This window comes from Rhea pennata, chromosome 4 (assembly GCF_028389875.1).
Source record: "Rhea pennata isolate bPtePen1 chromosome 4, bPtePen1.pri, whole genome shotgun sequence".
NCBI classification, from domain to species: Eukaryota; Metazoa; Chordata; class Aves; order Rheiformes; family Rheidae; genus Rhea; species Rhea pennata.
The window spans coordinates 15533262-15669908 of record NC_084666.1 but is presented as its reverse complement, the minus strand read 5'-3'; the positions used below and the strand labels follow the sequence as shown (position 1 = coordinate 15669908).

General features: G+C 37.3%; 1 protein-coding gene and 1 long non-coding RNA gene across 3 annotated transcripts; both read left to right on the top strand.

The window, feature by feature from the left end:
- Positions 1-15097: 15097 nt before the first annotated feature.
- LOC134139978 (uncharacterized) lies at positions 15098-16796 on the top strand. Its single transcript, XR_009958295.1, has 2 exons — positions 15098-15248; positions 16402-16796. It is a non-coding gene; the product is annotated as an uncharacterized LOC134139978 (long non-coding RNA).
- A 1294-nt stretch (positions 16797-18090) lies between these two features.
- On the top strand, positions 18091-84143 carry RAB28 (RAB28, member RAS oncogene family). Of its 2 annotated transcripts, XM_062574571.1 has the most exons (8): positions 18099-18407; positions 25638-25734; positions 31116-31204; positions 38399-38528; positions 73226-73329; positions 75793-75870; positions 82398-82498; positions 83454-83541. In XM_062574571.1, exons 1-7 carry the CDS (start codon positions 18330-18332, stop codon positions 82491-82493), a joined length of 672 nt encoding a protein of 223 aa, XP_062430555.1. In that variant the 5' UTR covers positions 18099-18329; the 3' UTR covers positions 82494-82498; positions 83454-83541. The 2 variants fall into 2 exon arrangements, with proteins under 2 accessions (XP_062430556.1, XP_062430555.1); XM_062574572.1 differs by lacking the exon at positions 82398-82498 and having other exon boundaries at positions 18091-18407; positions 83454-84143.
- The last annotated feature ends 52504 nt before the right edge of the window (positions 84144-136647 follow it).

Genomic DNA, 136647 nt, shown 5'->3' with positions numbered 1-136647 from the left:
TTCTAATTCGCCGGCTTTTGACACCTAAATCCACCCACCATATGTGGCTGAAACGCGCCGGGCTCGGCGGCGAGGCCCTGATGACATCTGCCGCAAGAAGCCCCTCTCCTCCGAGGGAGGGCCGGCACCTGGGATGTCACCACCCCCGAGCCCCCAGCCCGGCCCTTCCCCAGGCCGCCGGAGCACGGCCCTCCGCTCTCGGCGCCCCCCCCCCCCCCCCGACGGCAGCTCCGCGGGCCGGCTCCGCGCCCTGTGCCCCACGCAGGGAACACGCGGCGCAGCCGGCGCCGCCGCCCTCCCGCCAGGCGGGAGCCCGCCCGGGGGCTCCCCGCGGTCCCGGCCCGGAGGCCGGGTTAAGACGCGGAGGAAGCCCCGGCTAAGAAACTGGGTCGATGCGAAAGTCAGAGGCGCCCTGGCGGGCTGTTCCGGCTTCCCGCAGGCGCTGCCGCTGACGCGAGCCGGGAAGGACCGTGTCTTCAAGCAAGGAGAAAGGAGACGGACTCCCAGCGCAGGCGGCAAGCCCTGCATTTCCTCGACGTCGGGATGCAAGCCCTGACCTGTCCTATAGTGGGAGAAGGGGGAAAGGATGGTGGGGAGGACCAGGAGTAAAACGAAAGGGCACGGAGTTACTTTCCATCGTGTGCACCAGAATTCCCTGGGAATTCACCTGGAAATCTGATGCACATGGAGCAAGGTATTTCTGCTGGCTCCGGGGCAACCTACCGAAGCATAAGCCGCGGCTCCGTTTATCCACGCTGCCTCCACGGAGCGCCGCGATGCTTGGGCCGTCGCGGCAGCTCTCGAGGTGGCGGTCACACGCGCGCGGGTGCCTTGGTCCCCTCCACGCAGCCGGACAGTTTTCCAGACGCAGCAGGGTGAGAATTTACCCTGAGTGATTTTTTTTTGAATGCGTCCGCAGCGTCTGTTTTTAACCGCCACACTACGGGAGCGCCCTGCTATAGTTAGGCACAACGTCCGTGCCAAGTGTTGCAAAAACAGAAACTCTGCTCTTTTAAAGATCTGCAGGGATGGTATCGCTCTCTTTTTTTTTTTAAACCTCCAAAATATTTCTATATTGAAAGAGCTATATGACGAATTTTCTCTGGCATGAATAATTGACTGGATATCCTAGTCACAGCTGTAGAAGGAGGAAATAAGGGGAGATGCTGAAGCGGCATTTTTCTCTCCCTCGGGTAAAATGCTTTCCTAGGCAGCACAAGGCCTATTTACAGCGACAGCGAGGCCCAGCCCCGGGTCACGCGTGTTTCCAGTGGGACAGGCAGATCTGACTGAGGGCTGGCGGTCTCCGGCGTGGTGACACACTCGGGGCCCGCCCCGGGGGGTCCCCGGCTCTTGCCCCCGCACTGCCTCCCCGGCGCGCCTCCTAACCAACCCACTCGGCAGCTCGCCGCTCCCCACAGCCAGCTTTTCCCTGCGCAAGCTTAAAACCGGCCCAACCCCGACAGCTCCTGCTTATTGGTTTTGTTTGCTTGCTCGGTTTGCTGCTCGCTCCGAAGGCAGCGGCGAGCAGCAGTCTTGCTGCCCGGAGCCTCGGGCGGCGCAGAGGCTCTGGGGGACCCGTGTGCTCCTCAAAGGCGAAACTCCCGGACGGGTGCCCGAGGAGGGGAGGGCTGCGTGGCAAATGTTTACGGTCAGATGATAGCTCAGGGTGGCGAGAAGGTTTTGGCATCGGTGAGGTGGCTCTTGCTGATTGCCGCATCTCCCCGGCTGCGCACCGCCGGCCCAGCTCCGTGCCCGCCCTGCGAGCCGTGAGCCAAAGCCGTGAACCCGGGGGGGGGGGGGGGGGGGGAAGGGGGGAGGCGGTTAATGCGAAACGGTTTCCCAAACAACCCTCCTTTGGACACCTGAAGATGAGGAAATGTGTTTCTTTAACCGTAGAATTAGTCTTTTTTAACGAAGAAAGAGGAGGACTCTCTCCGTTTATAGTCTTAAAATTAAGACTAGCGGGGATTGCCTGCCTGAGGTTTCTCGGTTCCCAAAGAGGTATTTTGATTAGGAGGTATGTTTGTAGGTAACCTTTAACGGTATGTCTGTGATGTTATCGCAATTTTCCCAAGAATTAAACAAATTGTGTTCTTAGCCTTAGAGTTCGATAGAAAGGAGATGGAAAAAATCCGCCCATTACGTGCCAAAAATACGGCACTGCAAGTTAGCTAGTGCCGATTGACTACCAGGAGCGAGGGTGTCTCGCCTCGGAGAGGTCCGCATCGCCCGATCCTCCCGCAGACCGAAACACGCCGCAGGCGAAGTCGGCGGCCCGGGCCGGGGAGCTGCAGAGCCGGCTGCCGCCTCGGTTTCCGCGCTCCCCCCCCGGCACACACGGGTTAGCTCCTTTGCCGGGACTTCGCCTCCCCCGCTGGGTGCTTTAACCCACCGGCCCCTACTTCTGCAGGCTCTCCAGTACCGCTTTGCGCTCTCCTATCAGCGTTTGCACGACCCAGCTCTCCCCGCACGGATGTGCCGGTTTAGGTCAACGGGAGAAGCGCATTAGCTGGAGTCGAGCCCAGAGCCAGGGGCAGCAAGTGACTCTTCGGATGAGCCGCATCCGTGCAGGAATCAACCCTTGCTCGAGGGTGCTCCCCTGGGGAGGTGGGGGTCTGGCCAGACCATGGAGCTCGGCTGCAAGTTGGGGTGCGGGGGAGGTGGGGGATGTCCAGGGTCAAACTTTCTCAGTAAGTCACGAATCTCTCTGGTTCCCACCCGCCCGCTCTGAACTGTTCCAGTGCTGCGAGACGGGATCGAATGGGACGGGCGGGAACTGCTTTGCCTGTTGGGGGGTGCTTAGGCAGATGGGAATGGTCTCATCAAAATCTACTCTCAAGTAGCAATCACTGATAGCACGGATCGGTCTGGGATCCCTCAGGAAAGTGATCTCATGGGAGCCACGGCTCTGTTCGCCGGGGTGAAGTACAACAGCGATTGACTCATCCATCTGCCTTCAGCCACCCACGGCTGAACCCTCACTCCCTCCTCCTAATTTAGATGTAGAGAGTCCTGGCTCTGCACTCACTTTCAGGCATTGACTATTGAACAGTCCCATGATACTTGTTTGGTTGGTTCGGAACAAGGACTCCGGGCACAGGCTGATTTCTGAAGAGACAAAATCCTTCCTATTTAGTACAGGGAAGAATAGTGTGAGATTAAATTCTAATTACCATTAGTGACTACAAAAGTATTTATTTCTTTCCAACATATTTTTTGCAATTTTGTATTGACTAACCTTCTATTTTTTGTCAAAGGTCTTTCTCATTCATGTAAGGTTCTGCAGGAACAGGCTTTGTTCCATTAAATTATCATAAAGAAAAGATCAAATCTTCTAACCAGTCTCTTTTCAGGAAAAACGAACAAACAAACAAACAAAAACCTCCGGGAAAGTTTTACTTCACTGGAACTGGGGAGTTGGTGGTCCAGTACTGTATCATGCAATGAATTATTCTCATTGCCTTCAAGGGGAGCAGGACTGGGGCTCAGGTGCTCTGTAGTGCTAGGGAAGTCACCAATAACACCCTCTTAGAAAGACCCCAAATGCAGCAGAAGAGCAATTGTTAATTATCTTAATCAGATTTGGATATACTGTGGTATCGTTAAAGGTCTGTAGAGTCTGTGCTCCGTTGAGACTGCAGCAAAGGTCTGGATTCCAGATACTTAAATTTCTGCCAGGTTTGAGTTGGGGCTTCTGGCACATTTTCTAGGTGGTATTCTCTCCTCTTCCACCCTCACTTTCATATGCTCATGCCTTCATGCTTATGCTTATATGTTTATTGTATTGAGGTTCCCAATAAAGCAAAGAGAAAACTCAAGAAATTTCAGTTAGTAAAATAGTCTTTCCTGTATGCTTTTTGACAAAAATTAGGATAGCTACAGAAATAGGTGATATATTAATTTGAAAAAAATACATTTTAAACAACCTAGATCTCTGTTCTCTGGTAAGATAACCTCAGAGAAACAAAAGCAAGATTCCAGGAACAGAAGGTCAGTTTCCTGGATAACTTTGTGAGACACATATTACTGTAATGTCTTAACACACCATTTCAAACCTGGAGACCTCAGGGACCTGTAAGGAAGCAAGACCTGTTCTACACAGAATACTGTTTCTTTACTATATTACATTCCTTCTCCAGGACATTTTCTTTTGAACTTCACAGCTAGATTTCCACATGGGCATCAAGGAAGGCATCAAATCCTTTGCACTGCTTGCTTCTGGCCCCACTCTGAGGAGGTCAAGCTGAACCAGCTTGTAGTCCCACTGCTGGGCTGGCACATTGTGTCTGACACTGCCATCTTGTGTTCTAGAGTTTAAGTTATTATTTACAAAACCAAGAGTCTCTGTGTCACTTAGTCTCAATGACAAGGTGTAATTTGCAAAGAAAAAGCGTAGCTGAGTGTGCAGACAGTTTAACATATGCTCTGAAAGGGAGGTGTCAGGTGCCTGCTTCATTTTAGTTGAGACACTGAATTTCAACACATTAACCTCTAGCTAAAGAACAGAATTTAAGCATTGTTTGAGCCTTTTGGATCTTTGTTGAAGTATGAACTGGTTTAATTGTCCATTATGGTTCAACTCAGGCTTTGCTGAGCTCCCATTTTTCTGCAGTAGCACTTTTCTTCGTCTTTACTATTCTCTAAGAAGAAACTAGCAAAGTTTGTTTATCCTTTAAGACAAGACCACGAGGTCATGTCAATAGTTTTCCGCATATTTTCTATCTTTGCTACCACCAGTGTAACATCAAACAGATATCTGCAGACTTACCATGCTAACTATGCAGTTTTGGTGTATGGCTTCAATAGATAAAACAGCATGACAGAGAAATGTTACAGAAAATAATTCAAATAAAGTAAGACAAGAAAGCTTTTACCCTGGCTTATGCTTCACTCTAAACTGATCCTGAAGAGAACTGTCTTGCTGAGGTGCATGTGGACTTGGGAGTTCACCATATACTGGCATAAACACCTGGACAGTGTGGAACAACCGCCTTGGATACCACATAAGGTGAACTAAGGGCGATACCTGCTATTTTATACCCACTATGAAACACCAAAAGATTTTGGAGAGTTGGAAAAGGAATCGTAAATTGGGCAACCGAGACATGTCTGGAAATGTATATCTGTCAAAATGTGGCTTTATTTTTAAATTAGCTTCTCTCCTCCCCCTCCCCCCAAAGCAAAGACATAGTGGCATGTAAAAAAGAATGACCAAACACTTATTTTATGTTTCCTGACTTTTCTTTGGTATGTTACGACCTAGATTACTTAAGCACAGTTTTCTTTTTTAATTAAAATAAGTATAGATTGCAAATCACTGTATCCTTTTAAAAGTATTAAAGTTATATAAGAATGGTGTAATTAGAGTAAGTGGTGAAAACCCTCTGGTAAGGACTTCAAAACACATCATATTAATAATAAACAACTTGAGGAAGGTGTTGCAAATAATGTTAATTAAAAATGTCCACGTGCAGTCCCTTTGAGGGCTTGTGAATAAATATCTAATAGTTTCTATTGGGGTCTCAGTTTATACTGAAAATGAGGAAGTCTTTATAATTCATAACTATTAGGGAGCCTTTATGAATGGTCTTTCTCATATTTCTCATTGGAAACCATTAGATAATCTGTTTTTATTATACAGAGCCAAACATTTGGTTTAATATTTTCGTTTTAGAACAGACCACAGAATCATGGGGATATTAGCCATCTCATAATTTTTAGGGGTGCCTTAAAACCATGTACATTTATTCCTGTCTTGAGAGTTTCTTAAAGTTACAATCTTTGATCCTTGTTCCTCAAAAAATGTTACCCAAGATACATATAAAACAGGGATTAAAGGAGTTTCCTACCCTATGTTTCTTCATTAACCATCTACCTTACCACCCACCAATGCTGTGGATTTAAGAGTCTACATAATTGAGTCCGTAAATTAAAAAAAAAAAAAAAAAAGGTCAGCTGGAGCAACCAAGCAGTAGTTGGTACATCAGCCTTAATGTTCTCATATTAGCACATTAAACAAGCAAAAAGGGAGCTTTTAATTATGCCTTATTTTATGGCAACAAGACACATGTCTTTTCCTGACCTTCTTGTAAAGTCCGTACGTTTGGGAGTTCAGAGCTGAGTTAACAGAGATAATAGAAGTGCTTGATTGAAGGATTATTCTGAATATCTGAGAAACATTGTAAGCAAGTAGTAGTGAACTTCAAGCACAATCCAAACTGGTGTTCAGTATTCTAAACTATGAGTTATTCAGCATTTCAAACTGGCAGCTTGTAAATGTAAATTTTATTAAATGTGGAGCAATAAAATTTTGTAAGTTTCTGTCACTTTGAATTTTAGTGGCTCAAATTGAGGCCTCCAGCCTTTTAAATCACAACTTGCGCAAGCACAGCTCTAAATCATTCACCATTCTTAAATGAGTGCTTTTAAAAGCCTCATTATTGCATTTGCTCACAAAATATCCTTGTCAGGATCCAGGTATGCATGTCTCATGTCAACGATAGGCTGACAGGCTCATGCCCTCTGTTGCATTTAGATTGTATATTATATAAAGTTTTCTTCTCTTCATTCTCACTAGGCAGAAAATAAAACAGGGTTAGTGGTGATATCACCCTTCAGACTAGCCTTCCTGCCAGACTTACTCCTTCGAGCTCAAAAGAATTCTTTGCATGTGCTTGACAAGAGTTTGGCTCAAGGATCCTTGGTTTGCACTTGAGACAGACATTGAACGCTTCAAGGCAAATGAAACGATAGTGACACGTGTCAGTTAAAGCCAAAATCTAGCAAGAAATAATTTGGAAACTTCTTGCATGACAAGGTGAGATCAATGGAGATCTCTGGTAACATTTTAATGCATTAACAGGGCTTGAGGAGAAGACAGTTTTGTGTAGGCAAAGGATACCAGGAACTTGGCCAAATAGCTCAGACATTTATGAGAACAATTTTTTTTCAAATTACAGCTGCCACTGAAGCACCAAAGTGAAGTGACAGAATTGCACAGCATCCAACAGCTCTGTGACTGCCAGTGGGAACTGCTGAGGACTGAGGCAATCTAAAATGTGGCCCCTTCACATGATGTTCTCCAGTAGTCACATACACATATGTTTGTGTGTATGGCTGAGAGTGATGGTATGTGTTTGTACATTTAAAGGAACGCTATCGACTTGAGTATCAAATTTTCTTTTAAAAATGATTACTGTAGTTGCAAGTAACTCTAGCAAATCAGCCCAAACATTTTAATCTCTGTTGCACAGCTAGTACATCTAGTTCTATGCCTAAATCTAGGTTCTCTTAGTATTCTACATATGTATTTTTTCATAGTGTTCCATCAGGTCAGTACAATAAGTTGTGCAAACCATTCATTTATTTAATATATTGCCAAATATAACCTGAATTTCTTTATTCTGTCATTGATCAGCAGGAATTTTACCTGAGGGATAATTTAGTAAAAACAACATGATTTGATCCACAACTAGATGCTGAAAGGATATGTGATGGAAACCTCATAATATTTTAAATAAAATCTAGTCTCTCATTAGTAACACTTACGTATCTTCAAAACCTTGATTGTAAGGTTTCACGTTGGTTTACATGAGTATAGAATTATATATGATAATTATGTCACAGACAGTTTTTATTTTTTTTCCAGTGTAATTCTTTTTTCCTTACTGACCATTTTCTATATTCATCTGGCTGCTAATTCACCCTTAGAGTATGGATAAATACACATCTCAGATAATCATGCCATAAAGCTAATCTAGGTCTGCCAAGAATGCCTATAGTTTTAGCAGTTGTAAATTAACTGCTCTCAAAGATGTAAAATTTCCTGTAAGGAAATTAATTTGGGAGCATGCAGACTAGCATTGGATTAAAGTATTTTGGGTGAGTTATAATTTTTGATAACACATCAGAAGAAATTCAATACAAAGTGGATTTTGAAAAAAGAAATCTTTTATCTCATCTATGTAATTTTGCCAGTCACTCACTTATGCATTACTAAACGTTAGGTCTAATTTTAGTTTGCTCTGTGCAGTAAGAAAGATGGACAGGAAAAGTATCTGAAATTTAACCCTTGGACATTCCAGCCAAAATATGTTACTTTTGAGCTGTGACCTTTAACTGTGTTAAATAATCTCAGTAATACCCTAAAGAGTATGTTTATTAGAGCTATGGCAGGCCAGCTGTTGAATCTGATTGTGATTCCTTACTGCCCAGTTAGGACGTCAGCTGCCCAGTTTGCTGGATGTCACAGCAGTCAAAATGGTTGGAGGGATATGTGCCCAGCCTCATTGCTCGTGCGATGTCATGGCTTAAGTCACTGATGAAGACGAGTTTATGCTACAGCATGAGACTGCGGCTTGGTTGAAATGTGGGTGCATGTTCATTTCTGCCAAATCTGTTGCTGTGGTGTTAACCGCAGGCAGAGGTGTGGTAGCAAGTGATGGAGGTAACAGGGGAATATGATAACATCTTGAACTGCTGCAGCTGTTTGCTTTCCGAACTTGAGTCAGAGCTCTGTGTCACATTGGTTAGTGACAAGAATGCCTGTTGGGCATGGTAGACATTTCAAGGCTGATTAAAACATGTTGCATTTAGTTATTCAAATTGGGATCATTTTCTGGCAAAAGTATACTGAGATATTTAACGCTTCCGTCATTTTTGCCTGCATTTGCTGATATGTTGCTCTGAAACAGCACAGCTGATAAATGACTGGATGGTTCATGGAGCTAACACTAGGTCTGATCCTCTCCTGTCATTAACAGCAGTACATAACATGAGTATGAGGCTGCTAAATGACACTTCACAGATATTTCAAATTCATTTTGGACTGGAATACTTGTCTACTCAAGAAAATAAAGCTCAGATATTTGCAGTCAGGGCAAACCTACTGCTCGCATGAAGGCTTCATGGGAAAGTCTACACCCAGCTGAGTAATTCCAGACTGAGGTGTATAACTGGCTGCTCATATTGTTTATCCCTAATCACTATTTCACTTGACAATATACTCAACCATTACCAACAGATTATCTTTGACCCATAAAATTGCAACTTGCTATCTAGGTATAAAGAAAGAAACAGGGATGTGCCACAGTCATGGGGAAAACAAGTAAATATGAGATAATTTTATTCAATACGATAGAAAAATGTATCAAATCATCAGATATTTATAGGCAAACACATGGAATAGCGAAGAAATAGAGGAGCAGGGTCTATTCTCTCCACTTCTGAGTACTTGGGTAATAGGATTATTATCTACTACTTGATTATTATCTATCACAATAGGATTATTATCTACTATCCCACTTTGTTAATAGAATTTTCCCATTCAATATGCAGACTTCTTGAAAAGCTACGCAGGTTCATCCCCAAATTCACGCCAAGTCTATAGAGATCTCCTTCTAGCAAAAAGCTGCTGGAACAGAGCTTCAAGTTTTGTACATGGATCACAACACAGAATATTTTTCGATGCCATATAGAGACTAGTTAATTAAAGCCTACAAATCTGGAGAACTAACTAGGTTTGAGCTCACTGAAAGCATGGCTGGCATTCACTGCAGCAAACAAAGATCTGCATATATTTAGGTATAGGGGTCATAACTATACCATCTGCATTTTAGTGACAGAGATGAATGTGACTGCTGTGTATTTGGGGATGTTAAGGTAGGAAATGTCTTTGAGGCTGGCATCATGTATGACTTTGAGCAAGTCAGTACGATTTGGTAGAAAGGGGACTGTAGTGAGTTTCCTATGTCAAGATTCATTCAACTCAGGTACGTGTAGATTTAGATCAATGAAGAATGATTATTGTTGGAGATGCTGACCATAAAAACGGTGGAAGGGATAAACTCACTGTCAAGAGAACTGGAAAAAAACATTAATTAAAACTATGCAATTAATAATTCTTTTGGGAAATTTGGCTTGTATTGTGAACTGTTCATAAGTAGATCGTATCTTCGCAGATGGATAAATTATATAAAGGCATTTACTGATGTACTTCTAAGGGATTACTCTTGGCATAAGGTTCAGTGTAAAAAAGAGTAATTAATAAGGACCCCCAGGCAAATGACAAATAGGATACATTGCAGCAGAGGTTACTAGAGATAGACAGTGTCAGATTAATGTGACAGTTTTGTTTGCTGAAAGATTTCTTAGACAAGGGAGATATGGTAGATATTCTCTCTGGACTTTGATAAAGAGAGGAGCTACTAATTAAGCTAGGAAAGTGGAAATCTCTAAGATAAACTGTAAGATAAATTGTAAGAAGGGTATATTGTCTGAAAGGAAAATGATGATGAGTGTTACTGAAGGGAGAAATATTAAGTTGGAGGGGGTGGGCTCAAGAATGAAGCTCAAGGATAAGCTTCAGCTGCAATCTTGCATAATGCATTTCTTAATGTGCTGACCACAAAAAGCAGGGTTAGGCCAATTTATGGATGAGAGGATGTTGGGAAGCTATAGAGGAAGCCTGAGCTATTTAGCCAAAAGGACTTTGCAGATTGGAACACTAGATGTGAGATAAGATTCAGCCACACAATTGCAGAAGTTCCATACACTTGGAAACTAGCAATCAAATCTTCAGTAGAAGATAAGAGATCACCAATAATAACTAAAGAGGAGAATGAGCTGGTTGGTGAATGTACTGAAACTACCAGTCACCACTGTAATTTATCTCAAAAAAATACAGAGGTGTATCAGCAGAGTCACTTCCTACAGGGGGGTAGATATCATCTGATTCCGTATCATGCATGTTCAGTGGGACTGGAGAGTTGGAGTGGAATAGCTGCAGGGAGCTACTAAGACAATGAGGAGATGGGACACTGAAAGGAGACTAGATTGCGAATACGAAAGAAGACTAGAGGGCTGCGGTTTGTGTAGATTAGCAAAATTAAAGCTTGAAGAAGACAAGACTACTAAAGCTGCAGCATGGAAATAAGCACCAAAGACAGGAAGAGCTGTTTAAGCTAAGACAATTGAAGTATTGAGTAAATGGATATAAAGATTTCATGAAGAAGTTTAGCCTAATACTTAATTTGTAGCCACAAGCTCAGATTCTGGAGTCAAATCATTAGGCACTGGAACAGCAAGAGTAGCAGAGGCAAAATTACTTTTCTGCTTCTGATGGAACTTGATTGTTTCTTTTAGGAATACTACAGCAGGACAACAATGATTCAGGTGGTGCCTTGCAATCCTGTATTCCTAGAAAATAATCCTAGAATTATTCTCCTTATATGTTATAAAAGGAAAAAAAAAAATCCATGGCCTGGCTTTTGACTGGACTGGCAACAGATCAGCAGTATGAGAATATCCTCCAAAAATAGGTTTGAGACCCAAGAATTGTGGATTAGAGACAAGGAACAGGAGTTGCCAGTGATTCTCTGTTGTTCAGATGAATAATTTCAAAGCCACTTGACTCTTTCAGTAGAAGTTAGGCCTGCCTGCCGTGTGCGAATATAAATTGCCTCTGCTATAGATGACTTCCAGTTCCAAAACTCCTTTTGACTTCTCCTCTATCCTTTTCAACATTTCTGCTGTTGTTATTTAGACTAGTCTTGTTGGATTTTCTACTGAGTTGGCTAACATGCTTTCTTTCAACAGTGAGAAAAAATGTTTACCACACTGAAAATGTGGTGTGGTTTTACTAGCAAATTTGGTTAATGGAAAGACCTGAAGACTTGTTTATGCATTCACACAACTGGAGAGCAAGTTCCCAATGTGGGTTCTTCGTGTTAGCTGCGGCTAGAATTACTGCTGATGTCTTAAATACTAGCCAGGTGTTGTTTGGCTATTTCCCTTTTGACAATGCAAAGAAAAATTAGTGTCTTACACAAAAAAGCTACTACTTACTTTCCTCCTCTCTCCGGCATAGACAGAGTAGGAAGAGATGGGCTGTTTGGGATCAAATGCCTTGGTCAGTTTTGCGGCAGAGAAGATGAGGTTAGCCTTCTATTAAAACATTAGGCTGGCTTCCATAGTCTTGTGCTTGGTGAACCTCACTGGTCCTAATTTACTGGGTAGCTTGTGGGGAGAAGCTGGCTAGTGGTTCTTCCCCGTTTTATTATGAGGTGTAGTTCATAAAAGCTGCGGTCTTCAGTTTAACCATATTCTTGTGTGGAAAGTCTTGTTCACTGCAGCATCTGGGCCAGACACATTTACATCACTGTAATCAACAAGCATTTAATGCGGTTATTCCTTAAATGACCTTAGGCTAGCAGGAAGCAAAACGAAATAATGTCCTTCTTCCAAAAGCAAAGATTTTGAATTTGAGTAGGAACTGGTTTTTACATGTACTAAAAACAAATAATTATTCACCATTTACATTCAGTAGTCAGTGTAGTCATTATAATGCAGTGTAGTGCATTAATGACTAAGTCTGATTCAAGGCACAGTAATCAAACAGCACAGAAAAAAAGATGATCTGGTAAAAACATTAGAAATGATATTGATGAAAAAGAAATAGTTCATTCTTATTTACAAATCTCAAATGCAAATAAAAGTAACAGCTATTTTCTCCTTTGATTTAGAGCTGAGTGGCAAGACCAATATAATATCACAAATGGATCAGTTATAGTTTTTTATTGATGCATATTTCACGTTTTTTGCAACAACTTTGCTTTTCTTTTCAAGAAACACTCTCCTTGTTCAAACTGATACAATGGGAATTTCCACGCTGAAGAACAGGAAGGTCTATGGTGCCCAGCTGTAGGACTTGAAACAGAAACATTAAGATTCATGAGCGAAATACAAAAGGAAATATGTGTGTTTCTGTAAGCATGAGAAGGCAGAACAAAGGTTAAAAGAATGGCTTGTATTGATAACAGAGGATGCAGTTCCCAGTCAATCAAACCGAGAATTGTGTTATTTCCATCAGGCACTGAAGACCACAGTGCAGATGACTTGCCAGTAGAAGACGGCATTCCTGACAACACAAGAATGGCAAAAAGGTTGCAAAATCTATTAGTCCAAAGTTTGGAATCATTCAGTTTGATTAATACATATTGCTGTCAGATCTTGGGAGAAATAAACAACGCAAATAAAGGCAAGAAGAAATACACAATGCAAATAAAGGAAAGGATGACACAAATGATTGATTCTTGTAACTAACTCCTACGTAGGAAGTGATTTTTGTCTTGTTTGTATATGCTTGTACATAGGAAACCAACCTTTAGGAGAGGAGATAGGAATTGGTGGAGTTGCTCACTTCCACTTATGTAGAAGAGCTAGAAGTGTCCTAGAGTAGCAGTAATCAATCCTAGCTTATAGACTCTTAAAGGTCCTCAGCTGAAAGTGAAAATTTACGTAGACTAAGTTTAAGCCTTCTGACATTTGGCTTGCTTTTCTCAGCAACCTTCCACAGACTCCTGCAAAGTATTTCAAATATGCAAGGCTCAACCGATCCCAGACTAAGAACTATGAAAAGAAGTCATATAGATTGTCCCTCCCTGCACCTGCAGTTAGATATACACATAGTCAGCTCTTTAATTTTCCATACTAAAGAGTAAATTGATTTAATTCAATAACAAATGCTTGTAACAGGAAATGACTGCCACTAACAAACCAAATTATAAGCCAAAACTTGACAGAGAATGGGGATACAATTACCTTCTTATTTGGAGCCTAAATGAAAGTCAGAGCATCTTACTGGGAATTGTTAAATCGCTGCTGCTTCACACCTCATTGAAAACATTTTCAGAATTGTCAGTGAAATTTTGTCAGAAATTAATATGTAGAAAATAAAATGAACAACAAAACAGCAATTATAAAACGGCTAAATATCTACTAAACAACATATAATAGCTACATTATATATATATATGTGTCATTGTGTGATGCATTTTTAGGTGAAAGCTTTATTCAAGGGCATAGTGGTAGAATTTATTTTGTATTCTAAAATTGCAAAAGAGTTTCAAATTATGGGCATAGTGCCAGCAATGAAAAAAAATTAACCGTGGTGTGCTCAGTTTGTTAATTTTAGTGCTTTTCACCATGCTTCATATTTTCCCTTTTACCTTTAAAATACTAAGCAGACAAAAACATTTCAATTTGGAAACCTCACTAGAGTGCATGTGCTGGTAACAACAATTAATAGCCGCTTCATAGCAAATCACCACAATACAGCGCTTGCTTGAGCACTGATAGGTAAGATACATAAAGATTCGTAGCCTGATTGCCCACTCCATTAAACTAGGATAAAGTGAATATAATGGTAATTAATGCTCTGTTTTTTAATTAAAGTTTTTATTGCTTTGACATTCCTGGGCAGTTTTAATCTTCTGCACCGATTTTTAATATGGGAAAAAAGGATTTTGGTACGTCACTGTCTTCCGTTTACTTAACTGTAAGGAGATTTTTGAGGGTTGAGTAGTCTGACTCCCCTGTCTCTTGGACAAGTTTTGATTTATCTTTCCGGCCTGTTGAATCACATCAAGCATTATTTATATTGCCAAAATTATATCTTAATACATAAATACTTATGAAAATAGACGAGAAATACAGGACAAAGATAATTATAAGCTCGCAAATGCTACTTTTGAGAGGCAACAGTTCTTTCTATATTGTTGTTTAGATGAAGAGATTAATCGTTTAATAAGCTCGGCAGACTTCTGCAGGAAAAAAAGTATGTTCTAATAAGAAAATTAAGTTTGGGAACGTGTATTATAATGGAGACGTTTCATTTTCGTACTTCAGGGTGAGAACACACCTAGGTCCCCGAGGCCTCCCTGTCTGCCCCTCCTGCTTTTGCACGCTCACTCCGTCCCCTCCTAATTCTTTCCTCTCGCCACACTCCACGCTTGTCCCCAGGGGCTTCGGAGAGTTTTTAATTTCTCGGGAACCTGTTTAACGGCGCCGCTTTCCCGCCTCCCGCCCCTGAGGAGAGCGCAGCGCCGCCCCCGCCGCGCAACGGCCGCGCCGCGCGCCCGGCCGCGCGCCTCTTCCGCCTTAAAGGGGCCGCCGCGGCCGGCCCCCAGCGGCGGCGCGGCCGCGCCTCGCCTGCCACCTGCGAGCGCCGGCGCCCGCTGGATTCGCGGGCGGGCGAGGCCCAGCTGCCCTCGCGCGCAGCCCGCGGCCTCCCCTGCGGGCCGAGAGCTTTGCTCTTCCAGAAGCGAGTTCCCCAGGGCCGGCGGGGCCAGGCCGGCGGCCTGGCACGGGCTGAGCGTGGCAGGGTGCCGATGCGAAAGGCTCCTCGGCCCGGCTGCGGTCCTCAACGAGCAGAAGAAGTCTTAAGTTACTCTCCTGGTAGAAAATGTGTAAGTAATGAAGGATTATAAGTGTGTGCACATTTTTACTTGCTAACCTATGCTATGAGAGTGCTGGTTTGGGTTTTTAGTAGCTGTTCTGAGTGATGGGAGTGGGGGGAGTGGGGCCCTCTTTTTTACTGAGCTGTCAGTAACTTAACTGGGAAACTTGGATTTTTTTTTTTTTTTTTTTTTTTTTTTTTTTTTGTGTGTGTGTGTGATTGAGGCCAAATTAGCTAGTTCCTTTAATATTTTAATGGTTTGTCAGGTATGTCTGCCCAGATGAGAGATGTGGAAGTTCTAAATATTCAGTGCTAATTGGACAACACTCCCACTACTTCAGGAATCTTAAAGGAAAATTCCATGTTTGTTCCAGTGGCTCTTCCTTCTAAGAGAAGCTATTCAGATGTGGATCTCGCTGAAGTTCCTAGTTAGTAGAAGTTACAGTATAATTAGGCTAAAAGGTGTTTTGAAACGGAAAACAGCTGATGAGTAAATGTCTTAATTCTTTATGAAATATAAAGAAAGTGTCAAAGATGGTGTCTGGTTTTGCATTAGAAATTAAGGTCTGTCTACCTTTTTATTTATTTATTTATTTATTTTTTTGCAGAATGTTATTGGGAAAGCATTTGGCCTCCATTCTGCAAACACTTGAATACCTAAGTAGCTTTTTGGAATAAGGAATATTTTTGAGCCCATTGAGGACTGAGTAAAACTATTTGTAAGATTGGAAACTTCTGACATAATTTCCAAGAAGGAAAACCTGACTGAAAGAGGAATGACTTCTGTTCAGATATACAAAGTTGTTTTAAATATTCTTAGTTTGATATTGCATCCATTAAAGCACATATACTGAAAACAGTTTTAGCTGCCTCTTTTGTTCAAGTTGCTGTGTAAACCATGCCTGAATAGTTTTTGGCATTTGGGAGGGATTGCATGCACTTGGAAGGACAGCAGATAAAAATATTTTTAAATAATAAATAAAATTATACTGGGAAATTGGATAAATAGCCAGAAAACAGGATGAAAATCAGTGGGGACATGTACAAAGCACTAGATTTAAATAGGAATAAAGCCTTAAACGTATATGAAGTGCTGATAACAGTTCTGGAAAAGAAGATTCAGATCTCTCTCTCTCTCTATTTTTTATTTTTTTTTAAATCAGAAACAGTATGATTCAGCAATGTCATACCGTGAAGAAAGCAAACATCATACTGGGATATATAAACAGGAGTCTCATATGCAGGACACATGAAGTAATACTTCCACTCTACTCGGTACTCATAAGACCTCAACCAAAGTACTGTATCCAGCTTTTGGCACAACACTTCAAGAAAGTGGAGAAGGGCCAGTGGAAAGCAACAAGAATAATCAGAAGCCTAGAAAAGACAAACTAGGGAAAGACTGAAAGAAGAAGAGCTGTTTAGTCTACAGAGGAGAAGACTGAGTTAAGACATGCTAACAGTTTTCAAACATATGAAAGACTGCTGTAAAGAGGAGGTGTTAAACTGCTCTCTATGGTCTTATTGTGCATAATAAAATAGTTTAAAATTCAGTTGAGATATTTAGAAAGGGTGTCTTACTATTTATCTGGAAGGATAGAAAAGTTCTTAATAGATAAACTTCACAATTTTCCTATGCAACCTGGTGGTTTTTAGGGTTAGGCTAGACAAGCGGTTGTCAATAATGTCTGAGGAGTGACTTCTCATGGTCAAAAGGAAAAAGACACTGGAGTAGATGTGACACTTCACAGAGTCTTCACCTGTCAGCATATCTCCTTTTCCTGATGGCCTGTTGGTTGACAATATTAAGTGAGGGCACTGAAGGAGAAGTGAGATAGCGTGAAATAGTATGATCAGTGATTTGAACTAACATAGCTTATCCCTGTATGGCATTATGATTGGAACTGCACTGGTAGGTAGTAACCCCAATTTAGTCCTTTTCAACTAACATCCTTAGGCACTTGTAGACCCTTGCAAATAAAAAATGCCAACAAAAAGTTTTCAAGGCTGTGACTACTGAATTGTGCGGGAATTTTGCACAGCAAGGCTGTTAGAGAGAAATGTAATTAGATTATTGCAGGATGTTGTCAAACTGTATGAACTATTCAACCAAAATTATGAAGACTGCAAGATGTATTTCATTTATTCATGAGCAATAATCTCTTGAGAAAAGACTTTTCATTATTGCTTAGGACATGCACTAGGTAAACACAGAACAGCCTTCAGGTTTCCGGGACTGCCTGTCCAGACCACTAATCAGAATTAAACACAACAGTCTTCAAAACTTTTTCAAGATGTAAGTCACGCTAAGTGTTTAGCGGGAGGCAATGGAACAATTTTCAGAGACGAGTGCTTTTGCCCCTGCAGGGCGTGGGCGCGCTGAAGCTTGGTTTATTTCTGAGTGCGCTCTCCGGAGAGCAGGGCTCGGCGCGGCCGCAGCAGACGCGAGCACCGCGCTGGCCCCGGCGGAGGCGCGGCCGCGGCGCCGGGAGCCGCCCCGGCACGGCGAGGCCCCCGCCGCGAGCACCGGCCGCGCCGCTCTGGGGAGGAGTCAGGAGCCAGGGCGTGGTCAAGGCGATAGCCCCGCCCCCGGGGGCGTGGCGTGCACCGAGGCCACGCCCCCACCCGGCACCGCCTCCCCTCGTCAGAGATGGCGCCCATTTCGCCACCGCCCTTGCGACCTCTGACCTGTACGTTGCTTAGTTACCGCCTGAGGCGTCAATCGGGGGCTCAACCACTGCCGCTCGTATTGGTGAGCCGGGCTAAACCATTCGCCCACCCGCGGGGGGGAGGAGTGAGGGCGTAGCGGGTGCCCCCTGCGTGCTCGCGGAGCGACTGTTGGGCTTGTTGCTCTAGCTCCCGCCCGCGAGCTACCCACTCCTCTCCCCTCCGGTCTCTCGTTGGTTTCGTCTCAAGCGGGCCTTAGCGACGGCGGGCGCGCTGGAGGAAGATGGCGGCTCCGGCCTCAGCGCTGCTGCCGGCTCTGTGACCGCGGCGCTCGCTCCTCTCCTCCACCTCTTGCGCGTTCCCGCGCCCCGTCCCTCCCGGCTGCCCTCCGCCCCCTCCCCTTCCCCTCCGGGGCGCGGGGACCATGTCGGACTCGGAGGAGGAGGAGAGTCCGGACCGCCAGCTCAAGCTAGCGTTGTTGGGGGACGGCACCTCTGGCAAGGTCAGTGCCAGCCCCCGGCGGCGCCCCGGCCGCCCGCGCCCTTCCCGCTGGGCTCCCCGCCCGCTGCGGGGGGAGCGGCCCGCAGCCGCTCGAGCCCGTGGCGCTGTGGCGGTACCCGGCGCCGCGAGGGACCGCGGCGGGCGCTCCCCTGCCGCCGCGCCTTCTCCGGGGCCTCCCCCGCGTGTGGGGCCGGGGCAGTAGCGGAGGCCCGGACGGATCCCCGCCGCCCCGGGCCCGCGTGCGGCGGTGGGCGCCTCGCCGGGGAGCGCAGCGCCGGGGCCGCTTGCGTCTGCCCCGAGGGAGCCTCGGCCGGAGCTGCCCCGGCGCTCGACAGCGAAGCCCTCTGGCAGCGTTTCCGTAGCCGCGTAGCATCCGAGGAGGTGACCCCTAAGCAGGCATACACGACTTTAATCCAATTTCCTTGAGTCCGTTGATAAAACAAGCGGCTAACGGCGTAGTTAGTATGGAACCGCTTGGTGCTGAGTTTCCCGTGCCTTGAGTGCGCTGCAGACTTGGTCCGGGCAATGCATGATGGCAGCGCTGGGGCTGCCAGGCCAGCCGGCAGCCCTGTCCCCTGCGGGGGCAGCCCGGCAAATGCCCGGGAAGGGGCTGGAGCGGGGCCGGGCACGTGGGCTGCTTGTTCCCGCCAAAATAACGGGCGGTGCAAGAGTTGCCCATGCTGATCTTCACGATGGTGGTGATGTTCATCTCCTTATTTAGGTTTCAGAGTTAGTAATGTACTAACAACCCTGTTCCAGAGTTTGGAAGGACGATTCTGGGTTGATTTAGTCTTATTTTGCGTTTTTTCTTTTTAAGGAAAGTTCCCCCCCATATGAAATCAGTGTGGTTAAGTACTGTTCGTAAATGTTGGGTTATTAGTCTGTGAGTGCAGTTCATACTTACTTTTTAAAAAGATACTGGGAAATTTAGGCAAATATAGAGCAAATAAGGCAAAACAGAGGCCACTTTGCTATCTATGGAAATAATCACTGATTTTTTACTAGACACATGTGTTAACAACTTTTGCTGTATGTAGTCTGAATCCTTTTGTGAGATGTATCTGAAAATATTAATTTTTATCGTGGATTCTAAGAATAGAGCTTTTCATTTGTCACTAACTTTTTGAAAATACAGAGAGACAAGAGGTGAAAAATAGAAATATTCTTTGTGGGGGGTTAAAAATCTGCCAGACATTAATAAAATAGTAAAATAATTTTAATAAAAGTAAACTTAGTGAAGGTATGCGCATGGCTTTGATCACTTACTTATACAGAATTTTATGTTAAAACAAAAAGTTGTTTTCTGACTAATGATTCTAAATGCAGCCTAAAGTGATATTGCTTTCATGTGAGTTATTAGATAGACAATTCTGAGCTACTGTGTGATGAGAGTATAGTGAATATACAGGATTGACTGCTGGAGTGCTGCTTCTATGGGTAACTTTTCCCAGGAGTTTTCCATTCAAAATGAAGAATCCTTTTGCTACTGCTATTCTGCACCTTGTGGCAAGACTTCTCACCAAACATGGGTTTTCAAGCATTCTTGAGTTTTTGATATATGTTCCTGCTGGTTCCTACCTCTCACATGGGAACTGCCATTCACTGAATCTCCTGCTGGGTCTGGGAATCCTGTGATTCAAGTATAGCTTATTCTGCATAAGCAGCAATTATGTTATGGTGGGCTGCTTTTCCTCCTATCCCCCCTAGATGATGCTGTAATAGAGGCTTCTTATAGCCATCCTGCTGGCCTAGCAGCAAACAGTTCCAATATTAGATTTGTAGTAGAATCTGGTAAAAATGAAGAAGTGACTGGGTTTTGGTATGTGAGGGATAAGAGCACCCGTGAAGACTAAATAACTGAGGTTTCTGTCTTTTGTTGGTCTCATTCTGCTTCCTCTGTGTGTGCTATGTGTTTTCAAATCTAGCTTCTCACATTTGTTTCACACCTAGTTCACATACTTATCCTTTTACTTGCTATAGAAGGTATGGTTTTTCTCTTCCTCTGTCACTAGAATTGCTGGACAGGAAGAATGTAGGATATAGTGGGCGATGCCTCTGAAATACTGCATTTCATGTGTTCACTGTGAAATTTCGCCATTTGACTTACTTCCATAGCTTTTTCCTTTTAATACCCTCTCTCTTGGCTTTCGGGAGCTGTCTGGTCTTCAGTTTTCCCAAAAAGTAATGTCCTTGTGTCAGTTGACTGAAGATGATAACTTGCATTTATTTTTCTTGTCCAGTATCACACATTATTTAGAAGTAACGTGATTCAGGTCCTGTAGAACTGTTGGAAACAATTTAAAAACAAAATAGCATCAGTTCAAGCTGAGGAAGATGTGTATGTTACCACTGGCTAGGAATTACTCTATTCATGAGGCAAGGGAGGAGTGATGTACTTCTATTCGTTTGTTATATGGTAGCTGAATGAATAATTGGATTGTTTTTAAGGGAAGCAATAAGCACTGCTAGAGTAAGGTCTAAGAGAAGGAGAGCTGACAGGGAAGAAAGCATGAAAGGAGTGTGGGACAGAAAATCTGAAAGAGACTTTATTTATTTAAATAAAGCAGACAAAGTAGGAACACAATCTGAAAAAAAGTATGAAATTGGACATGGGGACAGCGTAAGACAAAAATAAGCAGCTGTTACTGATAGTATTTTTTTTCCTGCATATTGATTACTAGAAGAAAGATAGATGCATAAGATGCTGTGTGTATACAGGTCTTAAATCAGTTTTCTTGCTCCATTCTTCCTGAGCCAAAATGGTTTTCATTACAATAAATCAGCAATACTAGTATGGATTGAAGAAAAAAAATGTTATAATCCATATATTTCTGCTCCTTCTATACAGAGGTTGTCTTATTAATAAAGTATATGGCGATGTTGATTTGAACTGGAACCATTTTGATTTGCTGCTGTTGGGGAAAAAAAAAACAAAAAACCAACTTCGGGCCTTTGAAAGTAAACTTGGAGCTATTCACAGGAAAGGAGGTCCTGAAAAATAGACATGCTGAAGAAGAGAAGCAGTTGCAGTTCTGTCCTTCTGCCACCCATTGCAACTGGAGACGGAAGTAGGGTAGCTGGAACACCTTGCCTTTGCCTCCTCTTCCTGCTATCGGATGTTGAAAATGATACATGTAGTGCCCAGCCTGGTGTGGGAGTTTGTGGGAACTGAGGCACAGATTCTAACAGCTGAGTGGTGCCACTTTTGGATTTCTGAGGATACCATTTTTTTGTAAATAATGTGTTAATCCTGGATCTTGTTGTTACACTTGATCTCAAAATCTTTAAAAATGTTTACTAACTGCTGCTATAGTTTGCCATTTATAAGATTAAACATTCTCAGGGGTCCTGTGCAGATTGGCCTATATAAATATTTCTTCATAGATTAATATCTAATTTCAGTCTTAATAAGTTACTCTTTTTGATAAGTAGAGGTGGACTGGAAAGACATTAGCTTCATATGATAGAACTGTTTCTATTATCTGTTTTTTATCAGATATCTGTACAGTTTTCCTTCCTCATGAAGGTAGACTGTTCTCTGTAAGAAGTTCTCTACAGTGAACAGTTACGTTTGTTTATAATAGTTAGTGCATTTCCGTCATTTATTTAGTATTTCTTTTCATTTTGTCTATCTTCATTTTTTTGTAGTAGGGACAGCTTATGGTTGAGGGATCAGTGTTGCTGTGGTTAGAGAGTGGCCTTGGCATTTTATAAGGGTGTGAGATCGAAGGGACAGATACCTGTTGCTTTTTGGAAAGTGGTAGTGATTCTCAATAGATTAGTGAAGCTGGTACATGAATGGAAATTTGTGGTACCAGGACTATGTACTTTTGTGCTACATGTATTGACTTTTAGCTTTAGTTTCTCATTTTTATAACTATGATATTGGCTTTGGCATTCCTTTCTGAAAGCTTTCTTTAAGATTCTCAAGTTCTCAAAGAACTATCGTTGATAAGGTTTTCTCTGAGTTCCCACATTCTCCTGGAGAGCAAAAAGTGTCAGAGCTAGCTGTCTTTATTTGTACTTTGTGACTTGTCTGCTACTATTTCATAAATATTTTTGCTTTCTTTTTCTATTTACTTATATAGTCATTTAGGAATAACTTGTCAGCAAAGTTTATACAATAAGTTGATGACACTGAAAAATGTAAGCAAGACATTCTTTCTTTGCCTCACCCTTGAGGTTTAATTGCATCTTTGTTTATCTCCAAAACAACCCCTGAATATCAGTTTGTCGTTAGAACAGTGTTTTGTATATATTTCACTGCTGCCTTGATTGCTGTTTGTTAGTACCCAATGAACTTTTTTTTCCCCTTAAAAGAGGGAAGTTGCAAGACCAAGATTCAGAAGTGTATTGCCATTTGGAAGAGCATATAAGCATTTCCTTTAGAGCTTTTAAAACAAATGTCAGAATCTATCAAATTAGGTTTAATGGAAAGTCTACTATGGCAGTTGGTACTCTGATTCTCTTAGTAGACACGTCAGGGAACAAGATTTTGTTGAAATTATGTTATGCTCTGATCACTAGATTAATGGCTGAAACTATGAATTGAGACTGATCTTTTTATGAACAGTTACTAATCACTTGTTTATTTTTAAAGCTAGAGTTGCATTAACTATTATTTAACTTTAATTTTTTTTTACATTGATACTACCCATCATAGCTTTACAAGCAAAACTATTGTGCAGAATCTTTTATGGGAAGCATGATAGAGAACAATTTCAGGATTGAAGGCAGAATTTGCATTATAAAAGTAACTGAATATGCACTGGGATAACTTCTCCATTTCGTGTTGTGGAAGAGTTTGAACTGTTGCTCTTAGTGTTTTCTGGATAAATACTTGTTCTGTGAATAAATAGAGGACTCAAGTCTGGTAATCCAACCCCTTTCATGAGCACTAACATCCACTAGAAAAAAAATTAAAAAGGAGTTAGTCAATGATTTTCTGCTATAAATTCCTTTGCATTCAGGAGCGCAGTAGAGAAAACTGTTTAAGAGAGCTGTGCCATGCTGTTGATCACTTGTTGCTCTTATTGGTAGGCTGTTATTTGAATGTATGTTGTTTATTTTTACTAACACCCTTAGAAACCTTCAGGGAATTTTGAGTGTCACAGAGTGATAAAGCCAGTATTAACTGAGCCCTTAAAACAAGAAGGGAGGTTGTTTATTTAATGGAGATCTAAAGTAATGTGTTGGAGAATATACAATACTATGATATAGTCAGATGATATTTTAATTTGTAGTCTGGATGCTAGTTACTTCAATGAAAAGGAAAATTGCAAAGGAAAGACTATGAAGTGTATTCCTGCAGTGTTTTTGTCTACATCATTTAGGGTCATGAGAATTTTAAAATAATGACTTTATAATCTTAAGGTTCTGCAATACTGAGTTTTTAGTATTATAGGCTGAATTTTTGTTGAATTTTATTTTGCACATCATTAGTATTACAGTCACATAGCTACAGCTAGAAGAATCTTCTTATGATTCATCCTGTGTGGTTCTCAGCCTTTCCACAGCGATATAAATGTGTAAGTGTACTTAGGCTATTTCTAATTTACATGCTTTTTCATTTATTTATTTATTTTTAATCCTCTCAGGGCTTGAGTTCAATGAAGTAAATGAAAATATTGCCATAGTGTTTAACTGATTTTTAGATTACTTCCTAAACATATCTTCTCATCTCAAAATACCTGTTATTATATGAGAGCAATAGGAAGACAAATGTGATACAAGCGAGAACAGTAAATCTTGTTATTTAATTCACAAGTAATTTTATGTTTGAATAAATGTTTGCCTATTCATACTAGAGCTTTAATGCTGGGGCTGTGGTGGTCATGTGTTCATGCAGAAAAAGAGTAAGTTGCATTTTTTTTCCTTCTGTGTACTTATTTGACATATTACTAGCATAATTTAGATCTTTGTTACAGCAGATCTATTAAATAGAACTTGTCTGTTCTCACTTTTTAGAATGACTGGCATTATTTTACTGAAGCACTTTAATTGTGCTCAGCATTTTTTAGTAACTGTTGACGTGGTTTACCTCTTCAGATCTTGATGAACTGAAAGTTGATGAAAAAATCCTTTTTGCTAATTTTGAGTTTTCTAGGGCAGCATAGGGGTTTTGCGAAGTTGTTATTTTTTCCCCCGCATAAATAAACTTAGTTAGATTTTATTTTTGTAATTACTTTTTTTTTCCATGTGTGATATTAACAAGAGATTTGTGAGTGTTTGCCTCTAAATTAGTGTAGGATATATGGTTAGCTACATGGCATTCACATTTAATATATTTTATTTTTTTAGACAATGTAAACAGTACAAATAGTTTGTAATTCTACTTCTCTTTTTTGTTGTTTTTCTATAACCTTAGATTGTGGGGTTTTCTTTCTTTTCTTTTTTTTTTTTTGCCTTACATGAAGAGATTAAATTGCTAGTGAAAGAATTTAAATACCATGCTTCATTATTTTATGTTAGTTAGTTGTGCATTCTTTTAGTGGTAATAGTAAAAGTAGTGTCCTGTAGTAAAAGCTGATATTCTTTATTAGGCTGACGATGTATTAGTCTACTTTCATAAAGCCACAAAATACAAATCTAAGAAATAAATTTTCAGAGTTGTTTTTAGTGGAATGGTTTTGCAAATGTACATTACTAACATGAGTTCAGTCTCTTTTCTGTGTACAAATGTTTGCAGCCTTTGTTTCCATCTTAGACTGTATGTAATCCCTGATCCTGAAACTTTCATGTACAGTGGCAGGAATCCTGCAACACTTTGGAGCCCCTGTGGGCCTGTGCACTGTGCAGATGTCTGTTCCTTCACAGAATGTTGGTTTGGGATTGTGGTATTCTGTACCAGGGATGGGCCCTTGTTTTGGAAATGAGCACTTTTTAGAAATAGTAAGCTCTTCAGGTTTTGGGTAGTGTCACTTTGTGTCAGGTGGAGCATACTAATGATATTTCATTCACATCTGTGTAATATTCTGTAATGTGAATATTATACTATCTTTGAAATACAACAGAAACATATACCTTGTTGCTTTTTGTATATATTAGAAGCCTTTGCCCCCTCTTTTTATTATGCTGAAGGTGACTGGAATGCTTGTCAATACAAATCCATGGACACTATCAGCATGTGTTGATTTAAAAAAAATGCTCAACTGTATTACGTAATTCTGTTTTCATATTAAGTTTCTGACTTTTTAAAATGTCAACTTAATTTGATATTGTTCTGTTTTAGACATCCTTAGCCACACGTTTTGCCCAAGAAACCTTTGGAAAACAGTACAAACAAACTGTGGGACTGGACTTCTTCTTGAAAAGGATAACATTGCCAGGTAAGAGAATAAAGAATCTACCACTGGGAGGTTGGGCAGCAATAAGATTTGCAAAAAGTTAGTCTTCAAAGTAAAGTACGCTAAATAAGCTTGCTACAGTGCTTTTTATGACAAAGTAGATTAGACTATTAAGAGAGAATTTTCTTAGTATGTTCTTACCAGGTGACAAAGGGTTATACATTTGCAACTTTTACCTTTAAGTACTTCAGTAAAATACTGAATTCAAGTAAGAGCAATGTTAGCTGTGTGCATAATTTTTAAGCATACTGTTTGCTCACATAGGTAGTATAACATGTAACAAAGAAACAGAACTTTAAATATAATAATTGAAAATTATATGCTTTTTGAAAGAAATAAAAATTTTAAAATAAAATACACAACTGGTATTTGGGCTGTATGGAGAGGGATAATGTAGCTATGGAATCACAGTGCTCTAATATGTGAATGCTGTTTTATGCAAGGCAGCATGAAATTGCTGGCATTTAATAGACCACTAAAATTTAGGGTCCCTCGGCACTCATAAAAATACAGTTTGAGCATTCAAGATGTTTCATTTCACAACGGCAAAGAAACTATTTAGATGCCAGTTGCAGTGCACTGCATGGAAAATGCAAAGAAATAATTAAAAAAGAATAGCTGTTGCTAGAAGTTTGTTTCTGAACAACTGGGACTTTAAAGTGAGATTTTTTTTTCCATTAATCTGTGGTTGCTCAATTTGTAAGCATGAAAGTATTTCATGGTTGCTCAATTTGTAAGCATGAAAGTATTTCATTAAAGTAGTTTACTCTGGTTAGAAACCATAGTTGGAAAACATTTAATTATTAAAGTTGTAGTGAGGTTTGATGAAGTTGATGCAAGTTCTGTCTTGTTGAAGGGGATGTAAAAGCAGAAATTAAATATTTTAGCTATCACCTGAAATCTTAAGAAAATATAGTAAGCTTTTTGAACTTATTTGATTGATATTACTAATTTCTTGATTTATGCTTATTTTTTTTATTAAGTGAAATCAAATGCAGGAAGACTGAAAAGATTGTTCTGTTTTTTTGACTTGGACATTTCATTGTATCTCTTGTATCTGATGAGAAATAAAATACCAAATTTCAGTGCTTATTTCTCCATAAAACCAATAGAATAATTTTCCTATTCTACTACTTCCCTCTAAAAATATCAATATGTAGAACACTTACAGCAGTATGTGAAAGTGAAATGTGCATACAAATCATGCAGTGTATGTGCTGAGAATCTGTATTTTTGCAAGTTTTTTTTTTTTTTTCCAGCTGTTAAGCGTACAGAAGCTATTAGTAGATTATTGGGATTCTAACTATTCACGTTGCATGGAAATTTTGGAAAAGCATCAACTTCTGGCCCATTCATATTTTACTCTGTTCTAGTTTGTCTTGTGACAAAATCAGAATATAGGTGAAAATAGCCCTAAAACAATGAAAAAGTCTGTACATATCATTAACAAAATAGTAACATTCATGCAATGTGTTCGTATTCGTATTCAGGAAGAAGCCTTTTTTTTTTTTTTTTTTTTCCCTATGGATTCTCATTATGTCTTTGCTTATTCCTGTATATATATTTGAGTGGGTAGATTTGTGTTTTTGGGGAAAGATGGGGTGGTGGTAGGGAATGAGGCGGAAAGAAGAGAGCAAGGAAGGGGAATGAAGTTCCTAAGTAGCGATATGGAGAGCATTACTTAAGTAAATAGATTTTTCTGATTTCTTGATTAGTTCTGGGTTTGTGGAGTTGCTATTTTTACTTAAAAGGTTAATTCATGCCACTGAACTGAAATCATATGTGTATCAGTAGAAAAAAATATCCTTGATTTCTATTATTTAGTAGGAGAATTGGCAGATAACTATTATTACAGTATTTCAAATTGTTATTTTTCTTTTAAATGTAAACAAACATTTTGGAAGTTAAAATTATCAATTTTTAGAACTGCATAGAAGTTTACACTAGACATGCATTAGTAATATGTTTGAACATGTAAATTAAAGTACTGATTTTATTTCTTTCATAAAAGCTCTATTTGTCTTTAGATGTTTTAATAACTGCAGTTTTACTACAGAAAATATTTTACATGGTAAAACAATATGGTTTGAATACACACAGCAAATCCTTTTACTAATTTAATTGTGAACAGTATGACTTCTAGTGTTCAGCTGCTTACAAATTATCTTCATGCAGTTTGTACTTGAAAAAATATACTGAAATTGATTTGTTCAAAGTATATTTTGTGATTCTGGATGCAACCACTGTTTGAAATAGTGTACCGATTATTCAGAGGTTGGGCTGATGGAGATTCTTAGGAACCATAATCAAAATACTTTTAGGAAGGTTGTGTGTGCAGTTCAGTAAACAGGGTTCTTCTGTGAAAAGTTCTGTTCTTGTTTTTGGTTTCTTTCCTTTTTTTTAAGTCTGCAGTACAAGAAACAGGTAGTCATATGTTTTTAGTTTCATCTTGGCTGACTGTGTAGCACTTTGGGTAGGGTTAACCAATGTACCAAGCATACTTTTACAGGGTCACTGTTGAAGCAGCCCAGCGGCTTCAGTTCAGGCCCGAAACAATCCAGATATCTGCGCAGTGTTTCCACGCTTATTATAACTTCTCACTTGTATGTGTTTCCTGCAGAGTAAGGAAGTGCTTACATTTTCTCATTCCTTATCAGTCATGGATACTATTTTTCTGGGATTCTTCAGTTACTGTTTATTGATATGCTAACTTTGTTTCTAAGAACTGTCTTACTTCATGCATAGGTACTTCTTGTTTTAGTAATGTTCTTCAGTTCATTTTTCTTCTAAATCTGTTAACAAATAGAGGATTTGAGACTTTTAGCAGAAAATACAGCTTCATGGATTGTTATCATAGTTGTTAATTGTTTGTTAGATAAATTGTCTGTATTTTTTCCTGTGGTCAGAGGAATCCTGGCGTATTTCCCCTTACCCCCCCTTTCAAGAAAATGGCAAAAATGCCCCTCCCCCCAGTATGGATGATCAGCATGATTTTTCGCTAGCTAACAGGGGTCTTAAGTCATTTAAGCTTAAATGAACCTTGCAGCTTTTTTTTTTCTTTTTCCATCTTTTTCTTCTGATGTTAGTAGAAAAATGTAAGTAACTAATAATCAATTTATAATCGTAGATTTTTAAGATGAGGAGCCGCTGTTAGATCAGTTAACCTCCTATAATAAAGTTTCTCAGGTAATTTCCTATGTCTATCCAGATACTAAGCCCATATGTTGCGCATAATTACTACTCTGGGGGAAGGAGTCGGGGAGAGACTTATTAAAGCCTTTTAACACAAAATTAGGCATCTAAAAATGTTGGATTTGAAAGCTATAATATTTATAAAGCTTGTTTCCACATAGCTGATATGAATGATGTGGTAAATTTCCAGTAGAATGCATATAAACAAATTAGATGTAGAATGCTGCAGCATGGTGGACTTTTCAGTGTATTTAGTTTGTTTATCCACCGAAGAAGCATAGACATTTCAGAATGCAGAGTGCATTCATGAGTTTATTCATACTAGATGATTTATAGTCGTCTTAGTGGAAGACTTACCTGCGTTGTTTGCAGTCACTTATGTTCTAAGCTTTAAAAGAAACAATTAATAAATAGTGGATTCATTGTCAAAACAAATAAACTTCTTGTTCAGTGAGAGGTTAAATTTACTGACCAGGAGTGTTTATGATGTGTTTACTAAGCTCTGTGTAGAATTCTTTATCTTTAATATTTGATAAAAACTCAATTTAGCTTAAAAAGTCTTCTGAATAGATTGTCTCATTTCATTGCTATGTGTTTGAGACCAAAGTACTAATTTAGGAATAAGCACTCTAATGTGAATAAAACAAGATGCATCATAAAAATGTAATGTGGTTATACTTAATACCACAAGTAGTATATATTCGGCTGTATAGTTGTGATTTATTATTTATACTCATTGACTGCCAGGATATATTTTCATGGAGCACACTTACTTGCATAACTACAGTACACAAAGCAGTTGGTTGTAAATTGATGGCTGAATAGATCACATTGTGTAAATTAAGGTGGTTCATAACATACAATAAATAGATTGATTTAAGAGCATGTCTTTCTTAGCAACCCACAGTAATATTTTATTCTGTTTGAATCATTTCTTGAATGTTGTGATATATATGAATGTGATATATATATATATATATATGATGTTTATATAGAGAGGGGTGTGTGTGTGTGTATATGTGTGTATATATATAGTGTATATGTCTATTTATCTAGGAATAAAATACATAGGCAGTTGTAGGGGGTTTTTGTAAGTACAGAGAATTGTTACTAATTTGTGAGTTGTATACAGGTTAGAAAAACTTTCATCAGACCCTACTGTGTTAGACTCTGGTGCTTCCAGGTAATCAGTATAGTTTTGAAAATGGTTTTGACCATGCAAAATTAATCAAATGATACTTTCTTGTAAGTTTGTAGGGATAGGTTGCTGTGTGCATGTGTTCAGTCTGTGGCTTTCTGTGCTGCTAGATTGCAGAATATGTGTGACTTGTAGGGTATCTATCTACAGTAGTTACGCTACTTTTTTGTTAGTCGTGTTTTTGAAAAACACATCGGTTAATAGTTTAAATATAGCTTTAATATCAGTTTTGAAGACTGTTTTAGAGATTTACGTTGAAAGGAAGATCTATTCTTGATTTAGAAGTAAATTCTTGGAGGATGAAATTATGTTAATCAAGTCAAACTTAGTTGCTTGCTTTCCTCAGGATGGTAGGAGGAAGAAATAAGAGTCATAGTTTGCCTGAAAGCCATAGTTGCTACTGAAAGTAGACTAGTAGAAGCATTTCATTCTAATTTGTCAACTATATAATTCTGTAATTTCATAGAGACACTAAGAGCATCACTGCCAAAATTTTACTCTGTGCATTTTTTTCTGCTTCTACATTTGTAAGGAGAATAAAAGAAAAGGCACAGAGAATAAAATGTGGTTGGTATTAATGTGAAATATTAGGTTGATATTAAGAGAAATTAAACACAATAGTTAGTATTGTGCTATAAAACTTTCCTTCTGTAAAATATGCTGTATAATTTCTAGTTAACAATGTTATGCTTTATGCAATTCTAATTATCTTCTCTGAACTAACAGTTTCACTGCATCTTAATGAGCATAGCTTGATGCAGGTGACTTTTTCCAAATGCTTTTAGTAATCTTCTTTAGATAAGGTTACTATTTATTGTATACTTATAAAAAGCTATTTCTGTTGATATACTGAAGCTGTATTATCAGCTATGATAATAAATTATTTGTATTTAAATTTCCAGGTTACTAATGTGAAAGAAAACATCTGTATCTTTTTTTTATATATCTTTTTCCTTTTTTTCCTCCCCTCCAGGAAATTTGAATGTTACTCTTCAAGTGTGGGATATAGGGGGGCAAACAATAGGAGGCAAGATGCTGGATAAATATATCTATGGAGCTCAGGTACGGTATAAGTGGTGATAATTTTATCTAAGTAATGAGATAGAATTCTTTGGAACTTTGCTCTCAACATTATACTTACATTGCAGGATATATATCTATATCTTTTTTTGTAGATCTCAATGCTGAAAATCTGCTTAATCTAAACTTAATTGATAGTAATATGCAGCTCTTAATATGGAATGTAGTTAGTGTTTTTGAGCTGATTTTAAATAGCAAAGTAAAGGTGCTCATTTGTAGATCCTAACAAGTCTCGAAAAAAAAAAAAGATTTCCATGCTTTGCGTCTTGAGTTGAGAAAAGGAGTCATAGTAAATAGTATTTGGCTATTTATTTGGTAGATATAGTGGCTGCTTTGAGAGCAGATACCTCCTGGGGTGAAGAAGTAGCAGGAGGAAATTAAGAGCAATTCTACACTATGAAACTCATACGTGCAATTGACTTTGTAAGAGGGCAAACAAAAGGAGGCAACTAAATATTTTTGCAGAACTCCAGTGAAAATTTTATTTAGAGGTTAACTAAGTGACTTAAAATGAATTGCAGGATTAAGTATGAGATAAATACTGTAACAATATATTGAGAAGATTTGGGATGATGTACTGTACACCAGACTTTTTAACATGAATGATCACATGATGTACTCTGTCCTTTAATTTGGAGTTTGTAATGAGAACAGTAAGCATAATATACTTCATAGGTACTTCTGAAAAGAAAACAAGTATATCTGTGTGTGTGTGTCTTCCATTACTTTAAGCAGCAGAAATACAGGATCCTAAAACTTCTGTTGGATAGAAACTTTTCTTTAATAAGTATAGAGCAGGAATGGCTAATCAGGTATTAGGTTTTATTAATTGACAGGATAAAGAAACTTATCAATTTCATATTTGGCACTTTCAAAAAATACTTTAATGCTTTTAGTTGTTTTTAATAAAAAAATATTTTATTGCCCTGTAAAAGATCTATCAAGCAACAGGAGAAACTGGCTTCCATGACAGAGGGAATTTGATTAATCACAAATTGTTACCATATGCACAAAGTAAACTCTATGAAAGAAGTAAAAAGCTATTAACTTTTCTGCATTGCATTTGGTGATATCTTAGGAGTTTCTTATCAGCAATAGTAGATCAAAAAAGTTAATACTAGTGCTCCAAGGTAGGTTCATATCAGTAAACCTAAAGTTATAGTAGTCTGATTTTCTTTTTAGTCGTTTTGAGCAAATCAACAAAAGAATCCATGTCCAATCTCTTCTTTAACCTCTTCCCACCCTCCTCCCCTTTTAATTTTTTACATTTCATTATTATTTTTTTAATGAACTAATGGCTCTTCTCCCTTGCCTTGTTGGCATATAACACCAATGTTTGTAATAATCATCTTATCCTCAGGGCTGACTTTGAATACACATCTGTATTAGCTTTGTAACGATATCTCTTAAAGACAGATAAAGCTATCCTTATCTTCATCTATTTGTGAAAAACATTGTGAATAATTCTGAAAGGCACTATATTCGTTTTGTTTCCAGGCTGAAGTTTATTTCATGTAGAGCATCTGTAGCTTTGTGGAAGAAAAAGAGGAAAGATGAAATAGTGCAAGTAGGAGTATTTAGAAGGAAAAATCTTAAATACATAGAAAAAAATCTGTGAATGGGCAGCAAAGCAGCAAAAATGTGACTTAGAAGAGCCAGCAAGGCTGGATATAGTAAGGGGTAAATTGTGCCTAACCAACCAGATAATCTTACGTGAGGAGAGGCTCTGTGTTTCCCTTGACTTTAACAAGTCTTTTGTCATCTCCCATAGTATTCTTGCAGACAACTGGGGAGATGTAAACTGGATAAGTGATTGAAAAACGGGGTTGACAGTTGGACTGAAAGGGTCCATAGCTGAATGTCTTACTCACCTGATAACGAGTGCCTGGTTATGAGTGGTCATGTGTGCTTAGTGGTCAGTCCTATTTTATGTCTTCGTTAATAAATTGAATAATAGAACAAATTATATTGCAGATTTGCAGATGACGCTGAATGGGTGGGAATGGCCAGTAAGCTGGAGTGTAGGGCTGCAGTTTAAAGAAGCCATGACAAACTAAGGAAATGGGCTGACAGAAACCTCTCGAAGTTCAGTGAAGGCAAATGCAAAGTCATGAAGCTGGGATAGAATAACCTTGTGATAGAGATGGATGATCTGGATGGGGGGGGGCCCTTTCCAGCTTGAATTATGATAATAAAAGTAAGAAATTAGAGAGATTATTTGTAATATACCCAGGCTATATACATGTAGAGTGAATGATCTGGATGTACTGCAGTAGTTTTGAGTCGCTCTGCATATACTTAACCACAGTCATTTAGACAGTATATGTAGACTATGAACTGTTTTTCTTTAAAGATAGCTTATCTGCAGATGAGTAAAGTATCATAAGTTACTCTTTGCTGGAATGAATTTTATCTTTACAATTTTGATCTAAAATATTTTATGAATATTAATAAACTGCAAAATCTAATTCCATCATATTAAAGTCAGTTATTGGATGGGGCCAGCGAAGGATAAACCTGGAGAATAAAACTACATGTGCACTTAGTGTTTTTTGGTAGCTTTTTTTATTGTGACAGACTTTGACGTAAACTTGACACCTTTTAAATATTGACCATTTAGTGTGAATATATTATTTGGTTGAATAATGTTATGACACTTCCATAATTGTAGTACTGCTGTATAACAGTAGTGCTGCTGTTTGTATGGGAAACATATTTCAGAACTACTCCCATCCCTTAGCTGTAACTGCTGCCCCTATCCACATATCTAGTTTAAAGTATACTTAAGAGCTGGCATATGCTACCTCATAAATTGACTTGTTAATAGAATAAGAGTTCTGCAGACCGTACCTTCTCTAGAGACCAGCAAATCATTTCTGCAGTATTCTCAGTTTCCAGTGGCCTATATTTGAAAATATTTTATAATTCAGGAACAAAAAGCACTCACATCTGTAGTAATGTCTCTATTACTAGAGTGCAATTATGCAAGCAGGGAGTATTTGCCACATTGCTGGAGACTAGAGAATTAACATACTGTTCTCTGCATGTTGTCCTCCATATGTTTCAAACCCTTTTCATGGCAAGGAAATGTGCTACTTCTGTGTTACAAGGCCAGTGTTAACTTTCTGCCTTAATTCCTCATGCATAATGGAGAAATAACAGGTTTTATGTTTTCCACTCATTCTGTACTGAATAGACTAAGTTTGTGGAAAATATGATGTACTTTTGGTGAAAGCGAAGATGGAGTTTCTACTTAAAATAAAAAAGGAGAAATACATTTTAGCTGTGGAGTTATGGATAGTTCTTCATTAATTATCCATGTCACAGTAAAGTTAGTGTTGTTGTGTCAAATCTAAGCAATAATTTTTCTCTGACCCAGGTGCTATGCTGCCCATTTTTTGGAATCTCTAAGGTGTTATACGTGCCAGCTTTGCCCTACTTGGATGGATTGCTCAGACATAAAACTTGAGTAACCTGTTGGTGAAGTAGATATAGTATAGTTTTATTACAGTTATGCAATCTCGCATGAAATCATGTCTATTGTTGCAGTTATCCTGAGCATGAATTGAAGTAATGTTCAAGGGATGACAGTATTTACATGTGGTTTTATTCAGCTTTACAAAAATTTTATGGTGTGGATATTGGCATTTGACTTACCTGTTATCAAAGAAGTTGGGGGATCTAACAGTTTGGGAGCAATCTCTCAGTTCATGAGCAGATAATGGTATGAAGAGAGAAAAATCAGAAAAGGTAACTTAGAACAACAATATAGTATGCAGGTCAGAAGAAAACAGGTCTGAGATGCAGAACCACATAAATTAGGGTTCAAGTATTTCAGTTTCCTAAATACAAGAAAGAAGTAATTGAGAAGATAGAGAATGATCAAGAAAAGAATATACTTTAAAAGCAGTGTTTTAGATCAAGCAGTGGGGTACAAAAAGGAAGGGTGAGTCCTAGTTCCAAGCTTTGTTCAATAATTTGGTTCATGACAATGCCACCAAGAAAGCGATGGCTTTTCGTCCAAAGGTGTAGGTGGGCTGCACTTGGCTGGAGGATCTGTAGCAGTGTAGCACTTTGAAGAGATAGAGACAAAGTTGGCCAGCCTTAAACGTCTTAGATTCTATTAACTTTGTGTTTCATCTGACTCTGATTAAACTTTAAAGCATCTTCAGCACTGAAAAATTTGCTTTGCCTTCTGCAAGCTGGTTTGCTGTGCTTTTCCGCAAGCTGGAGAATAGGCTGGACCAGTGCAGAAAGCAGCATGCCATGTGCCCTTTCTCATTTACAACTTTCAGCCTCATGTTTGTTCTTTTAGTCTTTTTAATACCTATCCATCAGCTCTAGTGTCTTCTTCCCCACTGAATATCTCATTATCCATGTGTCCTTTCTGGAAAAAGGCTTATATTATAACAGACAAAAATATACATGTAAAGGCATTTGAGTGGTTATAAAAATGGTCAGGAGAAGTTATGAAACAAGATACTAACGAATATGGGTAGAAAAGCTGGAAGAGGGTAGTGGATATTTAATATTAGATTTGATTACTGAAGTAGAGGGGGAAGAGAAAAAAGAAAAAGGAAGTGGGTGTCATAAGTTTTAATTTCCTTGAAGGAACTGATGAAAAGTGTTCCGAAGAAAGTGATAGACATAATTGCTTTAAAGACTTTAAGGAACAAAAAGCTCAGCCAGCCAGTTGATGGTGTTGAAGTAAGAGAGATGGATTTGTATTGCAGTCGTAGGGAAATAGAAATTGAAGAGATCTCAGTAGGAGCTGTTCCCTTCTTCTGAAGCTATACATGCCTAATTTCTACTTCATGTTTCAGCAACCTTGAAAAATTCTTCAGTTTTAGGAATTCTGCTATGACCAAAGGTGTATTTTGAAGCTTAACTGTTCTTACTGTTTACATGTTTTCTCTAATATGTACTCTTCTCTCTATAATCCTCTCTGATTAATTTTATTGCTACTTGTCTCCTTGATCACAGAATAATAGGAAAATTCGTATTGGAAAGGACCTCCTGAGGCTTCTAGTCCAACCTCCTGCTCAAAGCAAGGTCAACTGCGAGGTCAGAGCAGGTTGCTCAGGGTTTTATCCAGTCTGTTCTTGAAAACCTGTAAGGACAGAGATTATACAGCCTTTTTGAGCAGCCTGTTCCACTGTTTGACTCTTCTTCTGGTGAAGAAATTATTCCTTATTTCCAGTTTGAATGTCTCTTGTTTTGACTTAACTCCTGTTGCAGTTCATCCTCCTGCCATGCGATGCTGTAAGGAGCTCCATCTCCTTAATAGCCTCTCTGCGGGTACGGGGGTGCTGCTGTTAAGTCCCTTAAAGCCATCTCTCTTTCATGCTGAAGAGGCCTGGTTCCTTCAGCTTCTCCTCATAGGACAAGTGCTCTGACCATCTTGGTCATCTTCCACTGAGCTTGTTCCAGTTTATCAATGTTTTTTGTGTACTAAGTAGGGGGGCTGAGATGGCTGATATTCTAGGTATGCTCTAGGTAGTGCTGAGCAGGGGGAGATAATCACTTCTCTCAATTATGTGGCTGTGCTCCTGCTAGTGTACCTCAGGATACTTTTGGCTTTCATTGCTGCCAGCGAATGCTCCTGGCTTGCATTCGGCTTGCTGCCTGCCAAGACCCTCAGGTCATTTTCAGCTTCTATCCAGCCAGTCTTCCCAGCTGGTGCTGTTTTTTCCTTCCCAGCTGCAGGACTTTGCATTTGTCCTTGCAAAATGTCTTAAGACTCCTGTTGACCCATTCTTTCAGTGTGTCTAGGTACTTCTGAATGGCAAGCCCTGCCGTTGACTGCTCCTCCTAGTTCACGGTCATCTGCAAACTAAGTATAAAAGCATATAAAAAAGAGAAGTTCTTTTAGCTTTGCTTGACATTTTTAGCATCAGCATTGTGCCAGCCATCAGTCCTGTTTGTTGAAACAATCTGTTTTTTTCAATTTTCATGTCAGTTATGCTTCTTAAACCTCTGATATTATTACTGTTCTCTTCTAGTCTACCTTTTTCTAGACAACCAGTGCCCAAAGCTGGATGCAGTATATCAGCTGGGATGTTTCATTCCATCTGATATTTGCCTTTTTTTGCTACAAAGTAAATTTGACTTGTGTTCAGCTATGGTATACTCTAATTCCTTGATCCTTTGCTACAAACCAGCTACAAAGCCAGATGTTTCCTACCCTGGTGCAATTGATTATTGCTTTCTTTGAACTTCTTCTGGTACTTATTGAATTGTATCCTATTATTTTTAGATTTTTCTCCCATTTAGCAAGATCATTTTATAATCTAAACTCTCTTCAGTCTTTACTAGTCTGTTGTCATCTGTGAAATTAATCTAATAAACATGCACTCTGTTTCATGATCTGAGGCAATCATGAAACTATCAAGTATACCAGACAAACCTCTGGAAAAACTCTACTTGAAAAATCTTTTCACTTGACACTGAGCTATTGAATTGATTAATTTTGTATCCATTGTATTGTTTCTCTAGATTATTCCTGAAAACCTAATGTTTGGGACAGTGTGTAGTTTCAGGGATATTTATTTTTTAGATATCAACTCCAAGAGAACAATAGAAGCTATGTTGATTATATTCCTTAATTACAAGATACTTAGTTTTTTATGATATAGTTGAATGCAGTATAACTTAAAAGGGAGGGAGCTGGCCTTTCACATTCCAAAGGAGAGCAGAGGAGTGACAGTCAGGCATATGAGAAACACTTCAGTCATACATTTCTTCTTCTTATTTTTTTTTTTCAAAAAAAGGGAACTGTAAACTACAGACTGCAAACAAAGCTAGGTAAAATAGAAGTCCTTTTCCACTGTGATTTTTATCTTCCTATTAGTATGAAGTGCTTTTTTGGACTTTTCAATGTAATATATATGCAGTTTGGAATATTTATAATATAACTAATTGTGCTCTTTTGTGTATTGCTGTTTTTTCTCCCTTTTGTAATTAAATTAGCATCTGAATTTGAAACATTATAGTATTGCTTTATATTCCCTGTAAAGTATATCTACTACAGAAGCTTATGCTGACTCTTTTTTAATTATTCCTTAAAAAGTAAAATGCCATTGATTGTAAAACCCTGTTTTATAATAATAATCTAATTATTTTAAAATTTAACAATATTTTATACCCTGTCATGTTTTAAATCTGTCTTTCCTTTAGGGTATTCTCTTGGTTTATGATATTACGAACAGCCAGAGCTTTGAAAATTTAGAAGACTGGTATAATGCAGTAAAAAAAGCGAATGAAGAATCAGAAACACAGCCACTTGTAGCCTTGGTTGGAAATAAAAGTAAGCAATTCATTTTTAAATATTAATTGGGATACTGTGAGTATTTAAAGAAATATCATAGTATTATAGTATTAACAGTATCGTAGAAATATCGTATCTTTAGCAAAAGGAAGCCGGTTTGTGTGTTTGTGTCTTATGCATTAAGCCTATGCTGGCCATGTTTAGATGACCTATTTGGGTGCACCTAAGGGTTCTAGTTCCTGGGCAGCCAGGTTGAGGGAGTTGCTGGAGCATGCTTTGTTTGGGACATAGCTTATCTGTCTCTTCTTTCTTGACTTGGAGAGCAGCACACAGGAATGGAGAGCATCTCTCTCACCCAAGTTTAAATTTGATATAGTTGTATATATCTGGATATATCTGTGGCATGCATCTAGAGTGGAGAACTGGGAAGCCTTCCTGTCTCCAATGAGAGGTATATTGTATTGTTCTGTGTATCAAGGAGAACAACTGTGTTTCTCTGCTGGATAGAGATTAGTAAATTAAACCAATGGTATCTATTATTTAGCATTAGAGAGAGTATGAGTTTTCTGTATCTTTTTTTTTTGTATACCAGTGATTTTTGCAAGTAATTAAAACCAATTAAATAATTGATATCTATTATATAGCATTAGATATAATATTTTGAGCTTTGTTATATTTTACTTTATTTTATTTTTTTGCAAGACAATAATTTTACATGAGGTTACTTTTTCTGTTGTTCCCGTGGGATTTTTTTTACCTGTCCTGTTTTTGACTGTGTGAGTGTAATATAATGCTTTTGTTTACTGCTGATCACCAAAATATACCACCTTAAAAACCATCCCTTGTTATTTCTCTAATTAGTTTCCGATTAATTCCATTTCCAATTAATACATCTTCCAGAAAAATCTTTGTCAGCATATCTGAGGTCTTGATTACAAAGTCTTAAACTTTTTTTTTATTGAAGGTGATATGAGTAACATAAAGCAACTTTAGAAACAGAGTTAAGTGATAGAAGCCTTTTTTAATAATTGTCATTCAAATTTATTTGAACAAGAATTTTTTTTGTTCCTTTTTTTACTTTCTCACATATTTAGTGCCTCTGACAATGTCCACATCATGGACTATTCTGGGAAAAGGCCCTACTTAGAAAGGTGGTATTGTTTGAAAGCATTTAAAAATAATATAGAGATAAACTTTAATTCAGAACATTTAATTGTAGTGTTGCTTCTGCAGTGTTACAATTTTTTATGATATTAATTATGAAAGGCTACTTTTTTCTAGGAAGAAAACAGAGAAACTCTTAGAGTTACAATGTATAAATAGCACTTCTGAAAGTATAACATAGACTGTGTTGTACTGTGGCACACCAGCCAATAATACAGATTCTGTTGAAATTCAAATGAAAAATATTTTTCACTGATTTATATTTTACCCCAGAATTGGACTTCCTAACTGGAGTTCTGCAAATCTTACAAAGTATTTACAGTAGGATACGCATAAGTAATTTCTTCTGCTGTAATGACACCATATAGGCAGAAAACCAGGCACAGGTTTCCATTTGCAGTTAAAAGATAATGTTTTTTCTCTGTTATATACCTTAAGTATATGTGTTGTGAGTCTTCCCTCCCCCCATATACATGCATGCAATTCTTTAAAGTCCGAGTATTTCTTCAGGAGTATCTGCAAATAGAATATGAGTGAGATACCAGATAGAAGACTGATAAATGGAAAGGCTTTCACTTTATGAAAACAGTATTCAGAGGAACAGTTTACTCTCTGCTTTTTCCTTCAGAAGCTGTATGTGTAGAAGAAAAGCCAGTTATTGCTTTCGTGTAATTCTAAGGATGTTTGTTGCTGTTGCACACATCACGAGCTTCTTGGTGTCTTTTAAAAGAAGGTTTTCAGAGGATGTTGCTTGCAGAGGTCATTCTTTTGCTTTATTTTTATTTTAACATGGTAAAAATTAAGCTTTTAGAAATTCGTTGCATTTCTGGACTTTATAAAAGGAGAACATCATCCAAGGGGGCTTCCATCTCAATGCTTTAATGTCCTGTGAGAGGTTACTACAGTCAGGCTGCTATTGTTACATAAATAAAAAACAAGGTAAGTGCTCACAGAGAAACATTGTGTTGATTCTTGCATATTACGAAGGGATAAAAACTACACTGCTAACATTTTTTTTTCAGATGAGATCACTGTGTTCAGAATAGCTCAACTTCTTTAGTCCGTAAGTAGTAAGACAGTTGTGTAGAATGTAAAAGCAAGAGGTTTCAAGGGATGAAAAGTCATTTCATAAACTTATTTGACCTTGTGCGTGGTATAGGACAGGTACTTTCAGTCAGTAGTTTCTATCTGAGACCTGTACTTGGTTTTTGAGCAATAGCATGTCTTTTACAAAAATATCCAAATATGCTCCCTGAAGGACTAGAAACTTTTTTTTTTTTTTTTTAAAGCTTTTATCAGAAAGAAAGTAATCAACTGTGGATACAGAAGTCAAGGATGCGGTTATTGTCATTCATGACACTTTGGAAAAGTTGGCCTATATTTAGGTATTTGGATAAGAATTTATAAGCCTACCTGTAACCATCCATTTTGAAACTCTTGGCCTAAAATTAGTGCTGCTCTTTCAAGTCTGTTCAACTTGGTTATACTCCCTTTTGTCAGATTTTTCACTTACTAATGTCAACCAAAAGAAAAGTGTTCCCCTCCCCCCCCCCCCAGTTTCAGGGTGAACACACACCCTGGAATCTCTGTTACAGGTGCTCTAAAAATAGGAACAAAGTTATGGTTAAAAACGACTTGGAAGAAAACAATAAGAAATATTGTTCTTTGTTATCCAATATGGAAAACTGAACACGTGAATTACAGCAGATATAAATTTCCTTGGGTAATTTTGTCATTGAAAACATGAATTGCTTCAAGTACAACAGTAAATGATACGTACTAGGTGTTAAATTGGCTGTAATAATGCATGATTTATTAGTGTTTTGTTACATCAATTTATAATCATTACAGCTGTTAAATTTGTCATGTTTGGAGGAAGTTCTTCAGTATTCTACCAAATTTGAAGAAACTGTGCTTTACATTGGTGATTTAAATGAATTGACACTAATTTTGACTCTTCCATTTTATTTTGCTTAACAATAGGTTAGAAGTATGAATGCAGCAAGCTCCTGTGTGTCTGATGAAAGGATGGTAATTAACTTCAGAGTGGCAGCTTATTAAAATGTTCTGTTGTGATTGTAGCATTAAAATTTACTGATCAAATGATGAAATGTAATTAAGGAAATTTCTATATACAACGCTATTTGTTTGCTTCTGGATTACATAAAAAGGAGGGACTAAATTGTTAAAAACAATTGGGAAAACACGAGAGATTTAGAAATGCATCCTTCTTTGTGAAAGGGATCTTTCTTTCTTTCTTTTTTTTTTCTTTTTTTTTTAAGATGCTGTTTGCCCTTCTGTGTGCTTAGTTTTTATTTTTCACTCTTTCTCACTTCTTTACTTCCTTACATCTTTCTCTACAGCTTGACCAGCTGATTCTGTCAGAGTAGGAGGCTGACTTGAGCCAAGATCTGGCCCAGACCTGCTTCCAGCACTTGTCCTATTCTCAGTTAAATCACTATCTTTCCATACTTGTGTGTGTGCGCGTGCACACTCAGTAATCAACATATAGAATCATAAAGCTTAATTCAGAATGTTTCTTTTTAAAATTACTCATAAGTCATGAGATTAAATCCTAAAATTTAGTGTGAAGTCTTAAATTTAACTTTCCTTATAACTTTACTGTAACTTACTTTACAGTATTTTAATCTTATTTTGATACAAAGTATATTTGAAATATGCTTATTTATATGTTGCTCTGTACCTCTTCAGTTGCACCAGAAATAAGTCTAAGCTTTGTTGTCAACAATAAAAAATTCTTTGGATTTTCAGCTTTTTTAAACTAAAACTTTTATAGGTATTGTACTGTTGAATACTTTGAAACGTAATATTGCATAGTGGAAAGTAAGCGCAAATGAATCAAATCGAATGAATGAAGTTATCAAATGAATGAAGTGTATCTTGTGTACTTAGAATCTTTTCTTAAACTTTTGGTGTTGATCTGTATTTCTGTAATTTGCAATGAGTTGTCTAGTCATTTGTGTGAATTAGAGAGGTTTTACTGTGTTTTATATGACTGATGTGTTTCATTCCTTTCTGCCTGGACTATTTCTTTGTATATTTTCCTCTGCACTAATCTATAACCGGACTCCTCAAGTGTCCTACCAACATTTTCAGTGGATATACTGTAAACAAAAATTAACCCAGGTTGCATGGGAGCTGCACTCTTTTTGATTTATGGCTACCTAGATGGTCTCAGGGCGGTGGTTATCTGTAACTTATGTAGGGGGTAGGAATTATCAGGTACCAGTGTATAGTGGAGGGATGAATGATTTCTATTTTTAAAGAGATTAACCAGATCCACTCCTCAATAAAGACTAATAACTCAGATTTTTAAACAGTCTTCATGACAGATGAGGGCACAGAGGAGAGTGCATCAACGCTAATTAAGAATGTTGACCGTTTGTTCGTCTTAGCTGTGATGAATTGATCTTGGAGTGCTATCTCTGAACAGGAAGTGATATGCTGTTACACTGTGAAGTTTAAAGGTTACATTTTAGTGTACCCTTTAACTTGTATTTACATACAATATTAAATCTTTTTAGCTATCTTATCTGACCACAGGAAGAAACATTTTCCAGCCCACATATGAATGAGTGTTTAGTATACTGTGTATTAATGTGAATCTGGCCTTTAATTGGACCTATCCAGTCTGCTTTTGGACCATGTTACTGTCCAGGCTACTTAGCCTCCCCATTTTTACTAGGAATGCTTCTTCAATAGCACTCTGTTCAAGACTCTGGTTTATTGAAGTTCAGGATTACACATTCACTCCTGTGTCCCTCTTGCCCTCCTCCAGCTGTGTTCTCTTCTCATTTCTGATGCTGTTACACTTGTTAGGACTGTCACCTGTAATTAAAACAAGCATAGAACAGCTTATGCAAAGACTCTCTTCTTTTGAGTCTTTCGCCTGATTAAAGTATAGATCTTGTATGCCTGACAGCAGGACCAGTCACGTGAGCCTCCACGTGCTCCTGGGACTGGAGGGTAAACTACTTATGTGTAGAGACTCCCTTAAAAAGAGAACCTTGTCCTGTGCTACGGTCAATTTACTAACTCATTTGAATAAATATAGAATGTTACCCTGTTTTAAAATATGTATAGAATGTTTGTCTCAACAAACTTGAAAGATTAATAGAAGGTGTAATCCTGTGTATTATTTTGTTTTTTCCGTCAAATCAGAAGTTCTGTCTGTTAACCTTTATTTACTATTTTTAAGAAGAAGTTTAAATTAATGAAAATGACAGTGGAAATGATCTTTTCTTCACAATAATAATATGTTTCCAACCCACTGTCTGAAAGTGCCCTGTATTACTTTAGGGATGGGAGCAATTTAAAAACATGAATATTTTTGAGTCATAAAATTATCTTGCTTGTCTGAGAAAATATCTGTCTTGTGAGACTTTGATCCTAAGTCATGCTAAGCATAATATTAGTAGTGGAAGCAAAGACATTGCTGGCTACTAGCACTACCAAAGTGATCTATTTAATTATCTCAGTTGAAGTTGCCATTTAGGCAGATCTCCTGAAGTGTGGTGTGTGCACACACACAGGTAAGGGAATTGGAGCCTGAGCCACGAGTGTTGTTCTTCAGAAGATAGCTGAGCTAACAGAAGCTTGTGCAGGACAAGAGAAATGAGGTATGTGTGGATGGGTCTTTACAGTGCTATGATATTTACTTAGGAATATTCCATTAACTGAGAAGGGAGAACACTTGGCAGGATATATCACAAGAATCTGGACATATATTCTTTATTCTGCCCCAAATCTCTACATACTCTGCTGTAGCAAATGTCTTTGTTTGCAAATCAGCCCAAGTTTTGCTCTGTCATCTTTCAGAACCCTTCATAATATCATCTCTGAGATGGGGAGTCACATTGGAGACAGCAGCTGCTAAGTCAGTAGGTTAGAAGCAGATTTAGATTTTGATTTTTCTTCTAGTGCTGCTGCTGTTACTGGAGTGTATATACCTGATGGATATTGCTGGTGTCTCTGAAAAGCCAAGTCATCTGTATTAGAGTGCTAACAAAGAATAGAATAGGAAAGAGAAACTTTTTTTTTTAAAAAAAAAGTTAAAAATCTTTTTCTGTCTAACTATATCAAAACACATGGTAACGATCATTATCATCTTTTGGCGCCCTGTTTGCATTTAGATCCATTTCTGATGATCAACACAGATTGAATTAACTAGTAGCAAGTCTGCTATTTAAGTTGCATTCTGCTGCAGTACAGAATTCAGCTGCAGTTTAGGCTGAATAGTTTCTAAATTTATATGTAAGAGTTACAAATTTGCTGTTACACTAATTGTCAGAGTTTGAGATTTGTACAGCTGAACAGAACCCTGATGTAAACAGGTGTAATTCCATTGAAATGTTTGCTGAATGTAACATATTCTGATTCTCGTTGTATGTTGCTTTAAAAGAAAGTGAGGGTAGTCTGAAAAGAGAGGACTAATTCAACTGATAAAGTATTACTGTGTTATGTTTTCTTATTTTAGTTAGCATGAATAAGTTGGTTTCTTCTCCTTCCAGCACTTAGTCTTGAGGTTGCTCTTTCTTTTTTATTTGTGCATGTGAGTCTTGCCTGCAGAAGAGACCAAGTTCGAAGAACTAGTAGAATATTGTTACTGTAGCTGGAACTCAAATGCCAGTGTGGCAGAAGTGCCAGTAAATAATATATCCACATTCAGTAACAGTTATGCTTAAATTCAGAGAAATCTGTAAAGATGTCATTGAAAAATGGAAATAGAAGTAAAACGTTTAAATACAAAGGTTAGAACAGTATATATATCCTATTTTTGTAATAATACACAAATGAAATGCTGAGAGATCTCTTACTGTTTCCATGGAATTTTGTCTGTAGTTTATTTAGCAATGTAGACATATGTCTAATAAAAAAAGATGCTGCATAAACCATAGTTCAGGCTGAATGTGCTTCTGTTTTTGGTTTAGGTAGAAATGTTTTTTCTGGCTGCGTCCTTCATACTTAGGTCTTCTTACAACAAATGGAAAGCCCTTAATTGTACCTAAGGGAATAGTTAATCTATGGTGGACATATGGTGGACAAAAGCTGAGTCTAGTAAATGAAAAAAATTATAAACAGAAAATGTGTGAATGTCTGCACAGTCTGAGAGTCATGGGAGATATTGTGCTGTTGGAGTATAGCTTATTTTAAGTTAATTTGCTGTTCTTTTCTGTTAGTGTACTAATGGAATAGTGCAGCATAAAATAGATAATTTTTCTTAAACTGAACAATTTTGTATCTGTTTTACTGGATTGAAAAAATACCTGTTTTTAAGACATGACATTTTTTCTTTGCAAGATGTCCCACCCCCATCTTTGCCATGTGATATAAATACAGTTTACTTTCACTAGTGGAGTGAAGCACTCTGAAATCTTTAAAAGTTATAACATTTGATTGGGGGCAGTTAATCAGTGTTAACCCTGAACAGCTCTTGGGCTTTATGGATTCAAGCATTATATGTGGTTGCACTGCTCCAGCAAAAGGTTAAGTATTAATGGAAAATGTTCACAGCTCTTTTACTCAAAGAAAACATGTTACTTGTAAGTTTTCTTTTGATTTTACTTTTACAGTTACATTGAATGTCTTCATTCATTTAGCCATCCATAAAGCAAATATTGTTGCACATGCAGTGGATAATAAGTCTTTTTAGGACTACTTGTGTGGTATGTCACAGATCATTAACTGCAAGTAACCACCTGACTTGAGGGAAGTCTGGAAGCATCATTACAGTGAAATAAGCTTTTATTTCTGTATCACTGCAGCACATTGATTTGTAGGAATGTGTCCATTAGCTACTGTGAAAATATATCCTCATATATTATTATTGAAAGAAGTTGATGATAGAGGATAACCAATGTTCAGATGTGGATAGGGCATTAATATTAGACTTCTGGACAAAGTGGAAAGAGACAAGTGCTATTGTAGTGTTATTTTCTATTTAAGAACTGGTTAAGTCAGTAAACTGATTTTTTTTAATAGCACCTCACAATTTGAGTCAGACTGATAACGTATAGTAACAATTATGTGATATTTGTGTGCAAAGTAATTTCATCTAAAGTGTATACCGACTGAATTATGTTTACTGTGGGCAGAAAGCATTAAAGAGAAATTCATTTTCTGGTCAGTAGGGAAAACTTAGGCTTTTTCCATTTAGAGAATGGAGATGTGTATCTTCATATCAATAAACCAAAAAATTTAAGAACTTTAAATAATTACCAGTTGTTTCAAATAATCTCAGAGGATAGAGGATAACTTATGTTAATATGGAGGGTAAGGGAGAATGACCATTAAGATGATTAAAAGCAGTTTGTAGTGTGAGGAAAAAATGCTGGTTTATTGTCCTAAAATATTTTAGAAAATTTGAAGTTCTTGATGAGAAGTTAAGATAATATTGTAGGATTATCCAGCTATGTTACTATTTAGCAAAATAATTTGCTGTCGGATCTGTCAGGAGCAAAAGACAATAGAAGACCAGGTAGAATTTTCAAATCAGCCTTTTAGTTGTATAGTACATGCAGATTCAAAAATGAAGAATTACGTGGAATATATTGTATTTGGTATGTTTTAAAACTATGATTGTCAGGACATTATCTTGTGCAGTCCCTCAGGGATTTGCAAGAGAAGTGGAAGTTTATGGTAGTATTTCAGGCTTTGCATATAATTATGGCTCCGTATGCTTGATATGATAAGAAAAGACATTCTGAGTTGATGATGCCCCTTCCAGTATATGAACATATAACCTTTGCTATTTTCTTTTTTTTGACAAACCTTTAAGCTTATTTGCATTCATGATGTTGGCACCTCTGGTTATGAATTCTACATTTTTCTAAAATATGAGATAGTGTTTCTTAATGAGCTTCTACATGAGTTGCTCTTTCTTTCTGCTCTCTACTTTGATTTATTCTATAGGTCATTTTCTTAGGAGGAAGAAAAGTGTTTGAAAACAGATATTTACTGTACAATTATTCTTCTGTGCAATGAGACTATGAAAATGTTACCATAGTAGGTAATGCTGGTAGTGGCACTATGCCATTTCATACTTCTCTAATCTTAATAGCTCACTGAGATAAGTGAGTTAGTGTAAATAAAGCAGACAGCATTGTTGATACTAACAGTCTCTTCATTCTTTCAGCCTTCGTGATATGGAGGATAACCTCAACATATGTTTGTAGCTCCCTCCTTTAAGAGCAAGGTTTCTCTAGCACCAAGAAGAGCGTTAACAATCAATTCACATTTGTTGGAAAGTGTTGATTATAGAGGTGGAATAAAGTAATGAGAAATAATAAATTAGAAATTAATCCCTTTATTTCAAATAAGGTCTTTAAACAAAGGAGAGCTTACTGTATGTGCTATAGTTTCTCTTTCAGAAAGACTTCTAGTTTCCTATGAAATTTTCGTGGTTTGTTTTAGCATTTTTAACTCAGATTTTATGCAGTAATAGTACTTTAAAAGTTTTATCTCATTTGTTTAATTATGTGACTTAGAGTATTTAGTTAATATGACAAGGGAATTGCAAGTAAGTAACAGGTAATTAACTTTTACTGAACCTTTTGAGAAAGTTCAATTTAATTCCATCCATTCTCCCCTTGTTGGAGAACGGCCCTGAACAGAAGGAGAAACTATCCCATCTCATCCACTGGTTAGTATTTTTAGCACTTACTGTAAAATGAGTCCTTTCACTGCACTTGTTGCACTCTTCTAATTGTGAAATTCAATGAGTGCTGTGAATCACTGACTTTAATCAAAATTTCTCTTGGTTTATATAGATTAAATTTAGAGAAAGTCTAGGGACTTCCTATGAACTGCTCCAAGTTTACTCTGATGTTTTGTGACTAGTGCCTGGATTAGAATGTTCTTTTGGATTATTTTGTGGTCTGTCTTTTTCACAAAGTTTCATCTAATGTGTTTGTGTGATATTCATTATTGTTTTGAAATACATATACAGGAAGAGGAATAACAATACCTTTTCCTGACTTTCAGACTAGAGAACTAATTCCAAAGCATTTCTATATTTATATAGTATGTAGCATTTGAAAACTCCCACTAGGATCATTGTTTTCTGTTTTGGGTGCTATACAAACACAAATTAAAAAACCCTACAATCTAAATAGTTCATTTGAACACACAGAGTAGTAAAATGCTTTGAGCAAGACTTGCTTGTAGAAAATACTGGTATATAATCATGTATTTTGAAGGCAACTTTGCAAAAAGGTGCATCCTAAAGTTAATCTTAAATGTTTTTGTGGTAGATAACTCAGAATGAAGTCTGGAAAAAGTAGTTTAAGATTTGTGCAGACAGTGCTTCTTGGATATTGTCAAAAGAAGAGTAGAGATCTTCAATTCCTAAACATTCTTGTTTTAAACAAATACCAGGAGAAATCTGAAAATTCTTACTACTTTAGCCTTGCAGAAGGAAGAAAACAAGTGTGTAGGTAATGTTGGTCAGGCTGCTTAGTAGAACTGTTTCTAAAATAGTTGTATGTTCTCCTGCCCACATGTAGGAGTATTTTGATTTTAAGATACCGCTGCTGTGTCTCATGGGAGCTGGAGTTTTGGTGCTTCTCTTCCCATTCTAAAGACTGCACTCCTTCTCCACACCTGATCTGTGCATCATGTTTTCTAAGGCATGACAGGGCTTTATGACAGTAATGCGTCATGGATATAGTCCAACTGACAAATTCAAACTTAGGAGAAAATAGCATTATAAGACAAACAAAAAACCTTCCCATTAGGTATCATGGTGATGTTTCAGGAACAAACTGCCCTGTTTGATTGGAAATTTTTTTAGGTATTTAGCTTTCTATGAAAAAAAAAAATCTGAGCAGAAAGAGCTTTTTTTCAGTTGAAGGAAAACACCAGTGGTTCTGACTGATTCTGGATTCGTCCAACTGTGTTTTCTGTGTTACAGCCATTGGACTAAGCCGTTAGGGAGTCTGCAGAGTTTTTGATTTGATCCGTTATTGTTTTAGCTCAGTTGGTTAGAGCATGCTGCTGCTAATGCCAAGGTCACAGGTTCAGTCCCTGTATGGGCTATGCTGGGGGTTGAACTAGATGATCTCCAGAGGTCTCTTCCAACCTCACCATTCTATGATTATTCAATTTGAAAACTACTGTTGCAGTAGTTTGGTTTAATAACACTACCCTTGCAGTGGTGGGGGAAGAGCAGCCCATTCCAGTTACACTGCAAGTTTGTGAGGTTAAAAATGTTTCTGTTGATGGTTCTTTCAGAGCGATAGTCAGTAAATACTCATGGTGCTGTAATGATTTTCTAGAAGGCACTGTACAGAGAGTTGTAAGATATGCAGTACAGACCCATAATGTAGAAAGGTTCTGGATTTTTGCAGAAGTTATTCCTTACATTCTTTACTCTGTTAGTTCTTATGTTGCTGCAGTAAGCATAACGTATTCCAACACCACTGATATCTGTCAGGAACAATTGCCGAAGATATCTGAACTTGCTGAGGTTTGAACTTAAAAGCTTTTTGTAGAAATGGAGGCTTTTTCGTTTCTGAAGTTTTCTGAAAGAAAACAGTGGAAGGAAACAATGCAATGAAAGAATAAAAAGTAGTCTCTGTAAAGAGACTTCTGAATTGCCAGATAGTACATTGTCTAATTACAGTTTTTTTATACTGCCTTTTAAAGTACAGGCATTAAGAAGTCCTCCTCTTATACCATAAATGTTGCAGTTTATTTTGGGAATGGTATATCCAAAAAGGTTTTAGTAAAATGAATAGTTATTGATGTAGTTGCATATTTAAATAGTTGATCACTAGGGCAATAATGCTGGTGTCTGAGCACAGCCAGTGCTTTTTCCAGCTGCTTTATAGTGATATCTTGAAGCTTAAAATGTAATCTATATGGGTAAGCCACAAAAGCCACTATATATTAAAGCAGACTCTGACAGTAAATCACAATTGAACAGCTGGCAACACTACTAAAGTCATAAACTTATTTATTAAAAAAAAACTAAACAGAAGAATTATATTAAAAAGAGAGGAGTATGTTCTACAGGCCAGTGGATATAGCTTAAAACCTGGAAAGTGCTGTAGATTAAGGGCCCAATTTATGAACATCTGTTCTGGCAGTTTCTGTGAGATTCTCATGTTCTTTACAATAAAAGTGTGAAACATGTTTTTCCCCCATACTAATCATGCTTTTCTGCAGTTCATAAAACTTGCATTGAGCCTTATGCAACTGGTCCTGTCTGCTTTACACACTTGCTAGAGTAATTTACTATTTGTGAAAGAATAAGTACTATAGCAACGTCACAGTCCCATGTTATACAGTTATTCTGACTTGTTCCAAGCAGTCTTATTGGCCTCAAAAGCAGTGAATGAACACTGAAGTTTCCTTCATATATTTTAACTTAATGCATGGCAATGAGGTAATAATGGGAGCAAGGCACTGGAAAGCAGAATGGGCAGAAAAAGTCTTGTTCATAACCATAGAATTCTCTAAAATTTGAAACATATTTGCAAATAAACTGTGTTTGCTCCAATATATTTCATATCTTTGGACACTTTAAAAGGCAACAAAAATAAATGTGAGCTCCCCATAGTTCTTAATTCTGAGATAAAAAATGATAAAATTATTATTTTAATATTGTGTTGCTTACACTGAATAGTGCCTTACAGTTTTTAGTCATATCGACACATCTGTGGATTTGCTTTAGGATATTCCTGATTCTCCTTGAAGAGAGAACTGAGAAATAATAAATTCAAAACTGAATTTCTAGTTCCATTGACATCAATACTCTTTTGCCTTTGACATCAGTGTGACCAGGGTTCCTTTCAGAGATTTTAGCCCTCAGGCCTTATTTTATCATCTAACTTGATCTGCGCAGCACAGGTTTTAGTATTTTGCTAACTCTTGCTCCCACTCTGGTAATTCAGATTCTACTAGAGTAGATCATTGTGGAAGACATCAATCCTGTTTTCAAGCAATGCAAAATTCCCTGCAATACTAAATGCTGCTGCTTTTATGACAGCTCTTGCTAGCTGCAGGGACCCACAGTCAGAGGCTGGGAGGAGGCCAAGGTGCGAAGGAAACACTGAGCAAATGTGCAGTAAAAACACTGTCTGTGTCCTTAGCATTTATATTGCTTTATTAGTGAAAGTGGTTATACTTTCTTTCCATTTAAATTTTGTTAGCTTCACCTTTTTATGTCCTCATTAGGCTGAAGAGCCATATGCTATTACGCAGTTTGTTACGCAGTTGTTTAAACTGAAGAGCACGCTTCCGACTAAGAATCCTCAAGACAGGAAAATCTATGTTTGAAACCAGAACCCCCTCTTGGCAATTAGCTTCCCATACCTTAGTGTCATACTGACTTACAGCATCGAGAGAACAAAGAGGATTTGTGGTTTTTTCTTGACAGAGAAACATTTTATGGGAAAGAGGCATCTTCTGTTTCCATGCCATCCACTTTGAAGCATTTTATAGTGTGGGTACATCTATGTGGTTCTATTTGTAGAACATATTCAACCATTTTTGAGATTGGCCATTTTTTAAGCTAAATTGTGGATTATTAGGAAACTGTACCAAATGTATATTGATCAGGGATGGTTCCCTTTGTCTCCTCTTTGAATGATACTTTTATAAGTGTTTTGTGTGTATTTGTAGTATGAGGGCAGCAGTACTATTAGACAACTAAAACATAAGTTACTCATTGTATAACCACTTCATAGTTATGGAAGTTAATATGAAACATTTTTATAATTAGTATACTATGAATCATTTTCATTTGTCAGTGGTGGACTATGTATAGTATATTAATCTCTGTCCTCAAAGCATGGATTTATTCACAGTAGGATCATAAACATTAATATTGTTTGCTTTATCAGTGTGATGTTTTCTATGGTGAGCTTCTCTTTGTTAGGTTTGGTGCGTTTAAAATGCACAAGTGTAATTTAAATGCACCTGCATAAGGTATTACTTGTAGCCTGGATTTCATTTGCAAACTGTGCCTTGAACTGAATGAGGAACTAACCCAATAGAAACCAAGGTTCATATCATCAAAGACGGTATCAAATTATGTCCCAGAGGAACTCTAGCCTGGGATCCTGGTTGTAGTGTTTTTATTGGGCCTTCCTAGAATATTCTGGATTCCTGGTTCTAATTAGACCATGTTTCCATATTCATTATTAACCATTTATTGAGGAAAAAGGGCTCGTCCTTGCACCACTTATTTGTGGGTCAATGAGGGAGGGAGATAGAGATTACTACATAGCTAGAAGTTTTTCCACCTGCCTCCCTCTACTAGACACTGCTGTGTAGGCTGAATCTCTTCTCTCTTGACATTCTTTTATTCTCCCCCTTCTGTTAATGTAAGGGAGTACTCTTAATGTTGTTAGTCTTCTTTTACCCTCATAGATCTTCTGGGAGTGCTGCTTTATCAGCCCACCATGGACACCAGGCTCTTTTGTTGTGGGGGTGTGGGTTTTTTTGTTTGATTGTTTTGTTGTTGTTGTTTTTTTGTTTTTAATAGTATCCTGGTTATGCTTTGAGAAGTCTGGTTGCTTTGCATGTGTAAAATTTCATAAAAATTCTAGCAGCTCTTCTGGCTGAATAAACTTGATGATGAACTTTTGATTTTAAATGGTATCTGTACTAGTGCACTAGAAAAATTTCCTTTGGAGCTGTTACAGTCTACAGGCTATATAATTAGTATGAATGAATGCGGTATTTCCTTCATAATCCTATGAATTTTCTGCCTAATAAATTTATGATTTTCTTAAGTGCTTTAGTGGAAAAAGCCTTTTAATTCTATACGTCTTCAGAGTATTTATCTTATTGTCATTGTTATGCTTTTGTACTTAATTTGTTCATATAGAAATGAAACTGAACACTTCTCCCTTTTTTTTTTCTTTTTTAATTTTAATAGTTAGTGCTATGTATTAAGAAATTAGGTCACAAAGGCAGAATTTTCATGAGTGTACCAGGACTTAGAAATGTAGATTGCTATCTGATAGGATTTTCAAATGTGGTTAAACAAATGCTCAATTCCCAATTAGTTGCTTTGATGGTTTTAAAAATCCTACTAGAGGTGACTAACTGTCTGTGCTTTGCCCTAGTATCTTTGCAAATCTGATTCTAAACGTTTAATTACTCCAAGAAACAGAATTAAATGCAGGGAAATTAAATTTCTTTGAGAACCAAAACAGTAAGTGAAAATACAGTAGTATTAGTGAGCTGGTTCTGAGATATGTGTGTATTCTATGCTAAGATATATTCAGGAATAATACTAGAACCTGTGAATCCACTTTATTGTGGAATTAATTTTAGGATTTTTCTGAGGGAAGAGCATAGTAGATAGGCAAATTTAGCATACTTTCAGAATGCAATTCAATTTCATTTTTGAAAACATTTCTAAAGAAACAGAGGGTTAACTTTGCATTAGCTAGTAAAATCTCATAAGTGTAGTGTTCAGTTTTTTGAAACTTAACTTTGTGTGTTTACTCTACCTCACTTCTTGTTCTGGAATTCTTTTCCCTAGCACAAGCACAGCTGCATCATCCGTTTCCACGGTCCTTTTAACCTCCACTTTTAATTAAAAAAAAATTAAATCAGATGCTGTTTAAAGCTTCCAGTTTAGTTTTGGGAAAATAAAAGTTCACATCTAGCCCAGGCGTGTGTGAACAGCTGTTAAAAGCCACAAGGAAAACGATACTTATAAAAGTGGTGGGGGGAATTTTAAGAGCAAGCTGCTAGTTTGACTGTACCTTTCAATTGCTCTTTGCTTTCGGCCAAATGGTTTTAACAATAATTTTCTTTGAAAAAACCCCGTTTTATAGAAGCAGCAGTGCAAGCAGTTAGGCCAGCAGTAATAGGAGGCAAGTTGCCATTTCTCTTTAACTTTTTTATGAAATCTCTCTTTGAATCTGGGGAAATTGCTCATTAGAAAGGTACAAGAGGTTGGAAGGGATTGATGTCCACCAGTGCCCACCCACCATGTAGGTACATCTGTCTCCATCTAATTCTGATGAGTGATCTTGTTCATTGAAATTCTACAGTCCTAAGACTAAACATGAAAGTGTAGTATTTCATTTACAGGATGTTTTGCAGATATTATAGTCTTAGAATGCCTTTTTTGAATTTTATTCATCAGTGACCTGGATGCAGGGACAGAGTGCATCCTCAGCAAGTTTGCTGATGATACCAAGCTAGGAGGAGTGGCTGACACACCAGAGGGCTGTGCTGCCATTCAGAGAGACCTGGACAGTCTGGAGAGCTGGGTGGAGAGGAACCTCCTGAGGTTCAACAAGGGCAAGTGCAGAGTCCTGCACCTCGGGAAGAATAACCCTAAGCACCAGTACAAGCTGGGGGCTGACCTTGTGGAGAGCAGCTCTGCAGAGAAGGACCTGGGAGTGCTGGTGGATGACAAGTTGACCATGAGCCAGCAATGTGCCCTTGTGGCCCAGAAGGCCAATGGTCTCCTGGTGTGCATTGGGAAGAGTGTTGCCAGCAGGTGGAGGGAGGTGATCCTGCCCCTCTACTCAGCCCTGGGGAGGCCTCATCTCGAGTACTGTGTCCAGTTCTGGGCTCCCCAGTCCAAGAGAGACATGGAGCTACTGGAGAGAGAGTCCAGCGTAGGGCTACAAAGATGATCGGAGGGCTGGAGCACCTGCCCTATGAGGAACGGCTGCGAAAGCTGGGCCTCTTTGGCCTAGGGAAGAGAAGAACGGGGGGGTGGGGGGAAATCTTATCAATGTCTACAAATACCTTAAGAAGTCCAGGGGAGGGGGCCAAACTCTTTTCAGTGGTACTGTGGCACAGGACAAGAGGCAGTGGGTACAAACTGAAACACAGGAGGTGTGTTTCTGCCTGAATATGAGGAGAAATTTCTTCACTGTGAGAGTGACAAAGCACTGGACCAGGTTGCCCAGAGAGGTGGTGGAGTCTCCTTCTCTGGAGATATTTAAAGCCTGCCTGGATGCAACCCTGTCTAATGTACTCTAGGTGACCCTGGTTGAGCAGTGAGGTTGGACTAGATGATCTCCAGAGGTCTCTTCCAACCTCAACCATTCTGTGAGTCTGAGTTATGAAATTTGGCTAATCTGTTGGACAGAAGAATGAAGGGAATTTATCAGATGTTGAGAATTTAAAAGAAAGATGGAAGTTTTAATGTGTCTTTTCCAATGCAGATTCTCTGCTGTAAGTAGCTTTGAAGGAGGGTTCCTTCCAGAATATGATATCTCTTCTGTGATGAGAGGCTGCAGCATAAAATGCTCTGTGACCCAATAACTGTATGTATGTATCTCTGGAATTACCTTGGGCCATTTTTCTTGGTCCTGTCCTAGTTAGTCCATTGCATAAGCCAGATGTCATCACTGCAGTGCCTTCTGAGACGTATGATGGCAGTCTGCATGAACAGGTGTGCCCGGTCTCACCATTCCCCCGCTGTGGTAGGGGCTTCTAAGTCTGCTTAGCTCAAGCTTCTGTTAGTATGCGCTAGCAGTCATTCAGAGCATCTACCTGGATGTGGGATTGCCTTTGGATAGCTTGGAAACCTGACAGATTTTTGGCTGTAGCACAGGACTGGCCCAGATGTAGAATGTATACAGCCCTGTAGTGTGCGAGTGGGACAGGACAAGCCTTGTGTCCTATCTTGTGCTGTTCCACTGAGGTGAGAGGTCCACTGAGGCATATTTTATAATTATTTCTGCAGCAGCAGAATGATAATAATGATAAATGCTCTTGAAATTTCTTCAAAGCTGCACTGTTTTGTGTTCCCTGTCCCCACCCCCCTGCAGGTTATTGAGGTATCTCTTCTTTTAATCTTTTCAGACTATTGACAGATTGCAGCCTGTGTTTCTGGTGCTTTCATTAACATAGTCTGTCTTGCTATTTGTTGCTTTCTTACGTTGTTAACTGCTAAGTTGGGGTTTCCACACTTCTGTTGTGCCCTTGATATCTTCTTTGTCGCCAGAAGAGTAGTCTGCAGTCTTCAGCCCAATGTTTTGTGTTTGAAGTTTCACTGTGGTTTTTGTTTGACATGACTGTCTTTGCCATGTCATGGCCTGCTAGCGAAGTTGAATTGGATAGCAATGTAAAAAAAATTGTTTTTAAAATTTATTTTGTCGTTGTGTTCTCTTCTGCTTAAATGCATTAAGACTTCACATCATTAGTAAATGAGAACCAAATAGCTTGTTAACTACTTCCAGCATCTTGGAGATCTTACTCTTTCAGTGTTAGGCATAATTTCCTAGAATTCTCCGCATTTTTTCTGAAAGGAAAAGAAACAAGTGCAACAAACAGTGCCAAGTCAGTCATTTTTTTCTGTCACAGTGAGTATCCCTGATACCCTACTGCAGATCTCTCTTAAGACTCTGTTTATACTGAGATTGGAATTCTGGGAATAAATCACAGAACTGCTCCTAAAACTTGATGGTCCAAGTCTACACAGTGCATAATGAAGTGCAATAATGACTGGAGTTATTGAACAGCTTTTATATGAGGAGAGGGAAAATAGGTTGTGTTCTTTTAGCTTTAGAAGGAAGACAAACATAAAAATGATGGTTGCTGTGGAGAGATGTATAGAGCACTACTCTGTAGCATCTTTTTAATACATAACTGTGGGAATCTTCTGACATCTTGTTAAGCAGCAAGTTTAAAATAAGCAGCTAGAATTACTTTTTTACTTTTGTGGCAATCATAGCCATTGATGACCATAAGTATACATGGGTTCAAAAAAGGAATTGCACAGATTCATGAAGGTGCAGGTCCACCAGTGGCTATGAAACATTTCAGCTGAATTCTTAGCATCCTGAAGATACAGGATTGAGCAGGGGAAGGTAGACTGCCCAAAAGTGGGGTTTATGTCAAGGAAGGGTAGAATTGTATTTGAGCTGTGTCTAAATATCTGCTACCGATAGCTGCTTGCGGCAGGCTAGTGGCATGGCTCATAACAAACCTTAAATGCTAGATCTTTTTAAAAACAGCTATTATAACCCCTGCTTCCCCCCACCCCCAAAGAAAAAAGAAAGGGAAAAGCATCCAACAAAACCACTTGCCCTTCAGTGCCTCACATTGTGCAGCTATACTGTGCATACTACTTAGTAACTGCTTGGTTGGAACAGCGCAGATAAGCCTGTGTGTCCTGGATTCTGGTTGTTGCTCCACAGTCTCTTCATTTTTCAGTAGAGCAGTCTTTGAATAAAACAATTAAGAAGTGTCTGGGATAGAGAGAAGAACTATGTATCTGAGTGCTCTACTAGCTACCTTACAGTAAAAAACAAACGAGAAACCCACCAAAAAACCCCCACCTTTCCACTCTTAAATTCAGATGTGCTGGTCGCGCAGACTCTTCTGGAACCCCACTTGCTTAGGCTGGGTTAAAGATGTTTATTTTCTGAAATGTTCTAGAAATCTAACACTTTTTTAAATACATTTCTATGAATGAGTGTTTTAAACAGAAGGTATAATAGGTGACACAGTTTTTTTTAGAGCGCTTAGTGATGGCCTAAATGGAAGTCTGACTATTAATTAAAGTGCAAGCCAAAGGGTTCTTGCTATTGTTGTTCTGAAAATTTAAGCCATGGAAATTATGCCTGCGGAAATTCTGTGGCCTCTTAATGTGTATTAGAAGAGAGGGAGTGCATTAAGACACAAAGCAACCAGGATATCACCAGGCCTATGCTAAAATTTTAGTAGATAATGTCCGGGGGATACTTACAAGGGACTTGTTAACTTCTTGACTCATATTCTCCCTTTCCTTTTGAAACCTAGCAAAGGAAGTGCTGCTTATCCTTGAGGACTCCTGACTCTAAAAAGTAGAATAGCTTTGTTTAACTGTTTGAGGTCACGACTGACCAAATGGTCTGGGAAATATACCTTCAACATCTGAATTCCCCTATAAGAGACACAACGGATACCTTTTCTCTAACTTAAAATAAATGAAGCAGAAACTCTTAAATTCTCTTTGATAAGAGAATGTAAGAGTGTGTGCTTGTGTCCAAATTCAGTTGGTCTCAGTGTTGCATTCCCCACAACTCTGAAAATCAGAGGATGTGGTTTTATAGTTGAATTAATCCAATTTCCTTTTTGTCAACTGTAATCATGGTAGCACTGCAAACAGTCAGTTCAGTTCAATGATTCAGCCTAAACTGAATACAGCGCAGCAAAGAGATTAAGTTTTCATTTGAATCAATTTGTGTATTTCTCTAATACTATAGCGGTACTATCACATGAGAAGGTTTGGAAATGCTTGGCCAACAGCAGAGGGAAAGCCAGGGCTATCCATTTGATTAGGCACTTGCAGTTATATTTGCATGAACTGCTAGAGAAACTAGCTCTTTTCTAACTCTGATCTCAGGCTAGCCACTTCCACTGAACCATCTACTATTCAGGTGAAAGTTTTTTCTGGGAGATTGGAAGAGGGAATTGGATTGCTCTGCACAGCCAGGTGGCTGTGTTAGCTCTGAGAATGGACTATGTTAGAGCTGTAACTATCAGTTTGTACAAAATGTTTTCTTACATGATTGGATCCTTTACATATCTTTCAAGTCTTGGACAAAGTTAAGACTTTTGTTCAGTCCCTTGTACCTAGCCTGATGAATTGGTTCTCCTTGCTCATCTGAAACTGATTAATACTGTAAACTTCCATATTGGTATATTCTGTCCTAGTTAATCTACTATTCAGTTTTTATAATTTATTTAGGAAATAGTAAATACAAATAGTGTAAAGAGCTTTTGTATAATTTTTCCTAAATACATCAACCAATTAACAGTCTTCTAAGCTAATGGTGTTTTGGACCAAAGTGCTGACATAATGATAGTAATTCATGTGAAGAAGCAGCGAGCTGCATGTTCATTCCACTTGGAGACTAGAACAATTCTTTAAGTATGATGATGAATCTCTTGCTGCTGTATTGGAATTTATTTTTTTATTTAAGTGACTAGGCAGCATTTAGGAAATTTTGAATCAGCAAACGTGAAGGAAGTTTGTACCGACCCACTTTCACTCTCTTTTTTGAAAATTTCATATTATTGAAATACAAAAAGTCTGTATTCAGTTCTTTGTAGTCATTGTGATATTGCATCTTTGTCATGGATCAGTTTAAGAAATAGCTCAGGCATTTAGTGTCAGTGATCTGAATATGTTTGACTTGCATTTCCCCCTTTATAGTTTATCAAAATCTGTTGCGTTTCTTTACTGAGCCATCTTATTTTTTTTACTTATGAAGTCTATTTTAATGTAATGTAGAGTTGAGTTGTACTGTTTGTTTTTTTTAACTGCTAGTTGAAAACAGTTTGGCTTGGTAATAATTAGTTTAAAAAAAGCTTCCAAATGGAAGGAAAACTGGGCTGTTGTCAAACAGGATTTGATACACATGGAACAGTTAAGCAGTAATAAATTGCCTCGTAACTGAGTAATTTCACTCAGATATGTGCCAATCTTGCCTCTACATTGAAAAGATTTGGAAGAAGAACTGAAGTGATATTTAAAATTGCTTAATGCTGGAGGTTTATTATAATAACAATAATACTGACTTGGCCTGATCTTTGAACATTTATGGCTTGTTTTTATATCCTAGTGAATGATTTCATGTTCACTTAAAATTTTTGTTGTGGGAGAGTTCCCAGAGGGGTGTACAGGAGAAGCACTAAGTGTCTCCAACTCTTTATTGGATCTGTTAGAAGCAACAGTGGAACGAGGCATGGAAGGGCCCTCGAGCTGGCCTGGCTTGGCTCTGTTAGGAGAAAGGGATTCACAGTATTGGAGAAAAGCATTGCACTTGAGAGGACAGTCCAATTTTTAACATGGTGGTTTGGCTGAAGTCAACGGAAGTGTACCTGTGGAAACAGTCTGTATAGATGGATGCAGCAGCAGCCTTTAAGAATACTGGAACATGTCCTGTGAGGAAGCAGGTTTTATAAATGCTCTTTATAGGAAGAAGTTCATATTAATAGTTCATTTCTATGGCATCATAAAATATATTACTTTGAGATATATTCCTATGCATTATTTTGAAAGAACTGTTTTAGGAACTGCCATGACAAAGACAAGACTTTCTGTTTGATACTGTAGTATGTCTGGATTATTTATTTATTTTTTTTTTAAGAAGAGATGTGCAACTGTCGTGCTTACAGGGCATCATAGAATGTTTTAATTATGGTGTAGGCACAATTGCAAATGTGTCAAATATTTTCTTTTTTTTTGCAGGGAAGGGTGGGTGGGGATTTTTGCTTTTGTGCTACATCTATAATTATAGAATATAAGGAAATATCTATCTTTAATAACATGAAAGACTTAGTTATTTGTATTACTTTAATAGTGACATTGACTTTGTTAACTTGTCAGCTTTTTTGAATGCTGACAAAGAATTCAGCCTTTTCTGAGCTCATCGAGGCTGTAGTTTCATGATAGGTTGGTTTTGTGGTGAAGCTGGTTTACAGCTTGAAGCTAGCACCAACTGCCACACTGGAAGTTGGGCTGGTGAGTTGATCTGGGCAAAAAAGAACATTGCAAACATGCATAGTTATTTTTAACATGGATCAGCTCATTGAACTCCCTAAGCTCATATCAGCTGCATGGCTTCATAAGCGGTTGAAGGGAGAATAGTGAGCTGTGGCGTGAGGGTGGGACTGAACAAGCAGGAGGAAGACAGGGAGGAGCTTTCGTGCTGAAATGAGTATTTCTTAAAACCATGGCCTGAAACTATTGACTGCAAAAGGAGATGGATTTGTATGATTGAATCTAGGATCTAAGAAATGCTATATGAGTTTAGAGTAGAGGGGGTTTCCAAGACCCTAAAATTATGAAATTATAATGAGCTTTATGGCTGTCCATTTACTAGATCTTTGAACTTTAGATTGGTAAAGTAGTTTAGTAGAGTGCTTCCTGCTTGGTGTTTGACTAAAAGTAGCTATACCTTTTCCTGAGATGGATAAATTCAGTGATGATGTAATAGATGCATCAAATTGGAGAAAGTATTAGAGAGGGAGAGAGAGATGGAGGGAGGCTGATCCATCATTGGCTTGCAGATATATTGGACTAGCACCATCTTCTGAATGTTTAGTACATTACAGCAGTATGTCATCACTAAGGCATTAGAGGACATTTAAAAAAATTCAGTTTTGAATGTCAGTAATCATAGTGCTGTATTATATTTGTTTACACTGTGCTGAGTGTATAAAATAGTTAAATTAAAACAAAGAATACCTATAGTTGATTTCTTTGTCCACTTTTTAAATCTATGTCCTATAGAGTAGATCTAATATCATAAGAAGGCAAACTATTATGTAACAAAAGTTATTTATTGAAATCCAGAAGCTAGCTGCTAGTACTTTAACTACACTAATTTAAGGTATTTTTATGTGATTTCTGTAATTCTGATAATATAATTTCATGCTGAATTATAGAAGAGTCTCTTAAATTTTTTCTGTCAGCAAGCTTTATTTCAGAGTGTTTGCTTGGTCTTTAAATAAGATACAGTAAAGTTTAGAAACTATTACCAAAAGTGTTAATTTGTAATTATAAAAAAGGTATATTTTTTGAAGTTAGGCTTATAGAAACTTATTCATCTGGATGAGTTCATACAAAGATTTGAAAATATATATTGCAGTCACCATAGTGTTAAGAACATTCTCATAATATTATGAATTAAGTATTTTATACTTTTCATGTACTATTTTATGAGGAGTAGTGGTATATTTGAGAGAAAATGCAGATTCTAAATAATGTAACTTTTTTGTTGAAAGTGTTGTTGAAATATTGGTAATTTGAAAATGAAGTATCTTTTTAGACTTTTGTTCTGTGTCTGTGTGTATGTGTGTGTTTACTATAGAGAAAAATGATGGATCCAGAAAGTGAAATATTGTATTTATTATTCATAAAAACTTTTAAGAATGTGAGAAGAAATGCTGCAACTAGAATTTCAGAGTTACAGAATAATTATTGCACATTTTTATGCTGTATAGTATTTGAATTATGTTACTTGATTAATAGGATTACTGTTTCTGTGAAATTGTCACCCTAGTGCTACTATTATAGTAGCCTAATTTCACTAGACATCTCATTTTCTAAATGCTGATGTGTTAGAGTGTGCCTGACAGAACTAGAATTCCAGTCTCTATAGGATATACTGTTGCTGAACATCCTGGATTATGGTTTGTGTTGAGTAAAGATGGACATGTTTTGGTTTTTCAATGTGATTCTAAAAAGTAAGTCTTTCCTAACTGCTCTTGTGCTATACTGATCACCATGATTGCTTAGTGATCCTTATAACTGAACTAATACAGCAAGAAAAATCCAACTGAGGATTTTCTGCAGTCTCAACCATTTTCTTGTTTCTCGTTGTCTCTAGGAAATAGCTATTTAAAAAGATGTTTGAGTCCAAATTAACAGCTTTAAGTTGATAAGGAAGTGAAACTAATTGTCTTCAAAATTCTCATTGGCACCAGGATTAGAAAGCCTGAACACAAGTGTTAAAGAAGACCATTTGGTGCATGAAGCAATAAATTCACAGTTCAGCAGAACTTCATGTGATCTTAGGCAACGCTTTTGATTTATCTTTTGATTCATAGTTCATTTTTCCATCTGTAAAAATAAGGATAGTATTTTTTTTGCCTAGTCTACTGGGAAAAGAATCAGTCAGAAAATGATCTGTTAATAACTGTGAAGTGCTTATAAACTGTGGTGATAGAGGCCAGGTAAGACTCTGGCTGTCTAGATGAACAGCAACAGTGAACAAACTGTTGTCTTCCCAGGTGTGGTTTGTAATCTTAGGACACATTTCTAATAGCAGAAGTTAAAAACTAATTAACCAAATGTGTGAAATCAAACTACATTAAAGCCCTATATAGATGATGCTTTTGAAGGATAAAGTAGTATTAATTTGCTTTAGCTTAAGCTAGGCTGTTTATTCTCCATACCAGTATGCGCAAAAGCATTACATACCTTCATTCACACCTTCACTTGACTGGTTAAGCTTACCATAAGAGATGGTTTGTTCAGATATGTGCGCTGCAGACGGTAAACAGAGATACATGGTAAATCTATCAGCATGAAGGTGTGTGCTGCTGCACTCAGATTAGTGCATTTTAAGTTAACTTGGTCATCTCTTTGCTATGGTGCTGTCTGCAGTATAGATGCATCTTTAATGTGCTTAGTCACTTGAATTGCAGAATGAGGAGAGAATGACAGGCTTGACACATGCCTTTCACTCTCCTCTCTTGCTTTCTATGTCTTGGTGATATCTTTTTAAAAAGCGAAAAGAGGGAGATTTGTTCCAGTTAAGTTTTAAATCCAAGATAGCATTAAAAGTTAGCTGCATTTGTATATTTGTTTTGATAATTCTATCTTTTCTGAATCTTCTCTTTTATGCCTAATCCAGATGTTTGTGGAAGCAGAAATATAGATGTATAAGAGAAGGGATCACATTCTAACCATCAGGGTAATGTTTGTCTGTTTAGTCAAATGATGAATGGTTGCAAGAACTTCTGCCAAGAATTTATTGAAAAATGAAAATGGGAGATGTCTAGCTGAGAAAAAATATTCTTATATTCTCCTTAACTATCTCTTCAAGCTGTGTAAATCAGTTAACTGTGTCATCCTAATTTTTAAAAGAAACTTGTGTATATTTTCTTTTTTCTTCAAAAGAAATGTACTTAGATATGTAAATATATATGCTGCTTGTATCTGTGAAGGTTAGCGTATCTTCCTGAAAATAACTATCATCTACCAGTCATTCTATATGCTTGCAATTAGGCTGGAACCCAGCCACACTGTTCTCCATAGTTAGATGCAGCTGGTGTACTGAGATCGGATATTTGTTTCTCACTGTCTGCTTTTTTTTTTTTTTTTTTTTTTTTTTTAATACTGAAACCTGTTTTAAATCTTGGAAATACCTAACATGTCTTCTAAAGATGCACAAAAGACGACTATTTTTTCTGACTTCAGGTAATAAGGCTGTTATCTTTTATAATCTATTTAACAGTATTTGAAAATCTCTTTTGATATGGAAAGTTTTTATGTAGACAATATAATCTAAAAAATACAGCTACTTCTATAAAATACAAATCAAAGTGTAGCTCTCATGCTATATATATATATTTATATTTATATTTTTAATATTTCTTATGTTAGAACAAACTATTAGCCTAAAATCATTAACCTAGCTTTATGGTGTGAATTATTTAAGAAGCTCATCATAGCTTTTATCTCTTTGTATATTATTCTTTTAGAGGAAAGAGAATTCCACATAGGCTTTGTACAAATAAATTGAGGCTCTTAAGTGGTGTGCATGCAAACAGGCAAGCCTCACTTCACAGTCAAGTCTGGTTTTAACTGAAGAGACTTGGAAATTGCTCACTTTGCATTTCCTGTGTTAGACATAGATTTTTCTTGTCTTTCTGTTACCCTGCAAAAATTTATCTCTTGCTTTTGAAAGAGCTCAGGTTGTAAATTTGGCATTCAGAAAGTTTTGTTTTTCCTGTAATAATTGACATTTTTGATACTTCTAATTTCTTAAAGAGGAGGAAGTGTTACAATGCTGTCTGTAAATTATAGATGTCTTAAAGCTATTATTATTATTTTGCTTTCTGAAATCAATTATTTCCTGTTTTAGCTGGAGACGTTAAATATAGATGTTTAAATAGCAGCACCAGCTATTATGACTCCTTCTTAGCAAGTCTTCTAATACAACATTTGATTTGTTACTATATCCTCGTAGGGAAGCATCAGCGGTAGAGTGTACATGACAGTGAGAAAGTAAACACATGCTTGCAATCAAATTAATGTATTTCATCTGTCTTCAACTAATAACAATCTGTCATGCTATCTATCTGAGAAGGGGCATAAACAGTTTATTTTGTGTTTGGAATAACTTCCTGGAGGTAGTTAATGTGACATGTAGTTTGTCTGACATGAGTATAACCAGATCAACACTCTAGATGTTTTCTTGATAACCTAAAAAAATTACTGAGAAAATCTGTACTGGAATTATATTTATATTTCATTTTGAGCTTCCTTAAATCAGAGTAGTGGCATAGTTTTCAGGACTTCCCATGAAAGTGTGTTCTTTTCTTGGCACTTAACACAGTTTTAGTGTGAGAAAAAGATTGAAAGTATTAATAAATTAACTATAAAAATTGCAGTTTGTGCTCTGACATTAAGTTTTGAGTATTCAGCCTCAAAAGAAGTGTGTGCTGTAGTAATTTAAAATTACCAGATCAACTCATATTTAAAAAGCTAGGTAAAACTTAAAGTCTGATAGTACTGCAGAGAAGTGATTTAATGACTATCCAGTGCATTTTGTTGTTAAATTATTGATTATTAATTCTGCATATTACTAGTTACTCTTAAACTATATCACATAAAATTACTTACCCCAAAAGAACTTGTATGTCCAATTAGAAAATGACAGTGCCCTTGCTTGAAATTCTAACTCATTCAAATATTCTTTAAAAATTAAGGTTTAATTAAATAGCTCCATAACTTAGTGGGAAAACAGTAGGTTACTGGTAAGCTGGGCAATAAAAAGCTAGAGGTTTTTTTTCTATTTTCTTTGGAGTGATGGCAGAAGTAGAAGAAAAACTGGGTAGTATTGCTTATGGCACTAGAGGCCTGAGAGGGGTTCTTTTTGGCCAGAGCTGTGGGACCTGCCAAACTATGTTCTGTTGAGGTGTTATGAGGCAGAGCTCTTTTTACAGACTAGACGTGATAAACCGGACAGTAAATCCTGCTATTCAATGTGCTTCCCTCAGTATGCATCATGAATTCCCTTTTACTCTAAGGGATAGTGGATATTTGGGCACATCTTAGGAAAAATCTCTTTTTATTCCTTTCTTTATGCACTTTTGCTTATGCATGGCAGAAGCAGAACCTTCACACTCTGAAATTAAACTGCATACTGAACACTGTAGACTGTCTGAAGATAATATGGGTAACAACACTGGCTTCAGCACTCTACTCGGTATTCAGGTGGTGCTAGAGCTAGTTTGTTTGTAAGAACTCAATCTGAAATTATAGTAAAAAATAGAATGAAAAAGGAATTATCGTGTACAGCCCCCTTTTTATGACCCTGGAGTATTTTCAGAAGAGAAAATATGTACATAATTTTAAGCACATGTAAATCAAATTAATAAATTATTTAAGCATTTTACCTGTCATGTCTGTGTGGGCTAATCATGATAGCTCATTTTTTAAACATTATGTAATTGTATACCTTGTGTGAACAGCTGCAAATACTTTGCAGAAATATTTATATTTTGTTTTTCACAGAATACTACAAAAGCATATGTTTTTGTGCACTACTATATATTAATATAGATATTTACTCATAAGTTTAAAACTAGTCTTAATTATATTAAAATATGAATTTTTTATGATAGCTATGATAATTACAAAACTAGATTGTTGTAAATTCATTTAGTGTTTGCCTAAATGAATACTAAAATTGCTATTAACACATGTAATTATCAATAAAAGGAAAAGTTTAGCTTAAACAGGAGAACTGGCCCTTCATGACAGATTACCTCTTTGTTGTTATGATAGCAAACTTTGAAAGGCTATCAAATTTGGGTGGAGAGGTGTCGCTTTGATAAAACTCTATAGACTATGTTTTTAGTGTATCTTTTCATGCGTGTGGTTTAGCAAAGGGTTAGGTTAGTTATCGCTGGTGTAATCTACTGAAATGAGTGTATAGTGCCTTATAGTTTACAAGTGTAATCTCAGTGATCCAGGAGAAATGCCAACAAATATTAAACATTTGCACTCGCTTAACATACATTATGCATACTACTCTGCTGTTTATGCCACTTAGAACAAGTACTGTCGCTATTTTTTCAGCTGCCTGGAAGTACCTGTAAAAGCTATGTTCGTGTTTCTCTCAGAATTATTTGAAAAAAAGATTCATGCAAAAAAGGACACTTTCCTATTTTTGAAAACTATAGTTTTACATGGAGATTTCTCCAATGTTGCTATGAAAGAAAAGACTGGCAGCCTTGTGGCAAGGGGAGATAAATAGCATGGAAATCAGTCTTTATTTTCTGCTTAACAGATGTTCTTTTTCTTTTTCTTTTCTTTTCTTTCTTTTTTAAAGCATTTATGCTGTTACTGCTTTGGTAACTTTTTTTTTTTTTTTTTTTTTTTTGGAATTAAAATAAACTTGCCACATTTTTGGGCATTTTGAATGGTTACAAAAAGACAGCATTCATCATTTGACTTATTGGTGATACGTATTTTAAAATGCTTACTGGCTTGTTTGTACCAATTATGTTACTCTAAGTTGTTACACGTTTTATTACTGTCTTTAGTTTAAGGTGATGCCACTGTGGAATTTGATACCACCCTTTATTCCTTGAAGTAAACTCTAGTGATCTAATAAAGTTTGTTCTAGTTTATTTAATTGAAGTGGGTGAGCTCAACTAGTATTTAAACTGCTTGGTTTTCCACGTATTTATGGTTTATTAGAATGGAAATGATTGTCCCTGCATAGTGGTGCTAAATGGCTTGTTCCAAGCCTTTCCTATCTTAGAAAATGGTACTTACATCTAAATAGCATAAGAGAAACAAATTTGGCATTAATTTATTTGCCATTAGTAATTTGAGTCTCATGTCAAACATAGCAGAATTATTGAATCAAGACTGAGTAGCTATTCAACAGCTGTGTGCGCTGAAGTACCCATTTGTATTTTATCTAGCACTTCCTTTATCTTTCTATTCCTGTGCTGTTAGTCAGTAAAATAAAATTTCAATGACTTGCTCTTAATTTTTCTTGTAAAGTTATATTGGGATTTGACTTAGAATAGACTACTTATGCTGAGTCGTTAAGTATTTGCTCAGAATTTTTCTCACTGCCATATGGTTTGTATAGTCTAGCACGCAATACTGCCTTTTCCATTTTAACATAGCATTGTCTATGGACTTTTCACATTCAAAAGATGGTGGAAATGTTGTTTATATAAATTAACTGAAGATGTGATGGAATCAGATCTCTCTAGGCCTATCTTAAAACCATTACTTTGTCCCTGTCTTCCTTGAAGTTGCATTTTTTTTTCTTTCTCCTCATAGCTGGCTATAATGGTATTTAAATCTTTCTCTTTCCATGGATTCTACAGTATTATTCTTACCTGTTTTTCATCTCATATCTTCAGGAGCTAGTCTGCTACTAGAAGGAGTATCTGTGGGATTTCTCAGGAGTGCCGCAAGTTCTCTCCTTGGTTCTGTTTTCTTCTTCTCCCTCACTTGATCTCAAATCAATATTGAACTCTGTAGGTGAGGGCTTCCAAAGACATGAGAAGCCAGCCTTTTTGTGAGCCTTACCTACTTCTTTTGCCGCAGGGGACCCTGGTCTGTGCTAGTTTCCCCTGGCAGGAAAGATTTGCACTGAAACCTTTGTCTGGGTTGGTAGAAATCCTGTCTATATTCCAGAAGTTCCTAACCTATTCTTATTTTGTTAGTATCTCTGTGGAGTACCTGTACATATACACATACAGATCTGTTACTTATGGAAAAGCAGTTTCTCTTACTAGCTTTAACTGAATCCACTCTTCACACCAAAAGGTGAATGTTTAATTTGATTCCAAAGAAAGGAAAAGTTAGGCTCTTGATTATTAAGTTAGAAACAAAGCTCAGAAGAGGAAGGATAAGACTGTGAATGATAGTTTGAGAGAATACTCGACAATTCTGTTTTTTTTTTTTTTTTTTTTTTTTTTGTATTGTCTCACCAACTTTTTGGTGCATGTTCTGTCTATAAAAATGAAAAAAAAAGGCAACAGCACATGTTGCAAGTGCCTCTTATTAGACAGGGACTTCAGAAAGGCTATGGAGATTGAGCTATCTTTTTCTGTCCTCATCAGGCTGATCACAGAAGCAATCCTATGATGTATTTCTTTTTGCTTATCTTCCTGATCTCCCTCTGCTTCTTCTCCTGATTTCAATTTTAATGTTGTTTAAGTACTCCATTTAATGCAGATATAGCAAGTGGTCCCTGCCTTGTCTGGGAGTTAGGAATGATATCGTATTCCTATTACATTTTAACTATTGTATTCCTTCTACTTTAACTGGTCTTCCTGTTGCTGCCATTCAAATGATTTAGAATTTTAGAAAACAGAGATTAAAGAAATACTCTGTAAATTTCTCACATTTTGATTGCTTTAGTTTTTCATGAACACGGTACATGATTTTATTAATATAGGTGGCAGAGTTTATACCTGAGCACTTTGTCCAAAATACATGTTTGTAATATTTGTCTATTTTAGGGTTCCATTGTTTTTTTTGAATGTTGTCTTTCTTTTTTCAGACCAAAATCTTTGTGCCTCCTTTTGATGTTTTCTTGTGGCTGTCTAGCCATCAGTTTAAATTCTTTTCATAGGTCCATTAAAAATGGACCTATGAATTTTCTTCTGCCATTGTCATTTTTCAAATTCAGATGAGTAGGGTGGTTTTACCATCTGGTATGTCAGCTTCAGGCTGGGTGTTTCTCTAAATTTTGTTGTTCTGTCTTTATCCAGGCCTTACATATTCTTTCTTTGTGACTTTTGTTAAATGCATACTGTCATACCCATTATCACAGTTAAAACTTTGCAAAATGAAGATTTTGAATCTTAATTCCTGAAATTCTATTTTCTTGGCAAATGCAATCTTATTTAGTCATTTAAAATATCCTGTAAGATCATTTTCCTGCTTTGTAAAACCAAACTGTAAATATCTTTTTTTTTTCCTGTCATACTTGCTTTGCCTTTAAACTTTTCATGGCTCATGTATACCCTAGTATCATACTTTGTCCCAAAATACTTATTCTTGCTGTTAACTGACTCATAGCAAAAGCCCATGTTCGCCAGCTATTGAAAGTTTCTTTTTTCCTATGGAATCTCTGCATTCCTCATAAACATCTGTTTAGAAAAGTATTTTTCTCTTCCAAATCTCTTCTTAAAGTCGTCTTTGTTTGATACCTTCATAAAAGCTGGACAAGAGTTAATCTCTTGGTGTGAAGTTTGTCTATCCAACATCAAATGTTCAAAAAAAAAAAAGAGAGAGAGAGAGAGAGAGAGAGAACGCCCCAACCAACCAAAAACTACTGGAGGGTGATTAATTAGTTACTGTATTTCAGCTGATCTTCAGGAACTGTCTGTGATTGTGCTCTTAGCCTGTGGCAAATGCAAGGAAATTTGAGTTAGCATAGTCGTCTTTCATTGAGTGCAAACTGCAACTTTTTATAGTTAAATATTTATTAACGCTTGAAACCCCTTTCTTGTACTAAAACTGTGCCCTCTTTCATTGAGGGCTAATGTAACATGAATTGCCTTGCATTTACTGTGGGCTGAGAGTGTGCGCATGGACAGTTACCTGGCAGTTATCTGGCGTAACAGTAACTGTACAGTTCACAGCCAGCTGCCCGTAATTCAGAAGGCTCAAGGTGAAATAGACTCCTAAGTGGAGAGAAGGACTAAGAAGTAGACAAAATTCAGAAATACAATTTCATTTTCTTTTTTTTCCCCCCGCTTCCACTGTGTTAGGTTTTTGGTTCTTACGTGCTTTTAATTTCTCTACTATAGTAACTATATGCTCCACTGACAATGTTTTATTCTTGATATTTCTACAAATTAAAAATAGGAAGGAAACCTTTGAGAATATGTTTCCCAATGTGGCAGAGGCTTAAAGGTTGATGTGTTTTCAGGAAGAAAATGCATGCTCTAGTGTTCTTCTGGTCTCTATTTTTCTTGGGGAAGAGAGGTTGAGAGAATTCTTTGCTTGTGTTTATGGGCTTACATAAGCATGTCATAATATTAACAGAGATACAGTGTAAATGACACCACTTTTTATGATTGTATGTATTTAAATTTATTTAAATTTTACAACTATATATAGGATATAGCTGAAGAAATAGCGGTGTGAAATTTGAAGGTAGGGTTAAGGTTCCTTTAAAAGCTTGTAAAATAAAAATAAAAAAAAATGTTTTATTTTTCCCTGAATAGTAACCTCACCATTGTATTTTCCAGGCTTCACTTAAAGCCTGCGGAGACTAAAAATAATAGTTAAAAGTTATACGGTTAAACAGTATACTGTATTTTATTCTTAAAAACGTTTTGACAGAGGCTCTCTTCTGGTAGTTATTTTTAAGAGAAAAAAAGTTAAACAGCTGCTGTATTAACTGTATGAGGTTTTCCTAATGGTTATCGACTTTGGGATTTATCTTAATAAATGTCTTTGTTCTTCCTATTTTCTGTGAAATGAGATATATTCTACCTTCAATATTATGGAAAACTGTACTATAAACATTAGTGTTAATAGCTTAGTATTTTAGTCCTTCACAAATTAATGCCTGTGGTAACTGGATGATTTTAAGCCTGTTCTTATAAACAAGGCCTTACTGATGTACAAGGAACAGTAATATGTGGCAAAAACTTCACATTAATCAAGGTAAGCAGTATAAATGTGGTGTAGGAATCCCCTGTTAGACTAAAAATCTCCAAGAGAAAATCTCTAGAGCCTACAAATTAAAGACCTCCAATATCATTTTAAAATAAAGCCTTTTATGTAGAATGAGAGCATTTTTTCAGTTGATAATCAAATGACACTATTATGCAGGCTTACTAGATTTGCAAATTTACAAGTTTTTACAAGTCAGTTGGGTCCCTTCCTCAGGAAATCGGTTTAAGTTTTTTTTTCCTGTATTGACTCAAAGAGCCTAGTTGTCCTTAAATCCTTCTGAATATATTTGCCTTATAATTTGACGGCATTGAGTCAACACCCTTATAGGTACTGTAATGCAATAAAAAGAGAAACTGTTCGATATAGTTTCCAGTTACCTTAGGATCAGATTTGGAGAAATTGGAATGTACACAATAAAACCTGTGCAAGGCTTCAGTTCCAAGTTGGTTGTAAGCAACTAGTGCTTTTCAATGTAAAATACTGTTTGAAAATTTTGCCTTACTTCCAATAGGCGTATGATGGTAAGAATGAAAACAATGCATACAACTCTTGAAATAGAGCATTTCACTGTTTTTATGATTTTCTGAGCCATGTTTTTGTGAAATTGAAAACTCCATGTACAAATAACTGAATGTTTTTACTCAGTTTTTTTTAATATAATGAATAATTTTGCTCCACCGTACTCTGCAATAAAATTCTTTATAACTCATTTGCATTTTTTTCTTAGAGAAAAATATGTAGCTCCAGACATGCTTGGTGAACTCTACTTTTATTTTGTAAGAGCCTTTAGATTACATTGGAATATTCAGTATATATCATGCTCGCAAACAGAATGCATGGAATGTAGCTCTGTCTCAGATTTTGTATGTCGTTAGTAGTAAAGTCATTGCAAGCTGCTTATCCAAAAAGGCATTTATCTTTTACTTTGAGTAAGAATTTATTGTATGTGATCATACAATTTAAATTATGATTTCATTTTAGTTTTGCAAATAAAATCTGATGTAATGGGTTATTTTTCTTTTGGCAAACGAGGATAAAAAAGAAATAAACTTCTTTATATATGAAGAAAAAGATTGTAGCCGATGTGTTTCCAATTAATATTTTCTTAGAAAGATATAAATGAATAGGCTCAACTGTAGTAATTTTCCCCTTTTTTGTACTTATCTTTTAGTTGATTTGGAGCACATGCGCACAGTGAAAGTTGACAAACACCAACGATTTTGTCAGGAAAACAATTTCAGTAGCCATTTTGTGTCAGCCAAGACAGGCGATTCTGTAAGTAAGAAAAATAATCCTTATAGATTTCTTTTTGTAGAAACCTATTATTCTGAACTGTGATGCAGCAGTTCAGTTGTACTCCACATGTCAAACCGTTGAGAACTTTGGCAGCTACAGGTACTTTTTGCTTGCCTACTTCCATAATAAATGGAGCTTTGTGTGTATGTATGTCATGTATGTTCTTTATTAATGTGAGTATCTTCTCATCAGATTTGAAGTTTGAGGTATAGATTTTAATATGAAAATGGCCTGGCTTATCTGTCAGCTTGAGAAATCAGGCCAGCTGGATCTCCTCTTGCTGTCAGCCTGTAGGTAAATGTATTCCTTTGTTCTGGGTGAAGTTCTGTCTATAGACCACCAATATATAAACTTTCAAAAGTTGAAAAAGCGATGAGACCTTATTGCAATGAAAACTTTTAATATGGGTTCTGAGCAAAGAGAGACCCTCCCTTTGCACATTTATTGGAATTTGAATACATTTCTCTTCGTAATGCTTTACAGAGCACCTTTTTGAACAATCATTTGCCCCTGAACTGTCTGGGTTATTTATTGTCTTTGGAAGGACATGGAAGAAAAAGTCCTTTTTTTCAGCTGATTGTATCAGGCAACTTGTATTGTTTTGTTTTGCTTGATATCTTTCATGTATTTAATGACTTTGTTACTCACAATTAAAAAAAAAAAAATCTCCTTACTGTTACTTATAACAATATAATCTTTTGTATTATTAAATAATAAGACTTATGCTCAATTATATGGAAGTATAATTTTGTAACAAAAATGAAACCACTGGTTATTTTAAGAATGAAAGGTCATTTACTTTTGCAATGGACTGCCTAAGTTTATAAGGTATTATTTACTGTATAAAGGTCTAAGAACACTGCCATTAAAAATGCAGTGACTCTTGACTGTCCTTGTAGTTTGTTAAATCTGCAGGCATGGATTTTTCTTTAAACATTTGAAAATTCTGACTTTTGTGCTATAAACAGAAGAAAAATGCATCTCATTCAGTGAAATGTGCATATGAAAAAATGTATTCCTTTTTCACAGAGATAGTCTTTTTTGAGAATTCGTAATAGGCAAGGTAGTAGCTCTCCAAAGGTTTATATAGTTAATATTACAAATGATTAATGAATCTTTATTATGTTTTTGTATTGATTCATGAATTATAGCAGCACTCTTTATGTACTTGTGTGTGTATATTGTCTCATTATCTGCTGACAAAAGACGATGTGAGGTATAGTTTACGATAGCTCATTTTTAGTTTCAATATGGACTTAATTTAAATTTCACTGTTGCTGCATGCTGGCATTTCAAAATGTTCCAGAGCTCATTTATTTGGGTAGTTCTTCAGGGAAGACAGGGTACTTACTTTAGACGGGGCAGTCCATTGCTACTGTAGATACAGACTAGAAGACTGGTGGGATAGGCTGACACTGGACCAAGTTGTTAGAGAAATGATTTAGAAAGTTACTACAGCTTTTGGGTTGTGCCGTTAATTACTTGCTGATTTCTATTTTAGATGTAAGAAGAGTTGGTGTGAATGACACTTTTTTTACTTTCCATAGAAAAAGATTAAAAGCACTTACCATCCCCAAGGAAAAACTTAGTAACTGCCCTGATGCAAAGCATATTTTAGATTGTGAGCTCAGTTGCACAACCATGTAGATAGAAGATGTAGCTTTACAGTGGTTCAAGTGTTCAGCAGCAGTACTCGCTTAAGCAGCTCCTCCTTAAGATCTTTTGTGTTCTCTAATCTGATTTAAAATGCAGCTGCCTAAACAGTTAGGTTGGTGGACTGAATTGAGATTAAGTGAAGGAATTATTTAAGATAGCCTTGCCACCCAATGCTATCTGTCAAACTGTGGCCAAAGTCCAACTCTGCTAGGCTGCTGTGTGCCATACAACAAGTTGTTTCCCAGCTATTGCTGTTCAATCTAACACTTAAAATGTTTTGTAAGAATCTTCAGAAAAAATATATCATTGCTTGGCTATCGTATTGCTAATCTTTTTAAGTGTTTGCAGTAGAGGTTTTCGTGATGTTAATGCACAATTCTGTTCTGAATTTCAAAAATCTGCATCTCTTGCACAATACACTGGTAAAAACATTTTTGTGCTAAACATTAGTGAATACCCTTATTCATATTTTATGGCACTGAGAGTAGTATTTGAGAGGTGAGTTGTGTAAAAGCTTGTTTAAGCTTTGGTCTCTGGAGGCAAGGCAGAAGTGTTGCCTAACAATCTAGCATACTGTTCATTCCTTGTACCATTGTTGAGTTATTTTTCTCTATTTTTAAACAAAATTGAATGTATTGGATGAAGTTATTTTCAGATCTGTTTTGCACAGGTCATAATTTTGTATATCTCATTGTTTACAGTTCAAGAGTGGTTTGATGTATTTGAAAGAACCTGGAGGATGTCTGTTTTTAATCATTTAAATTAAATTGAATTTTTTCTCCATAGGTCTTCCTATGTTTTCAGAGAATTGCTGCTGATATCCTTGGCATCAAATTAAACAAAGCAGAAATGGAACAATCACAGGTGGTTTTCCACAAATACATGCTTTTCTTAAGTATTTTACTTAGTGTGTGTGTGTGTGTGTATATATATATATATATATATAATATATTTAAAAAACCTAATTGCAAATAAATAACTTTCCTTTAAAGCAGGCTGCATCTGTTGTTCTGGAGACAGTCATTAACTTTTATAACAGCATTTGTGTGTAATCTTTATGTATCCAGCATGGTAAACTTCCTGAAACAAGCATATATATGTTCAAAAAATTAGAAAAAAAGGTAGTTCATGAGATTTATTTGTTTAAAAATAATTTCCAAGAATTTCTTTGCATACTAAAACCTCTTTCTGTATCTGTATATACAGGTACTCTTAAATATACGTTAATGTACACTGACACTGGAAATGTCTTTACAGTAATTTTGTTCTTGGTAAATTCTTTACACGTTTAAAAATTTTTTTATTTTAGAGCACTACAAATTTAAGTAACAGAGGGCAGGAGCTTCTGTGGGTGGGAATGTTATAAATTGTTCATTGTAGGCACTTAGAAGAAACAATATTATTGTCAATCACACAAGACAGTCAAGAATTAACTGTGAAATCCTGTGATTGGATGATCCTGGATTTTAGGTTTTATTGAGAGTCTGTATAAGGTAGAAAGAGAGCACAAGTCTTTCCTAAGTAATGACTCTGCCCCAGAGAGGGAATAGTGAGTTTTAAAGATTGCTATTTGCTATTTTATTGTGAGGTGCAAATGGGAAATGAATCCTGTTTTGGTTCAATATACCCATTCTCAAAAGCAGCAGACCTAAAGAATCATGCGTTTGGCTGCCTATATTTCAATTCCCTGGTTTCTGTAATTATTTTTCCTCGTTGTTCCAGTCCCAAATAATTTCCTCCCAGAGCAATTTCAGAGTTTCTGCCCTTGCATTTCTTGGTTTGTTCTTTGCATTATGGGTTTTATCTTGGAAATTTCCTAATATTTCCTCTGTTGTAAATAAGAGCTGAGAGGGGAGAATATTTCTCAGCAGTAAATGGGAAGGTCATCTAGGAGATCTTTCTCTATTCTCTTATATTAATTTGTGGTGAGTTAGAAATGTGAATATAATTATGCAGATTTGCTGTGAACACATGGCAAAACCCAGTTGTGTGTCCTACTTTGAACTGTAGAAGAGTTTTGTTCTGTTTTTTTTTAAAGAAGATTTCCTGCTGTTCAGTAATTGTCACATGCAAAATAGCTCTAATGAGCAATGTTTTATACCCTATTGAAGAAGTGGTGAAAAGATGTTCTCAATATTTTTTACTTTAAACTGGAACTATACTAAATTGAGGTGTGAGTACTTGCTTACCTGTATCTACCAGAGTTGGAAAGCACTTTGTGTATATTAGTGAATGTTACGAGAACAAAAATGTGATAATTGTTCAAATAAGCAACGAAGCAAAAGGTTTTCCAATTAAAACTCCTCTTCCCATACCACCCCTTCCCTGTTCCTGCTTTCAAAAATAATTTTCCTGCCAGGAAGACTGTTTAGGTTTAAACCAAAAGCATTTTACAAATGCAGTTTCAGAAACCTCGGAAAACAAAGATTACACTACTGAGGCAACCCTTACTGTAGCATGAAATTTGAGACTACAATACAGTTATTTTAAATTTACTCCTTAAACCAAAAGGTGGCTATGCTAGTGGCTTAGTATCCTGGAATTGCTAGTTGCTACTATTATTAAACAAGTCCCCCCAAAATAAGTCAACAAGTTTATTACAAAAAGCAAAACACTTCTTATGTACAGCTTGGTGTCCTGCTTCTTGAAACACACAATAAATATGTAATTTCTGAAAGTGTTTCACCACGGCAATGTTTACAGTCTGTGTTGAATTGGTCAAATAGAAAACTGTATTGCAAACAGTAAAATGGGGAACTATACTTGGGGTGCATACCTAACAAGCAAGGCAAAAGAGCTTTGGAAAACTTTAAGTTGTAGGTAGAAAAATTCTGCATGTATCTTTTCAATGCTTTTTCTCTAGTAAGGCACCATCCATCTATTATTCTGAGCTGCATGATGACTTGTGTATAAATAATTTGTCACCTAAAGAGTTCTTTAATTTTTCTTTGATTGTTTAACTTGCACTGGAACACCAGTCTTATGTTAGGTCAGTCAGTCAGTGTTGTGTGAGAGGAAGAAAATTTTTCCTCTTCTGATGATTTGGGTGAAAGTTTTGGATAGGTACACAAATATGTTAAGTTCAAAAGAAGATATGAGAAATGGGACAGCGTTTATATGGAACATTGTAGCTTTCTAAAGAAAGCTTCTTTAAGTAAGCACCTATATATAACTCTGAATCAAGAACACAGAACTTTGTGTTAAATCAATATCAGCTTTAAGCAGACTTCTTTCTACCTTAGTATTATAATTTCAATCCCTAATTTTGTTGGAGATACGTGGGTTAAGCAAAGTTGATATTATGCAAATTGCAGTAGCAATAGCCGATAGCTAGATCATTTGCATAAATTAAGTAGTTACTGTAGCCCTTGCACACTAATGTGAATTCAAGCTGTAGTGGTTTCAAATACAAAAGAGAACCCTAAACCTGTAAGTGGAGTTGGATAGAACAGAAACCTCACTGTCATGTCATTCAGGTCCAGCAGAAGTCTCTACACGGTGAGATACTGGGCATGCAGCTGAAGAATGAGCACTGTAAAGCAACTACCAATCTTTCCGAGATTCTGCTAATGAAGCATAGTTTCAATCTATTCTGAACAAGTAAGAATTTAACGGGATAACATTTGCTCCCTTTAAGAGTGCCATCTTGAGTGGGCAGTAGGAATTTCCCAAAATTAAATCAGTGAGAAACCAATGGAAATTGTTTAGAGCTGCAGTCAGTATCTGAATATCGTTGTTTTATGGAACTGAATTCCCTAGCCCTTACTTAATATAGTAAAGGGAAAGTCTCTGCATAAGATAGGAGAAGAAAAGCTTTAATCTTCATCTCCTCAGAGAGATGAGTAGAAGGATGTTTCTTGAGAGGAATCTGCATTTATTAATCTCCGGTGGAAAAATGTAACTGAAGTTATATGTGGATACTATATCCCCAAAGTGTGGAACTGGTCTCTTGGCTGGGAGGAGGAGGTGTTAGTTGATTTTTATTGTTAGGGAACTGAAGTGGTACATTAGAACATAGAAATGTGGAGTTGGTTTTTGGTTTACCACACCACAGACATTTTGTATGTCTGTGACAGATCACTTAGTGTGTCTTTTGTATTTGTTTTTTTGTTTTCCTCCTTCCATCTACAAAGTGGATATTAGGCTTTCTTACATTGTAGAACAGTTCTGTGAATGTGTTTTTTAAGAAAAAGGAGAGGAAAAAACAAAAAAAAGCAAGCAAGATTCATCCATAAATCAATAAACATACAAGCGTTGACTTAGATTGCATGTTTTAACAAAGAATAAAATACACTGTAGTTTTACAAATGTGCTCTATTTACATCTGTGGTTATCACAGATTACCTACAGAATGGTAGAGGCTGGAAGGGACCTCTAGTGCAACCCCCCTGCTCAAGCAGGGTCAGCTAGAGCGTGTTGCACAGGATCACATCCAAGTGGAATTTAAATATTTTTTCTTTGAATTTCAATTATTTTGTGTAATATGAGGATAAAATTAATTTTTTTGATTTTGAAAAGTGAGAAAGTTGCTTGAAGACATTTGTCAGAGAACATGAAATATCTTCAAATGTAACACATTTAGTCAAGGTAGTAACTAAGGATAAAATGAAATACTAAATTTGTGTAAATCACAGATAGGGAAATGCTGTGACTTATATTTTATTATGTCTTTTTTCATTATTACTGATTGTCTAATACTCTGAATACACTTCAAAAATATTTCCATCACCTGTGATTTTATGCCTGAAGATCATGTTTCTCATATTTAATTAAAAAAAAATTTTTTGGAAGGAAAGAAAAAGCAATTGTCATGGTCACTAGGAAGATTCTGGAAATGATTCACGTGTAGTTAGAAGTAATGGGAAACTAAGCATTATTTTAACTTGCATGAATTTGTGGGGCTTGATTCAGGAAACATCATTGAACTGGAAGAACTGTGGCAAACTTTGACCGGATGGATATGGTTCCTGGTCCGTTTCTAATCAGCAGCTTAATTAAGTTAACTGATAATTAAGTGCAAGAACAAGCCTTGGGAATGAAGTTTTTACTACATGTTGTTTTGTAGCAGCTTAAGATGTTAATGCAAACCAAGCTATTTGTTACTGCCCTTTTGCTGGAATTTATCGCTTCCAAAGCAGAATAAGAAAATGGAAGATGATCATGTGCCTTGGCTGCATCAGGGTGAAGTTCAGCAGTTTAGCTTAAATGGCTGATGAAAGTTATTCTTAAGTGAAGTTGCCAGATTTTGTGCTGAAGCGGATGAGGTGCAAGTGCACGTTACATTCCACCAGCTCTCCTTTGGCAGCAGCGGTCGCCAGCAGAGAACTCGAACAGACATCTGGGGGCGGTCAGTTTTTAAACTGTCTCAGCTAGAGCTGCTAAATCTTGTCTGTTAACGTGCTGAGATGACTGTTAATCAAACCTTTATTTAGTCAAAACTGTGGGGAAACAAAGGAATAGATTACTCTTTATGCGTGCCTGGAAAGTAGAGAATGTTTTTGAAGTGGAACCATTCCAAAATAAGTCAGAATCTGCAATTTTCTTATTTTCAATCCTCAGATTGTGCTCTCTCTCTTAACTCACAAGGGTCTGTTGAAATTTAAGGAAATAGATCCTTTACTAATCAAATGTTTTTCTTTCTATATTTTTCACTTTCAACCATAGTATAAAAACTGCGTGGGGTGCAGCTTTGTTCCTTGGCATTGGCAAGAGTTAGCATTTTTGTAAGGGATATATAGTTTTCTCATTAATTAAATGACAATTTAGTAAACCACAGTGTGTGTGCGCGCTAGCTTTGTACAATAAAATGTTTGACAAATATGTTAGATTTTGAATTCAGAACACCTGCATGTATTAAGTGGATTTCTTCTGATTGCTGACAGTGGTTTGAACCTTGGCATTGATATGCCTGACCTCCAAACTGATACAAAGATGCCCAAGTGTGTGTTTTTTTTTTGTTTTTTTTTTTTTTTTTTTTTTTTTGGTTTGTTTTTTTTTTTTTAATACTAAACAAAGAAATATTGCAGTGGTGTTTTTCTCCTACTCAGCTGAAATTCCTTTAGAAAATCCAAGTCATTTATGTTAGTCAGTTCGCTGCTACAAAGTGACTAAACATGGGTCACTAACTCAATCCTGTGTTTACATGATAGGATTTAGACCAATGGTTTGAGGAACAATTAATTGCCCACTGATTGCAAGATTTTTTTTTTCTCAACTCTAGTCAAAAGATTGGTATGAAGAAACTAGGTCCTGTAAGGTCAGATAACACTGTTTAATGCTAAACCTCCATCTATCGCCTTACATGGTATTTGGCAACCTTTTGCTTGATAACATCAGACCAGGAGTCTAGTAAATCATGAGTGTTGTCCACCAGATAAGATAATATTGATCATGATCAATTAAACTCAAGAAAAGTACATCAGCAGCTAATAAATCCGGATCCTTTACCAGCCAGTTTGATCACTATTGCTTGTTTGGCATAGAGGTTTTATTTACAGAAGTAATCATTAATATATACTGTTTATATATTCATATAATCAAATTTACTAGTATTTCCTTTAAAATAATAACTTAATTTGATTTCTCCATTCATTTTTATCTTAATATGTTGTGTAAAAGGTGAAGTATTTATTTAAGAAAACCGATTAGATTTATACCATATTTCATAGCAGACCTCCTTTGTTACTTTATTCTAATTGTTATATGAATTTTTCTCCTCTGTACTTACCATACCATTAAAATATGAATATTAATACAGTATGTATGTGTTTAAGGAGGAAAAGGAGGCTTTTTTGGTTTTATATGAGGTAAAGTTTTGGTGAAGAAAATCAAAGCTTACAACAAAGCTTACATATAGTGTATACATGTGAGCTTGCTCATTTATTTAACTGGTTTTGGAATAATGTGTAGTTATAATGCAATAATTATGCAATGGGGAAGATGCATGCATCATTTTATACAGTTATTGTATTGGTTGGTGGGAAGCTGATTAATACAATGTTTACTTACCTTAGATTTAAAGGAAGAGTCCATTGTCATCTTTTCTTTCACTGAATTGTCTTCCTTTTTATCCTGTACCTTCTCCTGTCTGAACTTCAACATACTTTCATTGGTTGCACATATTTCACTTTGGTGCTTTGAAAAGGCATGCCATTGAATACGTTTGAGAAGCAACTCTGATGCTAATAGGGAAGCTTCAAACTGGGCATGTTTTTCTTGTTCAGCATAGGACCTGAAAAGAACTGTATTTTGGTTTTGCTTCTGTGTTTGTCATTTTATGTCATTCATTCCTTCTTTTCAACTACTGATTAGAGTTTCCATTTTTTCTTTCTCTTTTGTTTTTACATTCTTCTCCTTGCTCTCTATCCATTTTGTTGATACATGAATAACAGCATGTTGTCAGGGCAGAACTAGTGAGATATCCTGAAGAAGATAACCAGCGTCACAACGCTTCCAACTGCCAGAGCAAAATCTGTTCAATGCAGTAATTCAGGTATTGATGTAAAAGTGTTTTTTTTTTTCCTGTTTTGTTTCCCCCCCCCCCCCCCGGTGTATTGCCTTTACATGAAGTAGTAACTGTGACAGTAAGTTCTGTTGGAAAATGTATTTTATATCTATAAGCAGTAATAGCATATTAGTTTGGAACTTAGTGCACCATTACATAATACATATTTCTGATAGCCAGTTAGTTCATAGAAACCTTGTAATATTATGCATTCATACATTAGGAAGGACTTTCAATGCTGAATATTCAAAATGTTACATAGCTGCTTCAAATAGAAACAGACAAAATTAAAATCTTATGTCTCCCTTCTCATATAAGAGAGATCAAGCGTCCTGTCAAATGCTTTGCAAATAGAATATGTAACGCTTGTTGGAGCTGTAATAGAACATAAATGTTTATAGTATGCAGAGGTTTGTTTTATATTGTTCTTTAGTCTTTCTTCCTATCAAAGCTTTTCTGAAATATGATTGTTTTTGAAACTTGCTTTGAATTCTGTCCTTATTTTCCTGTGGAGGGGTTGGGGCAAAGAGAGAAAAGCAAACTTAAAATTTTCAATTACAGTATAGACCTTTATTCATAATGCATGCAGTAGTCCTTACAAAACAAAGTATTTCCATTATTATTTCCACACCAAACAAATTTCATGAAAGAGAAAATGCAATCTTTTTTTTTCTTTTTTTTTCCCCCCCCAAAGGAGTTCCAGTACGGTATTAACCCTGTAAAATTGTCATGAAAACTTCCTAAGTCACTTGGTGCTTAGGATGAGTAAACAGTTAATTAGAGTAAGAATTAGCACCTGATAAGACTTTTTTGTAAGGTGCTGAAGAAAGCTGAATTGTCTGTTCTTTTTTTTTTTTTTTTTTTCCTTCATATGTGATACTAGCATACTTATTGAATGCTTTTGGTTTGTGTCTGATTATTGCTGTGTTTTCTTTTGTGACAGAGAGTGGTGAAGGCGGATATTGTCAACTACATTCAGGAACCTGTGACAAGAACCGTTAATCCTCCTAGAAGCTCAATGTGTGCAGTTCAATGACTATATTATTTTTCTCTGTGTTGATACCTTTGGCAGCCCTCCTACCTTGACACAGGCTCCAGGATTGCCAGGAACTTTGTTTTAACAGTGACCATTGTTGCAATGCAAGTAAGAGTTCCAAAAAACATGTTGCACCATTGTATGTTGAAAAGCAGCAGGCAGTCTTCTGACTGGCCAGGTTTCAAACATTAGACCACACACTTTGGAAAATTAAGATCTATATTCTTTTAAATTATGTTTCAATAAAGCAGAATAATTGTGTTTATACACTTCCTCCTCTCTATTTGACTGATACTGGAATTAAGTTGGATAAGAAGTCCTGCGTTTTCAATAATTTTAAAGACACCACTGCTGTTAGGTATTTTGCCAAAGCATTTTATCTTTTTTATCCCTTCTGCCTCCTGTGATCTAAACTGACACTGAGCAAAATGTAACTTGGAAAAGCTGTTGCTGGAATAATGTTGAGCAAGTAATATATTTTATCTAGGGATAATTTGGAAAGTATTCCATTGTTATATATATTTATATATAGTGCAAAATGTATAAATTGTATCCAGTAAGAAACAGTGCTTGAAATAAAGCTGTAATATGAAAATAGTTACTTTTCTGGAGTCTCAAGTTGTCTCCATGGATGCTCTGAAGAATGCTAGTGTTTTTGTGCATTTTTATTACCACATCAGCATTACTTCCTGCAGTAGATATGCTCATATATCTTCATGAATATGGATGAACCTCAGTTTGGCAGTTTGTGCTGTTAATGTTGAGTGATATATTCAGCATGCATTAGGAACTGTTGATAGATCAATTAGGATCAGTCGTTTTTAATAACTGACTGAATGAATGACTTTTGGCCTGGTACTTTTTCCTTTCTAGTTCAGAGTGCAAGACACAAAAAGGTGAGTACTCAGTCCTGTCTGCTTTGTGGTCAACACTCTTCTCTGCTCTTTTTCTAGAAACTTTCTAAGATATGCAATTCTCTCTTGGCACATCTGAATAGGGAGCTAAGGAAAGAAAAGAGATTTCAGTCAACTTGATTTCAGCAGAGAAACCTGGAAAGCTTTCTCTATTGTAAGTCTAGAATGTTTTCTAAAAAGTACAACAAAACATTTGAAGATTAAGAAAGTTAATGAGGCTGAGCAAAGGAAGCTTGTATATCACAAGTGAGAAATGATAACGTCCTTCAAGTGAGTATTAACTTCTCCAAGCAAGTGCTTAATGGTTACAACAAATCTGTGTTTTTTTTTTTTTTTTTTTTTTTTGAGTTTTAAAAGGGCAAGGATTTGCTATTTGATACTATTTTGGTATATTTGAAGTTCTTTGAAAGGCAAAGTTCAGTTTTAAACCATTCAGTATGCATTTTGACTAATAGTTTTATAACTACATGATAAAGATTAAATCTTGTGATATTTTAGCAATCAGAGTGGGAAATTCTCAAGTACAAGTTGAGATATTGAGAAATTGTTTTGGATGCTGGTAGGTATAAATTTTCAGTAAGTTATTTGTGCTAGCATTGCTGTTTGTGTTCTTGCTCCTGTCCCATTGCATAGCTTTACCTTGTAGTTAAATGCAACTGTAAGGTGAAATATCATTCACTTATTACTAGATGAGAAAACCAGCTTAAGCAGATATCCTGAAGTAGCCGATAAGTTTGCAAATTTGTGCTTTCCACAGCATGCAATAAGCTTTTTATCTGTACCCTCAGATTTCTTTTTTGTCTGGAAGTCTTTCCGTATATTCAGATATTCGTGACAGCTGCCCCCTCTGTGAGAACCTGAGCACAACCTCTTCAGACAGTTGAAGAGCCATCTTTCTTTAGTGCATATGAGTCAACTTCTAGTCCTGCTCCCAAGTGATACATGTTGCATTGCCCTAAAATGTGAGCATTTCTGACACTTCAAAAAAATTTTTCCATAGAAATAAGATGCCCGTCAGTCTGTACTGAGGACATACCAAAGATTTTCAGGTGCTTAATTGGCAATGTTCTTATTATGCTTCATTCTTCTCATTGCTGTTGTTGATGGTGGGGAAGTTCTATCCACAAGACTAAGACAACTGCATGCTATTGTAGTTTTGGGGGTTTTTTTTGTGTGCTTCTGGTAGGTAGGCTCAGATGGTGGGAGATTCATAGTTTTTAAATTCATGCCTTCTGTAAAAAGCTACCTGCGTGGATGTGATAGCACATCACTGAGACAACAAATTACATTAACAGTAACTTGGTTAGGCTGTAACAAGGAATCCTTAAAGAGTACAGGTCTACTGAAGTTTGTTCATTGCAATTTAAACTGAGGCATCCTACTTAGAGCTGTGGAATGTCAATATGACCTGGCCTCAGTAGATTAAGGTGAGCAAAAGTTGACAGTGTTTTTCTTGTAAAAACTTCCGTAATCTTGCTTTTCCAAAGAGAATGCTTTTTTCTAGCTTTTTAAGTGATGCCCATTATTAATTAACTAATTTAAATCCAAAAATTTTGCTTTTATGTTTACAAAAAATCTGCACTATGAAAATTGGTCTAATCTGTTTTATAGCTGTATTTTACATCTCTAGCATATTACAATCTTTTATTCTCAGTGTCTGCTTTCTAGCTCTCTGAGCATATTTGTGTTTACATTTCCAAGTCATTCTCATTCCTCCTCCCTAACATGTATGTATCTTATTTACATTATGAATCTCGTCTCCTATGCCCCCAGCCCCTTCTTTTGCTGCCCCTCTTAACCTCCTCACATTTTCTGTGTTGTATACTGACTTCCACTCTCCCTGCCTTTCCCTAGCCTAGCTACTCCATTTAGATCCATTACCTGTCCACATTTTAATCCTTACAAATGAGCTTTGCTCTTTTCACTCAGCCCTGGGGACCCCACCCTGAGTCTTCAGATTCCAGCTGCCCTCTAATCCTTAGCTGTGGTAGCTGCCTTTGAAGTATTGCAGCAGCTGTTGTTACAGATTCAGAGGTGCCTTTGCTGTCTGTAAGGCCTAAGTTCCACAAGGCTGAGCAGAAAGGTCAAAGATAATTCTGGAGGATTAAGCAACCTGGAAAGAGGGGGTAGACTCTGCCCTAACAGAAGGCAGGGGCTATCTGGCGACTGAAGCAATAGAAACAAATTTAATCAGAGCTGTGGAGTGGGAAGGCAGGCAAGCCATCACCATGTATCCGATATCCTTCTGAGAGCATATTTCATTTACTGCTGATCCACATGATTCACGTACAGTTGAATTAAAGCATGTGCCATGTAAATCTATCTGAAAGTCTCTTGCAAAGTGAGAAAAAGTGGTTGAAAGCATTTTGGCAAATAGTAATGAAATTAAATAATGCAACGCTTGCCAGAAGCGAGGCCAGTTTGCAGAAGCATTGATGCATATGCTTAAATTCTGTGACATCAGAGAGGTGTAAGCATTTTCTTTCCTGAAGTTGAGGTCAAATAAAGGAAAGAAACTTGTTCAGGCCCTGATCTTGCACAGATTTACAGTGGTGAAGTGATCTGCTTGCTCAGAGCTGTATAACTAATCATTTTGGTAACAGCTCTATATCCAAAGATTGTTTTTAAGCTTACTCGCTACTACAGTCAGTCTTAAGTGATGTCATGGATACCAATACACTTACATTGTGTCTAATTAAATATTAGATTACAAGTGCTTTCAAAACATGTATTTGAAGGATTATTTTATAGATACAGCTTTTTCTTAGTAGTTTTAAAATTTAGTCTTTTTCATAAACAGCAGTATTAAGATATTTTCCCTTATGACCAACTGTTTTGAGTGCCAGAATTCATGGTGAGTTCATGATCTCCTCTCTGAATATGTTGTTCTTTGACAGTTCATAAAAGTTATGAAAACACATGAGGCTTCTTTTTAACCAGAATAACCTCATATATAGTTTTAAAGGACACATACAGGGTCATAAGAAAAATATAAAATGTTATTTTTTGAGGAATTTGAAAATTGTAGAATTGCAGGTGCTATCAATCTGCAGCATTAAGCATCTAAATACAAAAAAAAAATCTGATCCATAAAACACTGTTTGAACTTAACTGGAAGTAAACAGCTATTGGATCAGATGCCTTCTTCCAAATGCAAAGCTAGTTTTTATTATCCCACTGGCAAGTCCACCTGATAATGAACCTGGTAGCCAATATTTTACATTAATTTTATAATGAAAAAGGCCTAGTTATATTTTAAAATTGACTATACTTTTGCTTTTCTGATGATAAATTAATTGAAACTATATTTTTTCTTTATATATCTTACTTGTGTTAGGATTGCTTTTTCATAAAAGAAAGTTTGTAGTCTTTGTTTCATGTTACTCATGACCTTTTCATACAAGTTGTAGTACAGAATGTTGTTTAGAAGGTATCCCCATTACATGTGCTGTAAAACCACTTAAATCAGGCGAGGCTAAACTTTGAAACATCTTCTACTTCTTGTGACTCTCTAGGCCTTGAAAGATTAAAGTGGAAAGAGGAATGTTAGAGGGAACCAGCGTTGTGAATTTCGTAGTTTACCTGTTCGCCTACAAATGCAGAAAATCACACTGGAAGAAGCTATTTGCATTAAATTCTTAAATGATCTGAGACCAAAGATATAGTTGCCACTGGGAAGAGCAAGTGGCATTGAAGCCCTGTCAATACATGCCTCTGCTATGGTTGAAAAATTGCTCTGAGCTTACACGCAGCTTTAGTTGATCGGAAACAAAACAAAAAATCCTCCCCTAAGTTTGTCTTCCACCCTTTCAAAATAAATCTTGATCTGTCTAATTAAAATGGTACTGTACTGTTCATCTTTTGTCATTGACAGGAGACTAAAATGCTTTCCCTTAGCATAATTAACCATTCTATAACCATCAGTTGTTTTCAGACCAAAAAAAAAAAAAAAAATATTTAAATACTCGCACTCATTTCTCACAGTAACTTAAGAGTTTTTGTGATGGTTAGATGTACTTAAAGCATCAATGACTTTTATAGAAAGTATATTTAAAGAGCTACTTTCTTTTTTCTTCCAGAATTTTAATATTATTTTCCCAAGCAAAGAAGTTACTCTGCCATGTTGTAGTTGCATTCCTCTCAGTTAAAGAACTTGTATGTAGCATATCATCCGATTTCTTTAGGCCGTCTTTATTCATAAGCAACTCTTAAGCAGTTAAAATTTCAAAATGTCTGAATGATGCTGAAAAGAAAAAGCCAAAATTTATCCAGACTTGTGAGGGAGTAGTAATGGCATACATATAAGATTAAAATACCAGTCAAGCTAATTACCCATAGGAAGCAAGTTTATACTCTGATTTCAGGTACTATGAATAGAATGTGATTAGAATTTAATGTGCTACAGTTTTGTTTGCAAAATACACAGGTCCTATATAAAACTTCTTTTTATAATACACTCTCTAGAAGCCTTGGGGATCCCTGTTTAACTTGCAAATGCCGAAGTTTGATCTTCCCCAAATAGAAGATAGTGAAGCTCCTGAGTTCCATAAACTGATTTCTTTTTTCAGCTTCCCATAGAGAGATGACTGTTCAGCCAATTTAAACTTTTTTTTTCTTACTCCACTTCATCTTCGTTCATTTTGGCACTGATGGGGCTTTTGAACTGGAAGATGTCCAGTTAACTAATTGGCCCTTTGCCTTGTTTTATGTGGGCGTGATGTCAAGTGCTGAAATAACCAATTGATTGAAAACAATATTCTTTCAAAGGTTGATCAGAATCTAACCTAAAAAGGTACTCATTTCAGGTTTGTTTTGTATTCATGCTACAAAGAGTTCCTTATCCTGGTGGACAAGCCTCTGAGAATATACATTTGAGGTCAAGAGCTTATGTTTGCTCAGGTACCACATTTGGAGCACTGAGTTCTAGAGGAAATAGTTAGAAATCCAGATTTTTTTTTTTTTAATTTCACTTTCAAGGCTTTTCTCTACCTCCACTCTCCAATATGATATTTGCAATCAATATTTTAATATTAATTTAAGTCCATGTTTAAAAAAATGAATCACGGTAGCTAGATGTTACTTAAGGAAAATTTTAAGGATGAATGGACAAAACTGCTTATGTTGCATCACTAGTGTAGGAGAAAATGTTTAATATTAATAGTTATCTTTACTAGTCATGATCCACTGATATCATAGTTCTTAATTTTCACTTGTTTCTAATATTTCTTAGAATGATAGTGATTATAAATACCAAATGATTTTAACTAATCTGTGCCTCAGAAAAATGGATCCTTCAAACTATTTCAGGCAAACATTTTTTTCTTTACCAGCAAAACTCCCATTTCTGTCCTTTCCTGGCCTGATCCATACCAGGTAGCTTGCAAGATCATGACCTACTAATCCTTTTTGATTTCTGGTGAGCTTTTAAAAACAAAGTAGACCTAGAAACATCAAAGGAGGGTTTTAAAAGAGACACAGGATGCCCTGAGAAGTAAATGTTTCTTTGGAAAGCATTCTGTGCTTTAGGAAAAGGTGAATGCTGTGGTTCAATATTATTAACCAAAAGCACTTAAGCATGTGTTCAAAATTAAGCACATACTTAAGTTCCCTCAAAATTAAGCACATATTTAAGTTTCCTTGAAGTCTGTAAGATTTAAGTACACACTTGAAGTTAAATACATTGTGGCATGCTTTACTGATGCAGAAATTCTGAGTCCATTGAAATAAATGCCTTTGCAGGTAAAGTTCATTTCAATACTTTTCAATAAAGAAAGTATTGTTTCTTAAATTTACTGTTTATTGTGAAGGATATAATTTAAAGCTCCTCCCAAGTTAAAAAGAAAAAAAAAAAAGAAAAAATATTTTTTTCCTATATTAATTTGTCTTCCTGACGCTTTCTCCTAGCATGAACAATACAGAAGTTGCAAATACAAAATTTGAAATTTGGTCCAGTTGTGTAGTCAGAGCATTTGCTTGTAGTTTGGTGGACTGCTGTTTTTGGAAAAAATGTTCTTCAGGCCCATCATAAACCAGAAATGGAGAGAAGAGTGTGAAGAAACTTGGTGTAGTTAAGTCTCATTGAAAACTGAATACTGAACTAATAGTGCAGCAAAATTTATCAAGCTCCCCTTTGTAGAGTCTGAGTTGCAGATCTGACATGGAGGATAAACTAGGGCTGGTCCTTTTTGCTCAGATTTCGGGAGGTATTTGATCACCATCTTGGAAAAAATGAAGTGTGATTTCTGGATATATTCCAGTATTTGTCAAAGAATGTTGAGGCAATGTTTAACTGCATAATGGAAACTGGAGAGAAATTTTGACATCTCACTCATCAATCCAATTGCTTTTTTATCTCCCCACTGTCTTGGAAAGAGAGCAAAGTGTAAACCAACATTTGGCATAAATCCGCTGTCTGTGCCATTTAGCAGCAATCTGCATGTAATTGGTAACAATTATACAGACAACCCATTTATAAAAGTGAGTGAGCTCACAACCCAGCATAAACTACAAAAAACCTAATCATATCCCCCAGGAATCACACACTGATGTAAGAAAAGAAGTGGAAGTCTTTTGGTTTAACCTCTTTCCTAGTTCTATCACCCAGAAAGTCAGGGATGCAAATGAGGCTCTACTTGACAGGTTGCCCATTCTCAGATTAAAAGTACAATTTGCATTTGTGGCAATTAAAATTGAAGTATTATTGAGAGTCTTATGAGAGTGCTTCTTGCCTGATTTTTCCATGTAGTTCTAGTAATATTAAAGTAAGTATATAAGTAAACCTCTGAAAATCTTTTTGGTTTCAATTTGCAAGATGGAGTTTAAATCTGTTTCCATACAGTCAACCGATGAGTAGATAAGGTAGTTTTCTGATCTCTTCAGTCAATCCTAATACTGGGGACTGAGATGACAGTCAGCGGTGACGGTGAAGTGCTGCAGAACGTGCTTGGAGCAAGTTCAGCCAGATTGTACAGTCACGGAAGCGTAAGTTAATCAACTGAGATGCCATTACTTTGATTTGTACGCAGGTAACCAAGAGCTGAATTTCTCCCATTGTATGTATGCTTCCCATTCCAAATAAATTTGGTATATATTTTGTTTTTCCTTTTGGTGAACACAGGTGTAAGTCTTGTTTTAGACCTAATGCAAGAGTACATGACAAGAGCACTGTCACCAGTTGAGCAATTAAAGCATACAGCTGTGCTGTTAAATTATACCTATACTGTCTGCTCATGTTGCTATCTCCAGATATACTGCAAAATGATGAACACATGCAATTTAGCCATGTTAAGAGAGTTCTATTAAAGTTAAAATGGAGGAAAACACAGTGATTAATACTGGGGAGTGGAAAAAAACACAGTCTAGCGACATAATAGACTCAGCAAAAATGCTACAATTTCAAAGTGTTTTGTGCTTATATGTATGTCTCCATGCTGGTACAAATTATGCGTGTGAAAGAAGGCTGTGTTTAGAGTCTATACAGGGCTTTTTGTATTGCTCAAGTTCCATATAGATCTGTGCAGCAGCAATGTGGTAAGGCAGACAAATTCTGCACAGGATCAGCTCGAGAACTGGGCTATAGGTCCTACACTTTATCCTAAGTCCTGTAACTTCTTTTGTGCCTAGACATTTCCAAGTGACTACTCATAAATGATTGCTACCCTCTGCACACATGAATCCTTGTTGTTAATAAGTGTCTCTCTGTGGGCAGATTTTATGGCTTCTGTAAACTGAAGTTCAGGTTTTCTGAACCAGATTCTTAGTAATTTCCAATTTCCTAGGTTGGATTAGCAAGGATGAGGCCAAACCTCACCCAAAAAAGAATGTTAATTCCAATGTCTGTTTTATGTCTGAGGAGAAACTGGAGGTACTGCACTCAAAGTGTACTTTGAAATATTTTTCTGGACAAGCAAGCCCAACAACTTTGTACTTTTACTGACAACTGGAACTGGGAACAAGTGTAAGAGACAAAAATCTGCTGAATCATGGCACAAGCATTTGCAACCCTAAATCTGCACATTCAGGCAAAATATTTATGTTGTCAATATAAATATGTTAGATTATGGTAACTGCAGGGTCCATGGAGATCCCCAAATCCTTACCAATCATCTAATGCAGGTAAAATTGTCTCTGTCATTCAGCATATAAAAAGAAACTTTCCTGTGGGGTTGCAGAAGGCCACATGCAAGCTGAGTTCTTAGAAGCCTCATGATTTATTTCCAGATATGAAGCTAACCACAGCTATGTGCCCTATTAGGTTTGAATCATCAATGGGGATTTTAACTGGAAAGAAATACGAAAAGGTAAGGGGGACTTGTTAGATTTTAATTTACATGCTGAAACAGCATTTTGTATTTACTTACATTTCTCTTGGAAATTTACAGAGCCAGAGACTATGGCAGATTGTCAAACTTTGAAAATTTCATCCAATATAAAAATGAATTATTCTCCAATATAAAAAAGGTATTCTGATTATGTTTGCTGAATCTGATTCAGCTTTGAGGAAGTCTGAACCCGGATCTTTGTTCAGTTTTCTGAATAATACTCAGTATGATGCAGTATCTGTAAAAAGAGGATGATAACATAGATGATGGAAATTCAGATCATTGTCATTTTGAGGGAATTCTTTTGATTTAACAAAAGAAAGATTAAACTTTTTAGTATTCTGTCCCTTTCCCTAATTATTGTAGTAAAAAGCAAGTAAAGAAGTTAACAAACTTCTTTATGCTACAAAACTTCTTTAACTAAAAAAGGAACTGTTAATATTTGTAGCTCATACTATTTCAATGTGTTTTTGTTTTAGCACATATTGGAGCTCTGAGGTCCTTAGGTTTTTTTAACATGGTTGTTTCAACTACCATTTTTTTCTGATCAGCTCAAACAGGATTCATTTTCTTTGGAGCCTCTTTGCAGTTCTGCTCCTCCATCAAGCAGGTAACGTATAACTGAATATTTCTATATCCTTATCTTCCACGTGAGCATGAAAGCTCTAATATACAATTTCCAAGGCAAAGTTAGGGTTGGAACTTAGCTCTGTCTCAGGCCAGACTTAACTTATTCTTGCAAGTTCACATGCACACACCAAAGTTCCCTTGGTGCATGACTATTTTTCTTGCTATGTTTGATAGTGGGACATTATACTGCTTACACACGTGTCTGTGTATATAAATACATATAAATGTGCATACACAAATGTACCATATAGTCATATTGATCTTCTAGAAGCTGATGGGATGGAGGCTTTCATACAATGGTGAGGTTGGAAGGGACCTCTGGAGATCATCTAGTCCAACCCTCAGCGTAGCCCGTACGGGGATTGAGCCCGCGATGTTGGCATTAGCAGCACCATGCTCTAACCAACTGAGCTAAACCTGCACTCCAAAAGCAAAGGTTTAGATAGATGTCAGATTCTCTCCTTACCCGTTTATAACTGCTGTTTTCACTGAAATGTTTCAGTACTGCTAGATCATGTGGCTAAAACTTAGAATATTTTATAATAATACTATAATAATAATAAATATTTCCATCGATAGGCTATGTTAGCTACATTGATATAGTAAATTAAGCAGCTCTGGGGAATGTTGCTGCACACTGGAACATGATTGTGTACAGTGTTATGGTGTAGAAATGACATGGCTGCTTGGAGCTCAGTTTCTACTTTTGATTACTTGATGCAATTAAGAGCTGATGTGAGAAACAGTGATGGCTGGAGAATAATTATGGAAACTAGCTTTTGTCATTTCTCCAAAACAGAGAGGTAGGATGTACCAGCAGTGTCAACCTACAGTATTTCAAATTGTCCCTCTAATCCACTGTCACTCTGGCAGCACAATTATTTGTGTGGCCATGGTAGAACCTGGACTAGGGAAATGATCCAACTTAAAAGATGTGGAACGTAAGCATGAGAGAGTCAGTTTTTATTAGAAAGCAGGATCCCCTCACATATTCTTTCAGCATAACTGTGGGGACAGTGAGCTGTGGCACACAAGTACCATCAGTCAGTATTTCTATACCTTAGTAAAATGTGAAGATTTTTGAGACCTGCATTCTTCAAGCTGTACAAAACCTGCAAGCAAAAGTGACCCTTTTCTCATCTTTCTCACTACTTTCTCACCTTCCTATGACATATCACCTACAGAAAGTCATTCTGCAAACACTTCCTTTCCTGGGCTCCCAGATTCTCAGTTCACCTTTATGTTGCTATTAATGACTGAAACACCCTGGATACTAACAATTTTCAAGACTTTCCCCTTTCTCACTTCTTCACTCCATAAAATACATGCTTTTAAAAATCTCGGTAATGAAAGATTATTAGCTCAAGTTTCAAATGACCAGCCCCTCCTCTTCTGTACTTGTACAGTGGTTTGTTTAAACAGCAGAGGAAAGGGAGAGGAATACACTGTGGTGCCCTTTCAGCCTATCTGAAGTCTGTTGCAAAGAAATAGTTGACATTCCTCTCTGGGTGCCTCTCTGGCACTCTTTTTGTGAAAGGAACAGTTGGTGTTTTTAACATACCTGGATTTTCTCTTCTTCTATGCAATGGTGAATAAGTTATGAGGGAGTGTAACTTAAAGACAACTCTATACTTTTTGGAAGTTTTCTTGTGTAGTGCTGCCTCTGGATCAAAAAGCTTTTATTTATGAGAAAAGTGTGCACTTGGTGTATGGTTGCAACTGAAGCTAATGCAATTGTGCCTGCATGCACCAGAGCTGATGTTGCCCCCTAGTCTAGAAATCAGAATCCTTAGGCATAGTCTGTTAATTTATATTTGATAGTGTAAATTTCCTGCTTACTCTACGTAATGATAAACATTTAGTCAAATCATCCATTTATTATTTCTCTTTGGCAAAAAGTGCTAGAACCCTAATTCCTGAGGCACGATGCTGTTCAAACACAGAAACAGGTGATGGCCTCTTCCAGAAGGAGCTGGCATCGTCATTAGGAGTTAGAAGCCTAATGTGGATGCAGAAAGATAAGGCTGAGAGGAGGTAAGGTGCACATTTAGCACATCTTAGACAGCAAATGGCAATCTTTGCAGGTTGGCTTTTGCCAAAGGCAACAGCTCAGGAGATTTGTTATTCTGTTTATTCTGTTTGTTATTCTGTTACGGACCTGTAGTAATATCTTAGGTCCACTATCTGTTGTGTGTTGAGATTGCAAGACTTTTTTCTCTTCAAGCCCAGATTAATGCTTTTAATTATTATTACTGGAAGCATAATAAGGTTGGATTCTGTCCTTCATCTGAAGGTAAAGGTGTCTTTTTGAAAGTGTTATAAACATAAGCAGTACAGCTAACTGGCAAAAAAGCAGGGGCTCCTTGATCCAAGGTTGTTTCCACACTAAGCTTGTCTGGCCTTCAGAACATTTGCTAATTGTTAATAAACAGTAGACGTGTAAAGGACTAAGGGCTTATCCGTGTAGCTATACGGTACTTAATCTGCTACTTAAGAGTCAGGAAATTGATTTCATAATAGTTGGACTCCTGTCCTAGGCAACTAATTGGTTACTCTTAACACTCAGTCGTTGACCTTTCAAATTATAATTTATAAAGGAATTTAGGTCTGATGATGCTTTAAAATATTTTAGATCTTTCTTTTTATCCAGACCAGCTGAATAAATGTTCTAAAAAGTCACTGGGATTTGATGAAGCTGAAATAAACCCAAGCCCACTGTTTTTTGTGAATGTGCTGCTAAGAAATTTTTAACTTCAGATATTTTACTTTTCTTGAAGTTGCAGATAGGAAAAATTTATCTGCTTTGGTTTCTGATCTTAGAGGGTACTTAGCACTTTCTCTGAGGATTGGGTGTTCCTGGTTGCTTTCAGATCTTCAGAAACTCGCATTACAGAGGTGGTTCTTCTATGATTTATTTGATTGGAGAAAAAAAAAAAAAGAAAAAAGAAAAAAAGAAAAGCCTCACACCTCTAACTGGGATTTGTTGCCAGAGATGATCAGAGAAGATTGGTACTGCTACGCTTTCATGGTGTCATTTGGTGTCTTATAATGCAGGTCTATTTTTTCATGGTTAAACAGAGCCTGCAGAATGCAATACAGAGAAACACAGGCTTTAAAAAGGGAGTTAATTTTTGTGCTTTAACTGACTTGCTCATCAATGAAGTTTGCTTCTCAACATGCAGGACTGTGTTGATTTGATTGCCAAAATGTGCATTAACATGAGAAAATTCCTGGGTAATTTTTACCGTTAGTGCAGAGAAAAGTCTAACTTCGTGTTTAAGCTAGTTTAAATTAAAAAAAAAAAAAGTCTTGAGGTATAATTTAATGTTACTGTCACAAAAAGTTATATTTGCAAAGTTAGCATATTTTTAACAGGGTCAGATTGTGTAATATATTTTGGGGCTTTTTTAGAGGGAGAGGAGAGTAGAAAATTCACAGAAATAACACATTTCTCTACAACTGCTAAAATTACCTATTTTGCATGAGATTACCCTTTGTTCCTCAGAAGGTTTTGCTGGGGACTGACCCTTTAAAGGTTGCAAAATGACATGTCCCTACCCTTGAAAGGGACATTTGCAGGTGAGTGCTTCCCTCTCCTAGGTGATGATTTTAATCCCACGTGTTCTTCTCTCGTTCAAATTCCTTTTCCCTAGGAGCTGGTATTTTCCTGTGTCAAAGCTATAGGCAGAGCTGCCTCAACTCCTACAAAGATCCACCCAGTGTTCCCCGTTCCAATTTCCTTCATTCAGTTCCTAAAAACTTTGCTAACCTTCAGCTGTTTGAGCTGACATTGCTCCTCCCAAGTGTGCCCACAGGAATCAGAGAGGAGTTTCATCAGAAGGGGTTCGAGGAAGTCAGGAGAGAAACTCGCCCTTTTTTGTCAGTTATGACATGGATGGAAACCTCATCATTAGCCGGGGTCTTGGTGTGGCTCAGGCCAAGAGTACGTGATGATCTGGGTGGCTGGGGCGTGAGAAACCCAAAGACAGCAGCCTGCCAAAGACATTGGGACCAAGAGGAACGATAGAGGATGAAGGCAGGGGGGTTGTGAAAATAAATGTGTGGTGAAAGCACTCGGTTTCTACGGTAACGGACAACACAAAGTAGCCTACTGAGGAAATGAAATCTGTCCTCGCAGCAAGGTTTTCAGTCGGGTGCAGTAAATAAAAGATTGTGCCACACCTTTCTCAGTGAGGGAGAGAGAAAACGGCCAGTGCCTGGGGGAGGGTCTCTGCAGGAGAAAGAGTAAGTGCTCTCATAATTAGAGCTGGTGTCAGGATCCATATGCCCAAGCAGTCAGCACTGTGCTGCAACATGCAACCTTAGCTCTGGCATTTTGCTAACTTTACAGTGTTTTTTTTTTCTTTTTTTTTTTTTTTTTTGGGGGGGGGTGGGGGTTGAATTTTTTTCATTCTTTTTTATGGCTTTTTTTGAATTTATATATATGTCCTGGGCTGGAGCCAAGGCTGCAGTGTGACAACTAGTAGACTTTAAATCAAATTATCTTGCATCTAAATTGAGTTTTCAGTTAGACTGAACTACCAACTTTATAAAAATATACCTTTTTAGCTGCTTAAAATATTTCTCTCAAGATTATTGCAAGTTACCACAAACAGATTGTGTTCTGAATTTATTCATATGTTTAATGTTCAACCAGTAATCTGTGTAAATTCATTTTTAGTCTGCATCTTTTTCATATGGTTGCTACAAGTTATTTATGTCATATAATTTTGCACATTATTCTTTCTGTTTCCGTATGGAAAGCTTAAGATTGAAAAATGTGCTGTCTTGTTCTCTGTTTCCAAGTTGCCTGAAGATTTGTAACCATTACTTCTATACTGTAAAATAAGAGCTTTTTTCCTGAGAATAGAGCTTGACTGCCGGTGTCCGTGGTTTACGTGAGGTAGGAGCGCTCTGCTAATGCTCCTTGTTAGGTGGACAGACTAGTCTCATGCCCCTTTCTGCTCTTATGCTGTACTTGCCCTAGATATACGTGCGGTGTTTGCACTTTCTGCTGCGAGCGCCTTCATTCATGGGCGTTCGCATTGTTCTCCACAAGTCTCTCGAGGAATGTTTTGCTGACACGAGCACTTAAAATCTGTGTCTTGCTTTTGATCCATGCCTAGTCCTACTGCCGGCTCCCCATGAGCAGTAAGGCATGAACATAAGTGCTAACAGGATCAAGGCCTAAGTACACAAACAGGGTGGCAAATACCAGTGGAATGAATCAACAGAAGAAACAATTGACAAGGGAATAATATTTGCAAATAGATTTTGATGTATTTGCCTAACACTGTTAAATAAAAGATTTGGAAAAATAACTGCTCTGATTATCTGACAAGTGAGCAAAATTGCCAGTAGGACCATTTAAGCTCAGAATTAGTCAGTCATAGCAGACTAAAGGGTAAAAGATTAAAGTACTAATGCTAAATGCCAAAAGTAACTGCAGATTAAAAAAAAAAAATCTATTTTCTCTCTTTGGCCTCCTTGCTCCTCCTCATCAGGTATTGATTTTGATTTTATTTTAGATAATCTTTAAGACATCAAGAGCATTAGGACTTTATGGCCTTAGAGTGCTAGCTCTGCCTTTTACACTGAGGATAAAAGATCTTGCCATTGAAGTATATTCATGGGTAAGGAAGGACCCCCCCCCATTTTTAAAATGGAATAAAGCTCAAATGTTTTCAAATATTGGCTTCAATAAATTAAGTTTGAAAATGCTTTGGATCAGTTTTCTTTCCTCTTGAGCTTTATGTCAGCCTTGAGGAGGATGCTACTAACTCAGAGACGGATGGAAAGATACATTTAACAAATGAAAGATTTAAATGAAATTCTCACTCCCACCCAATTCTTTCTACACTACATAGTGTGGATTGTACTGCATGTGCTCCGTGGAGCACTGACAGTGCTCCTATTTACTTCTGGAGCAGGTTGTGCAGAGAGGTTGTGGAGTCTCCTTCTCTGGAGATCTTCAAGGCCCGCCTGGATGCAACCCTGTCTAACATGCTCTAGGTGATCCTGCTGAGCAGGGAGGTTGGACTAGATGATCTCTAGAGGTCCCTTCCAACCTTGCTGATTCTGTGATTCTATGATTTTTATGTCAGTCAGACATTCTTCCTATGACTTCTCTCATTTGTGCTGGTATAAGAGTAAGAAATACTATTTGTCATTCCAATGCATCTCATCTTAAAAATATATTGTGACAGAAGCGCGGTGGCATGCTCTGCTAGTAAAGAAGGCTCTATTTGGAAAGTTATCTCAATACTGAATGCATGAGGCATTCTGCTACAACATACTGGTATTGCTTACTCTTCCAGGGTGTGGGGGAGACAGATTTTCTTCTTGCTGAGAGGATTCAGGCTGATCTGTAGAAAGATGGCATTAGTCAGCTGATCAGCAGCATCTTCTCTCCATACAAGGCAGCAACTCTGGCTATTTCTACAGGTCTTGCAAGAACTTAGCTAAACAGGAGCCCTTTCCCTGGTGAGATCAACAGTTTATCAGCTGCTTCATGCCCCAGTGGGAGAATCCCAGGGAGTTCCCTGTGGGTGTTGTTGCTTTGAAGGCTTCTTTTTGCATGGCCAGGTGGGCATGTAATACTGCTGAGAACAGAAAAATGGTAACATGGTGACCTTCTGCAGACAGTCTCACTTCAACTACTGTGTATTTTGATTACTGAGGGAGTAGAGCAGTGAGTTTACTTTTCCTTCTGAAGGCTGCCTGGGAGGTTCACGTTGATCTAAACTGAAAGACATTTAGTCTATATACCCAGAGCCATTGTCACATAGCTACTGTAGGTGCCAAACTCATCCACTGTGGTTTTCACAGTGTCAAAGCTCAAGAGACCATGGAGCAATTCAGGATCCCTAGCCAGGGCTGCCTCTTGAGTAGGTCAACAGTGACACAGTCCTCTTTCCTGTACAGCACAAAGTGTCTGTTGGAGCCTTCCTCAGAATAACACCATCTCTCCATGCTAGGTTTTGTTTTCATATCAAAATTTACTTTTTTTTTTTTTTTTTTTTTTTTAGTGCTGATGGAAAATATGAAATCGAGGAAGTGTCTCTGCTTTGAAAGTATGCTGTGGTGATAACAGTGGTGTCTGCCCTTTCGGGAACTTGGCTATTTGCTTGTCAGTGTTTGTGAATTAAGTTGTTGTAGTAGAGAGCTATGAAAATTTTTACATGAATAAAATGATTGAATAAGATTGATTATTTTTAAAACTAGCCTTTCTTTGTCATAGGTATGAAAGCTGGATCATTAATATTCTGTATATAGTAGATATTTTTATGAGGAAAGAAGCTATTCCAATTAAGATTTACAACTCCTTTGTCTGACTTTGTGAAACAATATTAATTTCTCTAGCTACTGCCTAAAAGAAAACATGTCACTGTTGATTTATAGCCTTTGGTCAAATACTCACATAGAGTTTGATCCATCTGCTAGATTGTACATTTTTTTTAGAAAGATTAATTGGAGCATGTAAATTACATCTTGTTGAGATTTCTCCTTGTATAACTATACATCTGTCAAATAGATAATTACGCTGATTAAATTTGTCAAAGAAAAAAATTCTAACTAGAAGTATGAATAAATGTTTTGTGCTGCTATAGCAATAAAAATCTTCAGTTGTGGCAACAACTTAGCATAGAATTTTCTCTACTTAACAGAAGGGGAATACTTTCATGAAACTGCCTATGAGATTTTTCAGAAATTAAAGTATTTGTCTTAACAAAATGCAACAAATATCTTAGTTTCATGTTTTCTCTAAGTTTCTCTTGGCTCATATAGAAATACAGTGCTTTGAACAAAAGGTTGTTCACCTGTTTTCTGTAATGATATGTTCAGGTGTGTAATGTCAAACCTGTAGTAGTAAATGTTACACAGTAGTGAGTTTGTAGACTGAATTGTTATATTTATTTAGGGAGCAATAGAGTCCTTAACTAATAGCAGAATATGAAACAATAGGAATCTCTTAGGGTCTCATATTTTATGGAAAGCAGATGGAGCTAATAGGCCCTTGCATAAAGTCTAACTCCCTAAAGACTGATCTAAACTTCTCAGCAACTGTTTAATGCATATTGAAATTTGCTACCATGAAATAATTTATTTATCAAACAAATATTAAAAAAGATTGGTTCCAAGTGAGGAGAGAGTACATATGGGGCTTTAAATTGGATGTATAGTTTTGTCACTTGCAAAGAAGTACTGGGGAAATACGGCATGAATGTGCTGAAGCGCAGGAGTGTGGTGGGCGTCCAGAGACCAAGAAGAAGGACAGAGCCAAATCCGTCATTGGTTAAACCTATTTGACTTTTGCTTTCAGCTTCAGTCCTAGACCCACTATGGCATCGTAACTAGTGCCAACTACAACCAAGGATCAGTAACTGAGCAAAGGGTAGGAGCTGATATCGATCTGGTTTCATTCAAACACTGTTTCTTTGTGAGAATCAGAAACAAATCTTTCCCTTTTACTTAGTATGGGCAAGAACATCTCTCCTAAAGGATCATTATTTTAAGTATGAATTTAATCCAAAAATGAAAAGATCATTCTGTTGAGTAGTGAGAAGGTGAGGCAATAAAGTATACGATAACTCCAGAGAGGTTGTGGAGTCTCCTTCTCTGGAGGTTTTCAAGGCCCGCCTGGATGCAGCCCTGTCTAACATGCTCTAGGTGACCCTGCTGAGCAGGGAGGTTGGACTAGATGATCTCTAGAGGTCCCTTCCAACCTTACTGATTCTATGATTCTGTAATAATAACTACCCACTAACAGCACAGATCTGAGTTCTTTATACATTAATGTGAACAATTCCAGTAAACTGCAGTGAAACTACTTACGGTAGCAAAGTATTTGCTTACACATTGTGGCTGTGTTGATTTGTTCTGTTGCCATGTCTTTACATTTCCTGTGTCTCATATAGCTGTAAAGTGCTCTGTTGTTTGTTCTCATTCTTCACAGATTTTCTTTTCTTTCTTTTTTCTTTTTTTTTTTTGAAATAACACTGTATTGATTGCAAAAATGTTTTTAAAATATTTGTCCGTAAAATTCTAGGTTCACCATGAACACAGTTCAGCCAGTTGAAAATCTCAGTATATGTCTGTTGGATGCCTCTAGAAAGTGAGGATACAACTATTCTCTTGGGCAGATATGTGAGGAGAAGCTCAAATGATTCTAGCAATTTCTAAGGATCAGGCACTAAATGTGCAAATTGCACTAAGTGTGCAAAAATCTACAAATTTCAGTGGGAATTAGTATAGAATTTTGGACACAGATAAACATCATTATGGAACAGACCCTAGATGAATTCCAGAGAAATGTCTAAAACAGAGAGTGCAAACATGTCAGATCTTTAGGTATCTTAAATTTTGATACATGCATAACATGAGCTAAGTAAAAATAGTGTTATAAAATAGATTTTTATTTAGCTGTTTAATGTACCTTAAAAAATGGTCATCTTATGTTTCTGATGTGTTAAGACAATTTTAGATAACTGATCCAAAGACCACAACCCCCAAATTATTCTTATAGAAGAATAAGAGATTCTTCTTTTTGGATGCTCAGAAAACTTTATTGATTTTTACTATAGTTCAGTGCTGGGAATGGTATGTTCTGTTTAGTCTTCTAATTAGTTTTCAACAAAAACTTCAAGAAAATTGCTCAAAATCCTGTCGCTGTCTTTAAGTGACATGCTCTTCTCAGGGCCAATTTTTCCATAGTTTACTTTGACACTGGAGTGACTCCATCTTTGACAGTCTAATGATTTGTTGTAATTTGTCTTCATCTTTTGAGTAAAATCATGCTTACTGAAATGCCATGTCAAGGATATGTCTGACCCAATCTGTCTCTTAGACTTGTGTATGTGGAATATCCATAATTCCTAGACTATTATTTTATTTTTATACAGAATTCAGGTGTTTGCAGTTCACTTGCTTGTAGTTCATGGCATGCTAAAATTTGATCTTGCTGAATTACCTCCCAATCATGAATTGCTCAACACTATTTCTGGATAGAAGAACAGAAAAATTGAAGTCAATTGGGTTTTTACAGTAAACTTGAGGAAAAACTCAACTTCTAATAAAAAAAAATAACTATGACTAGATTATTTCAATGTGCCTAACAGTATATTTAAGATAAATTAGTTATTTTTAGTCCTGTCTATCATAAGGAATTTTACATGACAGCTAGCTGATGAGGCGTATATTGGCATTCTTTGGTGTAACTGAGACGACCCTTCCTTGTTTCTAGTCTTTACAGTCCCTTCTAATCTGACAGCTCAACAAAGGTGACCAGTTTCTTTGGCTTTTAGAAGAGTTCAGGTGATCTAAGCCCAACAGCTGTGTGTTTTCTCCCACGAACATCTGGCACTCATTGTGGTATGTATTGTTATATGTTTTGTTTTACATGTGCCAATACTGCCTTAAAGCTACTAGAAGAACAAAGTTTATTTTGGCTGAGTAGTCAACTATTTAGAATACACAATAAATTAAAACCGCTCATTTCCCTCAAAACTCCTACAGCTGTTTTGATAAGTTATAAAGCAAAGAGGAAAACCTAGACATGACTGTGACTATAAGATGGATTCTCTGATGCATCTGCAGTGGGCTCACAGCTTGGGTGGTTGCAGGTCACATATATAAAACAAAAAGGATCATTTCACACTGGTATCCATCATTAGTAGTAACACAGGACAAATATTAATATTAGTGAAATCAAAGCTCCTTGAGTTTTAAATGGGCTAGTTATGTGTAATAAACTACTTAAAACATGATGAATAGCTTTAAAATTGTAGACTCTTCAGCAATTAAATGTCTGTTAAAGAAATTTCTGAATCTATTTAATCACTGGAATGGATTCTCCAAAATTCAAAGCATTAAGATGAATATGCTTGCAGCAGTAACTGCAAGTTACTTGACTGTTTGTTAAAATATGGAAGCTTTTCCTAAGCAATGCACATATGATAAATGGTTCTAGGGTATTCTTCCATATTACTAATAATGTCTAAATAATTTATAACTGTAACAACTTCTCATAGATTCTAACAGGGGTACTGAAAAGACAAATTGTTAGAACAAATAAGAATCTCCACAGAGATCATAAACTTGTTCAACTTTAAGCAATGAATTAAGCCTTCAGTCTAACTATGGTTCCTGAAAGAAAAAGATGAAGTCACCAAAGGTCTGCTAATGGTTCACGAAAGAGAAACTAGTCCAGTCTGTTCTGCAGATATTCACATTTAATGTCTCAGTACGAATTTATCTAATAGTCTGTAATGAAAACTGCAGGTGATATATTCTGTTGTTAGTTTTCACTCATTCATCGCAAGTTACAGAACTGCTCAATTCTGTGCAAAATGGAAACAGTCGGTTCCTCATTGAGTTTAATGCTTAAAGATGGAAAGAGTATATGCATTGGGAAACCCACTGGAAGGATTAAATTTCAAGTTATATTTTTAGACAGAAGAAGATGAAATTGATTCAGGAGTGAGAGTGGCATCATATTTATCATAAACTCTAGTTCTGTTTCTCTTTTATACAATGTTTCGTACTGTGCACTGGACCAACCATTCCAGAGCTATAGTGCCAGGAAGACTTGCATCTTTGGGTACAATCTAGTACAAAAAATGCAGCTTTGTATAATACAGAAGCCTGCCAGCAACTATATGTAGGAGGAGAAATTAGTTTGGGACAGTAGTATTTTTAAGGGGGTTATGCTCTTTTTATTTATGGTAGTGTGGGAAAGCCACAGTCAGAAATAAATATGAGATGGGACAGCTAGAAGATACTGCTGTCTGGGTGAATGAATGAGTTAGTTAAGTGGAGATGATGATGTCTAGTGCCTTGAAGGTAATGAGAAGTTTTTGTTGGAAATGCTTAGGATAAGGGTGTTAGGAGAAAACAGTAGTGTGTGTTTGTGTTTGTGTTAAATGCTCTGGAAGCGAGAGACATGGGAAAGTTGGTTGTGTTTTAAGTGTTCCTACATTGTACTTATGCTTTTGAAGCCATTATTCTGCCTCTTTGGGAAAAATATTTAGAAATATTTATGAACTATTCAGTGAACTTGATATTCAGGTCTAGAGCCAAAAAAAAAAAAAAAAAAAAAAAAGGAAATAGCAGTACTGTTGACATAGTTCAACCCTTGTATACTTAAACTGTAAACTCATGGAGAAAGAACTGTACAGGGATATGTTTGCACAGTGCCTGATACAGGGGATTCCTGGCTTCTGGATCTTATTATACTGCAAATAGCAGAAAAAGAAACGCTGCTGCATTACAGTCCCTGCATTTTAAAATTGTAGTTCAGACAGTCATTAAAACAGGATTTCAGTCTCTATTTTCACATGTACAATTTGAAATTAAGATCCTCAGAGAAGCTGGAGGAGGTATAGTTGTAGAGGACGCGGATGACTGGAGACCAGAGGCTGGACAGTCAGTGGAGGTGGGTAGGGAATTGGTTCTAGGTTTACAGAGCTGGTAGCATGCAACTCTAAGGCTGACCTTAGCACTCCTATGCTTCTCTCTTCAGTACCGGAATGTACCCTTGATCCCAGGAAGTAAACGTAAAGTAAGGCTAAAGCCTTATCTATTTTTTTGTGGCTGCTTTATTTAAGACGTACCTGAAATATTATACCAAAAGATACAGAATAGTATCTTTCTTATCTAGCAAAAAAAATTTTTTTCTAATGATAAGATGAATAGATAAAATCTTTGAGATAGCGCAATCAAGCTATTTATTTGGAATTTGTTCCTAAGTTTTTCCTGCTCTCCCATCTATAGAATTGGAAGAGAAGGACTTGCATTTTTGGTGCTGGGAAGATGTAAAGTAAATGTTTCCATGATAATATGCATTCTGGTCTTTCTGTGCAGCCTTGTTAAAAATCCAGCTTCTTCTGTTCAGGAATCACAGAAAAGATCTCATCTCTGCTATTCTACTTGCCCTGCTCATGCAGGAATTCCAGAGGGCTCTGCCCACATGAGGAGAGCAAAGAGTATCAGAGATGAAACCCAGCGTGCATGTGTAAGAGGAGAATTTTGCTTAAGGCAACTGAAGTATCATGGGGGGCTTAAGATAAAAGTTGTTTTTGTGTTTGGAGTGCAGCTGTGGAATATCTGACCTAAGGCTTAATAGCTCCTAGGGACTTCATCATTTGGTGCTCTAAAGTTTCAAGAACACCGATTCTGCACTGCTAACGTTTCAGACGCGATGGATGTAACCCCTAGTTCTTTGGCTGAATTTTCTGGAGGGTATAGATTCAAGGGTGTTTCTCCTCATTTTATTGGATGACAGAGACTGATACATTTTATGAGGATGAATTTTAAATATTACGCCTTAAAGTTCTCTTTTTTTTTTCATGAAACCTAAAAAAAAATAAGCAATAATTAAGCATATGACATGCTAAGACTGCTGCGCTTTAGGATGACCACTTGCATTCTCTTTGTACTTTCTTGGCTGAGCCTCTGCATTGGTCTGTACCTTCTTGTCTACTTGAACTGTAGGGTATTTGTGGCACGGGTTGTTCTTCTGCCCACAGTCATGTTACACCTAGTGTACTGATGTCCAGGTCCAGCACTCGTGTTCCCCACAGCTAATATAAATACGAACAAAGATGGTTTTAAGCCCACTTCAGGAACTGTGGTCGGCAGCTCTCGCTCGGCAGGCAGTTGCCTGTCATTGGTGTTGCTTACCTGTATAGGCCAAATCCTCACAGTGTAATTCCTCTTGTATGTGTATGTATGCTTGTATCACTCTCACCAGAGACTTGGGGCTGCATTCTTTCCAGAGCAGAACGATGTTCCCTGCCTCAGAGGGATGCACAGTCTGAAAAGGCACACTTTGTCAGATCAGGCCAAACTGCAAAAATGCTGCTCGTGGTACTTTGTCTGCGGCTTTGCTTTGCTATTTTGTAGCCACTATGTAGAGGTTATATTAGCTGGTCAACTGATTGCTTCAAAAATGGCTAGATTAATTAGAAGTCCCAGATGAAGTTCGAATTCAGTCAGCTGTATGAGCTCTCTCAACGCTGGGCACTTTCTCCATAGTTGGGTACAAAATCCTTCTGCAGTAGCTCAATATTGCAAATGCTGCACAAGCTTCTTGTAAAAACATTCTGTGCTACTTGAAAATATAACTCAGTCCCCATATCTCTGTAAGCAGTTTGGCACCTTCTTCCAAGCATTTAAATGAGGGAAGGGGGAACTTGTTTTGTCTGTTTTCAAACGCATTCAGATATTGTGGCTTTCAAGGTTTAGCTCAAGCTTGAACATTACCGGGTTCATATTTCGTTTCAAGACTGTGGTAAAGGAGCAGAGAAAAAAATACAGTTAAAATATAAAACAAAAAAGGCAGTGGAGTGTTTCTCCCTCTGGAAAAACAAATGCAGAGGTTGTGACAGATAAAGAAACAGGACTAGGAAGAAGAGAATTCATATGAAAATGTCAGTGCTTCCTGTATTATACAGGACAATCACTGTGCTGGGTTTGGAAAAGTGGAAAAGTTTCCCTGTCCATGAAGAACAGGTTTCCATTTTCCTAGACAATTAAAAAATAAATTGTCCCCAAAATAATAATAATAAAAAAGGTTTAAAAGGGAAGACAATTTTTTTTTTTGAAAACTGATCATTTTTACTACCACCATTCAACAGGAATCTTTCACGACCTTTTTGCCTTGGGAGAAGTCCATCTTTTCCTCAAATCCTTTAATCAGGGCAGAAACTCTGTATTATCTCTACTGCTATTTCTGCTCCAAGCATGACTGAAACCTGCACATTCTCATCCATTTTTCTGTATTTGCTCAATGTTACAGCTGAGTAGTTGCTGGCTGTCCAAGTTTGGCTTGCTAAGATGGAATAGAACTAATTTTCACTGCTTGCATTACAGTCTGTCTTTTCCCCATCTCTTGCCCCATCTCAACACATAATGTGATATATGGTAACTGTTATGCTATTTCCTAGATTTCCGTAGTAAAAATAAATAAAAAATTGAGAAGTATGTTTTACTAGTTTGTTTGCAACAAGTTGCTTATATACATTATTTGTGAAAAGTATATCATGACTTGTTGCTCACATTATCCACAACTAAGCTAAATCCAAAGGATTGACTTGGAACAGCTGAACCCTGGAAAACTTGTCCTTTCTTCAACTCTGTTTTTATCTGAACACTGGATGCTTTGTCTTACATTGTGGGATCCCCGTTCTGTTCAGATGCACAGCCAGGGAAATGTGGGAATGTGGAAGCTCTTGGAAAGAAGAATGGAAAATTCCAGGATTGATACTTAAATTAATATACAGATGCACCTGGTTCTTCCCTCCAAATACTTTCTATTTCTGGGCTTTAATGATTTCTTTCTCTGGAACTAGTCAGGCAGGATTGTCATTTTATGCCCACATCTAGTGCTTCTGTACCTGTGTCAGCATGTCAGGGGAGTGGACAATAACTGCACTTTTTGACTTTCAGTGTCAAAAGCTGATGAGATCCATTAGTCTTTTCATCACCTGACCATAGATTTTACTTTCACCATATATTGTAACTGATTTGTAATATAACAGCACCCCTACCTCTGTATTGACCCTGATACCATAACCCAGAAATGGTATTTAGGGGCAATGGTGTTCTGATTGTCTTCCAGTGATTAATCCTTTCTTTCTTTTTTCATTTTTTTTCCTCCTCCAAATGGCAGTTGTTTATATCATTGGTAGCGTTTGCAGTTCTGACCAGCCTTTTCTTATCAGTCAAGTCCTTTTTCAACACCTGGACCTGGCAATGGATTTCATGCATCAATGCCTGAGAGCTATTTTAGAGCCATTAGCCACACCAGTGCTTACAAATGTAAATGCTACACTCTAAGAAGCATCCTGCTCCTCAGGGCCCATATTCCTCTTCCTTCCCCTCCCTTTCCCTGTCCCTATTCCCTCAAATAATTTTAAAGTAACCCCCAAGAGTCAGACTAGCCTGGGTTCTTTGGCAGTCTGTACTGACTTTCTAGTTTCCAATTGTATATTGGCTTCCAGTAAAAAAGAAAAAGAAAAAAAAAAGAGAGAGAGAGAGAAAGGATTTTTACTTTATTGAGGCTGGCTTAAACATCTGCTTACTATTGGCACTCTCTCAACGTGGAGATTTAACAATGTTATACTCCGATGTGGCCAGTAGGTGTCAAAATAACCTGCCATTTGAACACCACGGTGTGTTCCTTGTGGAAAATTGATAATTTTTTATCTTGTCTACGTTTTCTGAAGAGCTGTGGGGTCTAGCGCAAGAACAGAGCTGAAGTTGTGGTAACTTACCAAGCGTTTGGTGTTGGTGTCAAGAAAAATATGATAGGTGCTGTCTCCAATCTGGTGGAACCGGTAGAGAGTTTCCAGGCTGGTAATGCTCTGCGCTTCCCCGGCTGCCCTTCCCTCTCCCCTAGCAGTAGTTAGCAAACTGTAAGTATGCTTTCTAATAGTCTGTAGGTTTTGCTCCCATAAAGTTAAATGCTTTATTTTGTTGATCTTGGTGGCTCTCTCTCTCTCTCTCTCTCTCTTTTTTTTTTTTTAATTCCTTTTGTCTCACCACACTTGGTAATTTTCCTGAGCCTTTTTGTGCCTGTGAGCAGACTTGAAGAGATGGGTTTTGCCCTCTGAGATGCAAGGTGGTTTCTGCTGCCTTTGGCAGTCAGTAAGACTAAGAAGTCACTAAGAAACATAATAGTTTAGCTATTCCATTCTACGTCTCACTGAAAAGTTAGGGAGCCCCTATACTTAGTATATTTGGAGTAGGAACAATTTTCATTTTCTTCAAGCAATTTTCTTTAAAAAATATCAAAAAGTGGTTTTATGCAGTCTTCAAAATCAGCAGCTCACATAACATTCATATATGTGTTTATTCCCTTCAGCCTGAAATGTTCCTATTTATTAATTCATATGAGTACATTCTGCGGTCTCAATTTACCAATATGAAGGTAGGCACAGATTTGCTGTCCTAAAACTAAATATGTTTGTATAATTTTAATTGGGTATTGGGAAGAGAAATGTTTACCTGGGTCCATAACTGTAGATTTTATAAGCCACTTCTTTTTGCCTGTCAGTTACTGTTGAAACAGTCTTTTTTTTTTTTTTCCTTTCCTTTTCTTTTTCTCTCCCCCCCCCCCAACAAGGAACAGAGACTTTTACCTGTCATCCTTGGGAATGGACTTCTATCTGATTTTCTAGTTTTCTTGAATTTTGTAGGTGATCATATGGATGACTCGATTTTTGTGAAGGGCCAAGAACCTGGGACTGTTACCATTGGTTTCAGTTTATTTCAGGTTTGGTCCCCCCACATGTGGCAAAGCAGGCAGCCTTTTAGCTTCAGTGAGGATTCCGAACATGGGCTTGGGGGGAAGTTGCTCTTCTGAAAATCAGACCCCCCAAATCTGTTTATGATGGTTATGACAGATCAGTTGATGAGAGAACTGGTCACTTAGCAAAGGTTTCATTGAGGAAAAATATTCTGCTTTTGTTTGGGGCAGCACTGAGGGAACAACAACATGGATGCAATGTGGTCACAAATGCAGTTAGTCTGGAAATTAGAAGGTTCCAACCCTTCTGAGCAGTGAATTTCTAAAACAATCTTCTAACAAAATGAACAGTGAAAACAAAAGCTATGCCAACAAGACATACCCTGGGTTATTTGGGGTGATCTATACAAAATTGCTTGAAGTGGTGCTTGTGATAACCAAGGCCAGATCTGTTGACCTGAAGGATCTTTCTAAGCCTATGTTTCTGTTGTAAACAATATGTAAAGCTTTAGGTTATTTCTCTGGTGCTGCAAAAGAGCCTGTGTTCATGTTTCAGGATAGTCTAATGCTAGGTACTGTGTTAGCTTAGATGAACAGTTGCTTGAATTCTGGTTGTTTCTGTGTGTAACACAGTGTTGCAGCAAGACTGGAACATGTCACCCAGCATGGTAGATATGTCAAGAGCAGGGTTGCTTCTTGTTGTTTTAGCCTATACTAATTCTTTGGTTTATGTTCATGGGTTGTTGCTGTGTGGCTGCCTCCTTACTGCTTTGTGTTTGTGGGTGGTTCTGATGGAAAATATGTTCTTTGTCAGTATGAGATCAAAACCAGTAGAAAATATTAAAGTATGGGGGGAGGGGGAGTAATCAAACGTAAAAGTGTCCAGAAAGAGTCTGATGGGAGGTGTATGAAAGTACAAGGGCAAGTCAAAGCTAGCCTTTCCTAACTGGGCCCAGTCATCAGACTGGGATTCGATTTGAATGAGTGAGCTCAAATCAGTGAGATCTTAGACAAAGTCATGCTTCTCGTGGAACTATTGGTACATTGGATTAGTAAACCAAACATAATTAATTAACTTTATCAAGATTTTAAATTGAAAGTCAGTGTTTTGATATAGGACTCTCTCTTCCCCTTTTAGCTTTCCCTCTTTTTAGATGAGTTTCAGATCCTTAATGCCATGCTACAGTAACAACAAAAAAGTGTCTTTTTGATACCTTATATTAACTGCCAGTAATAACATTGGCTTATAATGAAGCCAACAAATACTGAAATTTGAACAATTTGTGAAGTCAGTAGAAAATTTGTGACCACATACTCAAGTGAAAAGGCTTTTCTTATATAATAATCACTCTACTCTTATAAGAAGCAGATGCAGTTTCAAAGCAATAGAAAATGTGTGCTGCATATTAGAACATGCTTGTTTAAGAAATCATCTCTCAAACAGTCCATAGCTTCATGTTTACTGTCTCTGTCTCCTCCTTTTATTTGGTGAGGTGGTTTTCTGATTTCCCCCCCCCTTTCCCCCATCAAAGGTGCACACCACCCACCACGATCATGCTCCATTAAGTTCTTGTGTTAAACAAAAAAGTTCTACTGAGCTTTCATTTATCAACATTCCCCCAAAGTGCTTTATGCATTTCATCAGGGATTTGCAAAACTATTTGCAGCTTCTGAAGCACTGCACTGGAGCACAGTGATCGATGGGGGAGGAATTAAATAACTGCCCGATGCTATTGAGCAATTCTGGACTGTGATTTGGGACAGGAAGTGAAAGAGCAAAACATAATGATCCATGGTAGCTGATCAGGTCCTTGTTTAAAATGAGGTGGAATTTTGAAGTGCTCTTGATAGCTAGAGCCTCACTTTTATGTCTCTTTCAGAGGATGGTATTTTGAAGAGCAGCATATTTTAACACCCTGCTGGGTGTTGGTTCAGGGCAGTCCCAAGTAGATATTTGAAACTGCAAAGAGAGATGAAATGCAAAAATATTATTTCCAAAGATTTATTTCATGTATATATAGAGATTTTATAAGGATGGGCACTGGTATATGCACTTGTAAAATCCTGCAAAAGATTGACGATACTGCTTCAAGACAGAATCTTGCCTTGTAAGCACAAAGGCTTGTTATCTGGATTTACCTTACTGTTTACTCTCCAATATACTATACAATTACTATACAATCATAGCTTAACACCGCTTATCTTACCTATCTGATTAATTAAAATAGAAATGCCTAAATAGGCAACATTTCCCCTTCTCTCCTCCAGAACTGAGGCTGGCGTAGTGTGGTGTGATCTTTCAATACTGGAACAAGAGGATTTGTTCATGCAAACACATTCAGAGGGTGTTAGTCTGAGCCCCTTTATTCTATGCTGTAGATGTTTGGAAAATTGCCGTGTCTCTTCAGCTGGGTATTCTCATTGCTTAGTATATTCCCTGCAGTCCCTGACAAGAACGTTACTGTGGGAACAGGGGAATGTCCAAAGCACACTATGTTCTGGCAAATCCCAGCTGGCAGTCAGCCCTCTGGGGTCACAGCTAGCCAGATGTGACGTGGGCTGCTCTAAATCAGATCACTGGCAAGCTCTAAGAAACAAGAATTTTTTGCTGCATCCACTTACCCCCAGCAGATACTGGGGCAGCTAAGGTTAGAGGCTAACATAGTGCTGCTCAGCAATTTTGAGGGGGAACATCGATCACTGGTTTCCGTAAGGAATTAAATGATATATTCAGTTTATTAACATGAGAGGCTATACAAAATGTTTTATCATATGTGAGAGTCAAAATTATGATACTGAAAACCTTCATTTAATTTAGTTTCTATCATAAAAACAAGGGGCTGACAGCAATGATGTTTACAGTTTTAGTTAACCTAGAATTAAATGGGACTTGTAACTGGGCATAAATAAAGATCAAATCACTAGAATTAGAAGATAATTTATTTCTGGAAATACCTGAATCTATTAACCAGGATTGGAGTCCTGCTGTATCAGATTATTTATAAACACAGAATAGAAAATTCTTTCTGAGCAGTTAATTGCAAAAAAGGACACAACATGACATGGACAAATAACCAAACAAAAAACAAAATAACTAAGTGAAAGTGACCATATAAATAAATATTAGTGCAGCTGATACTTCCAGCCCTAAGTTAATATTCTTTTTCACAATCGTGGATAAAATTGTAATTATTATGAACGATTCATAGTTGATTTTTAAAGTAATATATTGTATTTAAATAAAATACTATTGCAATGATGACACTGCAGAATTTTATTAAATTCATTTTATTGAATTTTAATTCTTATGCAGACAATATTTGTCTTATGTTATAAATGGTTATTTGCCATGTATTAGCTCATTTCATTAAAATAGCAATGTTTTAATGTCTTTTAACTTTCTTTGAGCTGTTTAATTTACTTGTGTTTTAATCACAACGCTAGTCAAGTGGTGAAGAATAAATAGTAGATAACAATGATGAATGAATCTGAGTATCATGGAAAGTTGGTGTCTGATCCAGCTTCTGCTGAAATCCATGAATAGATTCCTATTGACCTTAGTGAAAACAAATGGAGAAATGATCTGTCAGTTTATCCTGCAAGCTATAGTGAAAATAAGTCTTCAGAGCTCAACCCATATAACCCCTCAACCATGAGAGTACTATGGTTTTTAACCCTAAAAGTGGTTATTAGTAGATAAACAATTTTATTCGTCTGAGGATGGAAGGATTGTTCTTTTACATTATTGTGACTAATTTAGGAAGATCAAGGTGGTTTTATGAAGGATATAATAAATTATGACAGCAGTAGAAAGTGTGTGTAGATGAGGTATACAATACAACAGTGCCATATGAAAGTGAATTATTCAATGCTTTCTATTTATTGCCTAAAAATAGTATAACAATTCTCAGTAAATAACTTTATATACTAACAGAGCTAAAAAGAGAAGAAAAAAGATATATTGGTTCTGTGCCCTTCTCTTCAGTCTTGGAGTATTGCTAACTTAGAGTTACTGATAATCTGTGGAATATAATACTGTTGATTTTGAATATGGATGTGGTTGATTTTCTGTATCTTCATAATTATAGAGATGATACTGTACGTATTTTCAAACATGAGAAAGTAGCAACCGTGCAATCAAAATTGCTCTGGAAAAAAGTACTTATTGAGGTTTTTCTTTCATATACAACTGATCATTGGTCATTCTACTCAAGAGCTTTTGGTAGACTGCAAATTTAACTCTAGTTGCATTTTTCTAATTCCTGAAGGTGTAATTTTAATGGTGGATTGGTCGTTTTCTGTTCAGCCTCTCTGAAACACATTTGGTTCTAGTTGGGAGGCAGAGTATTTACCTCCTTTATTTCCCTTTTGGTATGTGTGTTGCGTGTACATAACTCTTAGTTTGACAGAAAGCAGAATTTATACATTATTGAGCTGCTCAAATTTTCATGCGGAAGACTGCACCAACTCTGAGGCAGGATTTTTTTGAGGTAAATGTTGATCAAAGGCTCTTTGACAAGTGGCAGAATACTAGGGGAATTCTTGACACCCCTAGGTTTGCCCAAAGGTGTCATAAAACAGGAAAGTCAAAGTATTGGAGACTTGCAGAAAAGTCTTGGTGATATAGCAAGAATCAAAAACTAAATAATATTTTGATGATATAAGAAGAAAGTGAGAGGAGTACTCTAGACACATAAGTTAGATTTATAACGTGGCCACAGTGAAAGTTACTTCTAAGAACAGTTAGAAGAGGTGGAAATTTGAGGGAGATCATAAGTAAGTCTGTTTTGAAACTTATGGTTTCCTACACAGAGAAGACCATCCAATATTTGGTTTTGGACAGCTGAAGGCACACTTCTGTGAAAAGCCTAAGGAAAGGCAGGGAGAGTAGGACTGCAGAAAGGAAGGACTGGGTCATGGTCTAATGGCAAGAGTTAGAGGTATCACACAGGAGTTGCACAGTTCCTGTGACAGAGTGAAGAAGGAATAAATCTAATATTAATAGCCTACACTTCAAAGGTGCTATCATTCTCTAATGGCTTTACTTGCGACAGTGCTGATAGCCTTCCGACTCTCCCTAATGTCACAGCAAAAAGTGTGAATCGGCTATAGGCTATTCTCTTGTTATGCATACAATGCAGACTGTGTTCCAGTGTTGTATCCAAGACTAATGTCAAAGCAAGGCTCTGCTTTTTATTTTCAAGGACTCAGGCTTTCAAGGCTTTGGACTGAGTGCCAAAAACAATTCATCAGAAATGCTTTACAACTCAGCAATACAAAACCTGTTAGGATACAGATCACCCACAAGACAGAGTTTGGGGAGGAAATATGTAAAGCACTGGTTGACCTCAACATGATTAATGGTTTTTAACACATTGAACTCTGTTGCTTTCGATGTGAATTTTTACACTAGCTCACCCATGGTTGTTTATTTTTATTTTCTGAAGGAGGGGAACCTCCATTAATTTATAAAACTTCCATTCATTTAGAAGTTAATGACAGTCCATGTATAACAGCAAAATATTTATGATGATAGGCAAGTATTCCAGCAGATTCTACTATTCCTCAGCAGTTTGTTCTCCTCAAAAGCAGCCTCTATCAATTACAGACCTAGGAGAGTTTGTATCAATTGTCCCTCTTACAGGATGATTTACAGTGAATGATCCTTAAAAAGGATCATTTATTGGATGTGAAACTCATTTACTGGATGAGGGCAATGGATGAGATTCCTCCGATAACTAGGAAACCACCCAGCCCCAACTCCTTGGTTTAAACTACTTAAAGATGAAGCCATTTTGATATCCTAAACTAGAGTGGGCCAGGTGATGGTCAGTGATAGGCACCTGGGGGATTCATATAGCCCATTGTCTGTGCCTCAAAAAGTGGGGACAAAAGGGTTATTAAGGTTACATTTGGTGCCCTACATCTGAATGACTCCCAGTGTACCTGTATATTAGTAGGTGCTTGTAGCTGTGGACTACCTATGTTTGCATGTAGTCTCCTTCTCTTCCTTCTGAGTCTGCTCACACCTAGGAGCTTGGTCCTCTCAACTATTATGTTCGCCTGGCCTGCAAGAGGCCCCCAAACAGCAGCAAGTCCCCCATGATGAAGAGATTGGCCATCTCATCTAATCTAACCATTTTGCAGGACTCAGCATCACTGAGTGATATCTAAACATGCAACATTATTTCTGATTATCGGAAAACTTCATTCTGATTGCAGTAGATTCTGTTTTCGGAGGTATTTTCTTGCCTGCACACAACGTATGTGATTTGCTTGTCATGTACTGCAGTTTAAATCAGTGAGGCTGAGCCTATGTGTTCTAGCAATGAACAGGTTCCTAATGCAGGTCTGCTTTTATTTACTATGGCTTTCTGGAATGAAACTTGGGAAGATTAGTTCTCACACTTCTGTATTTTGCAGAATAAGAACGTTGTTCTGGACATTTTACATATATTTAGGGCCAATCCAGTCAGAACTGTGGCTGTAGGCCGAAGGTGCATGTTTGAAGAGGATGCTGCTGGAAATAGTCCCTATCTTTGTGTGCAGCAGTGGGCAGAATGAGAGCTTCTACCTTATGAGTCTGGTACTCTGAAATTGCTTGGAACATGAGCTGGCTGCATGCTCGGCTGTCTCAGTGTTGCACATGCAAGGCCTGGACTCGCTGCACAGCTGAGGGAGTGGCATTTTTTAGGCCTTCTGAACCGATCCATCATCTTTTTGTCAGGACTTATGAAATTTTGTAGCCAAAGGAATCCATCTACCTCGTCTCATCCTAGTTTCAAGGAGGTTGAAGAGATTATGATTCTTTCTGAGATAAGCTGCAAAGAGGATATGTTTTGAGGAAGTCTTTTAGCAGTACTGAGAAGAAAGAATAAATTAAGGGGACTGTTGTCAGCATGAATCATGTATGCAGTCATGTGGAGGGCTGGTTCTCACCCCAAGGAGTCTGCATCTTAAGGCTCTATCATCCTAAAAGCCACTTTAACATCACAGCAGTGAAAAGCAGTGGCAGACAGAAAACTGCAGTCATAGAGATCCTCTGCTACTAAGCGAAAGGGAGGAAGGTACCTTTTTCATTCAGCGTGTCTTGCCAAATATATACCTTTAACCTAGAACCATTTTTTTGTATGGTTGATCCCTTATTTAAGTAAAATGTCCAGAGCTGTTTCTATAAGCTAGTGCTATCCATTTATCTCCCAATAAGTCAGTCTCTGGATTTTAATTCTCCTTCTTACTGGTGTTGTTAATCCTGAGCTAAGATTAGAAGCGCTAACATGCTGCACAAGGTTAATACCAGCTACTTTAAGTCCTTTAGCAGCTGGTACCTTTGTTAATTCACTTAACCAGTGAGGGGGGAAAAAAATGTCTTCCCTTCGTATTTTTTATTTCCCTTTGCTTGTGTTAGACTCCAACATTTTTCTTCTTATATGCATAAGCATTTCTCGTAATTGCTTAAATGTAGGCTCAAAGGTTACATGTTTAAGCTCAGACACAAAGATGCTTTTAAAATACTACCTAACATTTTGGAGGGTCTCTTGTCTGCATTTTTTCTTATAGAAATCAAGCAATTGGAATCACTTTAAAGAAATACAATTATGTACATGAGTATCCAGTTGCTATTTTGAGCTGGTCATTCAGAGTCATGTCCTTATGATGCAGAAAAATACTAAAGTTAAAAATATTTATAGTTTTGCAAGTAATTATTACTGCTACTGTTGTAGCATTTCATACTTGTTTTCTACCTCGATCATCCTTTGACATGAGATCTACGTTTTAAATATCAGACATATTTTAGAAGGAAATAATACTGTATAGGAATACTTATATGCCCATAGTTGGGCAAGGCTGAGGAATAATATAGTGTCACATCAGACCTATAGCAAATTGTTTTGCCCAGCAAGACAAAGCATGCAAAAGCCTCCAAGCTCCTGAGTTTTAGCATGTGTCTCCTGCCATTCTTTCTGTAGGATTCCCTGTACTGCTTGTTCAAGTGCAAGCATCAGGTTAATATCTAAAGAAAACACAGAGCATGCCTGTGGACACAAGGGCAACTGGTGAGAAATGTAAATTTCTGCAGGCAAAGAAAGTAATGGAGGTGCTGAAATGAAAGGTCACTTTCCAGATGAGTTCTTTGCCTTGCAGTGTCACTGTGGAGTGGGATGGTTCCTGGGAGGGTAAGGAAGAGGAAGAGAGCATAGCGCAGGAGTGATGCCTTGGGGCTCATTTCAAGACAGTTAACAGTTGGATAAACCAAGTTTCCGTTGAGATCTGACACCTATCACTTAGGTTTATTATGTTAACAATTCTGGAAATGGCAATTACAACTATTTAGAAATATTTTGATTACACATTTATCATTGGAAAACAATGGAATGGAAAGCAAAAGAGATTAACCAAAGAATAAGGTTATTTGAGTATCGCAGTCTTTTTTCCTGTGTAACTGTTTTCCAAATGAAAGCTCTTATTTCTAATGCAAAGTAAGATTGTTTAGAAATTTGAGTTGAGCTGTGAGTAAAAACGCATATATTTAAAATGTCAAGCAGCATTATTTTCAGCATTGAAGCAATTGATTGTCCAGTACACTAGTATTTGTTTACTGATGTTTTCACTACTTTGACTTTTCTTCCTAATTGGGACTGATTGACATTTTGTTGTGTATGTGGAACACTTTAGAAGATCAACAGCTATTTAGAATGATTCTGTCCTATTTGTGCTTAAAGCTCTTAACTTTGTATATATTTGCTGATTTCTAAAGCAAAGGAAGTAGGAAAATTTTCAACTTTTTCTTTTATTGGCATTTTGTGAATGGAGAAGAGATACAACAGATATGGACATTATGAATTCCAGAATACCCTTTGTCTTTTGTTCCAGCCATTAGAGTAAGTTTGGTCTCTGATGTCCATTTGTAAATGGAGGATGGACACAGCAGCAGAAAAAAGATAACATGTCCTTTGAATTAACAGAATGTCATGATGACACCCATGATGGGATACAAATCCTGTCTACTTCCAGTTCAAACATGGTACTGAAGTGAGAGTAATATCAAGCACTGTCACTTCCATTCTCCCTCACTGCCCCAATGTTTCATAATCTGAAGTCACCCAAATTCAGGGTCTGGATATTGTTGAGAACTTGCAAAAGGGCTAGATTAGTGCTTGATGCTAGACTCCTAAGTGTTAAGCTGAAGATGTTACTCCTAGAAGTCTGATCCTGAATCATGGAAACTTGTGGAAGTAGATATCAGGGTTAGTTCTATTGTTCTATAGTCATAATTTTACCAAAATACTGGACTTTCCCTGTAAGTCTACTATGTTAAGTTTGATCACTTTAAGTATTAAATCAAAAAGAAACTATTTCTACTCCTGGAAAAGGGGAGGTAAAAAGAAAATAAATGAAACTTCAGATAAAAGAATCACTTCCATTATTGAATTTTATAATGTGATATGTGGTGAATAACCTATATTGGTTGCTTAGGATGCATACTCTCCATCTGGAATGAGCTTGGACTATCTGTGTCGTGGTTTGGGTGGAAAATAGTTTTTCTTTTTCTGTTAAATTGGTGATTACAGGATGTGGCAATTCTGATTATACTGAAAATTGCTGTAATTGTTATCAGGAAATAAACATTCAACATATTTTTATAAGATTTAGAGCTTAATGGAAGTTTTCCAGTATTTGAAAATGGAAGCAAAATGGTGCGGATACAAATTGAATTTGGGGTTTGAATACTAAGAAAGTTGGCCGCCTTTATTCTTTTAAGAAACTGAGGGTTACTGTAACGCTTACTTCAGTGCATGACATGTTCTCAGCTAAGAGTGAATATGAATGTCTTTTTCATATAAAAACACATAGTAAGTAGTGCAGGAATGCATACTTGTCACAAGCATAACTGCTGTACAGAAAACAGAACAGGAATGTGAATTAAATGTTCTTACAAAGGACATAATTTTCCTCTTCGGTTCTCTCATAGGCCATATATGGGCAACTTCTATCAAACAGACCTGCAATAAAAACTCTGTATTTTGTGTTCACCTTTAAAGCAACTGAAAGATAATGCTTGTATAATTTAGGTGAGAGCTCTTATTTATTACTCTGAAATTATAGTACATTTTAAAGTACTCCATATGTGTAGATGGGAGTGAAGATTCTTAAGTTGTTAACATTTGATCTCCTGTTATAATTAATCAGATCCAGAATGTAGTTTAAATAATGTGTTTATACAGTGTTGTCTAAGAGTTTTACTTACAGTCTTGCTTTGGAACTGACTGTATTGAATGGGACTAAATATAGGTGCACTCTTTTTCCTTTTGATAAAACACATATCCACCGGATATTCCTCTTACTTATTTTAAGAATTGATGATTTTACAAAAGGTAAAGCTAATTCAGAAATCCTGTAAGTATTTTATCGGCCTAGTAATGCTCATAACTCACTCACTTGAAACATTGCAGGATGGGAATTAGGTTCTTGGATTAAAAAGCTCCATTTTAAAATAAACAAGAGGAAACACAGGGGAGAGACAGAATAGTGTAACTTGTTTAACATTTAACAAGCCTCTTGATCCATTTTCTGGGCCAGTTGCTATGTTTTTGAAGATAAAAGCAATTACATTAGATATAGGAATGTTTTTTGTGCAGTTGGGATTGAGAGAATTTTGATTCTTTACAGAAGTAGGAATATGAATGCTTGTCTCTGCCAATAGGATGATTTTTTTTTTGACTCATCTTTCTGAGTACATCTGGGAGAAATCCAGATCTCACTGAAATCAGGAAGACTTTTGCTCATTGCCTTTAATGGGACCAGGATTTTATCAATGAATTGTTTAGTTTTCAGTCACTGGCCAGCTCCAGGGGAGCAACATTTAAGCTTTTCTCTTGTACTACTGCCAGTTGTCTCATTCTGGCCCTGGACCGCAAAATGACCCCCTAGCATGGACTCTTCTTAGCTGAAGCACATCAATATTTTGATGAAAGGTTGGGGGCTCAGTAATAAAACTTAACATTTGCTAGACAATGGATTATATGAGGCTGTGTTGGGTTGAAGTGCTGTGCTGTAAATGTTGGACAACCAGTGGGAAACTTCTGCTTGGGATCCTAATGATAAAGATAGGGTCTTGGTCCATACTGGGATCTCTGTACTGCAACTAGTGGTGCCAATAGACTGTGCAGAATGGTAGATCTGAAATCTGTGGGACTCTAACAAAATGAGAATATGCTTTATCCTACTTCTGTAGATAGAGACACAAGTCATATTAATTCATTCAATATGCTCCTCTGACATATGCTCGTCCCCAAAACATTTTGAGGAAAACAACTTACAAAAGTCAACTCAGAGACTTAAGAATTGAAGGTACATTTTTCAAAGTCTCAGTAGTGTTTAGTCTTAACCTTACTGCATACCGATGGAATGTGAGGTCCTTGATGCCTAATTAGTATCTAAAAAAAAAGGGAGCTGGACTCCAAGGTTATTTATTTAATGATTACTAAAGGGAGATAGGAATCAGCTAGGCACAAACAGTCTAGGAGGCTCCTGCAGTGCATTGATGATAACTTTTTGACACAGGTGGTGGAGGAACCAACGAGGAGGGGTGCCCTGCTGGATCTTGTCCTAACCAACAAAGAAGGACTGGTTAGAGATGTGAAGGTTGGGGGCAGCCTTGGCTGCAGTGTGACCATGAGATGATGGAGTTCAGAGTCCTGTGTGGAGGAATGCAAGACAGTAAGCAGGACTGCAGCCCTGGACTTCAGGGGAGTGGACTTTGGCCTCTTCAGGGACTTACTTGGAGGAATCCCATGGGTTAAGGCCCTAGAAGGAAGGGTGGTCCAGGAGAGCTGGCTAGTATTCATCACTTCCTCCAAGCTCAAGAGCGGTGCATCCCAAGGAGAAAGAAGTCCAGCAAAGTGGGAGACCTGCAGGGATGAGCAAGGAGCTCTTGGCCAAATTCAGACAGAAGAAGAAAATACAGACTGTGGAAGAGAGGACAGGCTGCTTGGGAGAATTATAGGAATGCAGTCAGAGCATGTAGAAGTGCGGCGAGGAAGGCTAAGGCTCAGTTGGAACTGAGTCTGGCAAGGGATGTCAAGGACAACAGGAAGGGCTTCTTCAAATACGTCAACAGCAAGAGGAGGACTAGGGAAAATGTGGGCCCGCTACTGAATGGGGCGGGGGCCCTGGTGACAAGGGATACAGAGAAGGCAGAATTACTGAATGCCGCCTTTGCTTCAGTCTTCACTGCTAAGGGCAGCTCTCATGAATCCCGGAGCCTGGAGATGAGAGAGAAAGTCTGGAAAAAGGATTTCCCTTGATCAAAGAAGATAGGATTAGAGAGATCTTCTAGGCAAAGCTGACATCCACAAATCCATGGGCCCGGATGGGATGCACCCACGGGTACTGAGGGAGCTGCCGGATGTTGTTGCCAGGCCACTTTCCATCATCTTTGAAAGGTTCTGGAAAACTGGAGAGGTGCCTGAGGACTGGAAAAAAAGCCAATGTTACCTTGTATAGTTACTGGAAAGCATAAGGAAATGGGCAATGAAATGCAGCCTTTCTGATAGTATGGATGAGTGGGTAAAGCTAATCAAAGCTGTAGTAAGTACTGAAGAAGATAAATGTACTGGAAGTCTGACTGTTCCTTCCTTTTTTTTTCTTTCCCTCCTGTTGTCAGTTTGCTACTCTGCCATTCAAACCTTGAGTCTGATGCAGTAATTAGAAATGTTATTTTTACTTTCCTCTGCACAGCTTACTAGCCTACTATATGCTAGCCACATGACTAACTCTGTGACCCATCAAAAGGAAAGCTGGTAACTTTACAGCTAGATCGGGACATTTCAAATTATGTAGGTTATTCATATTTCTTTCCTGGGTAGCTGTGGAGTCTCTGTCTCCTTAGGACTCGTTTAGCTTTTTTCTCCTCTGTTGAGTCTCTGCCCCCGGCTTTGGGTTCCTTTATTTTCTGTTTTTCTGCCTGCAAGCAGCAGCTAGAGGCAGACCTGTGAGAAAAGGCAAAGAGCTAACAAGTGCTTATTTCAGATAAAGGAGCAATGGGAGTGAGGTGGCTTCATATATTACCCTAGAAGGGTTTTGCTGGAGCCAGTAAAATCCAGCTTGTCCAGCCTGGCTCTCTTCCTTTTCACCCCTCCTGTGAGTATTGCAAGTTATTTCTTCATCCTTGCCCTCAGTGGGAACAACTAGGCACTCATTTATTTTCCCACCTCCTCCTCTCCTAGGCCTCTTTTGTTCCTTGAAGAAGCGGGAGGGGAAAGGGGGACTAACACTGAAAAAAAAAAAGTGTTTTGGTCACTAGATTGCAAACCAAAGGGGGCAGAACCATACACACTGCCTGAGCACAAGGAAGCGCAGGGAAGCAGGGACATTTATGTGCAATACAGAGTAAACTTCTCCCTGGCTGGGGCTGCGGAGCACTCCCCAGTACTTCTTTCTTCCATGCCCAGTGCAGTGAGAGCCCCTTCGTTTCATTTGTTTCCTTTGCTGCTGTCCAGGCTGCCCAACACCCTCTCGGAAATATCAGCTAAGACTAATTTTAGAATGCATTAGGACCTTGATTTCCTTTAGTGGTTCTCTCTAGTAAATTTTTTCTCTCTGTTTTTAAATTTCTAAGTAATTACTGAAATAGATGTTTGTTTGATAATTTACTGTTTAAGGAAGAGTTTGAGAAGAAATTAATCTTATTAAACTGGAAGACACTATGTAATCTTCTCAGACATTCCAAGTTTCCTTTTAATATTTTACAGTCTTTTTACTATTTACTTTGTATCTCTTTTCTTCAATGTGTTTGTTTTGGGACGATCAAAACAAAATTCTCTCTATGTCTCTCATCAGCTTTAAGATGAATGCATACAGTTGGAACAAGTTTCATTGAAGCTCTCATACAGAATAAACAAAGTCCTGACCGAAGGCTTGACTCATGATAGACCTTTAATGACTATTGTCATGAAAAAGTAGTTAACATATTCTTCACTGAAAAAGGGTGTAGCTTTGCTATGGAGTCAGCAACACATCAAAATAGGGCAAACCAAGGGAGAGATTCAGAGGGCAAGGTTGATATGGAAATGATGGACATTGGAAAGAGCATTAGCAGCTGTGCATTGATTAAAGAGGGCAACACAAGTGTGTTGGGGAGGCCAAATATGTCACGATGGATTTCTGATGTTAGAGGGTCAAGCACTTCAGATGGAATCAGTCTGCAAAAATGAGTATTACAATCGGGCGTTGTAACTGCATAGTTACCACTTCAGCTTTTGCCGGATGTATCATACTATCTTGTGGTAAAGCAATTTTGCCTGAAATGTTCCTGTACTCTGTGGGGAATCTGACATACTTGTGGATTATTTTGGGAAGGGGGGTTTGGTGTTTCTATAGATGGAGCTAGAGAGCTGGGAGATGCCTATGAAATTGTTACTGCACATCCTAAAACAAAGCAGATCTGTTTCCACTGCCTTTCGTACTTGTGTGACAGCTAGCGTAACACTTGGCAATCCAAAAATGCTGCATGCTGCTCTTGTCATCATGTGGTGGGGCAGGAAAACTGCTGACATGGAAAAGTGGAGACAAAATCAAGCAAAATGATTCATGGCTTGGAAGGAGCTTTGTCCTGGGGAAAGATTAATCAGAACTGGCCCAGAAAGCTCAGGGATAGTAATATGCATTGCATATTATATAGTTACTGGGTGATAGAAAAATATCTTTGGAGGAGTTGGGCCAGATGCAGAGATGCTATTTAAGGAAATACGTTTATTGTTTTTGCTTCTGAGAAAGGTCTCTCGTGTAAGTCTAATCTCTCCATGAGTGAGGGAGTAGGAAACCTGGGTTGTATAGCTTACAGACCTATGACATTCATAGACCAGCGTAGTAGGACACATAACTAACAAAAAAGGTTTGTTTTGTGCCTTTTAGCATGTGACTCTCATACTTTCAGCCTCTAGAGTAGATCTCTTTAAGCTTAAATTTACTGACTGATATAATTTATAGTGTCATTTCTAACATTTCTCAGTTTAATCCTTTGCACTGTGCTAAGGGAGGACTGAGTGGAATGTCTTAAGAAACTATACTTTCAGGCCATTGCTTAGTGAAGAAAAGATGTCATGAGAGCTACGAGACCAGCTTATAAATGGGAAAAAAACAGCTGAGTCTTTGAAGAATTCAGGTATCTGAGAGTAGTTCAAACCGTAATCTATTCTGTGTGTCAGGCATAGATTAAATTCTGTTTTTACTTTTAATACTGTATGGTTAAAAAAAAATCAGTGCATTTTGGAGATGTTTGTGTTTATCTTTCTCCTTTGAGACAGAGGAATAGAAGCATAATAGGGGAAATATTGATTAGAATGGTCTCAAAGATTTTTTTAAATAGTTAGAAGGAGTAAGAGAGAAAACATCCTTTTAACTAATGTGGAAAATATAATAACTGTATTTGAGTAACTTTGTGAAAGAGTGTAGCTAATAAAGTCATTCGCTAAGTATGATTAGAGAAAATTATTCAAAAGTAACAAATTTTGGATTTGTTGGACAATTTTAACCAACTTTGAGTGCCACTGAGTTCTCAAAATTATCAAGTTCTTATACATTGCAAGAAAACTGGAGCTAGTAAAGAAATTAGTATCCCTATGGAAGGAAAAGTGCCTATGTATATATCATTCAATCCTCTGCTTTTCTGTCTGGAATCCAATAAGCCCGTGATTGTGGCCAGCCAACCAGCACACACGGCGTTCAGAAACGAGGACGGTGTGTGCTGCCTCTCGCTGACCTGAAGCGGAGGGATGAAGGGGGTAGTGTGGATTGCGGTGAGGGGAATTTATCAAAGGAATATGGAAAAGGGACTTGGGTTGTTGTAGTGCAGGGCGGGGGGCAATGATGCAAGCTACAAATCCGTAGGAAACCAGGCTTTATTAGTTGCACTGCCTTTGGAACAACTTGTTTAAACTTCCTTTGTAGGTAATTAAGTTTCTAATGGCACTGTGAGATAGGCCACCTGCAGAACCCTTGGGCAGAGGGATTCACAAGCATATATAGTTCAAAATAGGGCCTCATGGAAAACTAGGAAAAAGTGTGTTAGAATAATATTTACATTCAGTAGCATTAAGTACATCTGTTTGTTATTAGTGGGAGGCTGAACTGGCTAAAAATCTTCCACAAAAGAGTGACCTACCAGCAGAAGGCCAGGTACCTCTGACAGCTTTTCTACAACTACCAATAGAGCTATTTTCAAAAGCATGACAAGATTTCGCTCTCAGTGTCAATCTGAATACAAAGGAGATCAACTTTTCATTACTAACATATAGAGATGTTTCAGTTCCATTCTGTTAGTTCTTCATACCTACTCTCTTGATTATTCTTGCATGTACCTGAGTGTGTAGTTTGCATACAAACTACACTCCCGTTGAAATCAATGCCAGTCAAAGATGGTCGATCTACTCAAAAAGTCAAGAGTGACAGATGGCAGTCTTAAATCTGCTAATAATTCTAAGCTCCTCTAGAATATTTTTCAGTGGAAAAATATTATCAAGCCTTCACTAGAAAAACTGAGACACAGAACACAGCTTTTTATTTGTGTAACTCAGTTTAGTTCTCTTGAACATAATTTTGATGCTTTGATGTCTGGAGATTGCACACAATTGCTAACTGGGATTACTGATTTCAACTCAGTTGTGATCATTTCAGCTGTCTGGAAATACTACTTATGTTCAAGTAAAAATCTATGGCATACCTTAAACTAGAATCTAGATCTTCCAATCATATATATTAGGTATAAGTTATGCATATGTGTTTGTGTGTGATTATATACAAACAAATATCGGAGAGAATGGCTATTCTTGTTTAAGCATTGACACGGAATTTAGGCTATTAAATTTCCAGTTTTGCTATGGATTTGTTCAGTGTAAAATTTCATAACCACCCCTCTATCTCATAACTGTTATTAAGTATCTCTGTCTTTCTCTTATCCATTTAGATTTGTAAAAGCCTGAGGGACAAGGAAGAAAAGGCAGTCTTTGTATGTTTATACATAACATACAGCACGTAAAACTCTGGAGACCTCCCAACTTTGCTAATCAAATCTTTATAATTTTAGATATTCACAATTACAGAGAGATTTCTAACTCTGAAAGCTGCTACTGCAAGCTCTTCTTTAACCAGATTACTGTTGTCTTTCCTACAAGTTATATATATAAAAAAAAAAAAAACAAAACCAACCAACCAAACAAAATCCCTTCAACCTTGCCCCTCTACAGGTTTCCTTTAGGATCTTGCTCACAATAAAGAAATTGCATTTCTCTCTAGTTTGGTGTCCGCTATCTCCAAGTGAAATGTTTGTATCAACTGGTGTATCCTGACCAATCTACTACATCTAAAGTAGTCTTGCAGGTGTAAGTATGCCTAGACTATGCTACACCTTTGTCTCCTACCTGTAACTACTGTCCATCCTTTGGCATAAAGGATCCCTGGCCTATTTTTTTTTGCACATCATATTGTTAGCCTGATACAAAAGCTACAGTTCCGTTCTGTTGCCCAGCCTTGGTCACCCATGCCATTTGAATTCCCAAGGGTGTCTGAGACAGGTGTATGGGACTGGCAGACATGACACAGAATCTATAAAGCACACGGTCTCTCCGGAAAGACCATAGAAGGCCAGTTGGAATACCTAAGGGCATCTCCAGTAGCACTCAGTGCTTTTACTCACCTCTTATCAAACAGGATGATGTTTTTAATCTATTTAGTATCCTTCAATGCAAAACTGTCTCATGGAAATTATTCCTGAAGACAGGAATGAGCAAAAGGCCTTCTGGTTTGACCAAATCTGGAAGAAATCTATCTCAGTTAAGCTCAAAGAGAAATGAGCTTTAGGAAGTAAAACATTTCCAAAGAGAATTAGCACGATAGCAACAGATGTGAAGTGCTGTGTGTCTAGTTCTTAGCAGCAGGAGTAACAACTTTATCGTGAGACTTGGAGAGTTGTTTTGTGGTTTAGGAAAAGCAAGTAGGTATGACCAAAGTGACTGTCCTTTGGGAAGGTAGAGTCAAAGGGCACATGCTTAATAGCCACAAATATGAGCTATTCAGAAAACAAACAAAGACCTCTAAACTAAAATGTGCAGGTGACTGAAAAGGTCACCCTGTGAAAAGCACAAAGAACGAAGCAAAGCAAGGCACTGAGGTGCATTTGAAATAGTGGCCTCATTTCCTGTCTAAGTGCACCAGATGAGGAGCAATGTGGGTCAGTAGATCCCATACTGAAGTTGGGATCCTCCAAATTCCTCCAATCCACATAAGACCTTTCATTTAAGCTGTTCATTTAATGACAAGTAGTGTGGGTGAGTATTGAGTTCAAAAAAGTGTAAGATTCTAGAGCTGGACTTTTTAAACAGTGCACAGTGGCAAGACTTTGAAACAAATCTTAGCATTTTATAAGCTGTGTAGCTGCCTGAAAAAAGGGTGAAAATATTCATTCAAAAAGAGGAGCCTACCTGCTAACTCTGCCAATAAGACAGATTTCTTAAATAAACTTGCATCTAAGCAGTGGGTCACACTTTTGTTTCTATAAATTTATGTAGTGTATTTTTTATTCAAAACCATTTGGTTTCAGAAAGGTATGGACTTGATTCCCTGCTTCTGTGTACGAATTCACATTAGTACAAAGTAGATATATTACTCATTCACAGATTTATTCCCCCTCTGTCCCTGCCAGCTGAAAGCATTCTGCTCTGATGTTTCCTCTCTACCAGTTCTATGTTATGCTACAGCTCATTTCCTATTAACCCTTTTTGTGCTCATTTGAAAGCTGAAGGCTTTTCTGAAATCGGACACCCTTTTTCAAATCAACTTATATAAAAGTAAGACAAGCCAGGTTATATGGAGATCTACCAGGATTCCTTTATTATGCTTACTTTTCAGTGTGCTAATTTGTTTTCTTTGCTCTAACTTTTTCTTTCTGTTCTCAGACAGTTTTTATCTATTTTGATAAGCCTCATTTTGTTCTGTGTGGTCACTTATCTGTTGTGACGCACTTATTGGCTTCCACATGTTGCTGAAATGTGTTTGGATGGAGGGATTAAGTTACTGTTTCTAGCTGTGAGTTTGTTTGGTCACTTGGACATGTTCACTGGGATGTGAGAATCTAGAGTCTGTACACAGCCTTCCAATCTGAGATTTTCTATTTTCTTTTCTCACTGTGGGGGACCTCACACATGCTTCCTTTGTGAGCCCTACTGCTCACAAGGAAATGCATGTAGTGTCATAGCTTTACTAGAGCAAAGTGAAGTCTATTCAGCCTAGCTTTTTGTATCTCTGCCTCTGGGATATTACTTGAGTTACCTCCCTCAAAAAAGGTAAAAGGGAGAAACAAGGATTGTGTCTCTCAAAACCCTTAATGTCCGTTGCAGAAAACCTTTCTTGAATAATTCTTGACAAAATTGTTTTAGTGAGTGAAGCCCATGCTTGCTTCTGTTTGGGTTAGAATTGTGGAATCAGGAATTTAAATGGCTATTAAGCAATGAGCAATCAAACTCCACTGAAAGTTCTCTGGATATTTCCTATTAAAAGTGTTTCCTACTAATTACAGTGATGCTTTGAGAATCTAAGAGTTGTAGGCATTGAGCTTTAAGCTTTAGTCAGATCTATTTCCTTGTGGATGTTGTGACTGATCTAGATTTTACTCTTCTTTATCATCCTTTTGCTCATGTTTATATGACTATTTTTTGGTACTGAAGCAGGTTTGGAGAAGACAACTTTTCTCATGATTCTTAGCAGTTCAGTGTGCATAAAAGAACTATTCAGTGAGCTTGCTTTTGTTTGAATAGCAGTTGTCTTCCATATAATTGGCTTTGAGCATAGCTTTGGGAGTGAAGAATTGGGAGAGAGGCAAATATGAACAATCAAACCAAGTTATTTCAAACCAAGTAAATATACACAACCAGCACAGAAAAAGAAGAGAACTTTCTGGCTTCCTCTCCCAGGGATGTTTTGCACCAAGCTAAACGTTGTATTAGCAGTATGGCCACATGCGGCAGTAGTAGATTCACTTTCATGGACAACTATTGGCTTTGGATGTGGCGTAAGTCATGTTGGTTTGTCCTTTCTAGCCTGATTCAAAGAGGCTGCTCTTTTGGATTTTGTACAGTGGTAGAAAATAATAAATGCCCTCGGAAGATATATTAATTTCTTTTGCATGATATTGCATGAGACCCGGCACAGCAGTTTTCCCAAGACCTCTGGTAATGGAATTATGAAATAAGATAAGCCAAAATAAGCTACTGTTTTCTTTTTCAAATATTGTATATGATAGAGCAGTGAATGGATGCTGATGAAATAGAAATCAATGAATTCAGTCTGTGCACTTGAGTGGTAAAATATCTGAATATTTATAATAGTATTTTATCTGAAAAGCTGGATATAATTTGAAGGAGTATGCAGTGGCTTTCTGAAACCACTGAGCACCCAAATAACTGAAAAAGCATGTCATGAATTTGAATGCAACTTTCACATCTAAGACTTTGTATATACAGGCAATTACTTGTGTGAATGTACTGAAAAAAGCTCAATCTAATGTCTGCTAGGCAGCCAGTAAACTTGAATTATATCTTTCTGTTTCTCTCAGCCAGGAAGTCACACAGCTATTTTTAAATCTGTATCCATGAACATAGTCGGACATAAGTCTCTTTCTTGAGGAAAAAAAGAACAGAAAAAGATTTTAAATACCCTAATTTTAAAATTTCCTAGCCTTGTTTATCTCTTATTGCCTCTCTCTTCCTTATGGAGGGCGTATGGGTTGCATTTTTTCCAGCCTAAAGGCAAGAGTCCAAGAGTTCTTTCCAGAAATCCTGCATTTTAAAGGGCTTTCTAGTAGAAAATAGGTGATCAGTGTATCTTTCCCCAGTACAAGAGAGACATGGAGCTACTGGAGAGAGTCCAGCGTAGGGCTACGAAGATGATCGGAGGGCTGGAGCACCTGCCCCATGAGGAACGGCTGTGAGAGCTGGGCCTCTTCAGCCTGGGGAAGAGAAGACTGAGGGGGGATCTGATCAATGTGTACAAGTACCTGAAGGGAGGGTGTCAAGGGGACGGGGACAAACTCTTTTCAGTTGCCCTGTGTGACAGGACAAGAGGTAACGAGCAGAAACTGAAGCACAGGAAGTTCCTCCTGAACACGAGGGGGAATTTCTTCCCTGTGAGAGTGACGGAGCACTGGACCAGGTTGCCCAGAGAGGTTGTGGAGTCTCCTTCTCTGGAGATCTTCAAGGCCCGCCTGGACACAACCTTGTCTAACATGCTCTAGGTGACCCTGCTGAGCAGGGAGGTTGGACTAGATGATCTCCAGAGGTCCCTTCCAACCTTACTGATGCTATGATTCTATGAAGTGTTTTTACCTCTGGCCTGTGGGCCGAAGAACTTACCACTTGGCAAGTTCTTGGGAAGTTTGCTAATAGATACTAGAGCATACAGATGAAAGTCAGACTGCAGTTTGTCACCAGAATTGTCTCTCTCTGGAGTACTACACCACAAGGAAACATGTGAAAGAACATAAGTAGGATGTATAAATTGTTCTCTGTCTACTGCACTTTGCAGAAGGAAAAATGCAAATGGAGAAGTTTGTTCTTGGAAAGGTTGCAGATAGAATTCACTTTGGGGTTTTCCTTCTGTTTATTACAGTAAACTAAAGCCGAGCAGGTTGGTTTAATCCCTAGGCTTTTATTTGTGAGATTTAGGTTCAATACCTAGCTCTAGAACTGATATAAGATACGACTTGGGGCAAGTTACTCAAAGCTCCATCATATAATAATAACAACAAAAAAATTCCTGTATTCCTTGCTGTGTTCAGCAGACGTATTCCAAGGTAATATCTCTAACTTGCACAGCCAATAGAACAAATGAACGTCTGTCTCCAAGAATTGGAGATAACTTGATTACTTGAGTAAAAAATAACTGTATGCTAATGAAGGGAACAGCAAAAAGACATTGTAGGGCTGTGGGAAAGCAGGAGAGAAAAGGGGTAGAAAAAGAGAATAGATGATAGAGTTCAGAGTCTTTGATAGTCGTTGTCTCTACTGTCTCTGTTACGGAGCTCGGGTCTCTTTATGTTTATGTAGCTGGTGCCCGGTGGTAGAAGGCAGCTCATCCTTTGCTCTGTGAGGTCAGAACGTGACTGGTCCATTCTGTATATTGATTTAAATTTCTACCACTGCAAAAACACTGCTTAGTTTCTGAGAACAAGCAGGATATTGTCCTTGCTGGGTTCGTGAGAGGTTCAAATTTGCATTTAGCATCTTAACATCTAGGGGATGGAGGTCTCTTGATTGTGAAGCCCAGGCATGGCATGTGCAAACATCTGCTTGCACAGCAGTACCATTTACACCGGGGAAGAGCTTAAACTTTCCAGCATTCAAAACATTCACTATTTTTAGCATCACGTTGAATCCTCTGTGTCCTTTCTCATCGGTTACTGAATAGATTTGTGGGTAACTGGTGTCTGGGCAGTTACTGGATCCTCTCAGCAGGTCAAGAGTGCTAGGCAATGTCAAGATGTCTTGCCTGAAAATAACAGACCAGCTGGCATTTCTGCTGTTCCGCATTGTCATCGTTCTCCTGTGCCAGATCCTTAGACTTCAGAATTTTCTGGTGAAGCAAATTTCATCAGAAAATTAAAACTTGTAGAAACAGAATTTGTATGTCAGAAAAACATAGTTTAGCTAAAACTCCCAATGTGAAATTTTTAAAGAAGTGCTTGGGAGTTGTTTAAATATCTTTCTGGCTTTTCTAAAAGCAGCTGAATCCTTTTTACAGAAAAGGAATTTATTATGAAATTTTAATGTATGTTGTTTTTTAAAAAGTCTCATAATCTCAATTTTTGTTATGTTAGGATTGGAAAAGAATTCAAATTGTTGAATCCCTTTTGTTATTCCATAAAAATTTTTCACCTTAGTTGTTTTGAAGGTCCAGGGTCTGGGATCATATGATAAGTAGGAAAGTCTTTTTTCCTTTCAAACAGCTTGAGGTCTCTTGTTGAACTTCTTCATGAAGGTTTGATAATCTCATTAAATATTTTTAATAAATAACAATGATTTTTAAAGAAATTGATTCATTTTAGTTCAACTGATTTCCTGCCACAGGCATAGAGAAGTTGCTTACTACTAGCTAGTGTTTATCAATCAGTGTGGAAGGATAGCTTGCAAGTTCATTTTATAGTTTCTTAAGGATTGTTGTTGAGGCATGAACTCTTTTTCTTAAAAAAAAAAAAAAAAAAAAAAAAGAACTGCACTAAATGACTGATCATAATTTCATAGCCATATATGTTTGTGCTAGAGAGCTGAAACTACTTGAAATATGACAAAGAACTTGGAAAAGTCATGGGATATGTGCTCCTAGAGGTTTTTGTGTGTTGCAGAGTTTCTGTTTCAGTCTGGATTTGAATGTATCATTGGAGTAGCTTATTTCCTGAATAAAATCCAGGAGATCTGAGATGTTCTCAGTATCATGTACCTTTTGCCAGATGAAACTGAAAAATATGCATTTGTTTTGGGAGACTAAAGTAACCGTTTTATGAAATGCATATGGCTCATATAGTTACTTAATGTGTATGTTACCGATATCAATAAAGAGGGACTTTCATATATTTCAGTTCTTACTGTAGTGTATATTAATTTTCTTTTTTTTTTTTTTTTTTTGCCTTTCCACGTGATGAGGTCTGTCAGGACTGGTCCAGCGTTGGAAGACTGGTTGATATTTCTGTTTAAGAAGCAAAGTAAATAAAACAAAATCCCTCGAGTGGATACCTCTGCCATGTTCTCTGGGAAGGCTCCTAATTGGACAGAGCTGCCCTCTGTCCACTCAGAGCCCTGCGATCACACACACGTGGGGAATTAATTCCAGCAGACTTTATAGCCACCTTTGCACAATAACAATAAATAATGAAATAAATGCAGAGCACTCTTGCTGCTTGGGTCTCAAAGCGCTCTACAGACCACTTGAACAGTAGCGCATTGATTTTTCTCACCCCTGGAATACAGCAATCCTGTGTCAGAACATGGCTGCCATTTAAAAGCGCATAACAAAATTACACATCATTTAAGACTGGAATTAAAACTCACTGCAAAAACTACTGGATATTTTTAAGGATAAAAAATACACAAGAGTTATCAAATATAGAATATGTCTATTTTTTTATCTGCATCGCTGTTTGACTTCAGAACCAGAAAAGAAACCTGCAAAAAATGGCTATTTTTTCAGTCCTTAGTCACTTAGCCAAGGAACTTAATAATTCCTATTTCTCTTCCTCAGATATGTTTCTTCCTTTTTTCTTTCTTTTTTTCTTTTAACATTTTTTAGTTCTGAACCACTTATATTGCATTTATCTACAGTCTTACTGATCTCAGTTACCTGACTAAATCTGACCAAAGTTGGAAACATGATTGTAGCATAATTGGCTATATCTGTTGTTTTTATCAATCCAGTTGGGTACCAATAGCAGAGAAACAGAAGATGCAAGAAGATGCATCCAAATATTCCAGAAAACAGCTAGATTGTCGTCTGTGCTTTCACAGCTCTGCTGTTCTTATTTAATTTTATTTATTTATTTAATTTTATTTAATTTATTTAAGTTAGACTGATGGAAGTTAGTGTGGGCATTGCACTCTGTGTTGTGACCTTACCTCTGAGAGCATAGTATAACCTGTCCCATCATATGGTAGTTTTCAGAAGGTGTCACAGATAGCATTGAACTCCTTTACAGATGTTACCTCATACTGTCAGCCCTTCTCCAGTGAGCTTTTCACTGCCACTTCAAAAGGGCTCTTTCAGTATGACTTCTTTGATCCAAAATTATTTGTTTGCATTTGTTCAGATGAAACACAGTTTATTTTTTTCTTTAACTTGAAAAACCAGGTATCTTTTGGTTCTTCGTTTATCTTGAAATTCTTGAACTTTTTTTTCAGTGAAGCCAAGGGTGCAGTGATACTTTAATTAGTTTTTATTTATCCTTTTCATGTGTGCATGTGTATAGATTCCAGTGTTCCAGTTTATAGGAAAATGTCTCGGTTTCTGAATTTTTTCCACACTTGCTTGCTAATGGTAATTAACAGCTTTTTGTAAGTTCTCTGAAATCCTGCTCTAGAATTTTGAATTTCAATACTTTATGGTTTCTAGTATTGAGCTGTCTCACACCACCATGTTCTCCATTGGCAATTTCCTTATTTATAAGAAACTTTTAGAAAAAAGATATCAGACCTAACAAATTTTTCATTTTTTATGCATTAAGAGGAAGAGAGGGTCAAAGAATTGGCATCTCTTTTATTTTTTTTCTTCTTTTCCTGTTTATAGTTTTCCTGGGCCCATAATTACTGACTGAAAGAATATCCCTGTTACTGAATGCTCTATAGTTGAGTCGTGGGAAGTAATACATTCTAGACTCTTATTTCAGATTAAATTGCAAGATATTATTTATTTCAATCTTCAGCAATTTAAAGATGCAGTTTTTTTTTGTTTTTTGTTTTTGTGGGGAGGGGGACACTGTTAGAGGAACTACTGTGTTGTAGTGAGGCAGTAGTGAGGAATGAAGCTCTAAAGGTTTGGAAGTTTGGAAAAGTTCAGATGCCTCAAAATGCTTGGATTCTTCTCAAAACTTTTTCTTAGCTGTATAAATCTACCACCCAGCTGTCATCCTCTGAGGAATTAGCAAAAAAAAAGTGTGTTTATAAGACAAATCGTTTGGCTGATGGAGAGAAATATGTTAGCAATATTCTTGGATTCACATTTAAAAGTAGAATATTTCTTCCATTGGAGTCAGAAGTCAAGACTGCAAGTAGGTTCTTTCCAGCAAACTTACAAAAGCCTTTTTCTTTCTGCAGGCATTTAGCCACACCACCATGGCTGTGATCTTGTCAGTTCTCATAAGCTAGTAACACCAATGGTAACAAAATACTTTCCCTAGTTATAGGATGTACATTTCCATGAATTGGTTTGGTTCATCTCATATATGAAGTGTG

Bases quoted from the DNA above. Each gene is read 5' to 3' on its own strand.
- RAB28 (XM_062574571.1), top strand. From the start codon at position 18,330: ATGTCGGACTCGGAGGAGGAGGAGAGTCCGGACCGCCAGCTCAAGCTA. The intron at 18,408-25,637 runs GTCAGTGCCAGC...GTTCTGTTTTAG, and splicing joins GGGACGGCACCTCTGGCAAG to ACATCCTTAGCCACACGTTT. The intron at 25,735-31,115 runs GTAAGAGAATAA...CCTCCCCTCCAG, and splicing joins GAAAAGGATAACATTGCCAG to GAAATTTGAATGTTACTCTT.